We start from the raw sequence: 128,524 nt of genomic DNA on the forward strand, positions 1-128,524 counted from the left end.
AATGCCTGTTTATACAGGTGTGTCCCTGTACAGACCAGCCTGATAAAACTGCACACAGAGCTGTGGAAGAATCCATACTTTTGTATGAATGACCTCTACGCCCCATGCAGCACTGGAGTCTGGCAAAAATCTTGCATATCCAAAAGAAAAGAAAAAAAAATTTTTTTTAGGAACATCAAAAAACTGCTTCTTTTTTCCTAAATAAGATTATGGCTTAGTCACGTACGTTTGAAAAAACTTTATTGAGAATAACAGCAGTCACGTGTGAATAACCATTAGGCCACAAACAGTGAGACTGGAATTTTAGGTACTTGAAGGTACTTTCTGAGACCTATACTGGTGCACGGGAAAGTACTTCAATTGTAGCTGTAAGTCAGTGGATGTCCGTCTGTGCATTCTGTTCCTTCAGATATGGGGAAGAGAAATATTTCCAGGGGCCATGATTTCTACATGCGTGTTACAGTTCAACAGACATGTCAGTTCTTTGCTGTGGGGAACCAATCCTGAATACCAGAAGACTTGCAGAAGACTTGTGACTCCAGGGGCTACACACTTTAAGCCCCTGGAGCCACACCTTAGCCCCAGGTCACTCCTGCCTACAGAACCACACTTGCTTACTGATAAACAACCCCCCAATGCCCCCCTCCACACACACACACACACACACACACACCAACACATTGTGAGAACAGGCAGATCAATTGACTGATAGGGCATGCACAGACATGAACACGGACGTGATGTGCTTTACAAACTGAAACTCATAGCTCAAGACTGCTGCCGAACACAGCGATAAAACAGGTAAGAAACGGAAATCTATTTAATTCATATTTCCAATCCTTTCACCTGTCCATGTATACATACATTCTGCAAAAACCAAAGAATGAAATACAAGACTGAGGAGTTGAACATTCCTACAATTGCTGACTTCTGTAGCAGTGTCATCCAATGCATTCAAACCAATTTAAGAGGTAACAGGCACACACTATTAATAATGTGTGCCTCGTACCGACATGTGAACTATAAATCAAGTATTATTAATGTATCACCCCCTCCTCTCTCATCAAACAATCAGGAATGTAGAGTGTCGTAACATGCCCACAACTTTTTTAAGGAAGTGAAAAAGGGAAGAAATGACTTTTTTTTCCAGTGAAATGCTGTGGATCTGGAGGTTGAAATTTGCGTGAATAAAAGTCTGCGCTTTGGTCACGGCGGCATCCCCTCCAACCAAATTGGTCGCGCTACAACGATAATCAAAGACATTCGCCAAGTTACAGCGTGGACAAAAATAATGGCCTTCACCTCGAGTCCCGAAGGAGGCTGCTTTGATCTGTGTTTAGTGAAGTGTTTGGCTCTAATAGCTGAAACCAGCTTGACCTCTTCACCAGGTGGAGGGACACAGAGCGCCACATTCCCCTTAATGGGCGGCGCTTGTTTCCAGTGGGGCCGTATAAGGGGGGGGGGGGGGGTGACACCCCCAGAAAACATTAGAACATAGGATTAATGACTTTTTATTCAGCAGTTATTGAAATTGATGTTGACAGAATATTTTATTTAGGTTGTACTAATAAAACGAATTGTTTCTTTTTCTTTTCCTTGAGGTAACCAGGGGTGGTGGGGCCTAAAGTGAGACCTTTTCATGGGGCCCAAAATCCCTGATGGGGCCCCTGATTGTTTCAGATAGGCATTCATGCAGCATGCTCACTCAACTGGCAAAGGCGCAAACAGTTGAATACAGCTGGCCTGTCCAGTGCTTATTACAAATTGTCTTCGTGAAGTGGAAATACAGCACTGCACCAGTAGGGCAAGTAGGATATGTTAGAACAGGTGGTCCACTTTTCAATTTCCGGCCATTCTTTACCCTAGTTTGCACATAATTATTACGTCTTGATACTCTAGGTCTCATAATTGACATGTACCTCTCATAGTAATTGCAGAGGTTACCATTTGTGCCATTCTCAACTAATAAATACATACAAATACATGTAAATACTGATTTTTACAAACATACTATGTCAGATTACTTCAGAGATCACATGCCATTCAATCTGTTCATATGGATTATATATCATGCCAATAGTGATGTTCAAGATTATATAAATTACATGAGCACTGCATGATTTGCTTGAGGGGGAGAAAAAGATGAAAGAACGCAAATTTTATGACTGTTACAGTAGAACTGTATGTGCAACTAATTCCATCTGTGACCTGATTTCATGATAATGAAAATTGTCTTAGCATTATCTAAATGTTTATATATTTCAGTCATAATTATTAACTTAATAGTTTAGTACATTTTAGGCATTTAATTTAGTTTGCATACACAGAGCTTTACTACTACCCCGTTTAAAGGTACAGTGAACAAAAGGAAGTGGAATCAACACAACAATCTCACAAAATGGTACCTAAAATTAATGATTTTCAGGAAGTCATATGATATAGTCTGACTCATAAACCGACAATACAATTGGACTGTCCATCTTAGCTGAGTCAAATACTCCATGCTTGCAGATCAGTAGTGTGTTAAACACAAAATAAACTTACTTTGATCCCTGCACATACTTTGCCCTTAGATAGAGCCATACAGTCAAAGGCAGATGCTTAACTATGTACAGTATGCCACACTGAAGGAGAGCGTAGCAGTCCTGGTACTGTGCAAACAATAGAAGAAGAGGACGCCGTGTGCTGCACAGAGCTTGCTTCATGCATGTGTTCTAGCTTCCTCCGTCCTGACGACCGGCGCAATTAGAGGAAGTGGACAACTGCAAAGGGAACAGAAATAGAGCGGACAAACATCAGGAGACAAAAGTTATGGCGGCGCACTCTCCCCACAGACCTGGTTTCAATCTCTTTCGCAGGCCAGGGAACAGGGGGGCTCGACTGATTTATGCGCCTCAGGGAGGAAGACAGCTGACCTGTTGCATGTGCTCCGATACTGACACGTGTACTTGTATGTTGCTTCACACGCACATTCGCAGATGCAGACACACAGGCAAACGCAGACATGTACAATATGGATGATGCACACGTATAAGCACACAGTTAAAAACCTCTCCATTGTCATTATCGTATTACTGAGGAATTATCTCATTGCACAGCTCACAGAAAGCCTATTTCACAAACCGCCGCACCTCACTCCTCCTTGTATTTCTTAATATGACCCTTTAAATGAATTATATATGATATGCATGTTTTCCATAAGTTTTCATGCTGTGTGTCAAATATGTGTTTATATGCTCCCCGTTCATGTGATCATTCATTTGACAATCATGTCTGGCAATAATCTGCACTTTAATGATTTCATAACTGTTGCAAAGTCATAGTGAATGCTTTCAAATGCAGGTGTAAAAAAGTAGCAGGGACATGCACTGAAACAGAATATTTTGCAATAACACTGAAGTTGTGAAAAGCAAATGGTGATGTCATCAGCTCAATTGTCTAATATCATATCTTGAGGACTAGAGGCATTTTTGAAGACACATGTATATTACATAATGCATACAGTTAAATACAGCTCAACAGTGCCTGAAGAATATGCTGTGGCCTCATATTTCAATTGATATCGGCAGACAGGCCATATTTGGAATTTGGCATTGATTCTGAAAGAAATGACAGTGAGGCAAATTCCACAGAAGGTTCTGATCAAGTGCATCTAATCTGCTGGAAGCTACAGTGTGTCTCTATTAGCAATACCCCTGGACAAATAACTCAATGCTCTCCTGGGAAGAGAACATAAACACTGCATTATTGTCTGGGTTTTCAACTTAGGAGCACAATATTACTTTCTGTTTTCATTTCATAATAATGATATAACACAGAGTTATGGGCACATAATGCTTTAAAAGAGGACAGGGCTGAGCTTATCTACTCATAAAGAATTAGCAACGGAGCGACTGCTAACTGCATCGCTTGTAACAGCATTAATGTCCGTGCCGTCTCGGCTGCTCAGTCGTAATGGCTGAAATGTGCTGCATGCTTAGCACAGCCTGCGTTCCCTCGTGTAGTACACCCTCAGCGAAAGCTGCAGTGTGCGGGGAGATCTCCCTCAAAATGGAGGAGAGGTCGTGTTCGACTGCGAATCGACTGCATCTTGCGCTGCGTGCTGCTAGAGAATAAGGGCATGTGTAAATGTCTGCAGTCTGGCTATCATACTCTCCGCAGCTCTGTTTCTGCTTCTAACCACTTCCTTTCCACGCAGGCCCTCTTTTTTTTTCTGCAACCGGCTCCTGCTTATCTGTGACAAGGAGCTCGGGATAACCAGACTGAGCACGGCAGTCAGGCATCCACCATGCTGCTGTGGACGAGGGCATTTCTTTACTGTCACAAACACTATGAAAGAGTCATTGTAACAGTGTGAGCACAGGAGAGCGGATTGGTAAATACTCGGGGGGTTCTGTGGAGAAAAATTAAACGACGAAGTAAGTTTGCAGAGGAAACGGGAAGTGGCATGAGGCCAATGGTGTCAATGAGCTTTTGCACCATTGTGAATCATCGGGTCTTTTTCAAACAGTTCTTCTGAACTTAAAATGGCCCTCAACAGAAGCATACCGATGTTTCCAGGCCAGTAACAGAGTTTATAGAAAAAATGGTTGGTAGAAAGATTTTTAATTATTCAGAAGAGACTGTCAGGAGATGATCATTAAAATCAAATGTGACATTTTCATAATGTGGAATGTCACATTATGAAATATGTGACCTAAAAGAAATGTAATTCAAAGCCAAATAATTGTAATTCTGTTTTATGCTGCCTAGCTGCATTTTGCACATCTAAAGAGAAAAAAAACTATTTCAGAATGGTACTGCAAAGTGCACCTAGTATTTACTCAATCAAGTGTTCCTAACATATACATGGAAGCCCTAAAAGGCAAAGTGAAAATATATATTTTTTTGCAGTAAAAGTCAGCCAAAAATGTTTTCTGTTTTCTATTCTTTTGGATTATGTTGGAAATATCAGGCAGCATTTATAATGTATTAGAAATGTAGCTTATGGAAGCAGTTTTATCGGTGCAGTTTTTAAAATTTATTTTTTTAAATTTTATCGTGGCTTTGGGACGGCATTTTTTCATCTCGCCTTGGGCGGAAAAATGATCAGATCCGGGCCTGGCTCCATATCATTCTTATTCTGACAGTAGATCTCATGAATAGCATAATTAATGTAATGATATGCCTAATTAAGTGTTCTTTTGTCAATTAAGCCAATTCTGGTTGTTTTCATGAATTTGTTTTAGGCTATCGGACATCCTGCTCCAATGTCAGAACTTTGTTGTATGTAAGAAAATACTTTCTTACCTGAAAGGCATGGTAAAAAAAATATTTTTCAAGGTAAAAACCTAGGCCAAAAACTCAGTTTATAATACAATATATTTTTAACTTTTACGAACAAGATAGTATGGCATAGCCTATGAGTTGTATTGGGATGGCAGGTATGCCATCCCGCCAAGTTACGCCTTGGCGGGGGCATGCCCCCATACCTATACAGCACCGAGAGTTTGGCACTTTTCAGGGTTCCCCACAGAAATAACCACAACAGCCACAGACACTCAGCCCTTAAAAACATTAAATTCTGTACATTCTGACCCCATTTCAACAAACAGAACTCATAAACAACTTCACATGTCCACACAATAAAGCCCCAAACTAAGGGGATTTTGCGTTTTCTCCTTCTTCTTCTCTTTCTTCTTCTCTTTCTTCTTCTCATTCTTATTTTTCCTGCCGCCTTTCCCACTAACAACATGTCTCCCCATTGGACATTTCACTGACACCAGCCAAATCTTCACCTACACGACCCAATCAAAAACGCGCATACACACGCAAAATACCGATACCTTTCTACTCTGAAACATTTGCAGGTTAAATAGCTAATCCGCCTGTGGCCTAGTGGGCAAGGTTACAGTCTTGAGAACACGAGCTCGTAGGTTCAAGCCCAGCTTGGAACACGTTTCTTTAACCTGCTTCAACCCTCACTAATAATTGTCTACTAGGCTACTTATCAATTATTGCTTTTGCACCATATCTACCTGCCGTTCACCGTTCAGTTATTAACCAGCTACAATATTGCTAAGCCATATGGATTCAACGGGAGCTAATCTGTGTTTACTGGCCTGTGATCTTTAAAACCACCGGCAGGTTTGCTAATGATATTTCACGCATTGCATAGCTATGGCATGGTGCTGCACTAACGAAGTCACAGACTGGTAAACCTCCGGTTTAAGGCTTGAATCACGACTCGCCCTCAGGCAGACCATTTCCTCTTTTATACAAACGTTTTCTTACGGTTATATTTCCTTTACCAAAACTCACTCACGGCCACCCATATGCATTTCATGACGGCAAATGTATTCCTTTTATTAAAAAGTTACACCAGTTCACCGCTGTGCCATTTCTACGAACTATATTTCTTCACTTGGCTACCGTACAAAACCTTCTTATCAGCAAACGCCACGTTTGTACATTCATGTTACCTCGCCCTGTTTTCTATCTAGCCACATAGGCTACAAACAACTACGTATGTATGTTCTGCAACTCCGCAGTCTAAACAGCTAGTCTGCCCGTGGCCTAGTGGGCAAGGTTACAGTCTTGGGAACATGGGGTCCTCGGTTCAAACCCAGCTAGGAACACGTTTCCTTAACCTGCTTCGACCCTCACAAATTATTGTCTACTACTTATCAATTATTGCTTTTGCACCATATCTACCCGCCGTTCACCGTTCAGTTATTAACCGGCTACAATATTGCTAAGCCATATGCATTATGACTTACCGTCTGTACGTTCAGTTATTAACCGGCTACAATATTGCTAAGCCATATGGATTCAACGGGAGCTCTTCTGTGCTTACTGGCCTGTGTTCTTTTTTAAAACCACCGGCAGGTTTGCTAATGATATTTCACTCACTGCATAGCTACGGCATGGTGCTGCACTAACGAAGTCACGGGCTGGTAAACCTCCGGTTGAAAGCTTGAATCCCGACTCGCCCTCAGGCAGATCATTTCCTCTTTTACACTAACATTTTCTTACGCTTACATTTGCTTTACCAAAACTCACTCACGGCCACCCATATGCATTTCATGACGCAAATGTATTCCTTTTATTAAAAAGTTACACCAGTTCACCACTGTGCCATTTCCACTATATTTCTTCACTTGGCTACCGTACAAAACCTTCATATCAGCAAACGCCACGTTTCTACATTCATGTTACCTCGCCCTGTTATCTATCTAGCCCAGTGGTTCTTAACCTTGTTGGAGGCACCGAACCCCACCAGTTTCATATGCTCATTCACCGAACCCTTCTTTAGTAAAAAATAGTGTAATAATGCAGACTAGACTGAGGGGTGGACCTCTGCGGCGGAGGCTCCACCGAACCCCTGAGACCGACTCACCGAACCCCTAGGGTTCGACCGAACCCAGGTTAAGAACCACTGATCTAGCCACATAGGCTACAAACAATTACTACGTCTGTACGTTCTGCAACTCCGCATTAAAACATTACATCTAAAATCATGATTCACTCATAAGTATAACTACTAGCACTGAACATGAGAAAAACACATTTGTGCGATAGATTGCACACGTTATTTAACCCTCCACTTCAACAACGAACATTAAATACAGACTGTTATATGTACCGTTTGATAAGGAAACTAAGCTCGCTCATGGTCACTTCATTTACTTCGCACTATAGTCTGTGATCATGTCAACCTTCACCTACATGCCCATTCTGCTAAAAAAAACCATGTTGTTTCAACTACGCAATTTCATCATTTCGCCTAATTTATCTCACACTTGTTATTTTCTCATATGCAAAGCCTGCTGGGACATATGCGTCTGCTCCTATTCTCCACTATCAACTTTTCCGGTTCTAGCTTAACAAAACAGCAAAGAGGATTCCTGCCTGCAGATAAGCCTATCAAAATGCCTTATAAACCTTACAAACACTAAAAGTGCATCTTCACGAAATAACAGACAACGGAGCAGGACAGAAGGGTACACAAGTTGCGACCTAGGCAGCTCTAATTCTACGGGCTTGCTGATTCTTTTGTCAATCAAGGCTCGTTGGATGCCCGTCAAATCCGTGAGTAGCCTACATAGCTACACCCTGCCATATTTAACCTTTTCTGATGCGTTTACAATTACGCCACCGCACCATTTGTCACAGCCACTGTTTTACATATATAGCAAACCGAAACTGCTAAACGTACACGCTCTTCAGACTGTACAAATTCACACAATGATAGCCATAATTCACAACCGTTTCTTACAGGGTCACTTCGCATTTCTCACTCTCGTAATAAAACGCTTTGCAAAAAGAAATGATATCTCATAAAAAACACGTTTTCAACGTACAAAAATGCCAAGTTACTCAAAAGTATTGATATCAAAATGACGCCAAGTTACGGTACTACAAACAATATAGGCTATCTTGCCTCACCGAAATTTAATAACATGTATTCCAAAGCAATGCTACCCAGTATTCCTCAATTCTTTAAAGTCACTTGGCCCTGTGTTTTGTAACCTTACCATATTACAATGTCATGCAAACGTTGTGTCAGATCAAAGTGTCAAATATTTCGTACGCCTCATGGAACACATGGAAATTCATGTAGAAAACTGCTGGTCAGTCACTACAGGAAGCATATTTCTCCAGAAAACATATGTTTATACTTGCTTCTGAACTGAATTTGACTAAATGTACAAGTGATTGTATATTTGCAACATACAATAAATACATGTAAAATACATAATGTACATACATACATAGAGAACTTCTTTATCCCCATGGGGACATTTCTCTCGCAGCATGTTACATTCACATTTACGAACAGACATTTATACCAAGAAACATACAATCATTCACACAACAGAAAGGCTGGCCACCAAAATACATACATACCAATACAAATTGGACATATAGATGCCTATTCAATCAATCATGACTGTGAGAAAGCCATCCACACATATGTTTGGCCTGTCCATGTACTGCACACTTATATACACACAGGGCCAAGTGACTTTAAAGAATTGAGGAATACTGGGTAGCATTGCTTTGGAATACATGTTATTAAATTTCGGTGAGGCAAGATAGCCTATATTGTTTGTAGTACCGTAACTTGGCGTCATTTTGATATCAATACTTTTGAGTAACTTGGCATTTTTGTACGTTGAAAACGTGTTTTTTATGAGATTGTACATACATGATAATAACTAATTTGTATGAGACAAACTTTTGGCCAACAGAAAATAAATATTTTTTCACCTTGTCTTTCAGAGTGTCCGTACATATATGAAACTGTAATTAAAAACGTTTTGCTCTTTCTTTCTTCCAATAAAGTGTAGATAGTCCATTCATCCATTATCTAACTCGCTTACTCCTGGTCAGGGTCACAGGGGGCTGGAGCCTATCCCAGCATGCATTTGGCTAGAGGCAGGAATACACACTGCAGTATTGAATGTTAACCCAAAATAAATTCCAGATTCCTTATTTTCGTATTATAATTGGACTTGGTTAACAATTCAGATAAAACAAATTTCTCATCAGACACTTCCATTCCTTTCTTCGTACATGCATTGTTTTTATGAATAAAAAGAAGCATTCCTGTTTGTCACTAAATCACAGGCTTGCTGGGAAAACATACAGCATATGCTTTACTTCAATCAGTGACATAAGTAAATACATTAAACCAGTCACTCCCTCATCTTTCTGTTTTATATTTGTGCAATGAATTGCACAGAAACAAACAGCTCTTCAATGACTCCGGTAACTATATGTATATGTTGACTGAAGCCTATCCTGTGAGCCCATGGGTATGAAGATGGCTAAATTGATTCCTTTTAAAAGGTTTAAGTACAGGTAATTTACTTCAGTTTCTCATTAGGAAATTACAGGCCTCTGATATTGAATAGTCAGCTAGGGTCATTCACTCAGTTCTGTTGGTATGTGGCAATTGTGATGTGTGCTACTGCTCTCCGTAATGCCAAAATGACAGGGCACATAATCTCGTCAAGTCCATGTTTCCTGCTACACAAGAAATCCACATTAACGTTACTTCCAGAGCGAAGAACTAAAACAAACCACGCGTTTAAAGTGAAACTATCTTTGAGAGTACATTTCCTACAGTGCTGTCTTACGCAGACAAGAACAGGAAGTACTTTTCTTTGGTATCAGGCATCTCTACCCGCACTTCTGCAGACACTTAGCAGTGCTAAGATTATTTCATTTTTCAGTGTTAAGGTCATATTTTTTGCTTTCATTGTAAATAGAAGATGCAGAGTTGTTCTTGATGCCATCTAATTGGCAGTGAAAGAATATTCTTTTACAATTGTAATACTGGACTTGATGTGAACCACAATCATACAACCTTCACTTGTTCATCTAAAAATAAAACCATTTTTTTCGGCATTCCACGAAGGCTTTGTATATAACAGTTTGTTCAAATTTAAAACAAATGCATTCCCATGTTTTGCATTACTGGCTGCTGTGAGCCTGTAACCCCAAGAGATGCAGAACATGTTAATGCCAAAAAACAAACAAAACAAACAAACAAAAAAAAAAAAACCCTAAAACATCTACATCCTGTTATTGTGCTTGAATGAATATTGGTTTCTGAACTTCAAAAATGGTCTCTAAAACACCATTTTTATGGTCCTGGGATGAACGCTGCAGAAATGCAAGAGTTGTGTCCTGTCGTTTGAAAAGAAATAGCTGCGTAATTCAACACAGTGAGCTAGAGAGGTAGCACTCTGCACACTGCCTCAGCTCAACAGGAAGCCCGCGCATACATTTTCTCATGCCAATCTAAAATGAAGAAGTGATTAGCATTCTCTGCTATATATAATATGTGGCTATAGCAGGGGAAGCCCCCGTATACATGGGCTTACTTTAATTCAATTATTAAGAGGAAAATTAATGAAATATGGAAATAAAGTGCAATTTTAGGGATACCCTTAAGGGCATTTTTTCAGTTGAAAGTATTCAAGGATTCAATAACTAAATTACCCCCTGTGGTCAGAGGTGTAGTTATTTCTGACAAACCAAAGATCAGGCAGCAGGGAATTTCCAAGAAAAAGGAAGAAAAATAAACAAAACAAAAAGGAGGGCTTTCATTGGGTCAGTGAAGCAGGGATTAAGGATTACCAAGAGTTGTGGAATTCACAAGCAAGAAACATGACATGTCCAAGCTGTCGGAGCAGGCCTGTTAGAGATAAAAAAGAAAAGATCTTGCTTACTGATCTTCTGTGGACATGGCAACACTAACACAGTGTCCTCAAAGAGGTCAGATTTTGCGATGCATTTTTTTTTTTTGGAGTTCTGCCCACATTCTTCAGAGACGAGATCAGCATTTTGAAGTTAATAATTGTAACAGTTTCAGCTTGGGCACCAATGCAAATGCATATAGTCAAAAGCAAAAGTATTTTGACAGTGGCAACATTTTTATTGTTTTGGCTCTGTACTCCAGAACATTGGATTTGAAATAAACAATGCTATATAAGGTGCAGACTGTCAGCTTTACTTTCAGGGTATTTACATTCATGTTGGGTGATCCATGTTGGAATAACAGCCCTTTTCATACATTGTCACTTATAATAGCATAACATATCAATTTATGACAATACCCCAGCCTTATTCATAGCTTTCATTCTCAGAAATGAAGGCTTGTTGTCAGCGCTCCTCTGACTATTGTTACTATCAAAAATTACTTAGGTAAAGTTTGTTTTTTGTGAAAATATTGTTTTTTAAAACAATTATATTTGCAGTATGTTCATTCATGAACCTGAAAAAGTCTTTGAATCAACAATCAATTTGAAGCTTTAAAGGACCAACAAGTGCAATCTGAGTGAAATTAAGTTGGAACAAAAAAAAAAGAACTATTTTAATCTATAAATAAATTCCAAATCTTCCAGTGACTTCGCGGTTAGGTCAAGTCCACTTCTGTTTTCTATCTGAATACAGATATGGACACTGATAATATTGGTGGTTGAACCGGTACAGTTATAGACCGTGACTTCATTTCACACTGCTAGCGTGTGCGTGTGTGTGTGTTTTGTGTGTATGTTGTGTGTGTGTGTATGCGTTTGTGTGTGTGTATGATTGCAGGTTTGAGTTAGTGGGAGAGTGCTTGTATGTATATGTAAATGTGTGCATATGCAAGAGAATCGGTACAGAACAGAGCCAGCCTCGCAGCCGGAGCGCCACTCTTCTCAGCAGGGGCTGTTTCCTCTGAACGAAAGGTCACATGCATGTGTCACGACGCGTTTGCCTCAGTCCCTCTCGCTGCACCTAGAAAATTTCTCCTGAGCTAATCTGCGGAGAACGTTCCAAACAAAATTAGATCCGTAGGGAATGTTCCAACAGAGCGACAGTCACTACCGTCTTCAGAGCTCAATTTAGAGGCGTGCACTGAAACAGTTCATTGGCGATGGCAATGCAGAGAAGAGCCATCTTCCTAATTGGCCCATGGGCTGATTGTGCCATGTTTACCTCTTCCTCAGGTAACCGGAGAAACAGGCTCACAAAGAATGCCTATGAAATAAAAATAAAGGACAATTTAGTGCAGGGCCTGGTCTTTTAACAGCCAAGCCACATTAGGAACGTCTGTAAGAAAACAATGATGTAACTCAATAAACAGACTAAAAATAACTTTTTGAATTCAGTCCAATGCAGTTTGCTTTATTGGCATGACAAAAAAATCATTTGAACTTTTAAAGCATTACACATGAATGATATATAAAGTGCCAGCAGTAATAAACTCGCTCTCTCACTCCATCTCACCCACATCCTAATATAGGCATACAGTTAGCCTAGAGTGATATTGTTATGCAGTCACATCACTTCACCGAATTGGCTTTTTAGTGAAAACTTTTTTGACCTGTGCTTTAGTACTTATGTTTTGGGATATCAGAATATTATAAATATTAGATATTAGAATATTAGAAAGAAAATAACAAATTTCAAATAATGTTATTGAATACTGAACAAGTTTTTTTTTAAATCTACTTTCCTTTGTGCAGATACAACATTTGTTTCAGCCAATAATGGGCAATGCATAGAGCATGCTAGAATTTCTACATAGCATAATCAACGTGAATTAAAATTCCCTTATATAAAAGCTGTGCACTTTAAGCACATGTGAATTGTGTGATTATAAAATTTAAAATTGGGGCGTACAGAGATAATTCAAGAAAAAAATATGCCTTTGTCCCAAACATTATGGCGCTCACTGTACAAATCTAAACAAAAATATATGACAAGAACTGTTGGGGCCTGAGTTTACAGTTTTCATCAAGCAAATATGCAGACTTCCTTCTACTTGACAGAAAAATGCTGATTTGTCATGCGAGGCAACTGTGTCCTCCATTGGTCGGCTGTCACCCTTTGCCTTTGTGCTGTTCCAATCAGACAATAGCGGGAGCGGCTTTCCCACCGTACCTATGCTAATGAGGGGAGAGAAGAATGGCTCCCACCCTGGTGGTCAGGAAACAAAGGCTGGGGTGGCCGAACCCTTCTCACGAGCATCGCCCAGACTCCCACCCTTTAGGTACCAGGCTGCCTCCCCCCTCAGTCTGCAATCTCTCCAACCTCTGGTCATACTGTTGCATCTACTCCTGTAAATATAATAAAACAATTTCATAGTCACACACTGAAAGGTGAAGCTGAGAGCTAAATGCTATGATCTCACTACAAGGACTTGAAAACTTCAAGGATGTGATTTGTCTTCTTATATTCTGCATTCTAGAAAAATAAATGGTATTTATTATTACTATTGATATTGACAGTTGAGTTGATTTTGCTTCCTTGTATTACTTGTATTTTCCTGTTGTGTTCTAATTTAAATCACATCTTGAATTTAGTGCTTTTTGATTTGACACTTTAATACTGATTTATGTACAGCAAGTAACCATTTTGCGCTTATGTGTCCTTCTGATTTTTAGAGCTAATTATGGATTTTAAATGTGAAAGTACTATTAATGTTAGAAGTCCAATAAAAGACAATTGATACATGCATCTTTTGGACACAAGCTCTTTGATTAAATCATTTGAGCCTGCCCTGAAGGGCTATACCATGCCTGCAATGGATGCTTAAAGTAATAATCTTGAAGATTTTCATTAAAATAAATGTCTGTTAAGTCACTATCTATCGCTGAATTAGGTAACACAATGGTGATTGAGCCTATTATTATATTAATTTATATTATTATTATTATAATAAGTAATGATTAAAGAACTGGGTGTCTGTGGCGACATTCCCAGGAAAAAATAAGATTTGACGCATTTTCCATCACCCATCAGTGGTTGGTCCGCCAGAGAGGGTAGGCGGAGCTAACCCAACAGGCTTGTTCTTCAACTCACTTGTGTGTGAGCGGCGTACTGCTTTTTCCGGTGTCTGCTAGCGTTAAAGGTGCTGGGGTTATGGAACCCTAATAACTTTTTTGTGTAACGAGAGGTCATACTAATTGTTGATGTAGATTTCGTATTACATTTGATGACAATGTAACGTTACTAAATTACATAGCTATTTGCACAGCTAACGCTAGCTACCGGACCATGTCAATAAAGGCAACATTAGTTTAGACAACGTTGCGCACAGTATCCATCTCTCATGTCAGGTAAAGTTGCGTTAGCTATCTAGCTAATGTAATTAACACAATCTAATGTCAGCTAGCAATTAGAGAAAACGCTAGCTAACGCTACCGACCGGTACCGACTTCGCAAAGCGTCTCTCGAATGCAATGCTACCTTGTTGCAGCGTTGCAATGTAGCTAACTAAAGGCCAGTTCAGATCAATGATTCGCAACGAGACTGGATGCAACTTGAAAAGACGTCTGATTGTAAACGTTCTAAAACTGCACTTGACGATTTGACAAGGTGGGTCTTTTGAGACCCTAGGCAACGGCTTCAGAGGCTCTTCAACCAACCAGTTCACACCGCTGCAATTTTCTCTGCAACATTCTAAAACCATTTCGTCTCGTTGCGAATCATTGATCTTAACTGGCCTTAACGTTACCGTTATTTACATTGCCATCAAGTTCATCAATATATAAGCTGGGGTATAGGTGGAGCAGAGCCGGGTCTGATTTCTGTGTAAAGATGTCAAGCCGGAGAAAACTAAATAAAAGAATACGGCAGTATGGATTAGCGTTGTTATTATTTTATTACGCTTCCTCATATGTTCCTTCAGCCTTGAAGCCCTTTTTTTGATGAAATCTCCTTTGTTTTTGTTTTATTCTTCTTATTCTGATTGCTAATTTAACACCCGGCTCAGCTTTATTCTCAAACAGTTTAGCTAGCAAAACCAGAAACAAGGCAGTTGTTTCAAAAATATCACGATGATGATGCACGAGATGCATAATTGCACGAGCCACAGCGAATCCCGCAAATTCTTCTCTGCAGTGTAAAGATGTTCATACCGAGCAAAAGGTGGATAAAGAACGTTTGTGGAAATTGATTATCACTAATTCTACCCCAGGTCTGCTACAGCATTTTAACCCGGCTCGGCAGTGTAAAGACAATTTAAGTTAGCGTAATGTTAGACAATGAATGAGTATGTACATAACGTTACTTGTATAACAACCATTTTTTATTCAGTACCCTATATAACAAGTGTAATAGTTGGCGTGGCCCAGGTGCCAACTGACTGATGTCACACAGGCGACACTGGTTGGATCCGGTTGGATCTATGGGAAGTGAGGTCCAAAAACACACCTGCAATTGCCGCTTTTCACCATTGGTACCGCCAAAGAGAGCGAAACTGAAATCTTCGAGATTGTAACTTTAAATACAAAAAAAAAAAAACAATATTTGTTTTACCCATGATACACAAGTGCAGTGAGTGAGGGGGTTTCCACCCGGATAAAGGAGGACATCATAAAATAATATGGGTCAGCATCTGCATCACTCTTTGTATGAATGTAAAATGAGTGACCACTTGAGAGACAAGTGCTTTTTCAGACTTTATGGTCGATGATTTACCCATGTGACTGTGCTCAAGAGCCTGTTCTGTTATGAGTGCATTTAATCTGTAAATACAACACTTTTCTCTAAAATCACCAATCACGGGTACCACAAGATAGAAAACGGTATTATTTTCCTTGTTCTAGCTGGATATTTATTCATTTATTTGTGGTAAACAAAACATTTTGATAAACTCTCACAAGCTTTTTGTTTGACTAGTTTGCGCTCTGAAAACATTTGCCAAATGAAGATTTACTATACTATAACATACTATACTATATTTACTATAATATAACATACTATACTATGATATGCTATGCTATACTATTACTATACTATCCATTATCTATATCCGCTTTTCCTGGGCAGGGTCGCAGGGGGTGCTGGACCCTATCCCAGTGTGCATTGGGCAGGAATACACCCTGGACAGGCCGCCAATCTATCGCGGGGCACACACACCATTAATTCACCATTCACTTAGACACTCATACCTATGGCCAATTTAGAGTCTCCAATTAACCTACCATAGGGAGAACATGCAAACTTCTTGCTGTGAGGCAACAGTGCTACCCTCAGTGTTACTCCGGATACTGTATATTTATTCTGCATGCTGTCTGTATGTGTATGCTGTCTGCTAAAATGCCATTGCTGACTGCTCACACATATGATTTATGATTCATTTGTATTATATTTTCATTTTAGGAGAGTATATTTAGTAGCATCATTTTATTGAGTCTTAGGACTGGAGTTTTTGCAAACAATTGCTGTTTTGCCCAGCACAGAAATAGCTGCTCCATACAAGCACTGATTATCTGACTTTTAACAGGAGGAAATTGTATTCACCTTTTAAGAGTGAGGGCTGCAAATTGACAAAATGACATTATAGCATTCAAGGTTTAAAATATTGTTTTGACCGTGAGGTTGAATGGAATTTAAACTGAGGCTGACGTGATTTCAGTTCAAAATTCAATGAAGCTGCATTTTGATTTTAATATGTAGTTTTTTCTAAAGAGGAATGAAATACTTATTACAACTATATCTCAAATAAATCAGTAATTTCTTTGCAGTTACTTTGAATTTTTTTCAATTCTTTTTCTATTTTAAGAGGGTTGATTATTTCAAGTTAGAGGACCAATTATTCGTTACCATGGCAGTGAAGTTGAATAATTTCTGATTGGCTGAAGGAAGTGTGTTATCTTTCACACAGTCACACCTAAGCAGTGTGACTGTAGAAAAGCATGTTAGACGAATGCCTCAGGCAGTCTTCCTGGAAATCAATCATCAACCTGTTCATTTTGTACCATTTTAAAAGGAAACCACACCCTATTTCAATGTTATTGTATTTTGTGGATTTTGCTGTTATACTGCTTGCCTCTGAATCTCAACAGAAGAAAGAAGAAGATCTATTATGGTCATTTAAGATCTGCAGATCGATTAAAAAGCTTTTTTGTTTGGTTATATTTTGTGTGGTTAAGTCTGGCTTGCAGCCATGTTATCAGAGCATCCTGGAAGAAGATGAGTACGGGAAAACTGAACGTCTCCCCAGAGTAGTCAATTTCCTCTGAGGATTTCAATATTATAATCCATCTATCAAATGTAGTTGGGAGTTTTGCAAATGGCCTTACTCTGCACATCAGAGTAGATGCAAGTGGTTCATTAAAAGGATTTTTAAAGAAGCAGGACTCCAATTTTGGTATGTTTGAGGAAAGGATGAATCACACATCTGCATTTCCACAGGAATTCTAATTTTCTTAATCCCCTTTTAAATATAACTGACAATAAATATATTATAACTGAACTAAACTTACTATAACCCCTTGCTTTATGACTGTGTACAATATAAAACATATGTGCTTCTTAAAATGATAATCATATATCTTACACATAGACTAGTGTGTGGTGAAACAGGTGAAACTAAATTTCACCATAGTAGACAACTTTAAGATGTACATAAAACAGACTGGCTAGCCTAGCCGGCAGCATGTCCAGTTAAAATTCTTACTCTCAGTGCCAACTGTGGCCAGCTGCCCAACAGGATGGCACATAGAGAGGTCTCCCTGATTTAAAATTTAAAATTTAAAAATCACAGCTGTCATAAATGTATTTTAATCAGAAAACTTTGATTTCAAGGCCTTGACAGATTATATAACAGTATGTCTGGCTTTCGTACTGTTTACAGCTGCCAGGCACACTGAAATCTTTAGTGAAAGCTCATTCTTGTACAACATGTAAGGAAAGGGCTTTTCTTTTTCATGATACAGTCTCACATCTGTTTCTGATTTAGATTGACTCCTAAAAAGGGCAAACACACTGGCGCTGAATGCGTGATGTCACCCAGTTCTGACATCACACACTAAAAGTTATTGCCTCAACAGAGCTGTGTCCATTCCACACCAAAATTTTATTATTTTTTTCAGTGAAATTTGATCTACTGTAGATGGAACGCCTACATCATGCACTGCACTTTTCCACTGAATTTCCCATGAAGAAATCATTGTGGTCTTGCACAGACATTAAATCTGAAAGCATTGCATATTTGAAATGTGAACTTCATACATATACACCATGAATCAGTTTTATATCTGTTAAAATATTGCATTTGTAAGCTTTAATGATGATGAATTTTACATTATCAAAAGTATGAATTTTACATACAGAAAGTGTGTAGAAATTGTAGAAATGAGCATTTCCGGCAGCAGTGTACTCATATGCTTGCGGCATTGTTTCAAAGCATTGTGGAATCATTTTCTGTATAATAATAGCTCTGCCCTAAGTTTTCACAAAGTTGAATGCTTCCGATGCATTGGCTGTGCAAAAGGATTCATATTAAGGCATATACAAAATACTATGGCACATGTTCAATTACAATCCACAGAGCTACCATCAGTACTCATTTTGACACACTGGGTATATTATGAATTGCATTTGCACAGCTTGTTGCTTTGCTCCATTATTAGAAATAAATGGCAGCTTCATTAATGCATAGTGCAGCTCTGACTAGAATGACTGCAATATTACTGGGGCTGATTAGAACTCCCAGCACCAAAACCCAGAATAATAATCAAAATGGCTGAATCAGTCCAGAGAGAATGGAAGCACAGGGCCACATTAGAGCATTGCTGTCATAAAGCTCTGATCCAGCCTCATTCCAAACAGGAAGAAGGGGCCCCAGGGAATGTTTTGGAAAGCAAAGCTTTTATACTGGCTGTCTTTCTCAGCCTTAATTCATTGGCATTTCCTTTCAAATTATTCTTTAGACCCTTCTCCTTGTGAGTTAGAACACAGATGATTCTCTGGTATCTTTCATTTTTTAAATAAAAAAAGCTAGAGATGACTGAGTAAATTGAATAGATTTCTTCCAAATAAATACTAAACCATAAACCCATCTTGGGGATTATGAAATATACTGTTCCAGAGAATATTGCTGTGTCAGACCAGGTCTCATTTTACCCATTCTCTTGTAGGTGTGCAGTAAAACCTTCAGTGTTAATTCAACTCTGTGATAGCTTACTGTCGCTGTCAAATGTATTCTTGGAAAAAATAGAGATAAAACAGATGCTCCTTTACTCAGTGTAAAGAGTGCAGCTTTCTATGTAGATTATAGGATGACACAGTTTATCGCTTTCATTTTAACCATTTATTAAAAAATGTATTAAATGCTGCCAACCATTGTAATTACTCACCACAACATTTTAGCTTTATAGCAGCTGTATATTTGAACCAGTGCATGAAGAGCATTATTGTGGATTATGGAAGGAAATTTTACATATAGAAAGAAAAAAAGCATTTCAAATGTCATTCCAAATCCCATGCCATTCTAAATCTCAGGTCATTGTCACAGATGGCAGAACGTGCTCCGTGCTCCAATCCTGTCTTGTTTAACATCAGCCTGGAAAGCTTATCTGAAGAGCAGTATAGGCACTCCAGAGAATGAGTCAATAAGCAATAATCCGAAACTGAAAACAAAGGTTTTTAATCATGATTTAAAATGAGCGTTTAGTGAAATAACTTAATTATCATTACTTCAGAGTTTGGAGTTTGATTGTCAAAACAAGAAGCAAATAGGGGTACTTTTGTGAATTAAATTCAAGTGAAGATTCTGAATTTACTCCATCACAGGTGTCAGAATGCAGTCCTGGAGGGCCAGTGTCTGCTGGTTTTTGATACATTTCACCATCGGTGATCCATTCAAGTTGTTCACTGGGTCATTCACACACCATGTTCTCAAGGCCGTGACTGGCTGCTGATTGAAAGGAAACTACAAATACTTCCAGGCACAGTGGCCATTTAGGACTGGAGTTACACACCCCTGCTCTAAGTATTGCAATTACTTCCTGAAAACCAGTAGTGAATATCAGTACACATGCATTGAGGATTCTTGAGTATTTTTTGATTGTAAAACTTATTTGATAATGCTTTTTTTTTTTTTTTTTTTACCAACTTAGGAACATTTTTAAATTAGAGTATTCTTGTCTTTTAGCACCAACAAAAAAAATCATACATGCTTTTATTTTGTCTCATCTCGTGACCGCACATTGTGTTAATTCTGGCTTCTAATAGGACATCTGTGTTACTGGCTGCCATTGTTAACTGGTTTTGTTTGATAGATTGAAGCACTAGCCTTTACAGCTAATGATTAATTCTTAACCAGCTAATAATTTAACCTGCTGGGGCTTCTATTATCAGATAAGACTGATAATAAAAGCCTCCAGTGATCTTATAACACACGTGTTGACTGGAAAAGCTGTCTTGTACTGACCATTAAATACTCATTCTGGCACAACAGAGCTCCAGAGCAGGTGTGCAAAGTGGAAGAAACTATGTCCATGGGCAGGCAATTAGGGAATTCCACCCAGAAATTCTCCAGAGACCTTCTTGAGATTTTCTTGTGCTAACATGCTTTACTTGCTATGAGTTTTGTGTTACGCATGGAATAGCTTAGATATACAAATTCCCTTTGCAAATCACTTAACATTTCAGTAGAGTACATGGCAGATGGTGAGTATGGTTTGGGAAAAAGGGGAACAGCAAATCCTGACTTTTACAATGGTTATTTTATATCTGAGTGTGTGCGTATTTTATTGTATGCACTTAAATTGTTTATGCACTGTGCATGAGTGTGTGTTTGTGTGCATGTGATGCATTTGTGGTATGTGTGTATGTGGATACACATACACTATGCATATAATTATTTTGCTATTCAGGTACAATTCATAAAAAAATATAATTTCAGAAAACAATTCTAGGAGGAAATTGAACAATTTTGTCAAAAAACAGGATGTGTTATTAGCTCTGCAGAACCAACTTCCTGATATTGAAAGAAGTGAACACACATCATATGACTTTTAAAACAGATGCTTCTCTGTTTTCAGTGCTGGGCTGTTGATTTCTACAATATCACAGTGACCTTTATCAGTAAGCCCTTAATGATCCAGCTAAACCTAATGCCTGAAATCTGCCATTACATAATCATAGTAAGTGCTATTTTTTTTTTACATTTTATTTTACATATTACTAACCTGAAACAATGGCATGTGATCATGTGATCATAAGACAAGGAATAATATGGTTCAATGCATATTCACACATGCACACGCACACACACACACACACCCACACGCACACACACACACACACAGTTAAACCAGTGCCATGTAATCCCCAGGGCCCCTGTTGCATTATCACATTACTCTGGCACTATTAATTCAGCAAGACCTAAAATCCAGGGAATACACTGCCAACAGTCAACACCAATGCTACATGGGCTGTATTTACATTGTTATATAATTCATATGATTTGGTAATTATTAAAGTAAAGCTCGCAAATTGTGGACTTATCCCTTGTTATTCAACACATCATAAAAAGCTCAAAGTGTCCCATTACAGATTACACATCCTTATTGTTGTAATATGATACTCTGGCACAGAGTCTGGCTATCATAAATGATATCTAACCTAGACTTCGATTACGACATCACACGGGCCAGGTGCAATGTGTTGTTTTTGACATTCTTTTGAGGTAAACAAATCACACATTTTGTGATGTTCAAGAGAAGAGCTGTCATTGTATTTAGCATTGAACACATTAAAGAGAATTCCAGAGCTTCAGTAATAATTAAACTGAACCTGCATTTTTTCCCCATTGTGTTATCCACAAACAGTGGCCCTCTGAATCGTATTTCACCTCTGTTTACCCTAACATTTGTAGATAAAGTTCTGGCAGATCATTTGTTTTGGGATCCAGTTCAGTCTTTTCTCTCTGAGAATTAGTCACTGTGCAAAGGTCTGTGTGTCTCAGTATAAAATCTGCTTCCTCATATTGCGTGTCGGCATGTTATCTGTTTGCACAAGTCAGAAATGGAATAGTCACAGTGTTTTACAAGATTGTAAATAGGAGGAAAATGTCTAGTTCCTGTTCTGATAAAATCACCCCCTCCCACCCCCTATACAGAGTCCCTCCCTTCAACGACAACATATTGCGCAGAGAAGCCGTCATAAAAACATTAAAAGAATACCTGTAAAAAGGACAATTTCCGATGCTGCAAAAGGAAAGAAGTCGACCTGCTTTCGCTTCCACACCAATTTTTGAATCACTAGACCTGCTGATTCCACACGGTACTACATGAGAGACAATTGCTATTTTACACTGTATATTCTCATACAGTACTACAGGAGATCCTGTGACTATTTTACATGCTGCAGGTCACACTCTGCTACAGGAGAGAGCTAGTGCCTAATGGGGGAGAGGGGTTTCTCTCCCTGAAGACAACAAGTAGCATGCAAGTATCTCTAGTGTAACCAGAGGAATGCTGGCCAGTTTAAACCTGCCCCTATTTTGTCCTTTGGTTGAGATGATTGCAATAGGTCATAGTAAGTTGATGACATAGTTGGCCAGCTCTTGACTATGGCAATTGGGCCCATTCCGCAGTAGCACTCCAGTTTTTCTTGTTGTGCTACACAGGAAACTGCACTTATGAAAGGATTGGTCAAGGGCTAGGTAGACTAATAAAACCACTAAGTAAGCTCTATAGAACTCTGCCCTGGACTATTAGCCCATGACCACAGAAAGCACTGCATTGCTGAAATTAAGCATTAACAGCCTTTCAGTACAAGGTTGCTAGCTGAGGACAGCACGTTCCTTGTGCCCAAACAAAATCTAGTTCCTCTGTGCACTCATGTGGACCCTGTACAATCTCATGACATCTTTTTTTCTCTCTACAGCAAATTGTATTTGGTGAACATTCTGACAGAGTGGGTGCTCATAACAGTAAACAGTACTGCAGAATGCAGATGAAAGATACTATCAAGCAAGTCATCACCTAGTGAAAATTTTTGTGGACGGTGAACTGCTGTCTAGGCATTCAGGTGAAAACCCAGCTACATTTCTCAGTTGGAAAGTGAAAGTTTTCTAGCCAACTAGGATGCAGTGCAGGTATATCCATGTAAACCCTGGGCTATTAGGTTTAACCTAGTCTATTTATATCAAAACACATCTCCACCTTTCCTCACTAGGCATCTATGAAAGCATATATGGCATCAAAGGATCACAGCTATTACAGTAACACAGTTTTGTTATGAACCCTGATAATTGCACAATATGGCTTTGGCACGCATACAACTTCCATATTTCTTGAAATGATAATGCTGAGCGTATGCTATGATTTTGTTTTAGATTAAATACTGAAAAAAATAAACGGCAAAGGAAAAAAAAAATAATAATAAAGGCCAAATACAGCATGAGGCCGCTGTACCATGTGGTATGCCTTCTAGAAATCCCTTAATACGATGGGATTTGCATTTTTCACTTAGCGTTTGTGTTCCTCCAGGGATTTGCGGTCCGCAGCAGGTCCAGCGAGCCTCCACCTCTGGTCCCACAGATGGAGGTCTGTTGTCTGTGTCCCTCACAGCCACCTTTCAGCCCGCCAATCATTTACATCTCTTTCACTCGGGCCCACGGCCCCGCCTTCCATTCATGGACACAATGATGGAATTACACCCAAGAGACACTCATCGAAACATCACTCTGTACGGGATTATGTTTAAAAGATTACATTATCCAAATCACTGAACAGCACTGCTGCTTAGTGAAATAACAGATCATTCATTAGCAGACCTCTTTTTTTAGAGGAGTACCAACGCTTTGTGTGGTGGCTTCAATGACGACATAACATGATAATTATCGACATAAATACTTATGAATGCGGTGCTTATGAAGGTAGAGAATACTGCTGATGGAGGAGCTATATGGCTCCTGTTAAAGACCATAGAATGTGTTATGCACTTTTAAAGAGCAGCTGATTGTATGATGAAGTTGTGCCTATATTTCAGTCTCCATCCTCAGTCTTACAGGCGTAGGATGCTGACCGCCCAGTAAAGGGAACATAAAAGTGCACAGCTCAAGCCATTGATAACACTGACAAGAACCCAAACTTTATATTTCAAAAAAGACAGCTCCAGGACTGGGTGTAATTAACAGAAGTACGCTGAAAAATGTTCAGTGTTAAATCAACTTTGATAAGAGTATTTATTACTCTCTTAGAGTACATTTGATACCTCTTGATCTGTTGTAATTAAATTAACACTGAAAGTGTTTTGGCTGAAAGATTCTGTTTGCTTCTAGTCTGTGTCAACAACATTCTCATGAACTTGGCATATGAAGCTCATGCTCATGATTCCAGTGATGAATGTTTTCTTGTTTTGGCACAATCAATGTTTTATTTTGGTCAACAAGAAGCCTTCCCTTAAGTCAGTGCAGTGGTGGCTATCTTTGACGGGTAAAGTTTAGAGCAATAGTCGTGGCACAGACATTTCTGTTTTCATCTGACGAGTCTGGTATTGATTCTGGCAAACACTGCTACTAAAGTAAAAGCAAACCCGTTTAATTTCTTTAAATCTGTTTATAACAGAAACTGCATAACTCAACTAAAACTGTGCTTAAGGGTAACCTCTCTTCAGTTCCCTTCAATGTATGCAGCCTTGGTATGAAGTTTGACCTCTCCTTGTTCTTATTCAGCACAGAAAATGAGCTTCCTTTGCCTGCTTGAGGTCAATATTAAGTATGCCTGATATGGAACAAATAGTCTACCAGGATCAAGCATTGTAAGGCACTTCCTTGTGTGCTTCCTGCTGGAAGAACACACAGTTTACAGATGGTTCTAAATTGTTTTTCCAGAGTACCGCCATGCATGAACACTCTACCTGTGCCCTGGCATAGCTGGGACTGGAAACTGCTGAAATTCATGTTACTGGTTTAACGGAGGTATGGATGCTGCGATTATTGATGTTTTTGAAGACTGGCCCATTTTTGACAAGCTGTTTCCATACACCTCCAGATTAAAAAAGTTTCTGAAATGAAAATACTCAACCAAAACAAATCCAAAAGATCAACATGAGGCAGAATGACAGCTTGTCACCTACCAAGACTACTCCATGGGAACGTTGTTGTGTTATAACAGTACTTGATGTACTTTTTGAGGTATTGCTGATCCCTGTGGATTTGCATATTTATGCACGCTAGAAGAATCATATTATATATGCGTTACTTTATAATACAAAATTAGTATTCTTCCCCCGTCTCTAACAGACCTTTCAATGATGCTGTTAGAATATACGATTTATACCAAGCAAATTGTTTTTTCAGCTCATTTATATTCAGTCATTTTCCTCCATTGTTGCATCATGCTTCATGCTGTCAGGTACAAAGTCGCATAGGTATCTAACATACAGAGAATGTCTGAACACAGCGTGCTATTGTAAAATGCGCACTCCAGCTGTTCAAATGTGTTTACAGAAATGGAAAGGCTCAGGAAATATCAATCTCCTTGCTGTTCTCAAAATGGGTGGCAAAAGTAAACATGAGCATATTTTTAGAGATAAGGAATTATTATCCCGACTTCTATCATCAACAGTCTTTGCAGCAGTGACCCTGAGAAGCAGGGGAATGGCTCAGAGTAATAAAAGAAAGCTACTTCGACCTTTGGTAAACCTGCCTTACAACTAAACCCCATGTCCTCTGTGGATTGGCTAGAATGACATCATTCTTTTACTGGATTCTGTTTCTGAGATTACCATTTTAAGCATTTAACCCCTCCATTGTCCTGTGCGTGGGGGTGGGGAGCAGCAGTTTAATGTAATGGTTAGGGAACTGGGCTTGTAGCTGAGCTTGAAGGTCTGATTTTCATCAAGGGCACAATTTATGTGTACACATATTGAACATTTAAATTGAACATGCGTATAAATATTGGATGATACTTTAGGAGTAACTAAAAAAACAATATGCTGAATGCAAGCTACTTTCAAGTTAGGTCATATACAACCACAACTTTGTTCAAATAAAATTTCTGTCAACATAATACCATCTAAGATGTCAACAGAAAAAGTTCAACTTTCATGCAAACTTTGTGGCTTTGTGAAACCACATGGTTTAGTGTCTTGGATAGTGGTCATTGGAATTTCATTTTCAAGTATTCTAGCTACAAGAACCAAGAGTCCCATTTTTTAATGCTGAACTATCTCTGACAGACATTGGTGGCCATTTAGTTTCATATGGAAAACATTTTTTTTGTCTTTTTAAAAGCCACAGTTCTTCTTCATCTCCTTCTTGATTCCCACCATCTCCAGCCTTCACGGGGGCAGAGAGATGGCTGTCTACTGCTAACTAAATAAACAATTAGTTCGCTCAGAAAAATATACAGTCACATTTCCAGTGTTAATTCAACACTAACAGTGTTAGTTCAACTCCAACAGATGACATTTGGTCCCCATTGGGACATTTTACGGTGTACTGTACATGGCTGAACTGGTTACAAATTTTAGAAGTACGTGAGACTAACTTTAATATGAGTTGTTTAAGTTCTGCTCTTGCTTAACCTAGACCATCACCAGAACATTCAAGTTCTTTAGATATTTTTCACGCAAACTATATTCCCCAGTACAAAGAAAGTTGAATTGATAGTTTTATCCATCAGTGTGGTAGAGAGAGAATGTTCTCATTGGCTGCAAGGCATCAGAATTAACCCGCTTGATAAATATAGGTTTGCCTTGCTAGTTGTTAAGCTGCCCACACCCTCTCCTTCCTCTCCAACAGTTGGAGAGCCCTTTGACCACATTGAAAACATGGCAAATATTACCTCATGATGAGCAGACAGTAATTATGTATGGGATTGTGGAACAATACACTATCATAGGTGAATGCAAAGGAAGTCAGTACTCTCTTCATCTAGACATTTCAGAGACATACTGCACAGAACCTCTTGTTTACATCCTTTGAAGAGCTCTGGAACACCAGCAGTAAACCGTACATATAATTATCATTGCTGTATAACTATAACTCGGCTGACTGGCTTCATTTTGGGTCCAGGTTGGTTTTCAGTATTTTTGTTGATTGTGCTGACTCAGATAAACTTTGGCCGCTAGTCTTCCTAGTGCTTGCCATCTTGCAATCAAGCCGTGGAACTATGTTGTTCTATTGGTATTGGGTGTTAAATTCCAATAAGTAGTGGACAGGGACAGTGTCAAGAGGATATACGCATCATTGAATTATACCTAGATCTAGAACTCTGATTAAGTAATAGAGAATCCTGGCAAGCTCAGGCTTACTAGAGGGACTAGTGTGCTGGGGTACGGCCCCAAAATTAGCCACATATAACTGCAAAGTTCTCTTTGCATTTTTAGAATAAGACACTACTCAGTTTCTAAACACCTCTCTTCAGTCTGTTAGTCATTTGCACAAAGAAGCTGCCTTTGAATCAAAACTGAAAAAAAAAAAAAACTTTATTACCACAACACAGTTCAGTACTGAGTGATCTCATTAAAATAATATTTAACATGCTGTTCTATTGTCTTTATTATTGTTTTTAGTTGTAGCGGAGCAGGAGCAGCGCAGCACATCGTTATGGAAATGAATGTGCAGCTGGGGAATTCCAGCCTGGTGCGCCAATGTAGCCAAATCACCAAGCCGACTTGAGATCTTTGGAAAACATACAGCTGTTATGCATGTGCAGTAGAAACCAGGCTGTCTACTCAGCAAGGACACAAGTAATTTTATTTATTAATCACTGCATCATCAGTTTTAAGAGAGAAAATTTTTTGTTGTAATACATTCCATGCGAGACAAAGAGCTAAATATACCTTCTTAATTAACGCTTTTCTACACAAGAGACCAGGCACTTATGAAGTGATTGGATACGGCTTGTAATTAAACAGCAGGCTCTTAGACATTCTGTCTGCTACTCAGATCACCATTCTACTTTAATGAATACGTTCAAAATGGCTTCAGCCCTTCTTGAAAATGTCGTGAAGCCACTCATAAGCATGGGCTATAATATATTTGACAGGGAAAGGACCAGGTTCTCTTTATGTTGAGTAGTCTTTCACCTTATGCTTTTCTGTTAACTGTGAATGCTATTTTTACTGACTTCAGTGTATTGCTTTCTTCACAACTTTGATACATTCAGTAGTCACTGAAATATCTCAATAAAAAATTATATTATGGAAGACCAAGTTTAGATTTACTTCAAGCATATTGCATTCTGTTGCTGTTTACTAACGAGAAGTAATGCTCTGATCTCATTTTTGGAAAGGTTCCGGGTTTTTGTTTTGAAATCAGTTTTTACAAGCAATTGTTTTGCAATCCGAGTATACAATACGTGACAGAATAGCATTCAGCCCACAGAATTCCTTGTGGAACAAACTCGTTTTACAGTTCATTTCATTTACTGTGACATTTTCTTGGTAATACGCACACACACACACACACACACATATAAGTATATACAGTATGCTTCATAATATTTGAGACAAAGACATATTGTCATTTTTACTCCACAATTTTAGATTTGTTATCAATCAATTCTCATGTGATTAAAATGCAGATTTTTTGCTTTTATTAAAGGGGATTTTTATAGAAAACTACAGCACTTTTTATACATTTCTGGGCTACGTAATGTTTGGGATAAGTGGCTTCACAGGTGCTTCTGATTAATCAGGTGTGTTCAATTGCTTCCTTAGTGCAGGTACTGTATAAGTTAGCTGTTAGTATCTAGTCTTGATTCAAGGCTTTTGATTATCTTTGGAGTCTGTTATTGCCGTTTGTCAACATGAGGAGTTGTGCTAGTGAAAGTCAAGGAAGTCATTATTAGGCTGAGAAACAAGAAACAGTCAGAGACATGGGCAAATCCTTATGTTTACCAAAATCAAGTGTCTATAACAGTGGTACCGAGAGCTTAGTAATCACAAAAGGCCTGGTAGGCCAAGGAATACCTCCACAGTTCATGAACAAATAATTTTCACCATAATGATGAAAAACCACAAACACTTGACAGATCAGAAACACTCTTCAGGAGGCCGGTGTAGATGTGTCGTGATTACTGACCACGGACATTATGAACAGAACTACAGAGGCTACAATGCAAGATGCAAACTACTAGTTAGATGCAAAAGACAGGTTGGCCGCGTTACAGTTTGGTAAGAATACCTGAAAGGGCATGCATTTTTCTGGAAAAAGGCCAAGATTCACTTGTATCGGAGTGATGGTAAGAGCAAATTCTGGAGGCCAAAAGGAACTGCTCAAGATCCAAAGCACCCCCCAAAATCTGTGAAACATGGTGATGGGGGCATTATGGTTTGGGTGAGTATGGTTGCCAGAGGTACTGGTTCACTTGTCTTCATTGATGATGCGCTGATGGCAGTAGCAGAATGAATTGTGAGTGCATAGAACAATCTTATCTGCTCAAATTCAAGCAAATGCCTCCAAACTCTTTGGATAGTGCATATGCACAAATTTACATTTCAAAAGCAAACATAAAGCAAAAAGAAAGGAATGTGATTTTATTCACATTCACACCTTGTAAAGCACAAGTCCACATAGGACAATAATGATAATTATTGTTCATGAAATTGTTTGCATGCAGCTTCATTATTCAAATTATAATTGCAAATGTACCGCAAGAACATGCATTTGAGATTTGTCATATTAAATACATTATACGCAGAAAACTATTTTTGGTGCATGCAGGAATCACACTGTGTATGCACTGCCAGCACAGATGGTGTGGGGTTGTGTTTGAACAGCGCAGACGCGTCCTGGCAGGTCATTACATTACATTACATAGCTGGGGGAGGAAATAATCTCATCATCAAATGCAAAGGGAATTTTCCCACCTGCAGCTAAACACAGCTCATGTAAGGCATTTCTATCTTCACAGTACCCCGCTGGCTAGGCTAACATACCGTCCTATTTCTTTTATGCTGCCTATATGCCAGGGGTGTGGGGTGGAGGGGATGCCCACGTTACAGTACGCTCAACACTATTCCCGTGCCATCCAGACGCACAATGATCGAAACAAGCCTCTGTATCTACCATTGTTTACAGGAAAATGGAGGAGAGAAAATGAGCAGACATGCACATGAGAGGACAAGGTGGGGATAAAGGGTAAATTGACTGTTCAACATTGTCGGCCACATGCGTTACACCTCCATCCTCCCTCCCCCCTCCCCCCAACCCCACACACCACAGCTGTGGTCTGGCCTGGTCCTCTCTGCACTGCACTGTTGTCTTACATTAAACCCAGTGATCTGGAGGCTGCTGGCCAGGGTCTGTCACATTCGGTTATGTCCCGGAGGAGCGGCCGCGCACCTGTCAGGCTGCATTAGCGAGCCAGCCGTCAGGAGAGCGCGGGCAAGGCGACTGCGGCTGCGCGTCGGCCTCATCCGCCGTACCGCCCCAAACGCATCCCTGGCCTATCGGCAACAAGCCGTCTACTGCACGTGCGTTTCACCCAGAAGAAGGAAGACTGACTGCTCCGACCAGCTGCAGTTACTGTACATGCAATCAGTTTGATTGCAGATCATTTTATAGATAAATCATCTTTAAAAAACACAGAGGGAATAATGATCGTCATAGAAAAGACATTTGTAAAGATTACTATCAACTCTTAGCCGCCAGGCAACGAAGGGGAAGAAGACAAAATCTTTTGAGGAAGCAGTCCTCTCTGATGCCCTCATTTCTTATGACAGACACGTATCACTAGAATTTGTGAGGCCGTGTAAAAAAAAAAAGTCCTCACTGCTTCAGTAGTGACGGCTGAAGGTTACTGTGATACGCACAGACAAGGCACTCATAGCACTGGGACGGAGGACCATGAAGCAGAGCCAGACAGTGGCAGGCAGTGTTTAATTGTGTCTGAAATAGCTGCAGCACAGCTGGGGGTGGTGTGCTGAGGAAGGGCTCCAGCACTGGGTGCAAAGAACAATAGCTATACACAGCTGACAGGAAGGAAGCTTCGTCATGCTGAGCGAGAGGCAGGCTAGGTGGGGGGGGGGAGAGCCTAGCCTGCCTTTTGACCATTCTGACTTATCCAAAGAGGATATAAGCCGGTACCTTCCTTCAGGTCAGTTTGGGACGTGTGCAGCGTGGGCCAGGTTACAACTTCACGTGAAGAAGTAATTAAAATAAAAAAAAATAAAATAAATACAAATGTATAAATGGCAAGGTTCATTTCAGGAGTTGTCTGTTGGAGTTGTACTCTGGGGGGCTGGTAAGTTAGTTAATATGAAGTAAACTGACATCACAACAGGGGAGTTGAACATGCGTGAGAAGGTCGGGCAGATTTGGATCCCACCAGCTACATGAGACCGAGGGAGTTGGAGCCCAGGACGTGGGAGAGCAGAATGAAGCTTCCTTCATGGTGTGTGGCCGGAAAACTTGACGGCATTTGACCGGATTAATGTGCCAATAACAGTAACTGGCTTAACAGCAATCCACTTAACCTTACATGTACCATTATCTTACTATTATGATAAAATAAAAAAATGGACATAATGAAACAAAAGCACAATTATATCAAGCTTTCTACACACAGCGGGGATGTATTAAAGAAGGAAATATATTGAGATAAAACATTTTTTCCATTTATTACAATATCTCATGTTATATCATGTAAATCTAATAACATATAAACTGTTATATCAGTTTGTTACTTTATTTATTTGCTTAGCCAACACCCTTATTCAGCTTAAGCTTTGTGCATTGTATTATGCATAAAGCTGTATATTTTATTGCGGCCATGAATCATGTTCAAGGGTTCATAATATGTGTGCTACTCAGGACTCAGCCCTATACCCCCTTATATCCATTTTCTCCGTTGCCATATGAAGTTATCATTTATATGGCAATGGATGGATTTGGGAAAAGAAGATACCATGTGGAAAAAAAACCAAATATCTAAATTCGGGGAAATAAGAAAACTATTAAGACGGCTCTCTTGACAACAGAATAAGGAAAATCCTCCTGTGATGTTTTACTTTTATTTGAATTTTACATGAAAACAAGGTACCATTCTATAACACTTAAATGGCTTAAGTTTTCACCCTTCCACCAACACCTAATTTCTCTGTCATGTCATCGGCCCACAGCATATGTCAAGTGGAGACTTCCTCATGAAGGGTTTGAGACATCAGAGACCGCGACCGCAGTTTTGCGTCAGACAGCTCCGCACAGCGAACGGCTGCAGTGATCGCAGATGTGCTGCCTTAAGCCTTTAAACTCTGCGCCGCCATCGCTGCTTTTCTAGGTCAGCTGGCGAGGGCAGAGCACGCCGGCACACGCCATAGGCCGGCCCTCTGTGAGCGTGTCTGTCGATTAGGCCTCCTCTGCAACGGTCACCCGGTCCACGCACTCAATTTAAAGTGACATTGGCTCACCGACATTGCTCGCTTTCTTACCCTTCTGTGGATCAATTAGGAGGCTGATTGGAACACAGGGAGACCCATAATGTCCCACGGATTGTGGCCCGTGTAAGATGGGTCCTGTTGCAAGCATCTATTTAATGCTATGAGAATGTTTGAAGCTATTTTTCTGAAACTATTTTAATCTGTTGATAAGCTGTTGATGATGCAGTATTCAAAAATATTCTCTGGCTGCAAATCCTGAATAAACATTTATCCAGAGTAAGAAACAAATGGGTTTGTTGTTATTACAGCTATAGCTGTAATAACAGTGACTGGCTATAGCACTATTTAAACACATTCCAGGAATTCTTCTTCTTACCCTATAATGCAACAGAAAGTATGAGCGATGTTTTATAGTAGCAACCATTTCAATAACATTGAAAAAGTATCTTATTTAATGTATCTTTTTTATTTTGGTTCATAGGGCCCAAATAAACAAGATTGCTGTTCATTGAACACATTTCAGTGTGTATTATGAAGTGTTTACATATGCTGGTCCAATATAAACAAATACTTTGCCAAGATTTCATTAGGAGAACCAAAATGCAATTTAAAAACTACTACAAAAGGTGCATTTAAAAAAAAGGTTTATTATATATTTTGGTTTCCAGTATTCTTGTACGCAAGAGCTAGAATTTCAATACAGGAAACTCAATATAACAATTTTGAGACAAATTCAAAACATATATCCATTCATTTCTGCACAGAATGAGATTAGATGCACCCCAGGTAATAAAAAAACAAATGCTGTCAAAATGTTCTCAATTTAGGTGTAAAACTGTGGTTGGCAATCACCTATGTATGTCTATGCATATAAAATCTAGAAATGGAAGCACAACATTAATCATGGGTTTTACATTTTTATTTGCATATCAAAACAAAATGTGCATTCCAAGAATTGAAATGAAAAAAAAAAAAAAAACACACAAGAAATTTTTGCCCAATTTGAAAGCATTTTACAATATGCCAGAAGCCACACTATTCAGACGTGGAGAGCGTGCGAGTCCTGCGATTGGTTGGCCACGCCCTTGCTCTTCCTCATATTGCCATGCGGAGGTGTTTGAAGCAGGCGAGATGTCTGGTAGAGGGGAAGGGGAACAAGAGGGGAGCTACGCCGTGGCGGGAGGGTGGGCGGCAGGTTTCTCTGTACAGACAGTCAGTAGTTTTCGTTCATCCTTGCTGAAGGGGCTAAGAGCTACGTGGGGAGGGGGGGCAGGGGGGTGCTGCACAGTCATCTGCTTTCGTCCAATCACAATGCAACTTAGGTTTTTCGGTTACAAAGTTAAACAGCTAAAAAGTGAAAAAGAAGGCAATGCTTGTGGAATGTACAGTGCATGGTGGAGCTTCCGTGTTCACGACTCAGCCTTCTTCTCCTGTTCAATGGCTGCAAAAGGGGAAGAACAGCTAATTTTCTCCACAAAAAAATGAAAATGTGATTCTGTTTATGATGTTTACTCAGTTAAATTAATCAGTGCGATAGATTTTTAAACACATACACGGTAAAGAATGTACCTTATGCATACCCTGGCTCTGTACCAAAACTCACATTTCCCAATAATAAATAAGCATAAATCTGATTTTATCATTATATAATCTTACTTTCTTGTGATGGCAGGGGATTTTTCTCTTGAGTCTCAGTCTTCTTCAGCTTGGTCTTGTCAAAGCTGGTTACCTCCTCCAGGTTTGGTTTGTCGGCCATGTTTGCAGAGTATCTGGTCAGATTAATATAAAAAAAAGCACTTAACTTAAAATGCCTCGACAGACAGCTTGGGTGTGCAACCTGCTGCCCTGCAACAGGGCATGAAATGCTGCCATTGATAATAAACGTGTGCGTCTGTATATAGGCTATATAGATATAGACTGTCCCATCCTCTGCTGTAGAATTTTCATGTTAACGACTTATTAATTTACAGCACACGTCGGTGGATATAAAACCTTGGCCGTAACCAGATGGTTTACTTATACAGCGGTAATGTCAATTTACATAACAATTCAAGTTCACGTGCTGTAGTAGCGAAAAACGTCGACTAGTTGCAAAAAATACACGAAAAGATACCTTGATGTAAAGCCTTTGGTCATATAATTAATCCACATGCGCGTTATCTTTTTACATTTGAAAATTATTATTTACGCAATCCAGCTTTGTTCTCTTCATATACGCTCAAAAAAAAAAAAAAAAAAAAGAACTCCAGACTCCAGTCTGAGGAACCACCGCCCTGCTTGGCATCATCTCAGCAGACCGTTCCTCTAACGGTAAAGCTATTGTACTCCAAGTCTCATCCAAAATCCACATCACGGGTATAGCTTGTACATTTAGATTTCATCAAATGGACAGTATCTTCAAAAGGACCACATCATCGCTGCCTTTTAATGTTTGTTCGTGTATAAAGAGCGCGTAACTTAAAAAATACAAGTACAACACTAGCTAAACAAAGAAAACTAGCAAGAGCATCACATCTCTTCCATGTTTCCGTGTAATTCTGTTCTCATGTATGGATACACGCGTCTTTGGTTTGCATTCTACATTTTTATCGGTCGTCGCACCTTTTGTCCGTTTGGTTCCACTGGACATGTCGACAGTTACGCTTTATTGGGGAAATATTCTGGTTTATATTGTGTACTCCGTTAAATCAAACGTCTTACACAGTAAGTATCCGTATATAAGGCTAAATATGTTTGGATTTCGTTCAGAAACAGATTGGATGCTGAAGGCAAAAGTCTTTTAACACTCACCAGAGTCTGACTGACTTGCGATGAATATACCGTCTTGGTGCAGTGGTGGACTGAAGCAGAAGCGCACACGCAAAGGATATATACTCTGAAATATGCAAATATAAAAGTATGACGTCACACCACATTCTCATTGAAAAGGGTGCATTGAAAAACAGTAAGGACATTCATATAAATTCTTTCACAAATAATGATACTTCATATATTTCAGTTTTCTCCAATAATTCGTGAAAGTAAGTTATTTACGCAAAAGCCTTCTAACCGAGTTTCCGCATCAGTTTCGCGATCTACTCAAAGGTGACACCTCGTGGCTACTCATATTAAATAATTTAACCTGCAATAATGCAATTCGAAAACACTTTCATTTTTACTGAGTTTGTAAATGTCGCATCGAAGGCATTTGAATGATGAAATATACATTTAAACAAAAAAACAATGCAACGAGATAGTGTTTCTCTTGTACTATACGTTCCAGATGGGAATTTAAATTTTACCTCTCATTTTAATGCCAACATGGTACACCAAATGTTCCCTCCAACTTCCAACACTAGCCACCTTCTGTTCGTTTTCAGAGCAGAGTATTTGCTACCATTGTGAAACTGCAAAGGTCTGCGAATATGTAGTATTGCCAAAGAAACAATCCCTTTCGACAAACACATAGTAGTCCTTATTAGTCTTCAACCTTGCTGTTAAATGATTTCTTGTTTGCCAAAACAAAAATGAATGTGATGTCGGAATGCTTGGGTTTGTTCACTGCATAGTCATGGCAGAGCAACACAAAGAGTCTGGCATTTATCTCAGTCCACATGACTCCTTTGTCTCCTCAGGAAGTTATGAAATTGCTGATACTATCCTAGTTGTTTTAGCCCAGTGGCTGCCATCTTGGCCCAGCAGGAAATATCAAGGCCGGATTGCTGTTGGCTGGTTAGGGTGGCACTGTATTGGCATCCATGTCCACATTCGACTCAGTTTTCATGACAGAGACATGATGTCCTTCAATGTCAGGATGGGAGTTGGTCAGGGCTTCCAGTATGAAGTCCCATAGGATTGCAGTCCAGCTGGACAGAGCTGTTTGTATTCTGGCTACTTCTTGTCCATTTCAGGAATGTTAGTCAGTCTGGCAATTTACTCATTTTATAATCCCACTTAAAACATGAGAACGAAAAAAGGTAACCAATGCTATTTCAAGTCATATGTGAATTCTGATTCACATTTTAAAAGGTTAGTAACATGTGAAATGGTGAAGATTCTCAGTGTGACATATTTTCATTTCACATGTGGAAATTTAATTTTTTAAATGTATGTATGTAATGCAATTTTCTCAGATATAATGTTACCAGAGAGTAAAATACATATCTTTCAAAGGCCTTGATAGCTGCAACAGTTTGTGCAAATGACAATTCCTCATGGTTACTGTTTGGAATCTAATGACTGTCACTCTTCTTCATTGGAGCAAACCGATTCTTGGGGAACAGTGACAACATGTGTAGCTCTTGTATTTTCATTGTGCTCATTTCTCCATTTTGAATCACAGACCACAATCATTTATGAAGCGTGTACAGATCAGTAACTCATATACTGTATAAAATTTTCTATAAGACTAAGAAACATTCTGACATACATGCAATGTATGTTACTGATTGCACAAACTGACTTACGGCATTTATTTATTACCCATGATATGATATGCATGATTGTTACCAACATAATTTTGTTTGTTAGTTTGTTAATGCAAATCATTTTTAATTCTTTCTCCATTAGTGGTGTTTCAATTTAAAACAAATTATTCCAAATTTACTATGTTGCATATGCCATTACCAGTCAAACAAACCTGTATTTTAGGATTTGAGGTGGTTATACTGTTGAGAAAAATTAGCCTATTGAGTTATTAAAGCAGTAGGCTACTCATAATGCAATGTGTATATTGCACTTGAGTCATATAATTTTGGCCTATTGTTCACTTGCTAGTGGACTGTCATTATTATGACTTCAATGGAAGATCATTTATAATCTCTAATTCAATATTTTACTGACACCTTGTGGACATGAGTGTAAAAGTACCACTATTATGTTGACATATTTCAAATTTCACATTTAAAACACTTACCATTATGTGCTTGCTATTCTATATTCAAAGAAAATCCTTTTAAAAAAGGAACATATAATCTGATTAGTTGATATGGTTTGAATCACACATTCTCTTGTAAAGTATATAAAGTATATAGGCACAATGCAGATTTTTTTGTTTTTAAATTATGCCTTTATAGTACTAATAAACTCATTTCTTTGTCCACTGGGACACCAAACATGTCATGCAAGGAGCCATTGGAAGATCTCATTGTGCACCTGCAATCCCTTCTGGTCAGTTGGCTGGCCACAGTCTGCCTGAATATATTACCTGAGAAGTGTCATTCTCCAAATGAATGTGATGGTAATCGTAAGTGGTGACTATTGTGCATTTTCATTACCACAATGCGTATATGGTGGAATACCAAGGGTTCTTAACATTGTATTAGCTTTTCCCAATGATGATGCAGTCAGCGTTCCTCCTTGTTTACCAGCTATGATTTGTGAGCAATATGTCTCTCTTCCAAGAAGTAGTAGCTCTCCTGTTGTAGTGTGTCGATTGTAGGATGTAAAATAGTCACTGGCTCTCCAGTAATACTGTGTGGTATTGTAGGGTGCAAAATAGTCATTGTTTCTCAAGTAGCGCTGTGTGGCCTCTCGGGTGTAAAATAATGGCCAGCTCTCTCATAATATTGTGTGGCCTGTAGGGTGTAAACGAGTCACCATTACTCTTGTAGTTCTGTGTGGATGTAAAATTCAGTGGCTTTCTCCTATATTACTGTCTGTGTAGCCAATGTGGTGTAAAATAACCACTGGATCGCCTCTAATACCGTGTGGTCTCTATGATGTAAAATGGCCACTGGCTCTCATTTAGTACTGTGGGCCTGTGCTCTGTTAAATAGCCACAGACTGATGTGTAGGAGCACTGGATACACTTCAGTTGCGGTGCTCCTCATGTAGGTGAGAATTACAGGCTTGTGTGACGCAACTGACTGATCAAAATTATGGAGAACGTCCACTGTGACAGCAAACACATCATGCTTGCGGCCAATGGGACACCCATGTCTCACTGGGCAATAGCAACCGCTTCTGGTTGTCAGTTGGGGTGTCCATAGCCTGCCTAAATGTAGTGCCTGGGCAGTGTCCTCCTCCAAATGAATGTGAGTGTAATCGTTACTGGTGGGTATCCCAAAACAGAAGAAGAATATGTTCTATTTGCACTAATTTCGGTCTCTTTTCTGTGATCACTTCTTACACCAACTCGTCCTTTATTGCATTCAGCCCACAGTAAGCCTCCTCCCACTCCATGTTTTCTCTGCAGATAAGATGGAAAATTTCAACAAGCTCTCCAAAGACGTATCTTTGGAACCATAATAAGATATTTTGGGATCAGTCTCAGACATTCTTGTTTGTGCCTATTTTTATCTTTGACTTGTGTCAGATTCATTTTCCCACAATAAGCAAGACCAGTACAGGCTTTTAGATTAGAATATTTTATAAATATTTAACTTGACTCTTGACTCTGCTGTGTTAAATACAGGTTATATCTTAAACTTTGTTTCAACTGTTCACAATATTTGAGACAGTATCTTTTTGAGAATGAGGAATTATGGAGAAAGTTTTGTTGAACACCTCCCTGAGTTGATATCCACAGTTACACTGGAAATAAACAGCTTATAGTAATAAGGCAGAACATTGTCTAAAAAAAAGATTATTTTAAGATATTTTTTAAATATAGCTTAACAGTTATGGTTACATAACTTACTGACTGTAAAGGGTGACATTACCTTCATCCCTTCTGTTGAAACAAGTGCTTTCAGTCAATCTGCTGTCTTGTCTTGCTCCTGCAGCTTGTAAATCATTTAGTATGCTCTGATCGAAACTGAATAAATGATTCAAAATTATGGTTTGGTACTCAAAGTAATTGAGTGCTGCTGACCTTTTGTAACACTTCAAGCATATTGTCTACATTTGGAAAGACGTAAATTTTCCTTGTGTTGTTATTTCTAGAATATTCCTTTTGTCTCACTGTTTCTGGGTCTGGGTAAAAATGAGAAATAGATTATTAGAAAATTAGCCTGCTAATTTCTTTGCTTACATAGGTCATTTATACAAAAAACCAGGCACGGGTCCCAAAACAAATCCTTGAGGGACTCCACTTCCTGTGAAGCATCAGCAACATTCTCAAGAAAATAGGAGTAAAGTGTGCCAACTCACTTCAGAAAGTCCCAGTCCCAAAATAATTTATCACTGATGAGGCCTTAGGTCTCAAATGCACAACATTTCCAAATGAAAACATTAAGAGAAAAAAAGAGAAACCACTTGTTTATAGAAATGTAGGGCTTTATGTCCTACCTCATGTTGAGTGGGACAACTGCAATGAATAAAGACATGCATTTTAACATTTGTTTTTAGGAGTAGTGCCTTACTCCTTGGGAGAGAATATAAGAGTGTACAGACTGTTGGGAAAACTGCTCTCTACCCAGAAGCACTGTTGTCATTTTTGAAAATGTATAAATGCTATACTAGCTGGAACATTGTGGGTTTTGTTATTCTTTTACGTGGATGTTGTCCTCTGGTTGGAGTGTGTTCCTTCATCATCCCTCAGGGTGGTTGACCAGGCTACAGCGCATAACTCTGTCATTATAGATTTGTCATGTGAATCGGAATTGAAAGGGGGTTTTGCAACTCGAGGCCTGGAACTGAGCGATTGAGGACTCACTATTCCTTTTTCAGTTTGCTCAGTTCTTTTTTTGATGCAAACAATGCATACCGCAAGTCTGTAGTAGGATGGTAGGGCACAGAGCAGATGTGCTTCACTCCTGTAGACCTCAGGAATGTGGAAAACTCTACTGAGAAAAATTGAAGGTTGATGCCACTTATGAGGATGTGTGTAATTATGTTGCACCAGAACATGCCTTTCCACACCTATTTCATTTCAGCAGTGGTTGTACTGCAAATGAGGTGAACATCTGGTCTCTTGGAGTGAGGATCCACTGTTACCATGTACATTAGACTTCCAAACAAACCCTACAAGTCAATGTGAATCCTCTCCCAAGAACTCCCTGACCATATCTAGGTGTGGAGAGAAGCTCTGTGTTCACTACCAAGTGTAAATTCTTGGTGCCCTGGCAACAGCCCTGTGAGACAGTGCATTGTGTATTCCCACTGTCTCCTTAGCTAATTCTGCAGTGCCAAGGGAAGATATCACCCAAGGGTCTGGCCTCAGTCCAAGCAGAAGGCAGGAACTTAAGGAGATAGTTAACAGGAACCATTACATAATTGGTTCCCATCCAGACCAAACTTTCCTGATCCAGCACCACATCACTACAGGCCCAAGTTGTCAAGCTACATTTTCATCAGGTGCCTGAAGTTAGGTGAGAGACGATGAGAGACACAATGCTGGAAATGGAGGTTATTAAAGAATCAAACAATGAATGGTCCAGTCATATTGTGCTGGTGCCCAAGCCAAACAGAAGCATCTGTTTTTCATCTGATTTTCACAAACAAAATTAAGTATCCAAGTTTGACACATATCCAATGCCCAGGTTTGACAGACTGATCAAATGTCTGGGGAGAATGAGGTTCAAAGGTACTCTGAACCTCACCAAAGACTTATTAGCAGATTTTCTCTCTGCCTTCCTCATACCTGAGGGCCTGCTCCAGTACACAGGTCTTCCTCCTGGCTTGCATGGGGCACTACTACCTTCCACAGACTCATGGACCCAATGCTACAGCCCCTCCATCAAAATGCTACTGCCAACCTTGATGGCGTGGTCGTCCATGGTGAAGATTTGGTGAGTCTCCAGGCCCGACTGATGTGCTTGGGGGCAGAGTGGGAAACGGGCAGGGCCACGCAGGTCAGTCTGGAGGCAAAGTCGTCACTCGCGATGCTCAGGTTCGAGAGCGAATAAATGAACCATAAGCCTTTGCATCTCATAGGCCTTCACCGGGGGTTAAAATGTTACATTTTACATATGTGTGTTTTTATTAACATAATTAATCAATACTAATTAATATTATCCATAGTTCATAATTACTAACATTGCAGTTTAGTTGGGAGGGGGGCCAGGCTCTCTCCTCTCTCTCTTTCTCTCCCTCTCTCTCTCTCCCTCTCTCTCTCTCTCTCTCTCTCTCTCTCTCTCTTTCTTTAAAACAGTAAATTTAACCTTATTTGGGAGACCACTGAACATAACAAATGACGATTTGTTAAGCTGAAGGTTTACACCAAGTCATGTGATATGGATGTGACTTAGGACATACATCTCTTTGTGCGAACAGACTCCCCTCCTGCACAATAAAGAATACGGACCATTTATAGCTCCTGCCTAATGGTTTTTCCTTGGAACCTAACAAGGGTAAACTGCAAATCCCTGCAGGTGCAAATTAGGATTTGGTCTGGCACCCAGCATGGCAACGTCAGTGCCCTGTCCAGGAGGGATACTGCGTGGGCTTTAATTGCACTCTCAGAATGTTACATGCCAATGGTAAGGCTGCAACCCGGGCAGGAATTTTTCCATCTGCTAATAAGCCTCTCTCTCTTTTCACATAAGAAGAAAAGCTCATTAGGTCGCCATTCGTGAATGAACAAATGTTTTGTTTCAATTAGCTCTGCAATAGCATACAAGTATGGCACAGTATGCTTTGTAATAATTTTCACACTGTGAACTCACTTTTGAAAGTTTAACTCTGCTACAATAAAATGAAGATCAAACAAAAAGACAAAATGAACTTGAGGTTGCAATTATTTAAATACTTTAATGAGTTTAAGTAGTTCTGAAAGAAACAATGACATTTGTGAACAAGTGCAACTAATCAAAAAACAATGTGGACTTGTAATAGTGTGGTCAGTGAAATGTATGAAAAAGTTGGCATCAACTAGATTTTTAAATCAATTTAGATTAATTTAGGGCTATTGAACATGAAAAAAAAGTTTAAAAAAAAAATAATATTTTCAATTATTGTTGCTATTGTAAAATCTAATTTCCATATGCATACATTTGTATATATATATATAATTTATCTCATCTGAATTGTTTAAAAATCAACATTTTAATTTCTGAATTAAAATATACAATATAAAGCAATATTGTATGAAGAAATATGAGACAGCATCTGCTCAGTCCAAGTTCTGTCTTTTGTGCGTTGCATTAGATAAAAGCATTATAATGAGGCAACATATGTGAATACACAAGGAAGGATTATATATTCTGCTTCATATGTGGACTTATCTTGCTCTCTAAAGAAGGGTGAAGACTTCATTTTTTACATATCTATAGTATTGTATAGAATTAAATTTTGTTTACATATAAAACAAAATATACAAGGGGCAAGAAGTATTACAGCAGTTCACATTGTGGGGGTAAGGTAAACCCACATGTCTGAGTATGGCTTTGCAAAAGTTCAAGAGAACAGCACAGCTTTTTAAACAGTTTTTTGTTTAGTGTTAAGGAGCGTCTTGAGGGAACGTGTCAACGCGTTTACCATGGCGGATATGGCGGTGGATTGGTGCGCCAGAGCTGCGTCGCCGCGGTCGCGGTCGCCGGGGTCGCTGGCCGAGGCCAGCTCGACAGCCTCTAGCAGGGAGATGTAGTTGGCGATGACCTGGTCCACCGTGGCGGCAACCTGTCGCTGCTGCTCCTCCGACCGCATCGCGCTCATCAGGCGCATGCAGGCTTCGGTCAGACCGCAGAGCACCCCGAAGCTGCCGGTCGCGGCCGCGAGCGTCTCCGCGGCGCCGGGGCGGGCCCCGGCCATCTTCCCGCAGGCGGCGCCCAGCTCTTTGGACCGCGCCGAGAGCAGCCGCTCGTGGGGGCTCGTGCCGGGCGTCTCGGGCGGGGCCGGCGCGACCTCGCCCACTCCGGAGCGCACCAGGGCCACGAGCTCGCCGGCGTCCCGCCGCAGGGCCGAGAGCCCGCCGGGAGAGGGGCACACCCCGCCCTTCAGCTCGCCCACGCGGGCCAGTCTGGAGGCGAAGCCGTCGCTCCCGACGCTCGGGTCCGAGGGCGAGGAACCGGAGGGGGCTCCCTCCTCCGCGTCTCTTTGGGGTTCACCGGCGGCAACCGGTAGCCGCGGTAACGGTTCCTCGTCCTCGTCTTCGTCCTCGGCGCTCCCGCCCGCGTTTCCGTGGAAGCAGCGGCCGAAGGGCCCGTGGCACTTCCAGGCACCCGCGTCTCGTTTCGGCAAACCTCTGAGCCGCCCGGCACTCTTGGGCGCCGGTGGCACGGCGGAGGCTCTGCCGCGGTCCCGGCCGGCCGCCGGGCGGGTGGAGAAGGAGCTCTGGGAGCGGCTCTTGAACAGCCTCTTCCCGACGGGCCTCTTCCGCGGCCTCGAGTCGGGCGAGCGCGGGGACCGCAAACACTTACCGCCGATGGCTGCCCTGGTCTTCTCCAGCAGGGCGTCGAAGCTCCTGGAACCCGCGGGCCTGCTGCTGGGACTCCGCCTCAGCCCCCTGCCTCTTTGGCTGGGGGGCCTCTGGCTGTCGGTCCCGGGGTCGCGGCGGGGAGGGAGGCTCGGGGGCGGCGGCGCGGCGCGGTTCTGCTCGGGGGGGTTGGAGGGCTCCCGCTTCGGCGCGCCAGGGGGATCTGCGCTGACGTCGGATGGCGGCGGCGATGGCGGTGGAGCGGCGTAGGCGGAGGGCTGCTGGGAAAAGGCCGAAGGCGTGCCTCCTCTTGGTGCTGAGCTGAGCTCTGTGCAAGCTACACTAGGGGTAGTAGAGAAAGAGAGAGAACCGTTAAGCATCTCCCTGAAAACACACTTTGATTCACGGTCCTGCTCACTGAGGGCCTCAATGCTTCCTCAGGGGGGAATAGGGGGACACCCTTTCGTACCTAATTCTGTAAAAACTGATATGGGATCTTTTCAGCCAGGACTAATTCGCCTACCGGACCAAAAAACTGAAAACAACCTTCATCTCTCATTACTAGGTCTCATGTCGAAACTATACATAGATTTCAGAACAAGCAAATCCCAACCTTCTCTTCAGTTTAATGGGCAGGGTGAACCCCTGGGTCAAATATGTATTTGTTTTGGATTCAAATCATTTTATATGCTTTACTGATCTTGTCGGTTTATTGGAACCAATGAAATAATCTCAAAAAGTGCAAACCCCGCCTTCTGGTCATATTGGCAGAATCAATAGCACCAGGCAAGATCACAGAAAAGTATGTGAATCCAAAACAAATACGTATTTGACCCAGGTCTGGCAGGATGGTAGAGTTGTATATTTTAGGACATTCCCTACTTTCAAGGCTGCGAAAGGGATCTCATGGTTCCTTCAGCTGCCCCCTAGGCCTGATGCATCTGATTCATTATTAGCCCTTTAAAGAATAGGTTTAAAAAAAATGTTTTTTAAAACTTCAAAATTTGAAAGTCGGTGTTCTAGTCGGTGTCCAGCAGTGATTGTTACATCAGCATTAGAAATTTCAGGCAGGAACATTCTAATAACACATTTGTGATCTTAGACCTTAAAGGGTTAAGGAGTTGAACTGCCTGTACACCTCGCTCCCCTCCTTGGAGGTATTTTTAACACTAGCACACTTCACGCAGAGATGAGTGAAAAGATTACTCCATGTGGCTGTACCTGTGGTTTCTTTAATCTTCGGCTTCCGGTGACAGCCTTCCCTCACAGTGCCAAACGCGGGGTCGGAGCCGACGGCGTTGGAGTGCGCGTTTGGCAGCATTTTCCGGAGGAGGGCGGGGTCAGCGTTGGGGTGCAGGTCCCTAGTCGGGGGCCCGTGGCTGGGGGTGCCGGGGGCCTTGTCCTCGGGGAGCAGCGGGCGCTTGCCGGGCGTGTCCGGGGCGCAGAGGGGCGAGTCCACGGGCGTGGCGCAGCTGCTGCTCCCCGTGCTGCAGCCGGCGTCCAGGGAGGAGCACTGGGAGCTCTGCAGGGAGTGGTGGCCCTCCGCCTGCATGCAGGAGACGCGCTTCACCAGGTGGTACTCGCACAGCCGCGCCGCGGACTGCGGCCTGGCCTGCTGCTGCTCGTCGCCCAGCAACCCGCCCTGCCCGGGGACGGCCGACGGATCTTGGGTCGGGGGGGCGTTGGGACCCGGCCCCTGGTCCTCGCCCGGCCCACCGCGGCCGCGGCTGCCGGACTCCGACGCGGCGTCCCGGGCCTCCGTCCTGCCGCCGCGGCCGTCCTGAGCGGCCTCGGGCAGCGGCTGCCACCGCTGGCTCTTCTCCCGAAACGAGGTGCGCTCCAGGTCGAAGTGGTTCAGCCGGTGGGCTTCCCTGGCGCTGAAGGTGTTGTACTTGCCCGCCGCGCGCTGCTCCTCGGCGTTGGGGTACGGGGTCCTGCCGGCCTGCCTCCTGCCGGCGGCGATGGTGGCGCTCGCGTCGGCCTCGCCCGCCCTCCCCCGCCGCCTGCCGTCGCCCCCTGCCGCCGCCAGCGTGCCCATCTGCATCTTGCTGAAGTAGTCGGTCACGGACTTGGTTTCCATGGTTTCGGGCTCCATCTCGATGTCGTCCGAGTGGAGGATCTGTTTGGAAGGCACGGACGCGGGCGGGGTCCCGGCGTCTTGGCGGGCCGTCTTGGGGACCAGGTCTCCCTCGCACAGGGAAACGGGAAACTCGGTTTTCTCCTCCAGAAGCGGCTGGTAGCCCTCGGAGGTGGTGACCAGCAGACGCATGGAGCCTTCGCAGAGCTTCTGAGCCGCAGCCAGCTCCGAGCTCTCCGTCATTTCCGAGGAGTTAGTCTCGTTCCCGGAGTCAGAAGAGGACTCTGGGCTGAAGGCCCGAGACAGTGCTACACCTATATGACAAAAAAACAGAATTAAGATTACCAACCAAAAGCACATCATATACACATTTGTTTAAAAAATTATGATTTTATTCATTAAATCTATCGAGGGGTTCTGCATTAAGTGATCTAAATTTCATAATAAAAAGTCCAAAGAACATGTTCCAAAGGCTGTGTAAACCTCCAAGGACACTTTAAAAAAGTATAAAACAAATACATAATAATAGTGTATCAAATTTATTTTTGAATTGGTGCAATCATTTGAAATCGTTTCAATAGCTGAAGCACTAAAAAATGGCAAAAAGGGTGTTTTTAATGGGAAACTAAGCCAGGTGGCATATTGTCAACCAAAAATGTTAAGACAGTGTGAGAACCTGAATTTGTGTTAGACTGTGGGTGAGCGTGTTCCTCCGACGCTGCCAGGGCCTCCAGGGCCTGTAACGTGGAGACCACGGCGTCGTCCAGGGCCTTCTCCTGGCCTTCGCCTTGAGTGGGCACGGCGTCGATCAGAGACACGGGGATGTCCTCGCGTGGGCAGGGGCCCGTCTCCTCGGGCCCCCGGGGGCCGTGGTGCTCCTCCTCGTCGGAGCTGTCCCTGAAGCCGGGCGGCGGGGCGGCGATGGCCAGGTTGAGGGAGTCCAGGAGGACGTCGCTGTCCTCCTCGTCTCCCTCCGGCGGCGGGAGGGAGGTCAGGTCGATGATGTCGTCGCTGGAGCCCGAGAGCTTGAGGAAGGTGGATTTGGTCTTCTCCGCCTCCTCGTCCTCCTCTCCCGCGCCCGCCCCTCCCCCCACCGCCACCAGGTCCTCCTCACAGCTCCCTTCGTCCTCGTCCTCCGCGTCGTCCGTGGTCTCGGCGTAGCAGATGTCCCGCAGCAGAGGCTCCTCGATGCCCTCTGCCGTCCCAAAGATTTTGGCCTCCCCGATATTGCTGTAGATTGCATGGGGTGCGTACTGAAAGCCTTCCCCGTCCATAGATGGATCCATGGCCTTAAATTCCTCATTGTTCTGGAGGAAAATGGTTCTGTGCTCATCCAAGATCTCAGGGCACTCATCCAACAGCCTGTGGTACCCAAGGTTCTGTGGGTTTACGCTATCTAAAGGGGGGTCTCCGAATATGAAGGACACCTTGGCGCTCCTGGGAGAGTCCTGGGGTTTGTGTCTGGGCAAAGACAAAAATGGCTGGGGGTGCATACTATGGCCTGCCCTGTTCGCCCATTCACCCATGTGCAAAGCATGCTGGGACTGCTGGACCTCTGTAAAATAAATGTTTTCATTTCCTGTGCAATCAGGGGACTCGTGCTCTTTGTGATATGGTTCTCTCATGCCCATTTGAACATTTGGGTTCTCACAACCACTAAATGAGGTGCTGTACGTCCACTCAATAGCTTGGTAGTTGTATTTGCTCTTGGGATCTTGGCCTGCAGTATAAAAGCAACAAAATAACTAGTACCAATATATGGTGTTCACATCAGGACATTATCACAGGTGTAGCAATAAAAAAAAAACATATTTGTACCAGTTAATCATACTGCACTACAACATACAAGTCCTAAAGATCAGTGACTGTTATAGTCCAGCAATATAAAAAATGAATTCTACAGCATCACGACAGGGTGTGGATTGACTGTGCTTCAGAAATAACACCCACCCATCTCCAGACTCCCTGCGCTGGTGCTGTTGGCCATGTTGAAGATGGAGCGACGGGAGTCCACCAGCAGTCTATAGTAGCCAGCGGTCAAACATGCCAGATTCATGGCGTCGCTGGACTCCATTATCAGGGTGATGGGCTGTAAAACAGCATTGAGAAGATGAGCATGCCACAGACATAGGGCATTCTGATTGGTGCTTGGTTATAAAAATGCACGTTAAAGAAGTGTGGTAACCAGGCTTGGTTCCCCCAGGCACTATGACAAGTTGAAGCTGTAAGGGCTTCCGGAACCTTACAGAAATGAAATATACAAATATAATGAAAATATATTGTAATAAGATGACCAAAATATTGTAGCACTTCACATACATACATACATGTGGGAAAAATATATTGCTGTCAAGCCATGGAAAAAGGTGGACCCAAGTCCAGAAAAACACATGAGACAGAGGATAAACAGAAGACTTTTAATCAGAAGAACCAAAAATAACAAACAGGAGGGAACACAAAGTATTAAATACTAACATTGAAGGAAAAGTAATAATACAGGAAACCACTAGAGAACAGCTAGCAAACACAAGAGATAATTTAACCAGGAAATACAAAGGACAGGTGCTAGAATTCAGGCTGAGGATACATGGGAAGGCAACAAAAACCGAGCAAAGAATGAACAAACACAGCAAACTTAAATACAGAGAACAATCAGGTGAGACTAATTACACACAGGAGAGGAAACCTAATCAACCAATAAAAAGACTAACAAGGGAACAAGCAAAACAACCAGACACAAGGGAAACAGGTATGGACCACACAACAATGTAGTGGAGCTAAGTAGGGGAAAACAAGAGCAGGGCTAGGATGGGGGACCAACAGGGATCCTGAAACTGTGATTATTGCTGCCAACAAAAAATACCTTGCTACATTTACACTTATCATTGTATTTTCAAATGGTTTACATGCAGTACTTACAATGTGTTGCAGTACACCCTCTTTAAACCCAACGGAAAACAACTTTGGTATTTAATTTTGTACATAATGCAAGTGTCTCGGATGACAAAAATTGAAAATATTTTCAAAAACATGATTTATTTCATTTTTATTGAATGCCCCTTTCAGTGTAGCTTTCAGCAGAGTAGTAGTGAGATAAACACCAGAGACTCATGTTCCCTACGGGGGACACAAATGTATGGCTAGGCCTTAGGAAGATATTGAATTTCCACAAGCACATTACTGACACAGTCTTCATTAAAAGCAAGGGCTATAAAAACACAAGCCTCACAGAAAAACAGGCAATGTGATAACTAGCAGGAAGAAAGCAGCAGCATTATTATGGGAAATACGGCTGAACTATTTTAAATCCAGCTGGTGGAACATGCCGTGTCTGATTGAGTTATTTATATACTGCAAGCTTGCTAAGGAACGGCACAATCCATCAGACTTATCTGATCTCAGATAAAGGCTGCCATCTTGTTTGCTGAATCCTTAAGTCACTTAAAATTCCAGTCACAAAAAATGACTAACACAAACCCACAATTGTTATGCAAATAGCAAAATAATTCTTGATTTCCTTAAACACATAGGTAAAGTAATACTACTTTTCCTATGTTAGCTATATACTGTATTTAGGGGTTCAAGATTTGAAATTTCTGGAACCCCTTGTTTTTGTCAGGATTTTTGTTTTCTCCCCTTTCACCTCAAATAACTGTGAGCTGGTGTGGATGAGAATCACCAAACTCGGTATGTTTGTTTGGATGGCTGAACTCTTGGGTACCTAAAATCATGGTGCAGATTGAACATCTGGTGGTGCTGTAGAGCATGTGACAATATTTTGACATTCGTAAGCCCAGGCCTCTTGCCACACTTACTCTAGAGTCACCAAATTTGGTGCACTGTCCCTCTCCTTATTAGGCACAAATGTGCCTCAAGTTCTGTGTATTGATAGTCGAATCAAGACTCGAGCCATAAAGGCTTAGCCCAATCCAACCACATGGAGGTGCTACAGAAATAAAAATATGAATAAATATTTGTAAAGGCAGGTCCCTAAGTCTCCCTGAGATCTTGAGATTTCCTTACAATTCGGGAACAGCACGTACTGCTGCTGCTATTGCATGGCTACCTTCACCTTACACCCCCCACCCGCCCCACACACACACACACTGTGTTGATGTGATCAGTTACAGAACACTGCCTACATCCTGAAAGTTTGGCAGGTTTATCACTGAACTGCACTGCTTTCACCAGGCTCACAGTAAAAATGCTGGAGTGCTCAATCTAAAGCTATTTGCAATTATTGCTAACTATATAATTGTTGTCCAGGGCTGAAGTTCGGGTCTCGTCTTGGCATCTTCCCCCAAAAATCCCCCCAAGGCTCACCTTTACATCTAGGACGTGTAGCTCCACCCGGACGTTCTTCTCGTCCTCGGTGTACATCTCGATGCGGTTGACGTGGCTGAAGTCGGCCAGCAGGGCCACCAGGTTGGTCTTGGTGTTGATGACGTGGCTGATGCCGTACCTGGGGCCCAGGAGCAGGGTCACCTCCGTGCGTTTCTCCCCTTGCTGCAGGTTAGCGGGACATTAGCAACACTTCTACACGTTCTCCCTCACACAGCTCATTTTCCATCTACAGAGACCTCACATATTGGTATAGGAAGCCTAACTTTATGTTCTTCCTTAAACAGCTATTGTTTTCATCTATCCATATGTCTACATTCTTCCTTTGTCTTTTTTGTGATGATGGAAAGATCTGATAATATTTCAGATAATATTTCAGCATTTAACTACACCAAAGATGTAACACTGACTCACATGTGAAATAACAAACCTGTTACCTGAAATGTACAATATACTGGAATTTTATTTGAGAAATAAGTTGAGTAATGCATATAGATATATTTCAGCATTTACAAATTATTGTCACTTTAGTTTCAGTGGGATGTACTGTACCTGAAAAAAGCCACTACAATGCATTATTATGCACAAGGGACAATATACTGGTATACATTGGAAAATATATTTGTAATTACATCATATACTGTATTCAATTGTTTTAGTCAATGTATTACAGTATATTTAAAATAGGCCACAAGGTGACACAGGAAAAGCATTAGCCGCACATCAGAGGTTTATTTTTATACAGCTGCACAGCCCAGAGTAGTTTATTCTGCTTATTCACCATGGCTACGGTGTAATCCAACACTCAAATTCAATTCAACAAATGAGTTTTGCTGAATTACTGCTGTCAACTTGTTTTTTCTTTTGCAGTTGTTTTCTGTTACGGTTCAAAGGAAACAAAATGTTGAATGGGCTTGTGTATAATTTTAGAACAGTGATAAGGTTACTTTTGCTTGAACTACTTGACAGCTGTGAAGTGTAATATTTCTGCATGCAGGGTTATAGGAAAATAATCAGAACCTTCCTGACCAATCAGAATCAAGCATTTAATGAATCCCTGTATAGTGAAAGTAATCTGTCACAAAAAAAACTAACTGGCTGCTTAGGCAGTAACATAACTGGAAAAATTTTAAAAAAAGCCTAAATGACTGTACCAAGGAAATCAGTAGAGTAACCACTTGTATTAATTTGAAATTAAATGTCACATTTAAATTATTCTTAAGGCTAATATTCGGACAGTACATGAGGTGCAAGAATGAAGGCACACATATATAAAGATTTAGAGCAGCACAGACAGTTCTAGATTGTGCATAAATTAATTATATTATGCTAGAGCAACAGTAATATATATTTACCAGCAAAGTTGATTTGAACACTCTTCCCCCATATAATCTCAAATCACTGAGATACTTCAAGTAGTGAACCTTTGCTTGTAGAGCAGTTAACTGGAAGAGAAATTGGACAGAAGATGGGCTTTAAATAAAATAACATATTATGAAAAAGCATTGTGTACATTGTGGTACATGAATAAACCAATTAAACTAATGGATTCTTAATTTTGCCATAAACGAATATATTCTAAAATGTAAATAGTAAATGCGTACGTGCACATATGCTTACACCTACAGTAGCCACTAGGGGGCAGCCTTGTCAAATATACCCATGCTGAATATGATTTGAAAATGTTGCCATCTAGAGACAGACTATTAAAATACTAATTAGTATCACAGTGGCGGAACATGAAAAATAAAATTAGACAGAACTAGTAATGGAAAAAAGCCATGTATTCCAGTGGTCAAATCTTTTAGATTTCAGTTGAACAAAATGATGCAAATTAGTTGCGTCGAGAGGTAGAGAGAGACAATGATATAATATGTAAATGTATACCTTTTTTCCTGGTGGCACTAGATTCTGGTTTGTTTTGAGAATGTGGTTCAAGGCTTTCTTGATGTTCTTCTCCTTCATACTGGACAGCACAGCTGGGGGGAGGAAAACCGCCAAGCCCCATTCTTTCCTGCAGAGACAACCACCAAAACAGCTGCATTGCCTACTGGCTGACCATTTTTAAGCTGCAATGCACATTGGGTGGCTATTTAAAGCAAGTACACCTCGTACTGTAGAGCATTGATCCCTCTACAGTATTTGTCATCACCAGAATCATAAATCTCACCCATAGGGGAAAAACATTGATGTATTTTTTTTTGTAGGACAGTTAACTCAGTGGTTATATTGAATGAAGCCTGTTATCTTTTTGCTGACCCAAAAATATACCCCAAGGGATAGAACTCATCCATTTTAAAAGCACCAGTCAAATTCATACACTGCTAATTAATAGCCATCACTGAGGACAATGTAGTGAAATACATCTTTATATACCAATGACCTCACATAAACATGGGACACTTCATTAACTGCAGTATGAAATGGAAAGGACCAGTTAAGTACCACTTACTTTATGCAGTAACAGCATAAAGACTTTTATATTTTCAAGCACTAGTGAGGGCCATTGTGCTGTACAGTATGTAGGAATTCAGGTTCCACTGTTGTGAACACTGATTCTGAACACATAAGATTGTGAAGGGCACAATGAGGCTGAAAGGAAATTTAAAGTCACACCTTACAATGATGAGAAATGTTTAATCAGAGGGCTTGATTCTGTCATAAGAACATGCACGCACACATGCACATACACAGGCACATACACAAACACACACATGCACACGCAAACACACACATCAGAGCTATTGCACTCAAAAGTTTCATAGTAGAAGAGTAATTTCAGTTATAAATCCAGTGGTGGTCTCAGAGATATGTACAGTAGGATTTCCTGTTGAGTCAGTAAAAAGCACATTCCTGCTGGTGTAAGCCTCTATGGGAGGGTTATCACATGGATGTGAATGGCACAGATGTGGATGGACTGGACTCACTCAATGTACTTGAGCGAGACCTTCTGAGTCTGTTTGGTGGAGACTGTGAGGATGTACATCTGCAGGGCAGCCAGACGCAGTGCCATGTCATACTTCAACTCCGAACCAAAACGCTCCAGCACCACGTCATTACAGCTCTGGAGAGAGAGAGAAAGAGAGAGAGAGAGAGAGAGAGAGAGAGAGATTTTGGATTTCTATTCTTGGTCTATTTACGCTCTTCTATTTCTTTTCTTTTACTGCCTACTATTGCTACTATTGCTACTACACACTAAAATGTCCACTGTTAATTTAACTCAGAGTCCACATGGGCTCAATAGGGACTCTGTAAGACTGATTTAATACTGAACTGTTGTGCGTGCAATTCATTCACATTTGATGTACTGTAGTACAACTTTGAGAAAAGAGGTAACAGGGTTCCTTCCACTGGTGCAATTTTCAGTAAAAAAAAAAAAAATAAGATGTCAACCAATTAATGGCCTAGGTATGAATAGGGTAATTATTCTTCTCTAAAGAGAACAATGCATATAATATCCATACCTGAACATAGAGGTATTCAAAAGCCACTGCATCTCTCCTGAGCAGATCAACTGGGTCCTTTGGAACAAAGGTAATTCTGAAAAAGCACTTCATATTGTGCAGTCCTGGCCTTTGGGTCACCTGGTGGGGAAGCCAGGAGACAAGCCTTACGTCACCTTAATGAGCCATTAGCACAAAGCAGTTTCATGAGAAATCGGCAAAAGAAATAGGACAGTGCAGATTATCATCTCGACTGCAAGACACTGGTCAATAACTTGTCATGATGCTGGGGAATGGCACTTAGATATCCTGCATAAAATACGCAAAACATTTGAAAATGATCACTCACAAAGAACCAAGGACAGGCTACAGTACGTCCCTGAAAATTGATAAACGTTTTTAATCTATGACATTCATTTCAGTCATCAAATCGCCCTGTGCCTTGGCTTATTTAAGGGACCACTGAAAAAAAAAGCATAATATGAGAGATGTATCCATAACATGAACAGCTAATGTGTTTTTTCTTCCTGAAGTTGATTAATGGCATTCAGAAACTGATACTAGTGGAGAAGGTTAGAATTAAATGGGAAATCAAGCAATAGTACATTTATGATATCTATTGCTTAATTCCTATTTCAAAATGCTTAGCCTTTTTTGTGCTAGTGAGCACTGACTGTTTTCAGCATCCAGGGATATGGCTTAAAAGGTCGTAAATTGGCTTGGATGTATCCACATTCAGCGGAATGTGTTCAATTCAAACCACTCAGTGACTAATAAATCCAAACTCCTGGACAAAGAACAGTCCGCTTCAGAAAGTAAGACTCTGGAGCCTAGCAAGCCAGCAATCGTATAGTGGAGTGCTCCATTGTGTTTATGAACAAATACCTTAACCTTTTAAAGCGTGAGAAAATGTATTTTTTTTTTACTTTGAAAAGGGACATTTATTCTTAATTTACCATTCTCGTTATTTTGGGTTCATGTACTGCTCATTTTCCCCCACTGGAGGTTATCTTTTAAGCTACAGTAGGGTCTTTCAGGGACATCAATACTGTACGGCTGTGTACTGTCACACCGCCAACAGTCTATTCCCAAGTCTTCTCGTGCTATGCCTCTCTGAAGAGCTCACCTGAGATAGCATTTCCTGCTCGTGGAGGAGCAGCAGCTTGGTGGCACAGCCGTCCGCACGCTGCTCCAGGATCAGCGAGAAGTGCTCGATGCTTTTGATTGACAGCTTCTCTTGCAGAGTCAGGATAACATCCTTTGACACAGAAACATGACAGTATTATACTTTGTGCACTTAAAATGCATCACATGACTACTCCACATTAATGGCATTCATGCTAGGATCTTTATTTGTTGGCATACATGCCACCATTATTGTACATCACATTTAAAGATATAACAGATGAATACTCTTTAAGCTGCAGGTAAATTATGTGATGATGAGTATAGAAGGACAGAATGGATTTTTCTATTCTCATGTTCTTATAAAAGCACAATGAAGGGAAAAAAATATCACAGCCAATATAAAACAAACCCACATATACAGTTAGGTCTATACTGTACTTATTCTTTGATATTCTGATAGCCATATCAGCCGCATAAAAACATTACACGATTAAAAATTTCAGGAATGTTACCACTATTGTGCATGTGCTAACTGTATTTCATGTACAGAAAACAGGCAATTCTGCAATTACAAAATCAGGAATACACATTTTTCAAATATTTCTAAAACTGCAAAGATATTTAGGGCCAGCATTCCCTCATACACTTTGGCCAGCCTCATGGCTAAACTGGAGCTTAATTTGGATCAAAGCATTCTAATTGCAGGATTATGATTTCCATGCTTTGGCACCCACTGGACTTTACTGCTAATGCATCAAAACATAAAAGGAAAGAGGAATTTATAGAACTGTACAGCCAACCACGATGAGGCTAGCGGGAGTGAACATTTTTCATTGTCGTTTCATTGACTTTCCTTGCCTCTCCTAATGATCAACATTGCTGTCTTTTAGTTGTCTTTGTGCAATGAGCACTGATCAAACACTTAACTTACCTTGATGGAAGTACTGCTGTCAAAACGGAAGGACTTTGTCTGTCCATTTTCTAGGTAGACTTTCAGAACGTTTGGCATGAAAAGCAGCGAGTTATCCTTCACAGTGTCCTGGGAAGGAATGAATACCTGACATTACGACTCCACAAAAAGGTTTCCTTTCAGGATAACTATTACTGATAAAAGTCTGACTGTTTTTTTTTTCTGTTTCCTGTGATACTCAATCCTGGTCCTGGAAAGCCACGGAGTCTGAGTTTTACTTTTTTTCCTTAAGGTGACCAATTCAGACCCAAGAAACCAGGTGATCTGAGTTAACTGTATAACCACAATTGCTGTGCAACTAAATTTCTGAGTAACAATGAAAGCCAGCAGACCCTGCGACTTTCCATGACCAGGAGTGAAACCCACTGGCTCAAAAACATGCTTTTCATAGCATTTAAACTTCCATCCATGTTTCCTTCCTGATTCTCTCCATATTAGGTCAACTAATTATTCATAAAAGTCTCTATTAGAAACACAGTTGTATGATTAGTCACTTGACTGTGCAGTTGGAGAGCCTCTGGGGACCTCAGGAGGAAATACAAGTTTAAATACCAGCAGGTTACATGGTGGAGACAAACTGGTGGCCCTAATTATAGAGACAAAACCTGTACCTTAAAATCAGTGGTAACCAACCCTAAAATCAGAGGTAACTTCCTGGATATCTACCAACCTGTAGGTTTTCATTTCAACCCTAATTTGACATACCTGGCCCTACTAATTAGCAACTCAACAAGATCTCTAGCTATTTTCTGAGGTGTGCTTTGTTAGGGTTAGACTGAAAATCTATAGGACAGTGGATCTCCAGGAACAGGGGCTGGTTACCACTACTGTAAATGGTTAATGATCAAAGGTGCACTTCTCCTTTTTTAATGTGATTGATTGCTTAAACACTTAATTTGGAATGAAAACTTAAATGTAGTTTACTGAGTGTGGCATTCACATTGCATTAGAGATACATTGATTAGATATGGTGGAAAGGCATGATATAAATAGCATTCCCTAAAATGTAACATCAATTACATTTTATAGTTTCTTCCCTGTTTTACATGCAAATATGTGGGCAAGCATTTCAAGGACACAGCATGCAATCTTTCCGCACAGATTATAAACACAGTTATATTTAACACATTTACATGTAAGTTACTACAAGGCACAGCATGATTGGTTACTTACTGGAACCTGACCATTTATAATGACCTCTTCAGCAAAGCGCACTTTGACTGGGTTTGACTTTAACTTGGCCTTTTTTGCAGCGCTGATGAAGGCAGATTTAGGAGACTGAAAAGAACACAGAGAACACAATTTGCAGATAATCTGACCTATCAGGAAAGCCAAGAGCATTTCCTCTGGTCTCTTCAGTGACCCCACCCCCAGCCCACCCACCATCAACCACCAACCCTCAACCCCCAACACCCCTCCTCCCCCATCAGCATCCCTCCTCACAAGCCTTAGGGGAAGATGTGTCATGGTTCAGTGTAGTATGAAAATGCATGAGCTTTAAGCAATGACATGTGACAGGAAGTAGCAGCCCACTGTGGGTACGGAGTGTTGCGTGATTGACATTGAGGGCTTCTTATTGTAAGTCTGCTTCACTTTGCCGTGACTCCCCTGACATTTAGCAATGTGGCCTGTGGAAAGAGGACTACCGCTCTGCCCTCCCACTCCCTGACACACACCGCCATAAAATAACCAACTGTGCTGAGCTCCCGCTGCTTTATCCTTTCACAATGGGCAATTCAGCTGTTCTGTTAAGACACTTCTACGGGATAAATATAAAAATGGTAAGCAGTTAAGCATGTGACTGTAATTTCAAATGTGGTTTGTGACGGGTTTGGCAGTGTGACACTGCATTTAGCGAACCAGCTAGGGCGGACACATCACGTAAGTGCATTCACTCAGTAAATATGTACCTGTATAAATGTTTAATGTGTAAAATGTAAGCTGTGTATGAGAACATCTGCTAAGCTGTTAGCTTATATATATACTGGATTCCAAGTCTATTTTGACTGGGCATATGTCCAATGCAACTGTTCAATAGAATCACTAGACGTGCGATGGCTTCAAGGTTGGAATAAAGGAATCTTCATTCAGCTTTTAATGTGGAACTGAAATTGTCGGCAATCAAAATAGACTGTCTTTCCAGAAGCAATGACTGATGAACCAGGGGCATATTTCACAAATCAGGATTACTGAGTTAGCTGGATACCTGCATTGACTAAAACCCGGGACAATTCATTTTACCCAAGTCCATGTTCCACATTTGGGAGGACTCTGGGTTTTACTCAGTGCAGTAATTCTGCTTCGTGAAACAGGGCCCAGGAAAAATCACCTGAACAAACAATGTCTACAGGAGACACCCCTGAATTTGCTAAACTGAAGGCTAACAAGTGCACTAGCATCGTATTACAAATGCGGGGAATGTAAATAACTGTACACAGTAAAATTTATTTTTACAGTTATCTGGATAAAAAATTATAATAATAACAGAGGTGTTAAGTTGCTAAGTCAGAGTTATTGTCAGAATATCCATTTCCCCACATTTTGATATCCTCTGCTGTGCAGATACAAGTCCCAAAATATAGTATACAGGATTTTGTGCGTGGGTGGGTTCCTGCTTCCGAGAGACATTTGGTTTATGTTCATTATTACAACACATTAAGCACAATATCCTCTTTCAGAGTCTTATTAATGCAATTAGAATTCTATATACACATGAGGAGGAGGAGGAAACTCTCATTGCTTCTGTTACCAACCAGTCAGATTGGGTCAGCACTGCTTTGTCTGATAAATGGGAACAATTAGAGAGTTTATTAAGAGACTGGAGCTCTTTCTCCTGTTTCTTGTGGGATTAAGCAGTTCTTCTTTTTTCCACAAGAATGTTTTTTTTTCCTCTGAACTAGCTCCGGAGTGGAATAAATCTCAGAGGATCAAGCACTCCTCACTCTCCTGATGCCCCCAAGATGCTCAGAAACATTAGAGCAAATAACTGTGAATAAAAATTACTAATTTCAGGAACTGGTGGGCAAAGTAGTGTGAGCTAAAGGATTCCATTTACAAAAGCAGGCGGGTTGCTCCCTTACATAGTGTTATGCAGAACCTAATGATTGAGCTAACCTTGGACTAGGTAATACATAGAAACATGACAGATGCTTTATAGTGCCAAATTCAATAAACCATCTTGGCATTTCATCTTCATCATAAGACGTTTATACCCTCATTAAATTTATTTCATGCTGATGAATGTCAGTTACAGTTGTCTGTCTCAGTCATGGCTGTCACATATCCTCCTCCACCAGTGGCGGTCAGAAATTTAAATACATTTATTTGAAATGTGCGTGTATGTATATGCATTTCATATTGACTGTTCTTCCCACTCCTCTTTGGTTTACACCCAGTGCCATGTACAAAGCATCCAATGGCTCCGCCATTTTGGTTGTAGTTTATGGTTATGGATTAATTTTGGGAGTGATTCCTGTTTTGGAACATACCACAATGTGTGCATGTTTACCCATTTCCTGTGCTCTGTTGCATTCTCAGCTTGGAGCTGTCCGTGGTGCTGAGACAGAGGGTCGACCCCAGTCTCACGTTGGCACAATGCTCCTGCATTCACTGTTTTAATGAAGGTGGCAGCGCACTTGGTGGCATTTCACACCATCTGGATCAACATGTTTTCTGTGAAATCTGAAGCTGGAGCCAGCGCCGTGTCATCCAGACAGCCCAGGAATCATTAGGGAGTGCGGTTGCCAATGGAAACAGGTGGATACTACGGCACTACGCTTCTCAGATTCAAACACACGTAATGTTGTAGGCAATGTCTGCAATCAATCCGACATAGATACTGCTCTGCCTTGGGTTCTCTCTGCAAGATCCAAGAAGCTGGTCTGAATAAATTCCTCAAAGGTAGGAGCACTTACTGGGTAAGGTTGAATGACCGTCAACACGATTGATTCCTTGCAGCTTCTAAGAGGGAGAAAACAAACACGTTTTATTCAAGGTGAAACCTGACACATGAGCATTCAGTACACACAACAGCAGCATTGTGCACAGTTGCAGCAGATGTGACGACTCTCTGCAAGCTGACACCGACCTTCAAGCCCATAGACACAATAATGGATGCAAACTATATAATCTTATATAAATTTTAATACATAGGAACTGTCACCCATTTCAAGAACCACAAAGCTAACAGGAAAAAAATGCAGTTCCTGCAGGGGTACAGTTTTTCTCTCTTGAACACTGTGACGAGCCGACCATGGCATTCTGGTTCCCAGGCTTAGCTGGATTCCTGTCAGCATGTGTGGCCATTTGCCACTTGGCTCAGTGTTGTACAACGTGGGTAACTTGGAAACTGTGCAAGCTGTAAAATCACACACTGATACAGATGAACGTCCACACAATGACTTGAAAGATGTACCCTTATCCATTTGCTGCTGAATTGTCAAAACGGTACAGTACTGCATTGTAGCACTCAAGGGCTGCTGTCATATACTCAATACTTCCGATTTTTCACATTTGGTTACAACAGATTTTGAATAAACATAAGCAAATGCACACACAGACACATGCACAAATGCACACACCTACCGCTCATACATATAACCAATATTTACTCTACACAACTAAATTTGGGAATACAAACCATTGTAGTTCATGAGCACCCCAGTCTCTGTACAATCTTTTACAAAATGTTCAGCTGTCACAATCAAGATGAAGAGGGCTCTTGTAATTCTCAAAACACTTATAACAGTCTTTGCCTTTCATACCCAAAATGTGAAACTCAATGGAAGAGAATCAGAACCAATTCTTCATTCATATCTAGTTAATCTCAACTTGTAAGAAGGACACAAATGCCCTGGAAAATAAATATCTATAACATTACTGTCATGCCCCATTTTACAGGTCTTGCTGCTTTTTGGTATGTCTTAAAATGTCATCTGACCAGATGTGAATAAGTCAGTGCATGTTTCATTTGACATTTATAAGAAATCAATGTTCATTTCATTTTATTCTAATGCTTTATGCCATTTAATAAAAAGGTTAAACAGGCTACTGTGTTGTGAAAAGTATAAACTACGATCAATATTTTCTTTCTAATTAAAATGATGAAAAAAGGCATGGCATGAGAAAAGGGTATAAATATTTAGTTTTATTATAGACACTTAAATCAAATGATTGCTTAGAATCAAAGGTTTAGAAATCAAGCCTCATATATTTTCATGAAGTTTAAAGAGAGAAATGATTCATAATGCAAGGCAAAAATATTTAATGTTTATTCACATAGTTTTGCCACTTTGATGTTGAAATAAGTGATAATTTACGCGTTTCAAGTGTTATCTCCGAGTGCTGTCTTATGATAATCCTCGTGTGAAATTTTTGGAGTGCTTTACATTTTTTTTCTGTGGGGAGCTTGCTACACTGCATCAAATAAAAATCACTGAGCCTCAAGAGCTTTGTTGGGGCTTGGTAGGAAGGCTTGCCGTCAATGGAATAAAGGCTGTGTACATTTAATTCCAAACAATTTAAGCTTGTGTATGTGTATGTGTGTGTGTGTGTGTGTGCGTGCATGCGTGCGTGCGTGTGTGTACATGGAAGTGGCTATGGGGCAACAGAATGCAGCAAATATTCTGCTCTCCATTTTAATTCCTAAATGGATGCCCTGCTCACGTAGACGGGAGAGAATCACATCACACCCTGCCTGTCCAAATAGACGGTTTTCCCAGGACATGTTCCACACGTGTCCAGAGGGGTAAGCACCACCCAGCCCCTGCCTCTGACAGCTGAAAGCCAGCACAAGCAAGCTGGTATTATTGGACCGCACTTTGACCACGACTCGACCGCCTTACCTGACGAGGTCGATGACCCGCTCCCTGGGTGCTGTGCTGACGGCCTCCTCGTTTATCATGACGATCTGGTCCCCCGGGATGAGCTTGCCCTCTGAAGGACCCCCTATGGGTCACACACAAAGCAGAGTGACAAATGCCCCTTCTAACTGGCACGTGCCAATAAGGTCAAATATTACTCAACAGCTTCAACAACACAACGGCTTTACAGCTTACTGTAGCTCTTCGGTTTCACGGTACTCACAAGTGGATTCGCTTCAAACACTGCATGCACTACATGAGATTTTAAAACCAAATAATATTTGCTCATGCGCTATGACAGATTCATATTTGCTGTTTAAATGCATCTTTTCGCTGAATGATGAATAGAGAGTATTTCCACTCCCCACATGCAGTGAAATAATCACTAATCGATTCAGTTCATTTAGGTAGAGCATTTTCTGTTTACAAGTTGACTTTTTGGAAAATGTGACTAATCAAAAATAACTGACCTTCATTCCATCGGTAATATGTGCTATAACAGGACTATGTCAGCTCATTTCTGTCATTAGAGTTCCAATTCACACCATTTATCTCTGTGCACTGCCCAAGACTCTTGTTCATATTTATGGTGCGCCAGGCTGCCAACTTTCTATTCTTCCTTGTTATTGAGGAGCACAGGAAAAAAATTTGCCATTTTATTTTTAATATATGCATGGATTTCCAATGCAGTAATTATGTTCTCAGGAAGCCTGTTTGCCTGTGATAATGCAATACTCAGAGTAGCCACCTCTTTCTGCAGAGTATAGGAGAGGCAAGGATAGGTGGCAGACATTTATAAATTACTGTAATTTATATCATTATAAATTGACACTGAAGGGTACTAATTTTTAGATGAATAAAGATTTTTTTTCCAGTTAATCTGGATTGTGTGTGTAAAAAAATGGGTCTGCTGGTTTTTGTTTTCACCACACAATCAGATACCGGTTCAGACCAAATGAAACAAGATGATTTGAGTCTACTGTGTAATCAGCTGCTTTTAATTGAACAATTCAATCAAGTGCTGAGTAACAATGGAAACCAGCAGACCCTGTGGGTTTCTGGTGGCCTTCCTCACTCTGGTGTTATAAAAATAAAAATAAAAATAAAAATTAATTTTTTTAAATGTGGACCTTAATGATGGAGGAAAATATTTTTTTGAGTCTTCAAAATTTGAGCCTGCTGTGTGACTATATTCTTAATAATAGGCTACAAAGGTTACTGCTCTTCTTTCCACTTTAGTTTTTTGGTTTTTTGGTGTGGAAAACACTGTAGATGAACTGGATGGGCATAGACCATAGTAAATAGATGTAATTTAGCTGCTAGTGAAGAAGTAAGCTCTGAAACAACAAATACTAAACATGTCTGATTGATCACCTGCAACAAACAGCAATATACAGATTTTCTTTTTACAATGACATTTTATTCATGTTATTTATCAATGCTGAACAATTATAATGTGTTTTATTGAGGAATCTAAAACCCATTTTACCACTTCTTTGCTGGAAATATAATGTTAAATAATGTCTATGTCTTGTTTCTATCAGTTCTTGTAAAAAATTACAAGAGGAACTCTAGCCAAAAATCATAATTCAATACTTCAAAGCATGGGCCTTACATTAAGAATAATGGTTCTCATTTTTGCCACATATGGTAGTACTTTAGATCACAAAGAACATGTTGAGCCCCAACCCAATCAACGATGTCACCGAGGCATGATCTATTCTCTTGCCTCTCTTGTAAAGAGTGGTTTCAGAAATTTAGTTGAGGCTGCCGTTCAGATAATACAAAAAAAAAAGACTCCAAACCCTTGTTTACAATGGAAATGTTGTGGTTGTGTCATCAAAGATATAAAGAAAACAATCGATGTGTTGCTATTACACAATATTCACCAGTCCACACACTTCAGTGAGTTAATGGAAGTTGTTGTGGTGATATTATCACTTCAAAATGTTCTTTGGCAGGCATAGGCGAACAATTTGGCTTTGAAATACAGGTCACACACATATTATTCTAGGACATAATGCACCAAATAATGTTTTTTGGGTGGAGTACTACTTTAAGAGACAGAGGTCACATGGTTACCTGGTGTGACTGAGCGGACCACCACTGGTTTCTCGCTTCCCGCTACAAAGCCAAACCCCAGAACAGGGTCCCGCCTCATCTCCACCTTGCGTGGAGCCGGGGGTATGAACTGGACCCCATCTAACCGGACCTCCTCCAGGGAGCTGCTCTTGGGCACGTGGCTGTGGGAGAAAACATATACTGTAGGCTTCATTTCAATGATGATATCTCTCCCCTCAGTGATAAGTGCTCAGACAATTGGAACCAATGGAGGCACAAAATTACTGAAAAACACACAGGCGCAAACCTACAATCAAGTGCACAAGCACACACGCGCATGCATCCACACACACACACACACACACACGCACGCACACACACACACAACCACAAATAAACACACACATCACACATCACACATTCTCCTATAATGCTTCATTTAGAATTGAGGTCAATTTATGCAATGGTCTTTATAATATGAAAGTGGGAACACCATTTGCACCAGGGGTGCCCAATCAGGTTCCTGGAGATCTACCCTAGGTATTCACTCCAACCTTAGCAAAGAACACCTCATTCAACACCTGAACAGCTAGCTCAGGTCTGCCAAATTAGGGTTGGAACGAAAAACTACAGGAAAGTAGAACTCCAGGATAAGGGTTAGCCACTCCTGATTTAGATTTATGATTCACCCAGGACTTGAAAGAACCTAATGACAACCCACTAACTACTGAATGTGGAGAGGCCATGTCTATCAAACAATGTAAATGAAATGGCCTATTCACATCTCATTTGCACTAGTCATATTTTTTAAAATTGTACATACAATGTTATTATATATCACTGAGACTTGTCTACATGAGTAAAATGCTTGTTAGATTTGAGTGTAGACACTTGTATTGAGCTCTGTATTGAAATTAGAATCAATTATTTATAATCTTTCAAAAGGAGTTTGATTAAAACTTAGAAATATTTAAAAAATCAAGTATTGGGAATTAAAGCCCAGAGATGTCTTGCTAAAATCCATTAGGTGCATACGGTTGCCAGACAAATTAACAGAATGACCACCCAAACATTCCTGGGTTAAATATGAGAGCAGCATCTTGAGAACAGCATTGTGTGTAACGGAGTTCAGGGACACATTCCAGAACGTGACAGCAGGACTGGAGAAGCGATACGAGTGTGAACAGTTCCCCTCTCTGGGCACCATGGTTTTTAGCTCTGAGGGCTAATTAAAGCTCTTGTGTAAAGCCTCATAGCAGAGCCACTGCTGGTACACATTATCTTTAAAACAATAAAAGCTTATTACGGCATTATTAGTGCATTATCCAAAGAGTCAGACTCCAGGGTCTGTTGGCTGGCTCATTTGGTTAAGTCACCACACTGTGTTGCATGGATGAGCCTCATGGCCTCAAACCAAATCAGAACCGTGCCAGTGCCCGTTGTGGTGATTGCATCACCAAGGGAATGGGAGGGTTCAGCTGGATAGGGTTCCGCAGACTAGTAGCCCCTCCTGGTCCATTGAGTGCCTGTATATTGCAGTCAAACCTGCATATGAAAAGTCTTCCTCTGACTCTGCTGTTTGACAGCTTAACTGTAGCCTCCAGTGTGTAAGAAGCAGCTGGCGACGCCACATGTTTTGGAGAAACGTGGATGTCTACACTCTCCCAGACAGGCGGTGGAGTTTGTGCATGTATGCAAGTGTGGATGATTGGCCATTCAAAATTTTTAAAGAGTGAAACTCTTCATTGGCTGAGAAAGAAAATCTTTAAAATCTTAAAAGAAAACTTAAAAAAAGAAACATTACTTTTGGTTGAAAATATGAATTCCTTTTTTAAGACAGTTTTAAAAAGCATGCGGTGCACAAGAAACAGAATTACATATTCTGGTATGGTGTTCAGAAAATTTGTTCAAACCATTAAAAACTACTGCACCATACATTTGACATAAGCATAGTCTGCTACATGCAGAGGAGTACTACTTTAAGAGACAGAGGTCACATGGTTACCTGGTGTGACTGAGCGGACCACCACTGGTTTCTCGCTTCCCGCTACAAAGCCAAACCCCAGAACAGGGTCCCGCTGGTCCCCCTGGTCTAATGTTAATGGAATTATGGTCTGAAGTCAAGCATTTGATGCAAGCAAATTATGAAACATGATAGACTGTAAAATGAGCACCACATTATGAAGTTAATTTACCCAGTGAGTACATGTAGTAAAAATGTCATTATAAAAGCATATTAAATAGTCAACTTGATCAATGCACTTACAAGCTCAAGTCACGATTTTACCCTTTTCTCTCAAAAACATGACCCTAACAGAACAAAAAAATGTAATTCTGATTTGACTCATATATACTGTATGAAAGGGATAGGTACAAAATTCTGACAAAAAATATTTATTTTCTATTATTAACTAAGTGAAATCCAGAACCAACATGAACCCTTATCATTCGATAACAATGCACGATGATGATCCTTCGTAGGGATGGTGAGGAATGCAAATGCCATATTCGGCAACACTCGAATACTGCGATCTCTCTGAATGTTTTCTCCTCCTGAATTTGGCCAATATTATTCGGATTCAGATCGTTTTTTCTCACTTTTTTGATGTGATTCACTCAGAGGTCGGCACCAAGCTTCTCAATTAGACACATACACACACACACACACACACACACACACACACCTGCAGAGAGACAACACGTGAGAGTAGCCCTTAACACTAGATAGACCAGAGTGATGCAATCATGCTTTGTGGACTTGAAATTACTCCAGTGCCGTAAATGCTATTTCCTCCTCCTTCCACTACATTCGTAAGTGTCTGGGCTTAAATAAAATAAAAAAAATTGAGTATAGAAACACAGGCAGTTTGTGCTATTGAGAAGAATTTCCTAATAAAGTGCTACCGAAACGACTTTTTACACATATAATCATACAAAATTAATTCACTGCAATCATGTGATGAAGCTGATAAAGCCTTTCGGGTGGGGATGAATAACTGTGGTTGCTGTAGTTATAGAAATGTTAGAGTTAGAACACCGCAGAGATAATGCCACCAATATTTTCAGGTTTTCTCTGAAACTGAGACTTTGAAGAAACTGAAAAGAGCAGTTACAAGACAGCTGCATAAAATGTAACCGATTTGTGTGTGTGTGGTCCCAGCAAACCACCCAAGCTGTGTGTTCTTTGTGGAATTAATAAGAAGAAAGTGACGGTGCATTGGCTATGTAAAAGCACACTCCAAGGAGAAGAGAGGGAGAAATGTGCTGAATTCATTTTGACCAAAGAAATTACTTTTTTTTTTTAAATATTGCACTTTGTATTTCTTTAACTACTTTTCTTGTTCTGTGTTTTGTCATGCACCTTTTAGCTCTTTTTCCCTCAGCCAAACAAAACCGCTATAATTTAGAAATACAAAGGAAATTGATTCAGTTGTGTCCTTTATCATTCAGTTTATAATTGGCTTAAGTGTCCCTTAGGTAGGGGCGGTGGTGGGGTTCATGCAGTTCATAGTATGCAGTTCAGGTTGAGTAACTATATTTTGATGTTAAAAACATTTTGCCTATGTTTGAAACTTGATTTGGCTGTTTACCTCAGTGTTATAAAAGCCTATTATGGCTATATAGCATATGGGTCATTATTTGTTAAGCACAGCTTTAAAAAGCAAATTACCTGTTGTTAAACTGGATTATTATTGATGTCATTGTAAAACCATGACTGTAATGCTTTAATATCTCAACAATAGCAGAGCCAGTGATTATAATAGTAAAAATGAGGAATGTTTGGCATTTTATACATCTCTGGGCTGAACTCCACATACGTCCCCTTTTTAGTCCATGCCAACTTCCGGTTTTTATCTAAGTACAAATAATTTTGTTGGTTGAACAAATACAGATCAAATACAAATAGTGGCATCTCCCTCTACCCCTACTCCTTAGTCAGGTTCGCACCTGTGGTGAGTAATTGATGCCGGAGTTTGAGCATGAAATTGCTCCTTTTATCATGTCATTTTCTCGATACTAAATATTGGCAAAAGGCTGTCTTGCCAGGCCTCCTATGTTCTCTCCCATTGTACTGCTATTAACAAGCTCTCACACTCACATAACAGGCTGCAAAAATAATTTGCCTCCTCAGAAGTACTTCCAGGGTTTTTCTTTCCGTGGCATTTTTTCCTCCTATTTTCCTTTCTCCTTTCAAAGGCAGATCTCATCGTTGCCCACACTGCTCACTAATTAAAGCAGTGGGCCCATGGAGACAGTGTGCAATTCACCATCGTTCCTGACACATGTTCCACCTCGCAATGAAAAGGCACAATTAATCTTTCAAGACACTGCTAAGGAGAGCAACGCTCTGCTATCCAGGGTAGACATTCCCACTGCAAGCCAAGAGGCAGGCATGTTTGATAACAGACAAGTCGAGTAAAAACATGCGAAGTGGAGGCAAATACATTTTTTTAAACAAAAACAGAATGCATATAAATATATATTTTTTATGAAAGCAGTCCCCCTCGGGTGCTTTTTTCCAGGTTTACCGGAAAAAAAGATGTTGTGGAATTTGAGATACGTGGTATGCCCTTCCAGCACGTTTTGTATAAGCCTTCTCAGAATGTTGGGCAGATTGTCTATTCATTTCGGTTTTGGTTGCAACTTGACAATGCCACGGCAGATTGCGTGCGGTGAAAAAAGCATATGGCTCTCCGTGTCCAGGAAGTGAACCGTCTCATCTCCAGAGAAGGCCACCTGCTATAGATGGCCCCCCTCCCAATGTGATGACAGCCTTGCATCTTATACTTACTAATCATCACCATTAGCCGTTAATGGCTCCCCAATTTGAAGTAATTTCCCGCAGCCACTGACACTTTCATTGTCACTGTTATCAAACCATGTTGGTGCTGCTGGGCACGCATTGCCAAGCTGGATTAATTCTGTGGTGATTATTTCAAATTTGATAAATTGTTTAAAGAATTCTGAACTGTTTCCGACAGGGCCATTTCTTTGCTTAATCATAATTTTAAAAGTATGTGGCTGCACCAGCAATGAAGCTACCCATTGCATGATAACAAGGTTTGAGTCATTGTCGTTCAACAGCTTTATCCCTGTTTACATAAATGTCTGTCAATATTTTTTCTAGTCCTGCATTCCGGGTTTACATTTTATTAAGTCAATACAAATACTGTTAGTGGGTGTCACTTATTCACATCATATAGAAGCTATGGAGAAACACTAATAACTACTTTAGATTCAAATATTTGTGGCTGTGATAGGAATAATGTTTATAATTTGGGCTAGTATTAACCTGCACATGATTTCAACTTTCCTTGTTAGGGTGAATGTATGTTCTAGGCAGAGTGACTGTAGAACATACTACAAGCGAAGATCCACTGACCTACTGTTGGGGGCTTCCATATTTTCTCTTCCATATTTAGTGTACATCCCTTTGGATGAGAGCATCTGCTAAGTGACTGTAATGTAATGCAATGTAATTTATGTAGATTCAGTTAGCTGAGATAACAAGCTTATTCATCTTCAGAACATTATGGGAAAGGATCCCATGCTTACCAAGTAATGCTCACTCCTGTGTCTCAAATTAAGCTCAGCAGATTCAGCTCAGAAGGTATTGTAGGTGAGGCTAAACCTTCTGCTATAGTCAAGATGACTTCCAGAGTCATTTTTCTCACCTGTCCCATTATAACCATAGTGCCCCACAGTGATCAATTTACAATTCTTCCATGGTTTTCCATTACTTTTCACCTCAGGAAGACAGTCTGTCATCTTCATCATACTTATCTGAACTTCATTTCACAGCATTCAGTCTTTCTCTACCTTGGATGCTCTCTGGAGGAGTGACCCTCCCCCAGTCCAATTAAGGCTCAGATGAATCCTACACAACCTTTCTTCAGATCAAAAATAGTCTTCAGTCAGAATGTGCTAAACTACCCTATCATATCTGGAAGGACTTGGTATTATGCACTTCACACAATATACCAGCACACCAAGGTGAGGCTATTGATACATGGCCAGTCATTTAGACTGTACACAATGAGTTTCTTGCCCAGGAATAGCCACTCTTGCTATCAGACAGAACATCAATCATGTCATATTAAGTTATCAGCAATATTAATATTTAAATGTTTCAGTAGCTAATTGTATCTTTCTGGGCCCAAGCAATGCCATGGTTTAAAAAAGAAAATGTTTACAAATCTGCTTTAAGTTATATATCTGTGTTGATTAATTGACTCAGTAACAGCCATATAGTGATATGACAGTCTGTCCAATCAATAATTGGACAGATGAAATGCATAATGCATACATGAGGACGGAGTGTAGCACAGTGGGTAAGGAACTGGGCTTGTAACCGAAAGGTCGCAGGTTCGATTCCCGGGTAGGACACTGCCGTTGTACCCTTGAGCAAGGTACTTAACCGAAATTGCTTCAGTATATATCCAGCTGTATAAATGGATACAATGTGAATGCTGTGTAAAAAGTTGTGTAAGTCGCTCTGGATAAGAGTATCTGCTAAATGCCTGTAATGTAATGTAATACATGCATAGGGGGGGAAAAAAAGCAACAACTGCCAATTGTATTTGTAATTCAGTGGCTGTTGTCTTGGCAACATTTCCCTCCTGTATTATGACAGAGTCATGACCTTCATTCTTGAACTAGACCTCTGCTGAGATAAGATGTCAATATCCTGAAACCATGCATATCCTGATCAATACAGCATTTGTCTAATGGATGATCTACATGTACCATAAATATGCATGGAATGAATATGAACTGTTAAAAATGGGCACTGTGTGCCTCATCCTGTTAAGGAGCTGTTCTGGTGCATGGATGGACCCCATGGTCACAACAAGCTCATGCATCATCCGTGACTTGGAGGGCTTCAGTTGGCCAGAATTGTGCACCAGTAACCACTGCTGGTCAATTGTACGTCCATAGACACAAGACCACCTTTTCAGATACACATGCAATGTCTTCCTCTTACTCATATCCATCAGAGCCTGACTTGCGAACAGGAGTCCGATAAGACGGGATGGCTTACATCACATTCTATAGAATCAATAGCAATGCTTTGCGGGTGGAAAGCATTCTATATACAGGAAGAATACAACCAAATATTATTGGAGTTTTACAGAGAAAACAGTTAAATATGCCTAAAAGGTCAAGTAATGACAGTCAAGAGTGTTGCTTGTTGCCAGATTTGAATGTTTTTGTTTGCTAGCATGTATCTACTGATATGTTATGCAAAGCTAGTCCATTCCACACAGGCAGTTTTTCCTGTTAAACACCTGCAGACCCTACTAACACATTTCTGCCTTCTTCTACTGATCATTTACCACACTTGCCACATCTAAGCACAGCAGAAAATAAACTGAACAGTGCATTATCACAGTACTGGTATTGTTGCTATCTGTTATTTGAAATTTCTACTGCAGAAAAGAACATAAAACAGAGGAGCCTTTTTTGTGCCAACTAATATTTTTCAAATCAGAGTATACTGGTTTGGGCACACACCCACACACACACACACATAAAACACTGAAACAACATTTTCCTCTACCGCAACACCGCAATCACAGCTGAAGCAGTTGGCTGAGAGCTCACTTCTTACAAAGACTTGTCCTAAGCACACACATTGAATTAAGATGACGAAATTAAAAAAAAAAAATGTAATTATTTTTTTACCTGGTTTTTGTCCCCTTTTCAGAAATTAGTCCTGCCTAACAGGATATTGCACTGAGATTTCCTCTCTACGACACCTCTGATGCGATTTAGTTCGAAGTGGTTCCTCGGTTGGTGACAGTAAAGCTGCTGCTCAGCACTCTTGTACTCTCCAGCACTGAGCTTGGCAAGTGTTCGCTTTTGTTTTTGTGTGTGTGTGTGTTTGTGCGTGCGTGTGGGTGTATGTATGTGTGTGCGTGTGGGTGTATGTGTGTGCGCATGCGTGTGTGCGTGCATGTGTGTATGTGTGTGAGCATGCATGTGCACATGTGTGTGAATGTGTGTGCATGCGTGTGTTTGTGTGAGTGTGCCTGTACTAGTAGGGGATGCGGCTGTCTTGAGAAGCTTAAACAAAGGGAATCAGCATTCTAAGTGCACAGTAGAAGACAGTGGGAGCAGTGAAAGGTCTAGAATAAACACACGCACTGCAGGATACTCCGAACATCTGCAGGATCACGGCAGCTGTGCACTTACTTGATGAACAGGTCCCTCCCTTCTCTATTGGAAGCCATGTCCCATCCATATGGGGGTGCCTGCGATGCACTCCAGGTCCCTGAAGGGGACGGCCAACCTGGGGATTTCATCTTGTGGCTGAAATGGAAGAGAGAACGGACATCAGGGGACAGGACACGAAACATAAACATACTACTTTAGGGAAATGCATCAAATCTACCAGACAACTAGCAAACTATAAGTTTCAAGGCAAGCCTTTAACATTTCTCATGATGTAGAACATTTTTTGTACAGCATTACCCAGCCTTTGAATTGCATGTTCATTTTCAAAATAATGGAAACTAATATACATCCCAGAAAGACTTGCTGTATGATGGCATAAGGGAATATGTGTATCTCAAATTGAGGAATTTAAATGTGGGATTGCAATATTTTATATAATAAAAAAATGTACATTTTAAAAACCTTTAATAATGTAAGAATCATGGGCCTATTTTCAAGCACTTAGTGTGGACAGCTAAGAATTTAATAAAAACTCAATATACAAATATAATGCAAAAATGTGCAACTGGAAAATTTTATGAATCCAGCAGTAGTCAAATTCAATTCTGGCACAGCTTCAAATCATGTGGAATGCTCTTTATTGCTGTGTGTGTCATATTGTGTCACATAAAATGGAAGATGACTTAACACAACCCAGAATCATGAAAGAAGATTGTTCACTTTCATTGTAAAACGTTATAAGCCAAATTCCTGAACCACAGTTTAATCACTCAAGGTAAATTCAATTAATTAAGCAATTCAAACCCCAAGGCATAATTGATATGCTTCATTCCAGTGCTTTTAGATGCATGAAATTAGTTTTAGGCTCAAATGTCTGTACAGTCATAGAAAGCCTGATATCAAAACAGAAGATATAATTAAACAATTTCAAAAATGGGTCTAAGACACAAATGAAACTCAAGCTTTTTTTGTTTTTTATGAGTTGCTCTTGCCAGTACTCCCATTTGTAGAAATGAATCCAAACTGATTTAACACACACTGAAGAGGTAGAATGGCTACCTTGAGTGTTGTCATGATTTGTTTTTTTACCACTTGTGACTTGAAATGGAACCATTTATATTAAGGTGCACATTAACAGCAATTCTTTAGGCCAGGCATAAAATACATCCAGGAGTGGGGTGTGCAAAGTCATAAAATCCATACAATTAAAATATGGCAGTGTCCTTCAAATTTCTTTGGAGGGGAGAAAAAATACTCGCTTCTCATTAAGGACCTTTGTTTACTCCTTGGTTTCTTGGAGTCATGGTTTCTTACTTTTGCCATACATTATACCATAATTTGCACCGTATTGTTTGTATTGCATCAAAGTAATATGTAGGCATAATTCATAAATGATAGATTTGTAAACATGCACTATACCCAATCACTTTTAACTTTGAGTCAGAAGAAAAGAATCCCCATACACTGGCATAGTTAAAAAAAGAAAACTGACTGGCACAACAGTCTCTCCCCAACATGTAGGACTTTCTACTACCTGATTGGTTGTAATATGTTTGGCAGTAGCTAGAATCCTATAGTTCTGCACACATTTTCTTTGAAAAGAAACTCACTGTATATCTAGTATAATTCAGCTGAGCAATGCAATTAAAAGTAATGCACTGAACTCAGCAGGTTAACTTAATATTTAATCCAGAACATTGGGCCAGCGAGAGTCAAATATGTCATGCGTGCCTGATATGAAAATAAGCAGGTAGGTTATTTTTTAGTACTGATTTCTGAAAATTGTACACTGTGCGGCAGCTGGATCCCCTGTCCTCTATTATCCCAGCTAAAGCCATAGATCAATCGCCTAGGGCAGGTGTGCACGAAAAGGGCGGATTCTTTTCAGGATTTCATGCCAACCTCTGCCATTAATTATTAAATCAACCCAGTTGTGCATTTGATCTGGTAAGCTGGTAAGTCTGCAGCTGCCCAGAAGGAGCTGTCTTACGGCGGTCCAGAATGGGAGTGAAGCACCACTGGTGAGCATTTAATAACATGACGCCAGAATGAATGGCTGAATATACATCAACTCTGGAACTGAGTAGTGCACCCCTGACTTAGGTAATGAGCGGAGTGCCTTATAATGGACTGGTCTAATCGGAGATTGGTAGGAACAGACAGGCCTGAACATCAAACAACTGTCATTACTAAAACCACTAAAGACATGGCATAATATAATTTCATGTGGCACTTGAAACACTTCAAGGCATCAGGCAGCTAGACTACCAATTTTGGTACCTGTGCAACATTGTAATGAACAAATTAAAGTAATGCAATCATTTTGATGATGTTTTGAACGATTTCTCAAATAATTTAAATAAATGCATCAAGGTACATTGCACAACAATTTCCTATTGGCCACGGATCATACAGATAGACAGCAACCAGGATTGAGTGCTGAATATCATGTACGGATTTTATTATAGGGTATTATTTGGTAAATGCATGCATAATTAGCAAATGCTGAGCTGATAGCATAAACATTACTTGATTGAGTCTGGACTTTTACAGAGTCATCAGCCAAATAAGACTACCACAGCAACAGGATGCATCTGGCTTACTTCCACCTGGGTTTTGATGGGCTTAATCTGGCCAGGGTTCCTTCGCTTGCCACTGCATGAACACCCCTTAGCCTCTGTCTGGGAACCTGCAGAGTACCAGCTGTTGTCAGATATGTGTCACTCCTGTGACAAACACCATCTCTCCTCAATAGGCTGCATGTGCACACGTTCAATGCATAAAACTGTCACTGTGGCTCAAAGATGACTTCATTAAAGTTGTGATTTGATATTTAAAACAGGCAATAGCTCACAGGTCAGTATAGTAAAGGTTTGCCATGTGGCTTTTAGTGCACATAAAACAGTCACTAGCTCATATTAGTATTATATAGAAGTGCTATGCGGTTTATAGTGTGTAAAACAGTTGCTAGCTCACAGCTGAGTACAATATAAAGGTGTGCTGTGTGGTTTAAATATAGTTACTGGCTAACAGGTATGTATAATATGCATGCTAACAATTCCTGCTAACAGCATCTGGGATTATAAACTGGTTTAAGATGGTTTAAGGCTGGTCATAGCTGGTCTGTGGCTTGTCAAAGGAGGTCTCTAGCTGGACAAAGTTGGTTAAGCTTGGTATAGTAAGGCTGGTCACCTGGTGAACTGCTGGTTGACACACTACAAGTGTGGAAAACACAGCTTAAACCAGCCAGACCAGCTCAGGCTGTGCTGTGGGTGTGCTGTGTTCTCACAGGTGAGTGGGTTGAAGATGTGCATGTGTTTTAGCAGCTGTGCTCACTGGGCAAGCCAGTTGGTATAGTGGCAAAGAAGGGCAATACAAATGGTACGATTTTATACGAATGGTGCTAAATAAGAAGAATGTCACGTCAAGACATTGCAGTGGGAAGAGATGGATGAAACGAGTAATTATGGCAAATTCATATGAAGATATTCACTAGCATTAAAACAGATCCTTCACCATGGAGACACCTAAAATAAGGACATTTATTTCTATATGAATTTATGAAGAGACTAAATTATCCCAAAATACCAGACATCTTTCTTGACCTTCATGCACATCATTAGCTAATGGCAATAAAGAAACATCTTATCTGCTCAAGTTCAAGAAAATGTCTTCAAACTCATGGGATACCATCATTGGCTGTATCATACAGCAAGACAATGATTACAAACATACTGCTAAAGCAACAAATGGGTTTTCCAAAGCCAGATTTTTATTTTTTATTTTTTTAACCTAGATTATTAAGTTTTCTTTCAGCATATAAAAATGCATGTTCAATTTGATTCAAATTGGGAGAATGACTTGGCAAGATATTTTTGAACTGCAACAACTTCACATAAGCGCATGAAGAATGGAATTATTCAGTTACAATACTACATTTCTGTAGTATATAGAATAACCAGGCCAGTCTCTTGGGATGTACCAAAATAATCGTGCTCATTTGCTTTTTTTCTCAAATTAACTGCAGGTTGTCTTCGATCAGATACCTGCGGGCGGGTTGAAATGACAGATCATCTAAAAACACAAAACAGGGAATTTTAATAATTGAAATTCCCTGATATTCAGCACATATAAACATATTTAACCCCTGAAACACATACTTTGAACCCAAATTTTAATGCTACGTAGCTTGCTTATTTACCTTTCTCTGTTTTATTTAATTGTTCCCAAAATTTCCGCTTCACCTCCATGTAGTCCCAGCAACGTCTAATTTGACATTACAGCAACATCATACATTGCAAAAATAAAGGGGCAACAACATACCAACAACAGATCTGTGTTAGTAGGGTTGGTGCTAACCTTTGTATGGCAGGCACTATACAAAAATAACCAGGGTTGGTACTCCCCTTCAGTTTTGTCTTTATATTACCATGGCAATAAGCTCACCTGCACAATATGGTAGGCCACACTGTTACTCAACCACAAGAGCTTTATTGATGTGTATGATGCCCACTAGTCAGAGAGTTTCGCAAATCTGGGTTTATGATAAAGTGTCTTAAACGCTTTGCCATTTCCGAGAAACACCTTAACTGGATTTTTTCGTGAGGGGTCGGCACTTTCTCAAAAAATTGCTATTTTACCGATGGTTGGCATGGTAGCTAACCATTGGCTGACTAACATTCTGCGTGCCATCATGTTCGTATTCACTTGTGTTGTAACTATCCCTAGCTGCTTGTAATGTGCATCTAGTCATAGTAGGGATTGCATGGGTAGATGATGGACCTTGTCTCCCCAGTTTGTTTAAAGCTTCCCCGATCTGCCTAGTTTTAAGGGCATGCTGCTATCACAGTCACTGTATTGAGAATCATATTCTTACTCAGGGAAAGTTAGTAGCAACAGTTTTCAAATGGAAGCTCTTAAGCAAGATAAGGTGACACACTACAAACATTTTTTTTTTTTTTTAAATTCAATTTGAAAACTTGATAAAGGCAAAAATTCACTGAAAATTGCCAAGGAAATGGGTGATGGTTGTTCCCAAATAGAGTGAAACCAGCCTTGGTGGTCACCTTTGTGTCATGGACACCTGCACATGATGGCCCTTCTTCATTACTCCCCTGGGTTCCTCACCTTAGACAATTTTCACTGTCTTATTGTTTCATTTTCATTTATTTTGAATCTCACGGTATATTAACATAACACACTGTTAAAGGGGCCCCTCGGATTCTTCATATTTGCTGGAAATGAAAATAAGTGACTGCAGTAAACTGCCTGGCAAATTCCAACCAAAGCCTCCCACATCATCCTTTAATCCCTCTCATCAAGCAGCAAACAAAATTGACACAGTTTTGCAGAATAAGAGGATTTGAAAGCAGAAATGTACGAAAATGCAGCTTGGTCTAGATTTTATGCTACTGAACTAGGCAAGGAGGGATATTCCTCAAAACGGTATGGACAATGTTCTGAACCATTCTCATACAGGATTTTAACCACAAAAACGGAATCAATAGCTTCACACAAACAATAGACCCTTGCTAAACCTTAAATGTAAATTAGCTTTTGCTCATTATATTATTGATAATGTTTGTAAATCAAATAAATCGCTTCTCAGCTTTTCGGCTAAGATCAACACTGTTAGAGTTGAATTGGCACTGGACATTTTACTGTGTGCCCTCCTGCAATTTTCAAACGCTATAGACTCTAGATGTAATAGAGAATGCTGTGAAAAACAAAAAAAAAAAACATCCAGTGAGCAGCTGTTTTGTGGGTGAAAACACCATGTAAATGGTAGAGGTCAGAGGAGAATTGGCAGACTCGTTCAAGCTAACAGAAAGTCCACAAATGCTCAAATAGCAGCTATTTACAACAGTGGTGTGCAGAGGGACATTTGAATGCACAGTGCATTGAACCTTGAAGCGGTCAGGCTACAGCAGCAGAAGACCATGGCAGCTTCCACTCCTGTCAGCTAAGAACAGAAAGACGTCAAGCCTGACAAATTGCGATTTCTGCTGTGACATGTGGATGGTAGAGTCAGAATTCAGTGTAAACAGCATGAATTAATGCATCCATCTTCCCTTGAGTCAACGGTGCAAGCTGCTGGTGGTGGTGTAATGATTCTTGGCACACATTAGACCCCTTCATGCCAGTTGCGCATCAATTTGAATGCCACATCATACCTCAGCACTGTTGCTGACCATGTGAATCCCTTTATGGTCACAGTCTACCCTTTTTTGAATGGATGCTTCCAGCAGGATGATGCGCCATGTGACAAAATGCGCATCATCTCAAGTTGGTTCCACAAACCTGACTGTGACTTCAGTTTACTCCAATGGTTTTCACAGTCCTCACATCTCAATCCAATAGAGCTCGTTTAGGGTGAGGTGGAACAGGAGGTTGACAGCTTGAACGTGTGACCAAAAAATCTGCAGGAACAGCGTGATGCTATCGAGTCAGCATTGACCAAAATTCCCATGAGGAATTCAGCTGTCCTGGAGGCAAAAGGGAGTCTTACTCAATGATAGATAGGTTTACTTAATAAAATGTCCACTGAGTGAATATCTAATCATGAGATATATATAATACAGAGCCTGCATCCCTAGCCTGCGTGATTCACAGATTTGTGGGAAAGTAGACGCCCTGCTTGTTGCCTACCTTACAGTTCAGATATTACTGTAAATATGAATCTTGCTAACTAACTTGCCCTGAGAGCCAGTAAACGCATTATATTGCTTGAGCATTTCCTGCAGAACACCTTCAGAAATATGAGGGAAAAAAACATTGCACGTAAAATATCATTCCTGTGGTGGAAGTGCTGTTAAAATTCAAACAAAACTAAGAGTTATGCAAATGGATAAACCAAACAGGTATGGAACTGGGATAATAGGGATAAGATATCACCTTATCACAATATCAACTTAGTTGAAAATAGATGAACTCCACCAATCATAGTATACATTTGTAACAAACTGAACAATACAAACAGTATTTGCATATACTTCCAGGCTCACCATCAAATCACCATCATCGTTATTGGTGGAGCTCCATGTTTTACTGACATTACACACTGATTATTATTCAGAAATACCACTCATTGACCAATCATAATCGAGTATCCAGCAAAGTGGTGCTATAATTCTGTGTAATGAGTATTATTTTACACCAGATTATATCCTTGGCACTTTAAGTAGTCCGATCAGATTGCACTCTATCATGTTCTATCTAACATTACAGTTACGGGGAACAAGCTTGGGAAGAAGGAAATGATAAATGGGAAAGGCTGATCACAGTAAGGGGACAGCTAACCAAAAATGCCCCCATTACCATGACAACCATCACAGTAAATGTAAATGTCTGTAAATACTGTGAACTAGGCAAAATAAAAATGTCTAACTTGTTTGTGGTTACAAGGATGCAAAAAGCAATTGTTTATTGGAACTATTTTGTGGCAAGTTACTGTAGAAATGTACAATTTTGCAGATGTATACCTTCATTTTGAGCCAGATAATTAATTTATTTGGCAAGCAGATGAGGCAAAAGTTGTGGCAATAATGTGCAGCTCATCAGTAGTTTCAAAATAAGACCTTTTAGGATTATTAAGATAGCAATCCCTGTCTGGGCTTATTTTCAGATGACTCATTTACTGCACATTATTCTTTATATTTATAATTTATATTTTGTTGTTTATTGTTATTGTTTTTTTTTTTTTGGTTTTGGTCATTGAACCAATGAACCATGTCAGGGCAATTCTATCATAGCTGCACTTCTCACACACATTCAGAGATAAACATAAAATCCATTAAGTGTAACCACAACAGCAGGTACAGCGCAACAGAAAAATCTGTCCCCATTTTCCCCCAATAGGGAAAATATGATATAATCAGTAGCTCTTAAAACAAATGACAAACCACAGTCAAAAATCTCATTATAGTTGCCTTGCTGTCCTGTCCATTGCTATGGTAACCAATATGTTGCATATTCCTAATATTTACTGTAAACTATCCCTGCTACTGTTGAATCACAACATGTTCTGATTTGTTGGCTCTCTACAGATATTCATGAAGGGGCATGGCTGACCTTCACAGCTAGCATTATGTTGCCAGTTGGAGCATCCAACCAAGAAAAAAGAACTACACAGGATGACTACCCCATATGACTTGTTCTTGTTCTGGAGATATGCCCCAAATAAAGCTGACATGCTTAGCTGAAAAGAAGATACGCTGCGAGTAAACAATAGACTTTAGAAATTCTAACAGTGAAGACAACTGTTCCTTTAACACTGTTCAGAGGCAGTGCCAAGACTCACATCCGTTCCTCATTCAGTTAGTGAATAAAATCATACATAATGAGAACAGATTTAAACAAGGCTAAATAAAAAAACAGAGTCCTGCATTATGTTTTTCATTAGTAGCGAGTTAGTCTCTTGAATAGGTCGGTGGTGAAGCTCACCAGTGTAAGGAGAAAAAAAAAGTTTATTTTGACCCACTGTCCACATTATGCAGTGTAGTCACATCACAACAAAACTGTGACATTGACCACGTACATCAATTCAGGGTGATGAGCCATGGGTTGGTTGGTAATTGTTCAAACTCAAGAATTTTCTCATTGATATTGGTGATGTTAATTAATTTGAGAGGGGAGACAACAAAAGAAGCTAATTATACCTATGTGTTGAAAGGCTAGAGTATGAACAATTATTAACCAACCCACAGCTTATCAGCTATAATTGATTTGGTGAAGTTAATTACTTTAAGAGGACAGACGATAAAAAAAGGGTGAATTATACCAATGTTTGGAAGGAGGTTGAACAATTATTAACCAACCCACGGCACAATTCAGCCATATTAAAATTATTAATATCACCAATAGCCATGAAAATCACTGCTGGCTAAGCCAGGAACAGAACCTAAAACCCACTAGTAGGAGGACTGACAATGAATGTAAACTCTAAAAATACTCTCTGTGCCCTCATACAGCAACATCCAGCACTGGTGGATTATAATTAGTGTGTGGATCTGGTAAATACACCATCCATCAGACAAAGGGACAGGACGTGTTCTGCAAATCAAGTAGGCTCCTGATATACTATGTCAGATGTATTTAAAACAGAAAACAGGAAATGGAGATGCAGACATTTTATACAGTGTTAAGACCAAATCAGATTATATTAACAATGTAAACATTGTACACATAAGAACACATAAGTCTACCTCTGGTGCTAGCTAGCATAGGGTACTCAGAAAAGAGAAATATATGATCAAAAAAAATACATTTACTATCAGGACTCATTCCTGCAGCAAAGATCACAGTTCAGGACCGTTCACACTTTCCTTCCACCTGCAATGGTACAGCATAGCTGCTAGTGTTCTTATGCAGCAGTCAGATATTTCCAGTGCTGCTTCGCTGTAACATACAGCTACAAAAAAAGCATTGCAGGCATTGACACTTGTTTCTTATTTTACCACAACCCATCTACCAGGTGTGTGATACAGAAAACTGGACTGGATAGTACTACACTGTGAATGCTCAGGTAGAATACAATGCACTCAGATATATACTATAGAGTATATTGGATCTCTATTGGACTCTGCTACAGAGTCTGCTACCATGTATTTGAATTACAGTGCAGGAAACAAGTGAAATGTTGATGAACTAAGTACTCTTCTAGCCTTATCTGCCAACTGAGTGACTTATTGTACAATATAAGGAACATTATAGTGATGAGTGCTACCTGCTGTCTTTAACACATGTATCTCAGTCAATTCCAACAACCTTAGTAGACCAATTCTGCAACTGATGGATGACCAGACTTAATGCTTTACATCCTCAGAACTGTAAGTGCTCTTGGGGCTTTTCGAGGACTAGTTCTTCAAATGCTGCTACTGTCCATTTCCTATTGATGTCACAGATCCGTATCAAAGGCTTTCAAATCAGATTTCGAAGATCACACACCACAGCAGCAGTTCAGTTTTGCCATAGAATCTGATTGCATGCCCCTATATACTTATTTACCCAATGTCGGTAACAGTATGGGATGCTGCATGCCTGACCACTGCTTTGTCTTGCTAATGCTAATCATTGCAGCGCTTGTTTTCTTGCATGCGTGCCAAGGCTGAGAGTGAATGAGCCTTGACAGTGTACTGCGGCAGATCTCAGTGGAACAGCAGAATTTTCACAAAAAACCTGAAGTTTACTGAATTCCTGACAGGGAAGCATTAGATGGTAGTTAATTTCTATTTTATTCAGAGTAGGTACACAAGTAAGTCATTGTGTGTTGATAATTATCTGTTTTCACGAGCAGAATGTCCGATATAAATATGCTACTCAAATTGTTGTTGGGCTAGTAGAATACGGGCAGATGGCACACAATTACTTATGTAATATTCTTATGGTGCTTTGTGAAACTGAGACATCAAGCCAATATAATGTTATGGACATAAATACAAATTCATTGATAGAATGACAGATGTACAACACAGATTTTGTTTACCTTCTTAGCCTTACATAAGTTCCTCATTTGGGCTTAGCGTAGCAAGGACACTAAAGACAATTAAAATTGATGAGCTTGCAAGGTCTGGATCATAATAACAATATTAGTAATTACATGCATTTAATGACAAGTATTAATATTGGATGTCACAAGACTTGGATGCAATGCTATGAACCCTGTGAGAAATTCACCAAAAGCATATGGAAAAAACGGATAGCTAAACAAAACTGCACAAACCCATGACAAAAGTGTGTATCATTATAAATGTCAAGCAATAGTTCACATGTCTTGCCGTTTATCACATTAACATAACATTGTCTTGGGCTTAACAGTTGAAATGTACCTTTTGCCGGTTAAAAAAAAGCTAAATATTATACTCATTCTGCTTGATGTCTTTGTAAGGTTGATCCGGACCTAAAACAAACCTCTGTAATTCAGAGACTATGATTTATCAAAATAATTGGTATCAAACCACAGGAAGTATTTCCACTTTCTCCACATAATGTATATTATTTAACAGCCTTCAGAATAGAGACCACAGCCGCAGTGATTCAGCATTACGGAGGTGCACTTGACATTAAGATCTTGCGTCTGCTGTGATTAAGTGCTGCTGAAACCCCCGCCGGTTTTGTCCTTCTTCTAGCCGCCATTCATAGATGAGGGTTTGTGTACAACCAGCCGGGGCGTTGTCAAATGGCCCTGCTGGGACTTAATCTCATATCTCTGGCCCACTAGCCTCGCATGCCCGGCTTATGCCTCTCCACAATAATGCTAACGAAAGCAGCGCAGTTCACTGATAAACCTGCCCTGTGCAGGGACAGTAATTTGGGACTGATATTTTCTACCCAGCCACACAGCCTTAGTGACGGTGATCCTAAGGAGAAGGTGGCAATTCGAACAAAGTAAAGAACGGGCATAAAATTTTCAGCGATGTCCATTTTAAGCTGTATGTGATAAATGCTTTAGCATTGCTAGCTCTGCAGGGAGTACCGCTGCAGAGAGACACGGGGTACTATGAGATTCAAGGCTGTGGCTGAATAGCAATAAGAGCCATGTTTCAAAAGCATCACACATCCACAAGTCACCCACTGAGAGTCAGACCAATGTCTAAGCTGACACATCCCTGGTGTGGTCTATCACTGCTAAAGTGCTGCTCCCAGACGGTAAGACGTGTCTGTCTTGGTTTTGTGTGTTGCTCAAGATTTCCTGTCTGGGTTTAGAAACTACTGCAGTGATATCAGCTTATTATTTTCAACCACTCTAGCCATCACAAGGCCATTGCTAAGGAAAAACAGGCGGCAGACCCTGTATGATCAATTTTTTCAGTCACAATCAAGAAATCTCACAATATGTCCATGTGCAACCGAACCCATCCAGCCACCTGGCAGCATTAAACTATACTGAATGTTCAATTTATGTTTCTTCAACAGAATCAATGTTTGTACGATCGCATAAATCAATCAAAGTGGAATACAATTTGGCTGAAATTGTGGTCACAATCGGTTAACAACATCGACTTCACCAGCTGAAGTATCATGCACACTGAACGCAGCAACAGCACCACTTACCTGACACATTCAGGTCAGCAGGTTGATGAGCAAAAAGCAATACTTAACTGAACTGCATGCTGTTTATAATGTATTTCAATATGAAGTGTTCAGTATTACTGATAATAATACACTTTATCTCCCAATGAACAAAATTATCTGACAATAAGAATGGGTAGTCCGATGCTATTGAGCTGTCACGTTATATTTATAAGTATATAAATTATATTTACAGCACCTTTTAAATGTTTTTTTTTTAATATGCTGTAAAATCACAAATGTTATAAGTAACACATTTATTATTGGGCAACAAATTCTCTAAATTGTACCACAGCAGTTTAAAGCTGTAACATGATAATATAAGAAAATATAATTCCAAAAATTTCTGTAAAAAAGAGAACAGTACTGTACATGCCTCTAGAAGAAGACGCACACCCAGAAAACACACATACTTACAGCTTCATACAATAAGAATGTGGTTCTAGCCATGCATTCACAATGGATTCACTGCTTCAAATCTGCCTTGGGGCAAGTTCTCTCCCACAACCATTATCACAAAGACTTCAAAGATAAAAGACAAGAAATAGCATGGTCCACATGCAGTACAATGCTCTTACTACTCAGTGTTGGGGAGGTTAACCAGGATCCATAAACCTTTTTGACATGTAGGTCTTTACTCACTATGATCCAGTGTGCTTTTGCCTTTTTCTTCACTGCTGAGTCACAAATTTCAACTGCTTCTTTCTTTTTTTCTCCACATATCACAAAGAGCTCATGCTGATGGCATAAAGAAGCCATATTGAAATCAGTAAAAAAAAAATGCATTTGAAGTAAAAATAAAGAAAAACACATGGATACGGTTGGCCTAAGTTTGGATTGTTTGCTGAAGACAGGAAAAGGAAAGGATGCGTTAGGAAGTGTTTTTGTGCCGTGAGGTGTTTTGTAAGTATGTGAAGTGGGGTTGACTCAGTCGCTCCCCCTGGGAGGAAGGCATTCATCTCTTTCCCCCAGTGAACATGATGAGCATTAATCAAACTCCGCTCTGGAATCACCCTCCAGGCACCACACTAATAAAAGAACATTCCTCACAGTATCTCTGTGTTCTTAAATAATAACGCGGAAAGCTTTGGGTAAATGAGCAGCTCCTGAGAAGCAGCTGTGTTAGTAAAGGTGCTCACTATGACTGCTGGCTAGGCCCTGTAGCATGACGACATATGTCTGAGCTTGGCATTAACCCACCATGCCCAGGAGTTGGCAATGGGGCATGGTGGGTTAATGTACTCTACTGCCAGGTATAGGGTAGGTTCAAATGGGGTACCCCAGAAGATAGATAGACAGACAGATCTATAGACAGGAAGATGGACAGTTGGATAGATAGATAAACAGATAATTTCATGTTACGTCACCTTAAAATATCGGGGAAATTTAGAGGTGGCTGCAAGGTATGCCACCACAAAATATTGGAAAAATCTAGAGGAGGCTGCAGTTCAACTGGAACCAAAACGAGACTCCAAACCTAATAAGCGGTGCGCAAAGTAAGTTCTGTCAGGAAACTCAAAATTGTGGCCGACCAATCAGTTTCCATAATCAACCAACTGCATGCACACAACACTTTTCTCTTACCCATCCTATCACAGGCACACATCATCAAACGGAGCGTCTTTTTAAACCAACAATCACATCTCTCAGTGCTGCTGCTTGCCTGCGCTGCTTTGCATGCTTCACTGCTGTGCTCACTCTCCACCACCCCAGCACCGCCTGTTGTTTGGATCTTCTTCTAGATACTGGGGGGTTTTCTGATATTTCGACTGTTTAGTAGGGGCGATGTATAGTACTCCCTGTTAGACAGGGTAGTGCATGCTGGCATGTGCACTAATACCCGAAAAAAGATTTAGCACCAAACCAAAAATGTATTTACATATTCATGTAATTATTATTATTATTATTATTATTAATATTATTATTATTATTATTATTTTCCTTTATTTAAACAGGCAGCCTCATTGAGATCGAGATCTCTTTTTCAAGAGAGACCTGCATGTACATGTAAAACACATATAAAACACATTCAACAGACAAGTGCATAAAATATATGAGTTGTTCTGACTGAAATATTTTCCCTTAAATATTGCAATTGTGACCTCAATAAAAAGATTGCTCACTATTACACAATATTCTTTAATTACAAAGATACTTACTTCTTGACTAAGAAGATAAATTACATTTTCACAAATGGGAGACTTGAGAATTATATTAATGCAATGGAAGGCATAATGTTTAATAAATTCTGTCACGTCTTTTATAATTAATTATGTGTTCTGGCTTTTAAATACCAATGAAATTCCAATGGACATGGACAAAAGCAATGCTCGTTTTCTAACAGACAAAGAAAAATAAAAAGACAAATGCAGAACCATGTTTAATTTCTGCATTTATTCCAGAAGATACAGGCTTGTTATTCAGCTTGTTATTCTTTTCTATTTGTTTTTTTTTTGTTTTTTTGCTGTGAGACCAACTTGACTCGATATGTTTTCTTGTTTTTTTGAATCTCTCATGAGCACTGGGAATTTACCGGAAAATTTTGTTTGGAGTCTTATTTTAAAGCCCTTGATCAGTTCTGCCTCTTTACCTCTGCAGCACACCACCCATTTTATATGAGCATCTGTTGTCTGAGCAGAATGCAAAGGAGGTCCATAGCTGTTCTCTGTGATATGGAACCTAGTGTGCAAGGATTGCTATGGTCCCAGGGGCTGACGTAACCCTATCTGTCAGAAATCCAATAGTAGCCTTCTGTTTTTGGCATGCTTTTACTCTGAGCTGAGGCCATCAGTCAAATCTGATGGTAGTACCTTTATAATATCAAACTGCAGGTCTTTCTATATGGTGCGCATCCATTTTAAAGAGACCCCTCTCAAGGTTTAAGGGAGTGATTAATTAAATATGCTATTCTGTGCTTTAAACTTCATAGATTTTATATAACAGATCATTATGCATAATGTAGAATGTAGTGGAACAACACTGTGTACAGGTTTAGCACTTTAAATGTTGTATACATTTTAGAAGGTGGTTAGAAGACTTACAAGAACGAAAAATTCCAGATAGCAAGAATATAGCTTTGCAAAAAGTTTAAATGCTATATTTACTCACGCAAACCCACAACCATGTCAAAGTGTGATTTACTGCTTAACTGCTCAACAAGACATGTTTTCTAACTGCAAGAAAAAGCCAAAAAAAAGTACATTATGTGAATCCCAAGGAAATGATTTTGCAATATTTAGGACAGAACTTCTGTAAATTAACTTATTTAGTTCACAGTAATACCAAGCCTGTTCCTGAAATATAACATTCTCCAGTGAGTGATTCATATTCTCAGCCGTGTGCTAGCTTAACCATTGAACCTTTATCAGTTGACAGCAGCAGGAGTGCATCAATGTTGAATAAATTATGACCAGTTGCTAAGCTATTCCAGTTTAGCTAAATCTGAGCCGAGGGGAATCGAGAGCTCGAATCAGTTTCATTCAAGACTTCAATTTCAGCATCTACATACATGCTGATCCAAACGCTGAAATCCCTTGAGTAAACCACATACACACACACACGACAATGGAATGGTATGTATCATCTCTGAAACTTTCAGAATCAGCTTTGTGTTTCTGAGTCATGTCTTTCTGAGCAAAAATGAAAGGTTTAGAAACAATGTGGAAATATGATTCCTCAAATCTCTTAACAGTTGCCAGCTTTTAGTTTACATCATATAAAGGTCTCTATTTCTATTTCTATTTAAACAGAAAACTGAGGTGGAATATTTCTGTTCAAATCATTTACCCTCCTACTTGACGTAATTGGTTGAATCCACATTCCCTTTGAGAAAAGATCATGAAAACCAACCACAAATAAAGCTGTTTTCACAGCAGCCACAAGACAAGTGAAGACGGAGATAATTTGAGTAGCACTTAAAGTAAGACACGACACTTGCAGTAAAAAAACAAAACAAAAACAAGTTTTGATGGTGAACCACAGTGATTCACCCAAGGGCTTTAAAGTCAGAGCCATCCTAGTGGATCACAGTCCTAACAGCCTGCTTCCCTCACAGGATGCAAAGCCAGGGTTTTTGATATTCAGGTTTCACCACATGGCTGGAAGCAGATTTAAGTGGTGATAGATCTGAGTGGATGACTTCCAGTGGACTTCCATACAGGAAGACAGAACAACTGAAACACCTGTGGATTCTTGGCAATGCACACACAGTTCTCTTACTTTTTGACCCGCCACGGTCAGGTTCCAAAGCTGATTTTCTGGCAGTGAACGTTTTGATTTTCCCCAAGAATAATAAATTACCCACGAGTAAAGATACCTTAATTGTGCAGCTACTTAACTGTAGAGATGGGAGAGTGTCTTTTTCAGAGGTTTCAAACCCCATGACTGGTAGCATTACAGTGAGATGCCAATAAATTACTTTTTTAAACAATCAAACTGTTTTACTCTCCACAGAAAACTTGAGCAATCAGTTCTAATTAATGACTCACTGATGTCAAATGGTAGTCCTTCATTTTAGTTTCATGAAATGTTATTCTCCCATCCTGCTTAATTGAGTTCTAGTAAGGACAACAGCGTTGCTACGCTAATGAAGTTGATCCACAGTGTACAGTAAATCTGCCCTCTACAGGTCGGGGAAAGCAGAACACCCCGTGATTGACACCCGGCATGGATATTAAAGCTGAACGTCTCTTCAGAATCAGTACCACCACTCTTCCCATAACTTAATGCAAATTGCACAGCCTACACTGGAGTAAGAGTTTCATGAAAGTGCTCGTTGATTAAAGAAAATAGATATCTGTTGTGACGCTACAGTTTTGCAAGTTGCCTTTCTTCTGTAATGCTCAAAACCGTTCTGATTTCAGGACAGCAGAGTCTCTCACCAGTCAGTCAGCCTCCAGAAGAGACACCTCTCCATACTTCACCTCAGCTGATCATGCTCAGATGTGCCCTGATCTGAACTGGGCCTGAGTCACACTAGACCCTCTCATTTACATTTAGACATTTAGTAGATGATGTAATTCAAAGCAACTTACAAAAGTGCACACACAAAGATTTAGGCAAAGTTGCATATGATTATAAGTCAGTTCACTGACCTACAACATAATGTGCCAAATTAGTACTATAGCAGGTGGAAAGAGAAGATTGAATATGTGCTGAAGTAGCAAATTGGTATGAGGGTAATGTTTTAGATGTACTGATAGCCAGCACATAGTTATTAGGATTGTGATTTACAATTACATGGCTTTAGTCTCACTTGCATATGGTGACTCCATGCTGCCTTGAAAATAGTTGGATTATAGACAGTACAATATTCAGTGCTGTATTCATTGTTGTAGCTGTTGATTTTACCCAAATATAGTCCATTATAGTTAAATTAACACTTAACATTTCACTGTGTAGAGGTATTGTACTTGTTTACAGTAGAGTCTACACTGTAATTTGTAATGTGCCTGTAAGCAACCAAATATAAGAGGGTAGGCAAAACAAATGCATAATAGCATAATTCTCACTTATCTACTTAAATGAAAACAATCTGAACATATCTGAAAATAATCCGATAGGGATGTTTTTTTTTCTTTTTTTTCTAACAGCACAGTGCTAAATGTTTATCGGTTCTCATAGTACAAAGCTGGCAAATGTGGCTAAGAAATAGATAACAGAAAGTCCTCTGTTCTACAGCTTTAAGAGTAGTGTGGTTTAAGACCTGGATGTCTTATCAGAACATTTATGATTTTAATTCTACGAACACAAGGGCGGGCGAGGAGGGTCAAATCCATTTCCCGAATTCATGCCACCTACTGCCCTTCAATATTTAATTAGGCTAATTGCATGCATGATCTGACATTTTAGTTAAATTTATTGCTGAACTCCTGAATTACAGCAGATAACGTTCTGTGTTACTGTGGTCCAATCTACGAGTGAGCTAGTGCTGGGATATAAAGATAATTGGCTTATTAAGCACGGGCAGCGGTGGAAACAAACACAAACATACCCACTGACCCTGCAGGAATTTTAATTGGCCGCCCTGCTATAAAAAAAGTTACCTCTGTAAGTCCCTCCTTAGAAAGAATGTCTGCTGAGCAAACAAATAATGGAACAGAATAAAACATGAGTAGGGGAAGCAACAATCAGGGGATATCTGTTGCTTGGAAAGTCAGCTAAGTTATAGTAATGTAGCTTTAAAAAGGAGGTCAGCAACCCTGACCCTAAAGAGCTGCAAGGACATTTATTATTATTTATTTATTTATTTATTTATTTATTTATCTCAGATGAATTAACAGTAGGCATAATTGATCAATTTGGTTATGTGAGTTATAAAACAAATAGACTTGTGTGACTCTGGAGCCACGGTTTCAGGCCATTGCATTATACCAACAGTACAATACACTGAAGCTGGACCCAGATCATTAAAGGGATGACAGAAATCCAGAAACACAAACATCATTTGAGGGCATATGTACTGTAAAATAAATATATAAATAAATCTGCCCAGGCTATGGATTGACACGTACCAACTTCTCTGCTGAGGTCAAGGGTAACTGTGTCGTTCCTATTTACTGGAATAAGAATACCATCTTAAATAACCCAGGCCTATTCTGCAACCTCTTTGACATATTCTATCATCCCACTTTGACGTGTCTGACACTGAAAATGATATGCTGTACTACTATAATAGATTTTGTCAAGTCGCATGAATGGCTGAGTTGATTTGACATGGGAATTGTCAAAATGTACCACTAAGACGGTTAAAAGGCATTTGACACTCATGTCATTTAACATAAATGTTAATGTCATATTGACCTGCAAGGGGATAACTGAACCAATATCCACCGGAAAATAATATTTAAGAATTTTCATGTCCAGCACACAGAGATCATGTTGCCATCATCTTAGGCATACATATTCATATAAAGTGCTAAAAACATAACCTCTCACCATTCATTGGTAAAATGCAGAGCAAAAAGTATTAGTTAATGAAGAAAGTGGTGCTTGTTCTGTTATATCCATGTTACTTGGGATACACAGCAAAAGGGATAGTGTTAAAAACTTGTAGCTCCAATGTAGTTCTACACAAATACGGCGTACTTCAAAACAGTCAGCTGCAATTAGTCACATGCATGAGTCAACTCCAGCCCACATGACCACACCTCTAACTGGGTTTCAGCGTTAGATTACAAACCTTCTCTTGGGCTCACCATGGAGGGCATCGTAAAACATAACATCTGTGCTCAGACTAGGTGGCTATAAATATTATGCAGGAATTTATAGTGACAGCCAGAAGTAACAGCAATATTCCACCCCCTGGGATCCAACCGAAACCAGATACTGCCAATATGCTAGTGTGAATCAATTAGCATGCATTAAGTCATTCCTTATGAAATTAATTACAATTTATCATGAAGCCTGGACCAACACTGACTTAACTTTATTCATTTCTGCTTAATTGATTAAAATTCACTGTGAGTATGTTATAATGTTTGGAACAAAGACATATTTTTTCTTGATTTAGCTCTGTACTGTACAATTTTAGATTTGTAATTAAACAATTCACATGTTAAACACGTCCCACACATGTATTATTCAAAATCAGGCCTGCTCCTTATTTCTAAGCGTACTGAATAACAATAAATATATTTTGAGAATGTATTCAAATGCTCACCAATATAAAATTGGGTGAAGTTTTTCATTGAACATGCACTCTGCTGCATAGTCAAAGCAGTTTTCACTGTCCTCCTGAGAAATATTCACTTAGATGAGTGATTTGTTCCAAGGCCTTCACATTTTGAGTTTTCAGTTTAGACTTATAAATAAATTTTGGTAGAAGAACAGCAACCTTTTAAGGCATAAAACATATGGTTTGTTTATACAGGATAAACAATGTGTCCTTCCCTGCATATATATATATATATATATTAGGGGTGGAAAGAGATGCCACTATTTGTATTTGTTCAACCAACATTTCGATAACTACAGCTCCACAATTATTCATCCTCACCCTAAACGCTTCATCAACTTCATCACACAATTGCAGTGAATTAAATTTGTGATCATATGTGTGAAATTCGTTTCAATATCGGTTAGAGTAGACAGCGACACATTCACACCAGGGTAAAAGCACCTGTGGTCTGTTGTCGAGGGGTTGCGAAAAAAGAACTGCCTGTATTTCTTTAGTGAGTCAATTTTTGTCTCATTTTTTTAAACGCAGTTAGTTTAAGCTCAAATATTTAGGAACGTCACGGAAGGACATAGCATTTACAGCATTGGAGTAATTTTAATTATGAAGTCCCAAAAGCGCGCTGGCATTGCTCTGGCCTATCTAGTGTTAAGGGAAACTCTCCCTCACTGTCTCTCTGCAGGTGAGTGTGTCTAATGGAGAAACTCAGAGTACTGAACTCTGAAAGAATCGCATCAAAGAGGTAGGAAAAAGATCCAAGTACGAATAATATTGGTCAAATTCGGGAAGAGAAAATATTTGGGGAGAATGCATATGTATTTGTATTCGGCATGGTCCCTCATATATACACACACACACACACACTATATATATATGTGTGTGTGTGTGTGTACAAGGATATACTGTAAGGAAATGCTTCAGGTAGTTGTGTTTTTCACAAAATACCCATTTTAAATGACTAGGTTTTGAGGTTTTAAGCCATTCAGGAAAATTTCTCAAGGGTGAAGCAGCTATCACTATAAATTGAACATATTAGTTCTCTGCTATCATACATTTACAATAAGGTGTCAAGAGACTTGTAGACTTACATAAAAGTAATTTATAACACATCAAACATAAATAATATACACATAAACAAGACAATGAAAAATAATACTCTAAACTAATGCAGTGTCTGACCATATGCCTCTAGCACCTACTTCCTGGTTAAAGTTTGCATAGAAATGAGCATAGTTAGTATCTTAGTCTTCATTCCTTTTTTATATCAAGTCATACACACACACACACACACACACGCACACAGGTGCGCTAAAATCTTTCCGTTGCATCACAGCACAGATTAACAGAAAACATAGGAGAAACTATTAGCTGTGAGAGTACCTCTCTGCTCCTCACACGTAGTAGTAAACAAAGACAGACTCAAGCATCTTATTGCTCACTGGGGATGTTATGAAACTATGGGTCGCTGACTCGCTACCAATACTCTGCTGCAGCATGGAGCTCTTGGACAGAAGCACCTGCTACAGTATCTGAATTAATCATGTGAAATTCTCTAGCTGAAATCCAGTGTACCTTTAAAACCTTTTTTTTTAAATAAACTGTTCTTTTCTGGCCCTGTGGATAGAGGATGGGGGGTGTTCGCTCAATGTGGCACGGTAGTGCGTCATACGTAGCCCATTTTATCATTTTCTATTGTGAATATATTGACTTGTGCTCACAGCTTTAAAAAGGAATTGAATGAGCTGTGGGTTGCTGACCTGAGCACCTTTGTGTGGGGGCAGGAGGCTGCGGATATTCCTGCTTATTCGATTGCAATTCAGCGAGCGAGCGCCAGCTCCCTCATCAGGCCATTTGTGAAGAAAAAGCTGACAGTGGCCTGCAATCTGTGACTATGCCTTTCCATGTGTCCCCTCCCCTCATAACCATAGAAGAAGAGAGAGGTGGAAATTATTATGGGAAGGCCTGAAGATCTGGACAACACCTTGCAGTGCCTCTGAGATGGATATCAGGAACAAGCCTTCATCCAACAGCAGTTGACATCCGTGAATTGTTTTGTTTTGATGTCTAAAATTGGTCTGCCTGCAAGTATGAGCGAACCCTTTCTATACCTGCCCATCATCTGATCCTAATGGGAAATTATCTTGTGTCCTTACTAACAAAGTATGAGACCCAACAAGAAGCTCTGTATTATGTTATCACTGCCATTTCACTGCTTAGTTTACATAGATATTTTCAGTTATAAACCTGTGCAATGAGATCTATTATTTTAGAGTAATAGGCATAATGCAGCACCATACAGTGTGTGCCAGCCGGTATACTAGTTAAGTAGAAAACATACCCTTGTAGCAAAGCAAAACAAAAATAGAATCACACATGCAGTAAATATTCTATGCATGTGCATAGTAATTATGCTGGGAAAGGTCTGTCTAATGCACAAAATGTGACATGTACAGGAAGTTTGTTTAAGCAAGGTCATTAATATTTTACACGTTTGCTGTTTAAAAATGCACGGCTGTGCTGTGGCCGCAATGCAACCTCTCGCTAAAAAACAGAACTGTTTTCGTCCGCTTTGTTTGGGTCTCGCATTAGGCCCAGTTTCACTGATCTGTGTGCAAACAGATGAGCGTGTGCTCGTTGTTTGCATTTGGAATGTGGGAAAGGCCTTTTCCGACAGATGTTCCGGGCCGTGTGAGGTAGCGGCTCCAGCGCGCCTGTCCCCAGCGTCCCGCAGCACTCAACCTGACTGCCGCTGGAGCCCTGCCAAGGTGGGAGGCGCTGCCTCAAGGTACGTGTGTAATTGGCCTGTCCTCCACTTAATCCTTCTTGAGCCGGATGAAGATGAGGTAATAGCATACCTACTGTCAGGTACGCCCACCCATCCAGCATCCATTAGCGCACGCTAAATGAAAATAGCAACCTTTCAGAATGAATTTGACATTTTTGAGCCGCTTTGATTTGAAATTTGTAAGTGCTTGTTTGAAATGCTGTATTACATATTCTGGTCATTTGTTTCAACCCAAAACATTTAATTAAGTGTTCCCGATGCTCTGTGGACTGTTAGTTTCACATTACAAATGCAAACCCAATTCATGATATCATCATGTGACTGGTACGGCCGCAAGAAATTGATGAACTCAGCGCTTAGTTAATGCAAATGGAAAATGCTGCCCCAGACATCATTCAGGGTTCAGCTCTGAGGTAGGCCGTAACTGAGAAGGCTCCTCAAACCACTGGGTGACTCTTCATACTCTATGGTTGCTCATACTCTCATATTCTCTTTTGGTCATTTTCAAAAACATGCTCCTCTCTGCAGGAAAGAAATGTTTTGACATAGGATGAAGAAGACCAAAAAGTACCATTAAGTCAATACTGACATCCATCTTGTCCTCTAACGTTATGAGTGCACCAAAACTACGACTGGAAAATGGACCTCACACCATTGGAGAACCCCAGAACTCTTTAAAGCTAAAGAAACAACTGTTTCAACTTCCATTGTCCAGTGCATTTAATTTAATATAATAGCAATAATAATTATACCATGACATGTCTGTTAAAATTGTGCCTTTCAAAGTTGCAGGGATGTGCAAATGTCTTAGCTGAGCTTGGTTTAGTTCACAGTGTGTCTGCTGTTTGAACTACCCAAGCAATAATGTACACCATGACACAGTTTGATCTCTGCCTTCAAGGGCTCTGGTGAACAAGAGAAAAGAACTGAAGGAGGCCTCCACCATTTACAAATGAAAAACAACTGCCTTTCAGCAAAATCATGTATTTATAGAAGAGGTGGTTCAAATCGGTGAACAGAAAAAGAGCTGGTATATAGCATGCTCAAAACTGGCTTGATATTGATCTTTCCACCCACAAGCAACCCACCAATTCCTTGGATCATTTTTTGGCCTTCTTTTTCGAAATTGAAATTGGACAAAATTTTCATGCGCAGCATCACTGACTTTTGAAACAAACAAAACTTCCAAGCCTGTTGGAGATAATGGATAATGTCCAAGAATCACCAAAAATGAATTTTCAAATGATCACAGTATTTTTTAAAAAGCCATGAGATTCATCACCAGCAAAGACACCTGAAACTAGGCTGCTATGTATATGCGTGGAAAATGAATGATCAAGAGATTTTTGCTCATAAAGATTTGTGCAATAAACACCAAGTACTGTGACTTCTTCAGTCACCAAGAAGACACCTTACACCAAGTATCTCCCTTTCTGCTTCATTTCTTTTACATCTTTTTCTACCACTCTTTCCATCACCCTCTCATAGCGCCTGTGTGAACATATGCAAGTATATGTGCATGTTACACTGTTCCAGAACTCCCAAGACCACATATGACAGCTCACAAGTAATACATTATTTGCAATGCCATACACATACACTTAACCCATCCAACTGTGGTTTTTACAGATCCCAGTCCAGCTCCTGTCTTATTTTGCCTTGTGCAAGTGTCCCCCGCAACCCTCCCAAATTCCTGCCACTGCCAGACAGAATGTTACCCATCATGCAAACGGCATGCAAGGCACAAAACAGCTATTCACCGCACACCCAGAGCACACTCACCCTGTCAGCTTTGCCATCTTCACAAAGCTAAACACATCCATGCGTGCGAACAACTGCAGCTCAGGCTGGAGCTGGAGCGCGTGTGTGTGTGTGTGTGTGAGTGAGTGTGTGTGTGTGCGTGTGTGCGGAAGCTATTTTACTCCTGCTCCATGGCATCAATCTCTACTGACGCAAAAAAAATGATTCGGCAAAGCGGAGCAGGGGGAGGGGGGTGGAAAAAAAAAAAAAGCAGAAGCGGATGGAGGTGTCCGGTGGAGAGATCAACCCCCGCGCTGGAGCTCGCGCATGGCTCGGCGACCCGCCGCGTCCGCCCCTCGAGCGCAGGAATCCCGCGGCTCCCCTCCGGAACGGGATCTGGGAGAGCGGCTGCAAGGGGCTACATCCTCGAAACAGCGAGAGCCTCTCCGTCAGCTGCTCTGAGCCGTCTTCATTTGATTTCCATTGCGGTGGAATGATGTGCAGCGTCCGCGCAGGAACAACAGCTTTGAAAAGAGAGAGAGCGCGAGAGAGAGAGAGAGAGAGAGAGAAGGGGGGAGGGAGCGAGGGAGGGGGGGGAGGTGGAGGGAAGGGGAGGGGGGCGAAGAGTAGGGGGGTGATGCAAATCACTGCTGATGGATGCTCCTAGCTTCATGGCTTCTCTCCCCACCGCTGCAAAGGACAGAATCATCAATTCCCTCTCTTTATTCAGCTTTCTTTTCAGAAAAAAGAGGGGGGGGGCAGCAGTGCTGTCCAGGAGGAGAGATGCGTTGCAAAGTGAGATAGAAGGAACGCAGGGGTGACGGAGGAAGAGAGGATGATTGATGCATAGAACAGGGTGAAGTGCTGAGGTTGCACGGTGGCACCGAGACTAACTGCAGGCAGTGGGGAAAAAAAGACCCCGTCACTGTTTTCCCCCTGTTGCTAAGTTAAGCAGCAGAGTCCTCAACTGAAGCAGGTGTGCCAACCAGAACCAACCACAGTCAGGCTTTCCAAAACACCTCCAGAGGATGCCTACTTAATTGGAGAGGCATGCCTTTCTTAATGTCAGGAACGGTAGCAAAGTATTAGCGCCAATTCGGTTTCAAGTGAAAAGGTAATGGAAACATGATAATGCAACATTTTGAGGCCCAGAGCGGGAAAATGTGTCAACCCACCACTGAGCAGCTAGGGAATTCACACCATATAGGATTCACTTCAGCCTGACAGGAGCTACTGCTCATGCTCAGAAACACAGGCCAAGATGTGAGAGGGAGTGTGACATGAGCTTAGAGAAAATATGGGTAATTAAAGGAAGGGGTATTTTGGGTGTGCGGTTCCCCGTGACATCATAATTTGTGATTGGCTCTACTTTCACAGACAGCAGGCACATCTCATCTGTCTGTTGCCTGGTATGAACAGAGGATGGCAACAGAATGCAATCTGGCTGTGAGGAGTTTCGGGGGGTGGGGGGGGGGTAGCTTCTCCAGTACAGTTAAGTGGAGCATAAATGCTAATTTTGTATGCAGCCACAGATAATAATGATGCATGATTAATCAATGTTCCAGAGGTTACACAATTTCATGGAGGGAAGGGGGAACTCTTGTCAAGCCCATGACAAGCAGCCGGCAGAAGTGAAACATCTAATTATTGTAAATACATATTAGCCCAGCATCCTCTTGTAATTCAACTGTAGATATAAAATAAGGTTAAGATAACTGTAATAATATATATGTTTGTACATGTCACCCCAGACAGGAGCATGCTAGACCAATATGCAAATACAAACACAAACACACACACACACAAACAGTAGAATTCACAAGATAATAAATATAAAGAATCAGCCAAGGGGTTACAGAAAGATTTTGAATGTTTCAGATGAGTACAAATAATCCAAAATGGCTGCCAATTCAACCATAAAACACAGGCTACGTCCAAAATCAGTCCCTGTTCCCTATATAGTGCACTACTTTTGGTATTAGCCATTTTGTAGTATGTCCCATCTGAGACACAAAATTGTAGCACAGTATATAGTGAACTACACCCGCCCCACAATGCACTGCACAATGTAGGGTACAAGCTCTGTACAGTATCCGGAAGCCCAAAATCCCACAATACACTGCAGTAAGGCTTTACGGTTTTGTTTCAACAAAGATGGCGGTTGGAACAAGCGGGCCAACCGGTAGCTACTTATAAATGTAAGTTGTCCATAGTCATGTCAAATCATGAATTATTTTTGCATGTTCTACACAAAAAAGTCACCAATTTTCGTTAGTGTGCCAAGTGTAATGTTAACGTTTTTTCTCCGCAGAAGCTGCTTGCTAGCTAAGAAGCTAGCTTATCTCAGTAGCAGCACTACTCAAGCAAAGCGTCATCTTCGGTCCCTGATAAAAGATTTTTTGAAGGGCATATTGCTATACATTTGGTCGATGCCAAGATTAATGACTATTTAACCGAGAATTTCATATATACACGTACAGATTACGTTCAGAAATTTTTTTATCAGGGACGGAAGACAGCATCGCTTTGTCACCACATCAATAACTAATGCAACTTCCGTTATTGTGCGATGGATATTCAAAAGATAGTAGTGGTGCAGGGTGATGAGAACAGTGTCCCAAAGCAAATGTTCGTTCTGCCGCTCACTCCCTAATATATTGCTAATATCTCCAATATCTTCCTTGTGGGAGTGGAGAACCCTGCACACTCAAGTCACACTGACTGGAGCAACTCCTGCTTCACCCAAAGTCTTCCGGGCATCCACGTACCTGCTGGGACATTGGATTAGCCGACAAGCGGACTGGCATTGACATCAATCAATAGGCCAGCGTAAAACTTGTACTATCCATTTAGGTCAATTTACTGTTGGTTGTTATGGTTGTATTTTTGCTATGCATGTTCTGGCCAGGAATAGCCAAATTACCTGATATTATTGTTTTACTGTGTTGACACTATTATTATGAGACTGATGAAATGAAATAACCACACATTTTCTGTCACTGCAACCAAGGCAGAGAGGACTGAGCCAGTGAACTAAGGGGAAGTCATGGGTAGGGATATTAAGTTTCACTATTCATTGCGTGTAAAAATGTCACGGTTTCTGAAATGTAAGAATTATAGAAGCTACGGTATCCAGCTATCAAGGATTCTGTTTGGCATTTCCCTGTCAATATTACTCTCGCAACATGTGAGGGAGTCAAGTTGTTCCGTGTGTGGTGTGCTTGGCCGGCTAGTGGCTTGTTTGTGTGAGTACCAAAGACAGAGACTGTGGCAAAAGTTGGTGCACAGAGAGGAGACTGAAAATGGCAGTGCATTTTGGATACCAAAAAGGGAGTTGTTGAAGAACAGGGATAGCCTATCCAGTTTGAAAAACATGCTGACAATAAGTGGCTGCCAAAGGGTCAAACACGTCAAAAATGCTTCCGAATCTTAGAGATCACTATCCATCCCTGCATACCCTAAGAAGGGGGGAAAAAAATGAACTAGCTAACATTATCAAAGTTTAAGGCTGGCTCAGACCCTGGGGTCCTTCATGGTGGGAAGTCCTTGATGCGAGGATAGGCTTTCGTTTTAATTTCAGCTGATTTTATGGGGATAGGGCATTGCTAAAGTGTACCTACTTTTCCCCACCTCATGTAGCTATACGTTTTCAGTATAAAGTACTGTATAAAGAATAAAGTATATTTATTATAAAATGCTTAGGTGTCTTTTTTTCTTCCGTACTGTCACATAATAAATTACCATGCAATAATCATAAAACCGTGAATCCATGATAGCCTATTTCCCCCAACTATTTTACACATTTTAAAATTCTGCAAAGAATCTAGACCAAATACCAGACCAGAGTGGGACCAAATGTCATCTGTTCAAGTAGAATTAATGCTGTTAAGTGATTAATTAACACGACATTTTACTGTGTAAGACTGTGAAATTGCTAAAAATATAATCTAGTGCAAGGTCAGCCTAAGACCCTTTCCATAAACCACTTTTGGTATCTCTCATTTTCTCTTTCTCATGGCTATGTCCACAATATAAAAAAGTATTGCAGACATAAACCATCTATATTTTGTTTTAATTTGTGCCCCCTCAAAAGTTTTGTGTACATGACACCCCTGGTCATGAACCTCAACAGTTTGGCTTTCTGGTTCGTTTTATGGTTACTAATAGGCTGGAATGAGTATTCAGTACACATAATGTCTTAGCAGATATTGAGATAGGGATAGAGAAGTACTAGATAAATTGCATAAACTAAAGACAAATAAGGCAGCAGGCCCTGACCCAAGGGTACGTGGAGAGTTACTTGAGATCTTCTATAAATCACTGGCAGCTGGAGAAATACCGAATGACTGCAAAGAGGACCATACTGACCCTGGAAACCACTGGCCTGTCAGTTGCATAACTTGCATCATGTAAAATACTGGAATCTATCATTGGAGACAAGTCAGAATTATTTCTTGAAAATAACAACATCCTAAGGGATAGCCAACGTGGTTTTCACAAGGGAAGGACATGCCTGACAAACCTTTTAGCGTTCTGTGAAGAAATGGTTTGATTGTAGCAAGGCTTATGATATTATATATTTAGATTTCCAAAAAGGATTCAGTCAGGTAGCCTACCACATGAGAGACTCATTATTAAAATGAAGACAGTAGGAATTACAGGAGGTATTTCAGAGTGGGTTTGGAATTGGCTACAGGGTAGAACAAAAGGGGTAGTAGGGTTCTTATCTGAGCCGGTTACAGTGGGAAGAGGAGTCCCACTCGGATCAGTGCTGGGACCATTGTTTATTGCACTACATAAACAACCTTGACAAGAACATTGAAAGTACATTGGAAGTAATAGCTGATCAAAGCCTTTCAAGTTCTAGGCATTGAGGTGTAACAGTAAAAAAGACCAACAGGATGCTGGGATACATAGCCAAAAATATTGAGTATAAATCCAAGGAAGTTATAGTAATATTAGACAATACCTTTGTCAGACCAAACTTAGAGTATTGTGTGCAGTTCTAGGGACCTGACAATAAGAAATCCTGGAAGAAGCCTGTAATTTTGATTTGTGAAAAGGGCAAGAACCCTGAAAATAGCCTGTTCTCCTCCCTTTATGTTATGTTAAGTTACATTACATTATGTTACTGATAAGAAACACCCAGCCTGGACCAATGGCATGGCTTTAGGCAGTTTATCTCCATAAACAAAACAAATGATGCGCAGCATGCTTGCCTGGACCAGTAGTCCATCGAACTGTACGAGCACCAGAACAATCATCCAAATGCAATTCTGTGGTCTAGGGGTTAAACCTGAGGTTAAAACTCCATCTAAATCTGCAGCAATTGACCCATTAAGTGGGGGGTTAGAAAACAAAACAAATAATAAAGGCCTTCAAAAGGTTCATTCTAAAGCGTGTCAAGAGGTTTAAGGAGTGCCAACCTACACACATGTAACATTCCTACAAGGTCGCTCTCCAGAGAAACAGGAGCCAGTGGCTTCATAACTGGGCTAATGAAGGAAACTGGTGACACCTGAGTTGATTGCTGATCAGCCTCAGGTCTGCATGCATATATGTGAGGCCACTGCTCTCCAACCTCCTGCAAGTCTCCCTGGCTGTGGGAGGGAACAGGCACAACTGACACCAGTTCTCTGCGCTCCTCCTTCCACCCTGACCGGGGCCACTATAATAGACTTGACCCATGGATACAGCTAAATTGTTATGTCAGATTCGATCCTTCTAATAATGCACTCTGGCTGTATGTCTATGGCAATGTGAAAAGGTAGCAACAGTTGTGAGAGGAACCTTCACACTATAATTCTAGAATCAATGGAAGAAGGAGTATGTGCTTTGCCAATGACAACATAAAGGCTGTGCATTATGCGATTTCTCAACATAAATCAAGTCTTTGCCCCTCGCAGGATATTTAAGTGAGTGACAGACAACAGTTTATTTGTCCAACACTAAGGGAGAACTATGTCCTGTGTTATGTGCATCACAAAGGCATGAGATGAAGCAAATTTGCTGCTGAATCTATTCACTGGACAAGGAAAAATCCTCTGCTCATAGGGGTCCCTGAGATCTCCATCGATCCTATTTTTCCAAGTATTTTACGGAGACGGAAATTCCCTGTGGAAACTATCCAGGGAAGAGTGTTCATATAATCAAGACAGAGATATGTTTCAGAGACATGTCCAACAGTTAGATAAACTGCTCTCTCAGTTATATAAACCAATCAATTTTGTCCTTGAGTCAAGCATTCTTATGTCACATTAGGCAAGAGAGGGGAAAAAATAAATCAAAGCTAAAGTGATAAATGATCCACAGACATAAGTGATTACCTTGCTCCAAAAGTGACAGTGCTTGTATTAATGATTCACATTTTATTATTATTTTTTTTAATTACAGGTAAGAATTTGCAAGATGTTTTATGTTCTGGTGAAATAAACCTGACTGAGGGAAAAGGCAATCTAAAAAAGGTCATGTTGTGCTTGTGCGGGGCATTTGCATTTGTTTTGTATTCCCCTTCTAATGCAATGTTCAAAAGGACACAGTTGAAGGTGAAATGCACGCATTTAGATTATACTTAAGGCCGTTTCATGTGAATTAAACAGTCTGATGCTACAAAAATATTTTATTTAATATTAATCCACTAAGAATGTGATATTTCTTACTACAGTGTAATATTGGTTTCATTTATCATTATCATCACCACAATATGGGTGCTGTTATAACTAGTCTACTGTCACATCAGGCAAGAGTGCTGCATGAAGCATTTTACAAAAATAAGTAATAAAAACATGTCTATATTTCTGCTTCAGCTCACTGTGATAAAACAGACATCGCAGGTCCATTTTTGCACAGCCTCAAAGAGCCAAGAATGAAAATTCAACATCACTTTCCAAATATAATCCCATGGTTACTCTCAAACATCCACAGAGCTTAATCTGTGCATCAAGAAATACTTCATCTGAAGTACACCAACTGTGTACGTTCTGAACACACACACACAATAGTTGAAATAGTTAGCTTGGATAATAAAGACACAATAGGAATGTGTATATAGCCGGCTGACAGAGGGAAGACCTTCCAAGATTACTTCCGAGGTCATTCCTATCCGCAACCCATATCCCTAAATAGAGGAATGTCAATGGCACTGTATGTGGCTGTCAGAATATTAAACAGCCTCATCAATAATACAATTCCACATAGCACCATTAAATAAAAAATATAATATTAGGAAGCTCAGACCAATATGTTTGAAGCAATGATTTATAACTGTTTCCCCAGACACACAGCCACAATTCTATATTAAAGTGCCACCGCCTGTTAGAGTTTTAATAATGAATCAAAGTGCCTTTGTTCAGTGACAACTGACAGTGGAAAAAGGCAAATTCTCTCTTTGTATTCTGAGCGAGAAGCCTACGTTTGGCAAAAGGCTGCTCTGAAGGGAGAATTACGAGTTCTGATCACAGGTCAGCACTGATGTCTTGAACAGCCTATTAAAAAAATAAATCGGATAACCTCTGCATTAGGACCGTGGAACACTTTTAAGTACAGCAGCTTCATTTTATCAGGCTAAAGAAAAGCAACTGGGATCAGGCTTTGTTCTTTCAAATGGGCAAGTACTGTACATGTTAATCTGCTGCAATTTTGTTGATATGATAATGGGAATAGAGGAAAAACCTTTACATATAAAAAATGTTTTATGTCATACAAATAATGTATTTTGTTGGGTGTGTGTGTGTGTGTGTGGGGGGGGGGGGGGGGGGGGGGGGTCAGTCAAATATGATTTTGCTGCTAATTTTATCTTCTTCTGAAATTTTATTGATGTAATGCCTATTTGTATTACTTACTGGTTTCACTGTCTTAAATAAACAAAAATTAACAATGTGCAAAAACAGACATATACAGTATGAAATATGTTTAAAAATATATATTTTATAAATCATATAATCACTCATAACTATAGCAAATAACTACATGTAAGAGAATAATCCTGATTGGTGATTTAAATTACTGATTAGCTTAGACAACAATTCACAGCCAAATCAAACCTAATTAGAGTTCAGAGAAAGAAAACCAGCATGCATCCTGTTTCCCTTGGGGCAAAGCTGAGAAACACTACATTAAGTGACTTATTGCCTTGTCTTGAGATATGCATGCAAAGGCTAAATACTTTCAAAAATGTGTAGTTTAAGTAAATTTAGAGTATGGTGCACAAGTGAAGGAAAGCTATCTTAAACATATGAACTGCTGCAGGTATTAAAGCAAAATAAATTCGCTGGACATCATTGGCCTGGCAAATTAATCCAATATTTTTGGATTATGGATAATCAACCATTTATAATACAATGGATTTTTACTATTCTACAATGCCAGAATAATTCAAAGAAAGCGGCTGTTTAATCAGTGTTTCAGTAAAGTCAAATGAACTCATTCCAGCATGGTTTGGGCGAGAGGCAGGAATATACCCTGGACAGGCCGCCAGTCAATCGCAGGGCACACACACCATTCACTCATACCTATGGGCAAATCAGAGTCTCCAATTAGTCTACCTGCATGTCTTTGGACTGTGGAAGGAAACCCACGTGGACACAGGGAGAACATGAAAACTCCACGCAGATTCAAACCCAGGACCTTCTTGTTGTGAGGCAGTGCTACCCACTGCATCACCGTAATGCTATTCAAGAGTATGAAATAAAGTTCAGAATTTTTTGATGAGCATATTTTGAAAAAATGTGATGAGCTATTTTAGCCAGCTCACTAGACAAGCATTCCATATGAGAAGTTATGTAAAAAGTCAAAAAAATAAACGTATTCTGCTACCGTACATTAGCTTGAAAATCACTAACAACTTATATGTAATTCATTTTATGTCACATTATTACATTTCACTCACAACCTTCTCTTTACTAATTATTTTTTTTTCACTTTAGCATTGATGCTTCCTTAATATATACTGTTATGTTGATCATGTATATACAGGCCCTTATACAGTACTGTAATCTTCAAAGAGGTTTTAACCTGTGCTCTGTAAGCATAGGATAAAAGGGAGGATAATATAGGCTTTACTCTGGGGTCCTAGTGGCCTCACACAGATCAACTATCCTGCGTCCTCCACCAAATTTGTGATAGGCATAATCACAGCAAGCTGCTCTCTGTCAGATGCTGATTACATCCCACTCCAAATTTATGAAATGCACTTGCCCCACTGAAACTGATAATAAGCACCGTCTGATGCCACAGTGTGGTACACGTGAGGTGAGCCTCCGCTGTCAAAAATAATAGGAACGTGTTCATGATGGCTGCTGCTCTGCTCAATTATTAATCATGTGCACGCTGAGATGCCAACCCTGGAGTACATAATATTGCAGGATCTGAATTATATAAACTGAGTGTAATCAGTAATTTTTTGTTATGTTGCATTTGATCCACTGGGCAGATAACGCAAGTTCTTTTAGATACATCTCAAATGCTGATTTCATATTAAATAAAAGGTGCATTCAATATGTGCCATTTCTACTAAATCTACTCTCTGAAATTATTTGGCACAACAAATGTTTCAAATGATAGATTTTCTGCATCTACAGCAGGGGTGTCAAACTGAAGACCTGGAAGGTTGCAGTGTGCACAGGTCTTTGTGGTTTTCTTTCAATTTGCTGCAAATTAAGGCCTTTTAGCATTCAGCCAATCAGTGACTTCACTGCAGTCCTCCAGGACTGACACACCAGTGATCTGTAGCCATCTAAATATCTGCAGAAAGGGTGTAATCGTATACAGATGCGCAGCAAAATTACCAGTGTTAAACCAGCTGTAAGTGTATATGTCCAATAGGAACCACATGCAATAATATACAATAATATTCAAATTATTATTAATATAATAATACACAAAGCTATTTTACAATCTTACAATATTTACAATCATATACTGACTACTCTTTTTTTATTTTTTATACCGTAGACTGTTTTGTCTGTGTTGTACAATCTGATTGTCCTTCTTCTCTATTGCACCCTTGTTTTTGGCATTGATGTCCTACCTTTTGACCATGGTGCCTCATTCAATTTTGATTTTTTAAAGGTCAAAGTGGCCTTGGCCTAAAAATGACTAAATTCCAGGTCTACTAATATGCCTTGCCAGAGTAGTATGACTGCAGGACATCGCTTACACAACTGAATGATTGTTCCCTGGGGAAGATCAAAAGTCCATAACTTCACCAGTATCACAGGCCTAGTTATATTTTTGTAGACTGGGCTGGTTCTGTGCTAGTATTTTCTTGTATTTATTCAGTAATGAAAATTGGTAACACTGTCCTATTCCTTACACACGAGTATCAGTGATAAAGCCACCTTTTGCATGATGCATTGTCAAGTTCATTAAATTATGACTGTACTTTGCATTTGCAGCAGTCCACAAATGCTACAACTACAAGTGTGTTTTAACAGTTTGAAAAGTTTCAACAGTTTGAAACGAAATGGGCCCCAAGAAGAGGGGCCCCAAAAACTCATTAGAATTTTTCTAAAAGGTTAGTAGTAAGATAAAAAAAAAATGTTAAGGTTGTCCTAAAAACAGTCATGCACTTGCCATCCAAAGTTTTCAGTTTCACAATTAGATCATTTTTTTCACACTTCATTCTGCCATTCTGTCTTATGGATATGAATCTGGATATGTATGTGCTAAACAGGTTAATTCTGGGCACTTTCTGGCCATTTATGGTGAATGTAGTGTGTATGTGGTGTTTGGTAAATCTGAGAAAACTTACAGAGATATACAGAGAAAAGCAGAAATGTCCATGCATTTGTATATTCAGTACAGATTCTAGAACATCTCTTTATGCATTCTGCATTATTATTCATTACATACACACTGAACATATTGTGCAAATATCAATGTTATTTTCTTCGGTTCGGATAGACTCTGAAACAAGATGAACCCACCTTGAAGCTTCTCGGTCAAGTTCTGGCCGCAGTCCCTTATAGCGAATGGGACCCACCACACACCAGCAACAACCCTACCTGTACAGTATAAGTTCTGCCCAGTACACAGCCAACTAGTGGTGAGATAGTCTAGTGACAACTGAAAAGCATTTTAGCCAATTAAATGACACTTTTAACGGTCTATAGTTTGTTAGATTTGGATGAATGCACACGGTTCTCCTGTGTAAACAATCCGTATGTTTTTCAGTACGCATGCTGAAAAATGCTATGCACTGGCAAGGCTTTCTGCCTAAAAAGGTTTTACCACAAAAAGTATTTTGCAATGCCTAAGTCTAAGCAGAAGAGTCAAGATTTGGTGGTTTTGCAATTCCACTGTTTGGCCCAAATAGGCATGTGGCTGGTGGGACAACAGTGAAAGGAGAGGACAGTGCTTCATGATAGAATTTTTAAATGGGCCCCCATGGGCCAAATGCTGTCTCTGGCTACAATGACTCAGTATTAGCATTCAAAGAAGGAAGAAATTAGCTAAATGACCCTCTGTGCATTCCTCCTTCAACATTTACAACAGGTTTCCAATAAACTAAACGGGGTCACATGACAGATAAAGATTTTCATTGCATCACTTCTCCAATTCCCCTTTAACGGATGTCAGGTAAACAACATTGTGTGCTACAGTATATAGCTACGGTAAAGCATGACCTTGCAGAAAAGAAGACCCTCAAATTAAAAAGTCTATACATTTTATGGATAGAATAACATAATTCACACTCATAGATACTGTACAATTATTGTTTTACATTACAGTACATTCAATTAATCTATCAAAATTTATATTTCAGATGTAATTTACTCTTTCAAAAAGTCTCTTCCCTTTTCAGTTTAAATGATAACAAAATGTCCTCTCGGAAGATTACATCTATTGAAGCGTCAGTGTATCTGAATAAAGTGCATGTTTGGTGGATTTAGTCTTCAACAAACCAGGTAATTGAATGCAGTGACTGAAATGCACATATCAATTTATAAGTCCCTTTGTGCTGGGACACTGCGGTAATCTATCAATATTTTTCAATTTACAATGCCAAAGAGGGAAAGTGCAATGCCATATGCAATTAGCATCACAAAGCTTCTCTTTCAAACGCACATGTCCGAGTTATTGAAATCCAACGCCCATATATTCTCCCACCAGGCTTTGCACTACTGCAAATAGGAGGACATTAATCCGTCAATCAAAGCCATCTCTTAGAAAAATATGCAGAGAGAGAGAGAGAGCGAGAGAGAAAGCGCACATACAAGGAATATGTTCAGTTTGGGGTTAAATAAAATTGAATTAGAATTTAATCCCAGCCTTAACCTGAGAGAGGTCTATAGTAATTGTCTAGGCCTTCTTAAATGTGTCTACGTTGTCTGATTAAGCCTGTCTAATATCATCTATATAGTACCATTATGGTATGACAAAGTACCATTATCTATAAACCAGATAGACCTACCGGAACATTTACTGTAAGGACACTAGGAAAATAGGAAAATGATTTATAATATTCCTATTTTCCTAGCGTCCTTAAATGTTGCTGTAGGTTTATCTGGATTACAGATAATGGCTTTGCATTTCAAGAAGCCCTTTTAGATCTTAGCAGGTAATTTATATTACAGTAATCCCTTTGGTTCATGCATTTGGATCACAGTTTTCACTGTTCTTGTGAAAGAAGTGTGATTAGGTAATTGTGGGAGTAGAAACAGGGATGATCCAAAAAAGTAAAAAAAAAAAAAAAACACACACAATAGAACAATTCTTTGGCATGTGTAAAATCTTGCATTACTCTGTGTACGTCTACACTGAGAACATAATTAACTCTGTTCAATATGTATTCAATATCGCACTTGTCTGGAACCTGTCTGCACTCTAATTAGAAAAGCTGCACCTCTTGCTGTTCACATGTATCTATTCAGTAACATACAAAAGAAAGAAAGAAAGAAAAATTTGCACTGGATAAATTTAATTTACTTTGCTCTCTTTCAGCATTCTACAAAATGTCCTATAATACAGTATCAAATAACCCTGAACATTCAAAATGAATAATGAAAAAATGGAACTGAGATGTACCACTGAATCCAATGAACATTTAAGGTGCATTTATCTCAAAATTAAATGTAAGTAGTTTTGCATGTTTTTCACTGTTAGCAGTCACCAGTCATGCCTTAATTTAAGTGTGAAATTCCTCACTGAATACAAAATATTGTTGTTGACTGCAGACATTTCATAAAACATACTGAACCTATCCAACACGCACTGCAATTTATCCAAGTCAACAAAATGTTCTACACAAGCAGCTCATAATGACGTTACTCCTACTCATTTAGTTGAAATGGCATGCCCTTCATAGAAGCTGTATACATGAGTTCATTTCACTATTCTCAATTCAGTTTATGGAGAAGATTTATCTACACTGTCAGATTTATTAGTAATACAGTTGCATGTCTGAAAATTCTGATCAACAAGAGCTCTAACTGTTCAAAAAGTATTAGTCAAAAAAAATTCAAGAGCACAGCATGGTGGCTGTGCTTTACTCACTGAATGACCGTGAAGACACCAAGGTCAGGGTCACAGACGTCCATCACTAATGCCAGAGTTTTAATCAGTCCCGTCAATCCACACTCTCATAGTCCTGGAAAAAGTTTCCAGGCCGCCCACCTGTCTCCTGTCCATTCCTGTCTCAGCCAAATGTTTCAGTTTCGGGAAAAATCGCTCCTGCGTTTCATCCCGAGCGTCTGGGCCAGCCTGGATAAAACTGCCCTGACTCTTAGCGGGCTGTCGTCAGGCGTCCTTGGGGAGAGCTCATCGCTTCTGCCTCGATAATGAAACAGGATGACATTCCGGGCCAGCAAGCCGGCATACGAGAGGGGGATCAATGAGGAACAGCTGCGCACCCCTCAACGACATGCGACTCTGACACAGCAACAAGATCGCCAAGTAAGAGGGGAGAAGAAAAAAAATTCTGGATATAGAAAATCTGGTCAGTGGTTTCCATCACGCCCAGCAGTCAGGCCACGAAAAGGGCAGCTTTCTGGTGAAGGGGCAGGAAACACAGGTACACCCGTGTCCCAGCGCTCACATTACAGTGCAGTACATAAAGACGTTTAACCGCTTCTGTCCTCAGGGGACAGAGGCCTGTGAGTGGCTCGCAAACCTACTGTACAACTGGGGCAAGCATGACTCACTGTAGACGTGTCACCCCAGTGCCCTCTGCAGATGTGGCTACTGTGGTGTCAAGCGGATTTCTCTTCACTGACCGTACCAGCAATGATACAGCTGAGTTTCAATAGTGCAGATACCTGGGGGGAGGGGGGTTACAGTTGGTGTTCGTATTATGCTAATTATATAATTATTTTGGAATTACTGTAAACACTATGAAGGCTTTGAGTACATTTGGAAGCATGAGCTGATCTCACCGCTGTCTCCTACTGGCCCCCTCCAGTGGTGGAATGTGTTGAAATTAGCTTTACTCTAGAATCCCCAGATACCTGAATGTTATTGTCTTCTTGATTTATTAGGGTCATTTTTGTTTGTAACTGTTTAATTGCTTCTGCCTTAGTAATTAAATATTTATTTAAGGTAAGTGCAGTAGTAGAATTTGAATAAACAGTTACAAGTCCGATGGCTCTCATGTTATGTATGCACTTCAGGGGTAGGAAGGGCAGGAGAGCCTCATGTTACATCACTATCACAGTAGTGTTTATATACATCATACGAATCCAATGGCTTGTCCTGTATGTTTTCTCTCCTTACATACTGTATGGAGATGCTAATGTTAACCTGCCAAGCTGTGTCATTGCATTCTTAATAATTCTCAATATGAACTTTAGACTTTGGTGAATTACTGATGAATTTCTAATCATTACATAAAGGACAGAGTTTTATAGAGGCATATGGGTTGCTGGATAATCAGAACACACTGACTGTAGCACTGGTGCTGTGTAGTGTAAATATTTAATGGGATGCATCCAGTCATGTGGCATGACACAAGCCCCTGGGTCAGAGTGCTGTCGCAATGGCCTGATTTTCCATGACACACACACACACACATATGCGGACGCACGCACGCAAGCACGCACACACACCCACACACAGTTACATGCACACAAACACGTGCACACACGTACGTACGCATGCACTCGCACAAACACATGTGCACACATGTACACACACACACACACACACACACACACACTCAATGTCACGTTGCACAGTCGATAGAGAATGATGATTTTCACAATGAAAATCGTGGCTTCATAAGTCAGTCTTGTTTCGCAGTCCCACTGCAAAAGAAATCAACCGATCTGAGTGCACCAAGAAGTAAACTAAGCAAACGAATAGTTGAAATAAAAATATTCCCAAAAAAACACAGATATTTTCCATCAGGAAAGCTCTTTAATCCAAAGCTATTTCTGGATGGGCTCAATTTGAGACGTGCAGGTTGAATTATTGAAACCCGCGTTGCATGAATATGGACAAGAAATGTTCTACACAGACATGGGACATGACCTGTGAAATTTCAAGGCATAGAGCGGCTGACGTTATGTAAGAAGGCACGTGGCTCACGTTGACGACAGTAGATTGCCTCTTAAATCACTGTGCCCATTTTAAAGTGCCTTGGAAGATGACTGGTTAACTGTTTATCTGTCCGAATTGCTCTGAGCATTTGGGATGCCTTCTCCATGTGCAAACAAATGAGTGCTGAAATATTTCTGCAAAAATGTCATCCTGTGAATTTAATCTCCAGACTTACAGCAAAAGTAATCTCGAAGACACACATTTTCATCAGACTAAGGCTTCTCCTGGAGTTTTAATTTTCTTTTCCCTAACATCATTTCTCACCATATTTCTGTCCAACTGAAAGCAAAGAAATGTAAGGTTTGTTCATTGTGAATATTTTAATAAAAACACATTGTTCTAATCAATGCATCACATTTTTATAATCCACCAAAATAAAGAAAATCACCAGAACGACAAGGAAGCCAATGCCTCAACACAACATTTAATGTATTATTATATTATTAACCAATAATCTACGTATTTGAGAAGCAACAGTAACATAAAGTCAAAGTTAAGAAATTTCATATTAAAAATCATGTAGATATATCCTACACTAAGAGATAGCTGTGGATTATAACAACAATACTAATAATCACTCTCAATTGTGCTATTCATGATACATTCATACACTTTGGATTGTCTCCTGTCCATGATCAGTTCTCAAGTTCCACAGTGTCACCCCCTCAGCACAAACAGTCATAAAGTCATCATAGCGAGCCTGCCAAAGGAGAAGGGAAAATATTACCTCCAAACTCAGTGAACCATTCTGTAATCCCTCGGTTCACCGCAATCATAAAGCCCAGCTGTAAAATTGCATTTAAAATGCTAATTATTTGGCTTGAAAAATATCACCAATTCTTCATGAAAGGAAATCACCACAGTTCTAAAAACAATCTTAAAAACCTCTAAGAATTGCAAAAATAAGGGGAGTTAGGAAATGCAGTTCCTGATGATTGACATCAGCGCACACAAGCCTGCTGCAGGTGTGAGAATGAAATTCCTGACTGCTGCCTCCCCACAGTTTCAAATACAAAACATTCGTTTTGCACTGAAGTTGTTTCTCGCTATCAAATTCAGATTTTTCATTGTTGTTTTAATTGTTGTTGGTAGTAGTATTACTAGCCCATTACTTTTGACAGAGAGTGCTACTGTTTAAGCGTATCCACTCTAATTACACGTCTAATAGGTGTCATTGTAATTGTACACGTTCTTCATCCTGATATCACAGCATATTAACTCCTATTTTTGACAGTACTTACTAGGATAACTTCCATTGTCAATTACATTCTGTATACATATATTCCAATCTTAGATTTAACATCAGTGATGACAAAACATCAGTGCTTTCTGTTCAGTGCAGATTAGTGTACACCAGGGGTAACCAACTCAGTTCCTGGAGATCTACCGTCCTGTAGGTTTTCACTCCAACCCTAACAAAGCACACCTCATTCAACAGCAAGAGATCTCATTGAACTGCTAATTAGTAGAATCAGGTGTGCCAAATTAGGGTTGGAATGAAAACCTACAAAATGGTAGACCTCCAGGAACAGGGTTGGTTACCACTGGTGTACATGATTTACGTTGATGAAACAATGTTTATGGCATGACGAAAATTACTATTTTCAAGAGTACAGGATAATTAGGAGCAATATTTCCGACACATTTATGAAGTTTGAATTAATATTCTTCTTAAAGAAATGTGATGCTTTGTTTCTAGTGCAATCACATAGATATCTTAGTATATGAACAATATGGTCACTTGTGATCACGTCACAGTACACAAGCCTCATGGACAGAAAGTCAATGTCCAATAAAATCATGTCCTAGCATTTTAATTGAAGCCATTCCGTGCTTTCACCCAGTTGATTTATGAAGAGGAAAGTTGGCTCGTCATTGGAAATGTCCAAGTTTATGAAGCAGAGTAAACAATGCATGCAATGATTTGCATTAGCGATGAGGGTAGCACCAAGCGGAACTTGTGGAGAGGCTGCTATGGAAACATAACAGGAAGTATTATTCTTTTTCTTCTCCTTTTCGCAATCTCTGAAGTACACTAATAATGCTTACTATATAATATAATCTGAATTTCACAGCATAATTAATTGGATTAAATTCATAATAAGCAATGAATAATGTTTTTGCAAACCATGCATGGTGTGTTTGTTTATTATTCACTCATCAATAGCACTAAAGGATGAGGCTGCGAACCACACCTGGAGAATCTGGACAGGCCATTGCAATTTTTTTCTCCTTTTCTGCTTCTTCTCACATCAAAGATCCAAATGAGCCGATTTTCAATGGGATAGCCATCTGGCAGCTGGATTCCTGTGTGCGATGGGGAAAGGCAGTAAATAAGTCAATGGGTTTCTGCATATTATGTCCTAGATATCCTATATCAGCACTTATGTCCACAAACTCCCTCTCCCAGAAGCCACAGGAGGATAGGGTTCAGTTTAATCAGCATTTAACGGTAATGTAGGAGAAAAATCAATATTTGTGTGAGGCAGTGCTAAGGTCACAATGCAAGGCTGTTACCTAAACTTCAGCTTCACGTTAGATATTGTCACAACTATTTTTCTCAACCTAGTGCCTAGATCACAGTTAAATTAGTTAATCTGCATTTTCATTTAATACAGATATATGTAGAGATGCACTTCATTTCAAGCCCTGTGGAGGTAAAGTAACATTCTTAAGAAATCATTGATCCCTGCGAGAGTGACACTTCATGAATTAATTTTAGATTGAATGTGATTGAAACCCTCACCTTATTCTCTGCTTGCAGTTCATTTTCAGGGACTTTTTTGGCAATGAATTGATATACATATCATCCTGACTATAAAACTAAAGTTGTATATTCAAATATACATATAATATATTTTTTATTCAAAGTTATGTTGCAATCTTTCAGGATGGCGTATGGCTCTTTTTATTTAAATATTTTACAAGCAAAAAAAAAAACATTATAAAACACCATGTATGCCCTACAGGATCAAGACTGAGAGTTATAGTGTGCTACATGTATGCCAAATGAATAAACATGCAGTGAGAGTATGGCATAAAAAGCAATTATAATAATTAGTGCTAAGGGTTTTATATATGTTAAATGTGCTGGGGTTTTCTTAAATTTGGCAATTGAAACCAATTGAATGACAAAAATCAGATTTTTGCATCCATGCACAATTCATATCCAGAATACTAAAAGTGAATTGGAATCAAATTAACATTTGAAAAGTACGATTCCTACATAAATTCTTTCCATCTATATATTAGGTAAAAAGCAGATCTATGTCAGGTAATTACGACATAATACATTATAAATAATAATAAATAGTAAAATAAATTAAAAAGAGTCCCTGAAACCCCCTGCTGGTTCAATACTGATAGTGGTGTCCTCTTACTGCCTTCCTAAGGGAATGTTATGGTTCTTGTATAATTACTGTCAACATTTAATGGACACTGAGATCAATATTATGTAGGCAGTCATGTTTCAAAGTTGATCCTACTTGCAATTCAATACCCTGAAGCATTGCTATTAAGTCACTGTTGCTTCTGTATGAGCTTGGTTAAGGTCTTGTTTGACATTTCATCTGCATTCGCTCTCACTGCCAGCATTATCAAAGGCATTATATTATGAATATTAAGGGGATGTTGACCTTAATGTTTATTCATCATTGCTTATCTTGTGCAGTTATTGTGTTAAGACATTGCAGAGTATGTTCTGTAATTTATCTTTACTCATTTACTGTATGTAACCCACTTGAAATATTGTGGCCAAAAACTGGCACAACATATATTGATGTTCAGTCTGGCTGGTTAGCACTGGACCATCGAAGAAACTTATTTTTTTGCTTCCATTTTCCTTCTGAAGTCACTCCCATGAACCCTCTAACTTCTGTGTGGGTATAATTTTTAGTTGTCTGGGCACCGTTAAAGGCTGGAGAGCTTTTCTGTTGTTCACCTCCGTTCGACGTAGACAAATGACCGCACAGCAAATGCATTTCCCCGAGACACATACGTCTAGGGAAAAGACAATTTATTAACCAAACGGACGCAAGATTGGAAAAACACGGAGTGCATGGCTTCACAGCCAATATACTGTCCATGAATCAAATGGGCTGCAGCAAAGATGGGAAACAGCATTGTCCAAACCTCTGGAAAAAAAAAAACTGTGGTGCAACTAGCACACAAACACATATGTGACCCACCCTACAAGATGCAAGGGTATGTTCATGCCTCTGCAAAAACAATCAATGCCATTGTGTGGATCTTATCCAGTGTTAGTGGACCACAACTCAATTAACTGTTCATTCAGTACAATACAATTTTCATACAACGGATTTGCAAGAAAAGAGATTCTTATTGAGGTGTACCAGACAGTGAATTACAGGTGGTGATGAGTTTTGGGATAGGAGTCTGCCTCACAGGAAGTTGGTTCTGGGTTTGAATCCCGGACAGATCCTCTCTGTGTTAGCATGGTCTCTCCTTGTCCACGTTGGTTTCCTCTCAGTACTTTAGTTTTCTCCCACAGTCCAAAGCCATGGTAGGCTCCAGGGCTCACTTGCAAAAGAAATGTCATTTGTGACACAAATCTCATTGTGACTACCCCGGTTAAATAAAGATTTTAAAAAACACAAGAGTGAGCCAATATATTCAAACTCCCTTGAATGTTGGATTAATTTGTGTGGTTTGTCCCCTACAGCAAGGTTACTGTGTTGTATGACTTTAATTATGTACAATCTAAAATGTCTACCATACAGCTATTTTTGCTGTTGTAAACTCAGTTGAGATGCTTAACAATGTTTTCCCTCCACAGCTTAGACCTCAAAAATAAAAGTGGAAACATAGGCGTGAATTAAATGAATACAATACCAGATCGACTAGGAGCCCAAGGCTGCAAGCTACTCTTCAGAAGTACAATAAGTACAATCTTGAGAGATCTCTGTGTAGAATAAGATTGATATTTTCATAACTGTTGTGTTCGGTCATTTGCTCACCATCACATATATGCAACAAAAGCCTCTTGACCTGGACACGAACATGATTTTCTAAGCTCAATGAAAACATTTATACCGGTAGAATTTTTATATAGCCTATGCTTAAATATTGCTCCTCCGTCTGCAACCCCATCCACTCACAATGAGTAAGTTACCTCACCTAACGTAGCTTTCAGGATAGCTAGAGGTAACACTAGTTCAGTGAAATGAGCAACTGAGAGTGAGAAGTCAGATTTGATTATAGCTAAATTAATTCCATTATGTTGAATGTAATCATGGTTTTATAGCTGGGACTTTATATTTGAAAAAGTCAGACCCAAAATTACAGGACCAACATAAAACAACCCAACTCCCCTTGGCAAATCTTGCATCATTTAGGAAAAGCAATTCCAAGGTTACAATCACTCTGGCTCTTGAACGAGCCTTATTGGCATATCTTTTTGCTTTTCTGTATCTTGAGCTCTTCACTAGCTAACTCTGCAGCCATACTCAACCCTCCCCACACAGAAACGTCTCAAACAAATACAGGTAAGAGTACGTGAACTTGGCGAAAAGTGCATAAAGACATAGATTGCCAGTGTATCATAGATATGGATTAGAATGGTTATTTTCCATGTAAAAAACCTGCATAGCATGCCTAAAAAATTACAACTTTAGATGAGCAAGAGTTTCTTTGAATATGCAGATTTATACAATTGCATTTCAGTCATTGTCAACTAGGACAATGATAGCACTCCATCATAATTCCGTCATAATTACAGATAGCACTCCATCCAGGGAACATAACAGATGTGTAATCCCAAATCAAGCAAAACCCCTTTTCTCATATACTAGTTTAGGATATTCTGCTCTTTATCTGCACTGTTCTGTCTTATTTCTGCCCTTGATCCATCTTGTACCCACCTTTCTGCTATCTATCCACCCTGTCCCCTTATTTACGCCTTGTATCCACCAGGGGCGTTTGTAATGTTTTTAAGGGCTGAGTGTCTGTGGCTGTTGTGGTTATTTCAGTGGGGAACACTGAAAAGTGCCAAACTCTCGGTGCTGTATAGGTATGGGGCATGCCCCCGCCAAGGCGTAACTTGGCGGGATGGCATACCTGCCATCCCAATAGCGATTAAAAATAAAAGATTTCTCATGTTTTTTTGGGACCGTCATTCTCTACCGTAGCATGTGCTTGGTTATATTTACTTCAGTCTCTGGAGGGGGAAAAAAACGGATTTATATCGATTTACGATGTGCTGGTGGTCCTGAACTACACTAAATCAAAGTCGCACGGATACACGTCACAACCACGTGTGCTTGTAAGTCTACCCGCCAAGTGCGGTGCCTAGGCTGCCCCTAACTGCTGGTCTCGGATCAGATTTTCCTTCCCAGGTCCTAGCTTTAACCATTAGTAGGAGAAGAAAATAACTGACTCTGGACCAGCAGCTAGGGCCAACTGCACCCAACACCGGTGGCTAGCTAGCTATACCCACAACAAATGCGGTGTCACTGGTTAACTTAATCTATTTTTTCAATGGTCAGGACAATAATGTTAAGAAGGGAGAAAATCATTCCAAATCCAACCATGTAGAGCAGGTCATATACAGCCAGGGTAGATTAGCGGGTCTGTCAGCGCCAGCATGAAAGATATCGTTTATAAAGTTTTGGTTAGCTAACGTTAACGTTAGGAAGGGCTGGATCAGCAGGTAGCTAGCTAGCTGTCAAAGTCAGGTTTATTTGTCATTACAAACCATGATGTACAGTACACGATGTAACGAAACTTCGTTTCGCAAGGCTTCAGTGTAACATAGACTTTCAGTCTGCTCCCAGCACTTAGAAAGGAATACACATATTGTGAGTATCAGAATCACAGTGCACTTAGACAAGACAGGTGCAGTAGGCAAGAGATAGACAATTTCTAATAAATAGTTTTATTAAAACATAGTAACTAGTAAACACATTGTCGGTAATTTATCGAAAACCATGCTGGCTAGCTATATTGTTGTTGTGTTGTGATAAAAATATATGACTTATTAGTAAATCTGTTATGTCCAGTAATTTGAAACTGATATCGATATCGATATCGATATCGAAGTGACACTACATGCAGAAGGGCACAAGCATGTTCCATCTGAGTCGTGACGATATAAGCGTGCGTCGGGAGCGCAGTACCGGTTTGTGTAGTTCCTAAGCGTACGAAACGTACACAGCGTTGTACCTTGTACTTGTCATGGGTCAATCGTGCTGCTGATATTATATTATACGAGTCATATACGTCATGAGTACCGCATACCAATAGCTAACTGGTTCCCGACTTGTAACTAAAAATATTGCTTATTCAAAATTTCCCCATTCATTTTCCCATTGACAAATTTGCAGGAAAACGAGGGGAGTGGCTTGGTGACATTTTCACTTACAAGCTCTATGGGAGTTTTAGCACGCACAAAAGTTTTTGGAGCCAACAAATTCTTTTGGGGCCCATTTATTATATTATTACGCATACAAACATTACTATAGATTACAAAAAATAATAGTGACAGTGCTATACTAATCTGGCTAGTATAGGGATATAATGTTGAATGAATGTAATATGTGTGTATGTGGCTATATTGTAAAGCAGAATGAAGACAGCTATGTAGTTACATAATTAATATAACTGGTTATGTTACAGTAGAGAAACAGAGTAAATAGCTACGTGATTCAATATAACTGGCTATACAAACACACTTAGTTACCAGAATATTTATAAGATGTACTGTAACTAAATTAATCAACAAAATACTAGCCATAAATAGCTAGCTAACTACCTAGCTGCTTATCCCATGCAGCTGTGAGTGATGATATGTGATGGCTTTTTAAAAAATCTTTCAGATTAGCATGTAAACTAGCAAGGCGCTGAGCAGGCAAGCTAAAAAGAATTCATAGCTAACAACGTTACGTTACGTTAGCTAGCTAGCTAACGTTGTTAGCTAACGTTAGCCGTACTAACGTTACTGAGCTGGCATCACAAATAATTATTTTACTGACATTACACTTCTAAATCTGATTTTAGCTCACTAATAGCCTAATTTTAGTTAATCACAATTAGCTGCATGTATAAGCCAGTATCATCAACCCTGTGCTACCCTATACAAACCTGAAGATAGCTGCTCTGCACTCTCCGGCTGAGCTGCTGAGGGCTCCATTAAATGGAATGATATTTGGTGCTGTATCTCTTTTTTTTTCAGGTGTGAAATTATTTTTATTTTTTTTTGGTGTCAAAAGGTCCGGAGCTGGACGAGAAATTTCCGGGGCCCTCAGCCCCGGAAGCCTACCCCTAGCGACGCCACTGGTATCCATCCTGTTACCTTTTTAGCCCTTTATCCACCGTTTGTTTATTTATGCATTTCTTCCACCACACGTTTCATTTCTGCCCTTTATTCATCTTGTTCCCCTTTACTGCTCTTTATCCACCCTGTCCCTCTTTTACAGTATCTTCTTCCCTGTATACAAGTTATATTAACATTTAACATGCTATATGCCAGCACACCATGTTCTTTGAGCTTTTCTGTAACCTCTACACGGTAAATATGTGACACATTACCCAGAAAGTCTAAAATTCTAGGAAGTGTTAATTTAATAATTTATGTAGTAATGACACTTCCTTTTTGTCTGGACATCAGTAAACATAGGCAGTGAATTCTGAGGCCCAAACCTAATGAGAATTATAATTTTTGACTACCAATGAGTTTCTAAGAATTATTGTGAGATTTAACAACATGACACATGATCAATATGATTCGGATAATTATCTATAATTACACAACTAACCTAGGGAGCAATATGTTTGCTGTTCTGTTGAAGCAGATAATTCACATCTGTGCAATGTTAACAGGAGGCCCTCTCACATTCTCTTTTCTGCCCAAAAGAAACAGTGCTCCAACTTGTCAGTCTTTGCAATAAAACACACAAGAACACCACCACAACCATAAACTGAAATGAGAGCAACACAGTGAGGCATAATTTAAGCAACAGGTCATACATAGTTCATATGAGGTAGTTTTACACAGGCTGTCTGTTGGCATGGATGTTCTCTACCACATATATATAATTTTGCTGCATTCAGTGCCTGCGCAATTAGTATTTCATTTGATTGAAGCCAACTAACAATGAACTATAGGAATTTAAATACATGAAGTAATGTCAGTAGTTCACGTGCATCTCAACCCAGAAATCTGAATCAAGAGGACACGTAAATGATTACTGAAAATAAAACGGTATTCAGGTTATTTGATCTCAACTGCACACACATCTGCAGAAGACTGACATTTCAGAAGCAGATACTGAGAAACGGCTATTAATTTAGGTAAGTGTGAAAAATGCATGAAAGTAATGGCACGGGAGCTTGGCTCAGAGGCTTGGAGGGGGGATGAATAATGGATGACTTGTTGAGACAGCGACCCCCAGAGAGCATGCCCAGTGCAGACAGCTCGGGTAGCCGCATGGCACCGATACTCCCAGATGGCGAGTGGAGGTGGTTAGGAGCCAAGCAGCTCTGCTTCTCTGAGGTTTCAAAAAAAAAAAAGAAACAGCTCTTTGTTCAGCGATCAGATGCAAGTAGTATTGACTGAAAAATGAAAAATAAAAAACCAGACTATTTCCAACCTCCTCCTTTCTTTGCCCGACAAATCAAAAATAAAATGGATCAGATATGATAGAAAAGTAGTGCTGTGCATGAGAGAGGCTCAGTGATTGAAACGGGATACCCAAACAGGAAGTAGACATCCCACTTTTAGTCCTTATGGTCTAGAATACTTGAATGGCTTGACTACTGGAATGAAAGGCAAAAGAACCACAAATGAAACCTTGCCAAGCTGAGCCAAGCCAAACCAAACCATATAAGATTCTAGCCCAGTCTGGTATAAAAAAGCTGGCTTGGGTCCACTGCAGTCAGGAGCCATATAGTGCAGCCAGAGAGCATTTGAAGTCTGACTTCTAAAGTCAGGGTTAAAAAATTAGAGAGTCACCAAATGTGTTTTCTGGCTTGTTTAAAAACATTTTTGCTTATTACGTGCATGGTTTTCTGCCACTGATGGCAAATTTTGAAGGTTTAGAATGGAAATGTCTGCAGGACATGATAACAACCCTCATGTAAACAATTATATCAGCAACCACATACCCTACCACCCAGCCCCCAGTCAACAATGCATCTGTACCCCTCACTCCCTGTTCAGCAATTCCACTACCTGTGGTAATGCTCACGTGTTTTATAAAATATATTTTTATGACAACGTTGTTTATTTATATCACGAGAGCTGGCAACGAGCCTAGGTTTGGGCCGATGGGAGACAAACAACTTTATGGCCACCAAAACATCAGAAGCAGAGTGATAATGCATTTCTGAACACAAAGAGATTAATTTCATCAAAAGCTCTCCTCTCCATCCATGCCTCAGTAGAGTCCGTGGGTGATTCATGCTGTAGCAGGCACTGGAGGCGGACACGTAGGCAGATTCCGAAGAAGAAAATGTTTGAAACTCTGCCAGAGCCCTGGTTAAAACCACACACACAAAAGCAGAAACATTTGCAACCCTATTTTTTGATTGTGGCTAGCAGATGAATTATTCTGGACTGTGACATACATGCTGTCACAAATATTATGACACACCATATACCGATCAGTGTTTGTTTAAATCTATGCTTTTCAGATACACTTGATTACCTACACCCACATTTGATTACTCAAATGTTTTGATGGGATGCTGGGTGGCTAATTTGGTTAAGCCACTGTGTTTGTGTTGTCATGCATGGTTGAGCCCCATGGTCTCGGATCAAATCCAAACTGTGCCAGTGTTGACTGGCTGGTAGGGTGACACGCATTTGCCGATTGCATCACGCAGGGTATGGGAAGGTTTTGTCCGCTAAGGGTCTGCGTTTCCTTGCTACCTTGCGACCCCTGCTGGTCGATTGATCACTCGCAGACTGCATGCTATAGCCTCATATGAAAAGTCTTCCTCTGACTCCATTCCATGGGACCACAGCAGTTATAACGTAGAACGGAGGTGTAGACCCAACCGTAGACAAGCAAAATGCAGGAGGCATGGAAATGGTGAAACAATGATATAAACAGAGTTAAACACTTTTCAGGCACATTTCCTACAAAAATAACCACAATGACCGCAGACACTTAGTACCTTCTGACCTCATGTCAACAGGCAGAATTCACAATAATAACTTCACACATCCACACAATAAGGCCCCAAAATTAGGGGATTTTGTGTTTTTTCCCTCTTTTTCTTTTTCTCCGTCTTTATCTTCCTGCCCTTTACATAATCACAAATGCTCCAGGCTCAGAAACAAAACATCTCCCCATTGGACATTTAGCTACACCAGCCAATCAAAAAATCACATACACACACGAAATGGACATATACATTCTCTTCAGATGGTAAGATGAAAAAACACAGGGCCACGTTACTTGAAATAATTGACAAATACTGGGTTGCAGCATTGCTTTGGAATACAACATGTTTAATTTGTGTGAGCTTAGATAGCCATTATTGTTTCTTGAAATTGTGATATCAGTACTTTTAGTGGTAGGCCTAGATTTTGCAGGTTTTAATTACTTATAAGCAGCGCTTTGTATGTATGAGTAACCTGACATTTTTGTGTGTTGAAAACCTGTATTTTATTCAGATTACATTTGCCTAATGCACAGTGCCCTCCAAAAGTATGGGAATGATAGAGTGAAAATTGTTGTTTTTGCTATATACTAAAGGCATTTTGGATATGAGATCAAAAGGTGAATGTGAAGCAGACAATCAGCTTTTATTTAATGGTATTCACATGCATGTATGGTTTACCATTTTACAGAAATAGCTCTCTTTAGTTGAGTCACATCAAAGTCCTTTCTTATGGAGGACAAATTGCATCAGTTGATTTCAATGAAATCATTACATAGAAAAAAAGAAAAATTTTAATATAAAAAGCAGAGTTCAGCATGCTCATTATGATACTACGAGACAAATTTGGCTTATCTTCCAGCTTAGGGGAGGGGGGTATAGGGTAGCTGTTTTAGATAGTGCCGCATGCAGAATTTGGTTTACACTGTTGCCTAGCAACATGAGGGCAGAAGCTGCAAAGCTCCTCTGCTAACAGTCTGCCAGCATGCAGTCAGGAGGCAGAGGCTGAGGAAACAGTGCTGAGCGCAACGCTTCATGTTACCTGCTAAGTGATCACCTGACTCCCAAGTCGCAGGAGAGATGGACCTCTTCCAACCTCAGTCTTCCTCTGTAGAAACTTCCACTGACTGCATTAGATGTGAAAGAACGAGAGCTATCTGACAGGCGTTTCCCGCAGTTTGAGCCATTTCTTTAAATAACCCGATGGAAAGTTAAGGGTGGGTGAGGTTGGTATCTCCAGTCTGGTCTGAAATGATTCTAACCGTTCGTAGTGTTCACCATTCAGCTAAATCCAAATATTAACATCTACTCTTAGATCTCCCAATTTTAAATCTTAAACCAACCATTATCCTTGCAGCTGGAAAACCTATTGACAGTTTCTTTTTTTTCTCTGAGATGGACTATGTACACCTTTGGTAACAGGCTCACAAATACTTAAATCCATCATTTCGATTAGATTTAGCTGGAGGTTGCACGAGAAATCCCTTTAAAAAACAAGCCGTGTTCAATTATCCAGAGGCAATGGGTTAACCTATAAATTGATTTATGTGAAAGTAATGGATGGGCTGAGGTGTAAACACACACACACACACACTGCATTCATTCAGGAACATCAGACTATCTGCAGAGTCCTTATCACATACTGTAGAATAACTGGCAGTTAACAAAATGGAAACACCAATGTAGAAGTCACTTAAAGTTGTTCTGGCACCAGTATTCTCTATTTAACTGACTGACACCCCAATCCTGAATATGTGCTTTTGCCCACTGCTGGCCTTTGCCGAGGATGTTTCTCCCAGAGATGTTAATGCTGACACAACTGTAGATTCCGTTTTCCAAGAGACATCAGCCAGCTGAGCCATCATGGCCACCGAAGCTCTGCACCACTCTTCCCAGCAACCCCCTCTCTTTCAAAGACACTGATGCTTCCTTTTAAAGACATGCTATGAATAATTTAGGAAACCAGGCCAGTTCAACATTTGTGGGAAAACCTATGCATGCTGAGAAGTTATTTGCTTAAGCAATGGATGAACCACACAAGTGATTAATGAAACTCTCTGCTTTGCATTAACGTAGGTGCTTACATTTTCTGTTCGCTACTTGTGTATTAGGATGTCACCTGTGTTTTTTAAATACTTCCTAGTGTGAAATATTCAACTTTAACTGTGGGTGTGTTAGAAAAACATTCCCCAGTAAAGACTTTCACCTGACTCTCACCATGAATTTTTAATTAATAATGTACTTCTGATTTATGTGATGCTGCACTGTATCTGCAAGTGGGAAATGTGGGCTCCATTGTCTGGGTTGATATAAAATTGACATTGAGAAGCACAAACTGAACAGAACAACAGCAACAAAATTTCCAGTGTGGTTACGTAATGAGGACTTTTTTACTAGACAGACTTTTGTCTGAAATAGTTAACACTGAAGGAGTTGGTTTTTTTTTCTCTAGAAGGATATAGAATCGCTATTTTTACAGAGGGGTGAGAGCTAGTAGATATCTGTTTAACGCCTGAAGGTGATGTTTGGTGACGCTTGCTATTTTGACTGAAGTAGGTGAGGTGACATTGGCGTCTGCAACATGTGAAAGGTTGGATAAAACCAACCAATCTGCCCATTGTCTGAAATTAAGCCAAATATGACATTGGCTAAATATGGCCGGGTACTCCTATGATTTTTGTAACTGACAGGAACTGTGCAAGGCCATCAAAGGTGTGAGAGGGCAGCATGACTTAATCTTTTGTGCTTTGTAGAATCTGCATTTTCACAGAGAAGTGCATTTTATGATTAACGAGTGAAAAATAAATCCCTTCAGTTGGAGCTATTTGAAGATTATTTGGCAGGATTTAAAGAATATTTCTCAGAATCATGCTTGCATAACCTCCGCTGATCTTTCTCAGGAAAAAAAGGTCATGCATACATCAGGTGTGTGTGTGTGGGGGGGGCGGGTGATATGAACTGTGGTTCTATCTTTTTAACTTCTTCTTTTCCACAACAAATAACACCCTCTGTTTCATGATTTTGCCATTTCTAGCTCTTTTACAGCAAAGAAAGAACATAATTGTTGACTGCTAGTAATCAAACCATCCCACTGAAACGCATTTTGAACCGGCATCAACAGCCAATACAGAAAACAGGGAAATCTGTTCAAGATCTCTGCAAGAAACTCCTAGAAAAATTGTCCCAGAATGTAGAGGATGAAGAATGCCAATCTTTGAGCAGATGAGTTCAGTGCTCCCCTTCAATCTGAGGCTTTCTGTGGAATAGGACATAGATTGACTGCATGCTGATCAATACTTTAAAAACCTATTGACAGAGCTCTCTTAACCAATTTAAATAGTGAACAAACTGTAATGTTACTAGATCATTTCAATCGCAGGCTGTGCGGTCATCTATTGTGTTATGATACATAATGTACATAATGATTGTTCATTAGAAATCCACAATAACATAAAAGCCATGTTTCATGTTTAGATGTATATTGTACATGTAAGGGAGAGACAAAGGGATGGTAATTATGTGTGTTTAGCCTGAAATACGTAATTCAAGCTCGATGCATCTGCCAAAAAAGTCAGTGTTACGTTTTACCCTGTGTTAGGTTTTGCCCTGCTCTCCCCTACACACAACACATTTCTGACCACCTTTTGATAGTTTTACACTGTAGGTAACCACTGTATTGTGATCTGCAGATCAGTTGCCTTCCTGTTCCACAAATCAATGTAAATTCTATGAAATGTCTTTATTCTATGTTAACTCTATAAAACTCTGGCAATGCAAAAGCTTGGCATCAGCAGATTTTTGCATCAGGAGATTATGTCAGTTCATAATTGAAGTTGTGAAACTGAGTCAAATCAGCCACTTTGTACTGTTAAACTTAATTACTGTAATAGTATTTGCATCATTAATAGAACTACTGTAATCCCCTGCTGATCTATGACAACCTCTAAGAATGAAGTTAAGAAAATATAATGCACTGGCAGAGTCATTTTGCTTTTCTGAAAGACACTGCATAATAGCCTAACAAGCTGTTCGTATAGTATAAAATGCATATAAAAATGGTTAATTTTTTAATAAATAACTTTACTCTTCTGGGAAGGCTTTATACTAGATGTTGGAGCATTGTTGCAGGGATTTGCTTCCATTCAGCCAGAAGACCAGTGGTGAGTCTGGGCACTGATTGAGCAATTAGGCCTGGACAATTCTATATTACATAACCTGATGATGCCAAGCTATTGCATTGCCAGAGTTTTATATAGATTTAATATAGAATTGGCTTTCCAATTAATCCCAAAGTTGTTGGATGAAGTTGAGGTCAGGGCTCTGAGCAGGCCAGTCAAATTCTTCCACACCATTCTCGACAAAACCATTTCTGTATGGACCTTGCTGTGTGCCTGGAGGCATTAACATTCTGAAACAGGTAAGGGCCTGCCCAAAACTGTTGGGGAACCACATTGTCTAGAATGTGATTGTATGCTGTAGCATTAGATTTTCCTTCACTGAAACTAAGGCAAATCTAATGCTATATAAATAATAATGAATGCATGTTGATAACATGAAGGCACTGAAACTATTGACCAAGGCAGAAAAATAAAAGCAAAAGTTTGGATTGCTTATGCTCCTCATGCTACTGCCAGTAACTCTGTGGTGGCATTATACTGTATATGTGACACATACAATGATGTGATGGTCCAACCTTATAAGTGACAAAAGTGGCTGCTTGGGCCCCTGCAACCACCAGCCTGTTAACTCTATACACTGTATTTTGGGATGGCAGGTATATAAATAAAGTCTAGCCAAATAAGTACAATAGTGTCTTATCTCACCAGGGCTCTCTTTCTTCTTAATGATGCTCCAAACAGTTTTGTTTGGCCTATGTGTTTTTTTTTTTCTCCCTTTATATTTTTCAGCCTCATAATGGCTTCCTTGTCTTTCACTGGCACAGTCCTCATGTTGACAAATGCCAACAACAGGCTCCACAGGCAATCAGAAGGCTAGAATAAAAACTAGACACTGAACGCTCTCTTCTACCTGCACTAAGGAAGCAAACGAACAAGGCTGACTAATCAGAAACACCTGAGAAAGCCATTTGTCCCAGACATTATGATGCCCTGAAATGGGGGGAATATTTACAAAAAGTACTGTCATTTCTACATGATGAAAATGACCCATAAATAGAAGTTGAAAATGTGCACTTAAAGCACACGTGAATTGTTTGGTTACAATTCTAAAATTGTGCAGTACGTAGCCAAATCATCACAACAACAACAACGACAACAACAACAACAACAAATGCATTTGTCCCAAACATTGTGGCATTCACTGTATATTCACAGTACTGTATATGGACAGCGAACGACACAATTTTGTAGTTTTGGATCTGTATTCCACCACCATTGGATTTGAAATGAAATAGCCTCATGAAAATAAGATTAAAGGGCAGACTGTCAACTTTAATATGAAGGTATTTACATCCATATCTGGTGATCTGTGTAGGGATTGCAGTTCCTTTTATACAGTTCCCCCTTCTTAGGGGAGCAAAGGTAATTGGAGAAATTAACATCATCTGAATTAAAATCACCAAACATGGATGTAAATATCCTCAAATTAAAGCTGACAGTCTGCACTGTGTCTTTATACTCATGGTTTTATTCTAAAGTCAATGTGCTGGAGTACATTCAGCAGTCATTTCAGCAGTCAAATGAGTCATTTC

The 128,524-nt window shown here is 40.0% G+C and overlaps 2 protein-coding genes and 1 long non-coding RNA gene across 5 annotated transcripts; 1 reads left to right on the top strand and 2 right to left on the bottom strand.

The window, feature by feature from the left end:
- Positions 1–20,692: 20,692 nt before the first annotated feature.
- Positions 20,693–24,477, top strand: LOC135252055 (uncharacterized). Its single transcript, XR_010329289.1, has 4 exons — positions 20,693–20,943; positions 21,318–21,419; positions 23,167–23,310; positions 23,772–24,477. It is a non-coding gene; the product is annotated as an uncharacterized LOC135252055 (long non-coding RNA).
- Positions 24,478–33,520: 9,043 nt separating this feature from the next.
- Positions 33,521–35,497, bottom strand: LOC135250987 (thymosin beta-11). Its single transcript, XM_064327899.1, has 3 exons — positions 35,407–35,497; positions 34,273–34,385; positions 33,521–34,057 (listed from the first exon to the last, which is right to left on the bottom strand). Exons 2-3 carry the CDS (start codon positions 34,370–34,372, stop codon positions 34,026–34,028), a joined length of 132 nt encoding a protein of 43 aa, XP_064183969.1. The 5' UTR covers positions 34,373–34,385; positions 35,407–35,497; the 3' UTR covers positions 33,521–34,025.
- Positions 35,498–42,208: 6,711 nt separating this feature from the next.
- On the bottom strand, positions 42,209–96,694 carry LOC135250988 (FERM and PDZ domain-containing protein 4-like). Of its 3 annotated transcripts, none has more exons than XM_064327900.1 (17): positions 96,202–96,694; positions 71,909–72,025; positions 63,734–63,894; positions 61,634–61,736; positions 59,705–59,750; positions 56,964–57,068; positions 55,752–55,859; positions 54,819–54,950; positions 53,714–53,833; positions 53,177–53,313; positions 52,137–52,263; positions 51,605–51,694; positions 50,232–50,414; positions 47,859–47,997; positions 46,585–47,628; positions 45,053–46,222; positions 42,209–44,168 (listed from the first exon to the last, which is right to left on the bottom strand). In XM_064327900.1, exons 1-17 carry the CDS (start codon positions 96,240–96,242, stop codon positions 42,895–42,897), a joined length of 5,097 nt encoding a protein of 1,698 aa, XP_064183970.1. In that variant the 5' UTR covers positions 96,243–96,694; the 3' UTR covers positions 42,209–42,894. The 3 variants fall into 3 exon arrangements, with proteins under 3 accessions (XP_064183970.1, XP_064183971.1, XP_064183972.1); XM_064327902.1 differs by having other exon boundaries at positions 44,065–44,173; positions 96,202–96,693; XM_064327901.1 differs by lacking the exons at positions 71,909–72,025; positions 96,202–96,694 and adding an exon at positions 71,399–71,885.
- Between the last annotated feature and the right edge of the window lie 31,830 nt (positions 96,695–128,524).

Source organism: Anguilla rostrata, chromosome 3 (genome assembly GCF_018555375.3).
Source record: "Anguilla rostrata isolate EN2019 chromosome 3, ASM1855537v3, whole genome shotgun sequence".
In the NCBI taxonomy this organism is placed as follows: domain Eukaryota; kingdom Metazoa; phylum Chordata; class Actinopteri; order Anguilliformes; family Anguillidae; genus Anguilla; species Anguilla rostrata.

Excerpts from the sequence above, each read along its gene's own strand:
- LOC135250987 (XM_064327899.1), bottom strand. The coding sequence starts at position 34,372 with ATGGCCGACAAACCAAACCTGGAGGAGGTAACCAGCTTTGACAAGACC. Across the intron at positions 34,058-34,272 it reads TCCCCTGCCATCACAAGAAA|CCATTGAACAGGAGAAGAAG; the intron begins GTAAGATTATAT and ends CCCCTTTTGCAG.
- LOC135250988 (XM_064327900.1), bottom strand. The coding sequence starts at position 96,242 with ATGGATGTGTTTAGCTTTGTGAAGATGGCAAAGCTGACAGG. Across the intron at positions 52,264-53,176 it reads GTCTCGCTCAAGTACATTGA|GAAAGAATGGGGCTTGGCGG; the intron begins GTGAGTCCAGTC and ends TTGTCTCTGCAG. Across the intron at positions 47,629-47,858 it reads CGCAGGGAGTCTGGAGATGG|GCCAAGATCCCAAGAGCAAA; the intron begins GTGGGTGTTATT and ends TTTATACTGCAG.